The sequence below is a fragment of the Astatotilapia calliptera genome, chromosome 12 (genome assembly GCF_900246225.1).
Source record: "Astatotilapia calliptera chromosome 12, fAstCal1.2, whole genome shotgun sequence".
Taxonomy (NCBI): domain Eukaryota; kingdom Metazoa; phylum Chordata; class Actinopteri; order Cichliformes; family Cichlidae; genus Astatotilapia; species Astatotilapia calliptera.
In genome coordinates this window covers 30629305-30773483 of record NC_039313.1, presented here as the reverse complement: position 1 = coordinate 30773483, position 144179 = coordinate 30629305, and the positions used below count along the sequence as shown (strand labels likewise).

The following is a 144179-nucleotide window of genomic DNA, read 5'->3' as shown; positions in this document are numbered from 1 at the left end:
GTCGCTTAAGACCAGCATTGATTTGACAGGTGTTACTCATTGGTCAGCAAGTGGAGGTCAGCACTGTAACAAGCCAGGAGCTGATGGCCATGTCACTGAGTTCTATGATTTAGGCTTTGGACTGAAGCTCACTCTTCAGTAACAAAATGAGAGTTCATGTTTAATCCACATTTTTTTTAAGAGTGAAGACAGCGGCTGTCATAATTCTAATGTTCTCTGTGCTTTTGTTGCCCATTGCTCACTGTGAATGAGCCATTATGCTGTCAAATGTAAACACCATCTAAAATAAATTATGAATGATTAATTCATGAATATGGTAGTTCCATAACTTGTGATATAAATATCCAATGCATATGAAACATATTAAGGAAACAAGATTTTTTGGTGTGCTGTTTTGGCTTTTTAGCTTCAGCATGAAAATACTTGACAACTAATAACTGTTATACATAGCAAACGAGAACATGTATGGAAAAACTAAGTCAGGTAAGAAATAATTCATTCGGCAATAAAAAGAAAGAAATAAACCAAAGGGAAATATATCAAAATGTAAAAGTAAATCATAACCAGAGCAGCAGATGATGATGCAAGGTGCTGGGGAGGAGATGATGCAACTGACATGGATGTGACGAAGAAAGAATTTACACACAGCAGGGGGAGCAGGGTAATGAGGACCAGGTGAACATCATCAGGGCAGAGCATATGAGAACAAAGACACAAAGTTAAAGGATTGGAAATGCACAGGCAAAAGCAATTACTAACATAAAACAGGAGGTGGTTATAATGAAGACAAAGACAAGAAAACACACTGGTGAAAGTTTCATTTTATTTGGGCAATTTGTGGTTTTCAGACAGGGGAGTGAGAGAGTCAGTGTGTTTTTAGATAGACATCTTGTTTCAGGGAAACTTTCAAATCCAGCTTTCTTTCCATGTATTCTCAAAGTTTATCTGTGGGTGGTAATAACCTTTGACCCCTGCATAACTTACTTATGCTAGGGAACCGAATCTGCCACAGTGATTCAGAGTCAGTGCTCCCAGTAGCCAATTCAGAAAGCACAGCTGGGGGCAGCGCACACAGACATAATCAGTATATCTGAGGTGTGTTTGTTCAGCCGAGAACACCAGTATCATATTTCTGATAAGAATGAGGTTTAGTGTGGAAGTCCCAGTTTAATTTTGAAATGCTCATATTTGCAAAAACAAAAATGTCCTATGATAAAGTACATTCTTAACATAATATAGATATTATTACATATTGTATATAATAACTACAGTAATTAAAATTCAACCTTATTTTTTCAGAATCGGTACAAAGCAGGAAATAAAGACAAACACTGTGATGCATTAAGTCAAGCAGGAAAACAAGCAGAATTTCAGATTAGCTGAAATGGAATATAAATTATTTACATGAACAACATGACTAATATTACAGGAGAACTATTATACTTTTCCTTTTTTATGACATAAAAAGTTATGCCCGAAATAATCCCTCTCAGCCAAAAGCTCAGGCTTCAGACTGCAGTAAAGGCTCAGTTTCAGGCAATCTTTTCTTAAAGGCAGAGGAACCACTGTTGGTTCAGACTGTGGATACACTGTGTTGATGTACCACGGTTTACTAATCTGGATTATTTTGTGCTTTGAGTCATGCAATGCAGCTCTAGTAGAGTCCAAGAATAAAAATGTAGAGTTGGAAAATGAGGTCCTCTTTAAAATAAGAATTTTTTTTTTATTTAAATTTTCCCTTAATTCCCCATTTAAAGGGACTAAAGTTCATAAAAGCACAGCCTACGTCATGCTACAGAAATGATTTGTAAATGTAAAAGTTATCAGAATGAATGACTCAGATTGACTCAGACTGACAAATTACATTTTTTCAACTCAATTTTATCTATACAGCACCAAAACAAAACAGCAGTTACCTCAAAGTGCTTTATATTGTAAGGTAGACCCTACAATAATACATACAGAGAAAATATTCCATGTGAAAGACCAAGACAAAGTGGTGTACACGTGAGAAGTGGAACGAAAATCATACATGATTCCAGACATTTTTTACAAATAAATAACTGAATAGTGGGGCATGTGTAATTATTCAGCCCCCTGAGTCAATACTTTGTAGAACCACCTTTTGCTGCAATTACAGCTGCCAGTCTTTTAGGGTATGTCTCTACCAGCTTTGCACATCTAGAGACTGAAATCTTTGCCCATTCTTCTTTCAGTCAGATTAGATGGACAGCGTTTGTGAACAGCAGTTTTCAGATCTTGCCACAGATTCTCGATTGGATTTAGATCTGGACGTTGACTGGGCCATTCTAACACATGGATATGTTTTGTTTTAAACCATTGCATTGTTGCCCTGGCTTTATGTTTAGGGTCGTTGTCCTGCTGGAAGATGAACCTCCGCCCCAGTCTCAAGTCTTTTGCAGGCTCCAAGAGGTTTTCTTCCAAGATTGCCCTGTATTTGGCTCCATCCATCTTCCCATCAACTCTGACCAGCTTCCCTGTCCCTGCTGAAGAGAAGCACCCCCAGAGCATGATGCTGCCACCACCATATTTGACAGTGGGGATGGTGTGTTCAGAGTGATGTGCAGTGTTAGTTTTCCGCCACACATAGCGTTTTGCATTTTGGCCAAAAAGTTCCATTTTGGTCTCATCTGACCAGAGCACCTTCTTCCACATGTTTGCTGTGTCCCCCACATGGCTTGTGGCAAACTGCAAACGGGACTTCTTATGGTTTTCTGTTAACAATGGCTTTCTTCTTGCCACTCTTCCATAAAGGCCAACTTTGTGCAGTGCACGACTAATAGTTGTCCTATGGACAGATTCCCCCACCTGAGCTGTAGAGCTCTGCAGCTCGTCCAGAGTCACCATGGGCCTCTTGGCTGCATTTCTGATCAGCGCTCTCCTTGTTCGGCCTGTGAGTTTAGGTGGACGGCCTTGTCTTGGTAGGTTTACAGTTGTGCCATACTCCTTCCATTTCTGAATGATGGCTTGAACAGTCTGTGGGATGTTCAAGGCTTGGGAAATCTTTTTGTAGCCTAAGCCTGCTTTAAATTTCTCAATAACTTTATCCCTGACCTGTCTGGTGTGTTCTTTGGACTTCATGGTGTTGTTGCTCCCAGTATTCTCTTAGACAACCTCTGAGGCTGTCACAGAGCAGCTGTATTTGTACTGACATTAGATTACACACAGGTGCACTCTATTTAGTCATTAGCACTCATCAGGCAATGTCTATGGGCAACTGACTGCACTCAGACCAAAGGGGGCTGAATAATTACACACACCCCACTTTTCAGTTATTTATTTGTAAAAAATGTTTGGAATCATGTATGATTTTCGTTCCACTTCTCACGTGTGCACCACTTTGTATTGGTCTTTCACGTGGAATTCCAATACAATTGATTCATGTTTGTGGCTGTAATGTGACAACATGTGGGAAAGTTCAAGGGGGCGAATACTTTTGCAAGCCACTGTAAATACCTCGTCGATCAATCATGTATAGTGCCTCCTCCAATGGTCAAAAATAGCCAGTGCAAAACCAATTGCACCCTTGCAGCATGCTCCAGTCAAGTCTTCTACTGAGGGCAAAATAAGTGTCTGAAAACATCAGCACAAGAGGCACAGCTCTTTAGCACAAGAGCAGCTGTAGTGGGAACAAATTCAAAACATGCCATTTCTCAAACGCTTACATTGTCGTCTGCATTCAAGTGGCGCCGTCCGTCACCCTGGCATTTTCACGCTCCGAGCCTTTATGACCACATCCATTCCCATGATCTCTCCTAACACATCAAACACAATATGAATTCTGTCTCTTTTTCTGCCTCTTTCCCTCCATGCGCCAAATGTTGCTGCCCCCGGTCACTCCAAGCTCATTTCATTATCGACAAGGCCATTTGTCTGCCAGGCAGATAGTCTGCTAGATTTGGATCTGTCAGATGTCAGGTAACAGCCTTCGAACAGGATTGCTGTTTTTTTTTTCCACAGGTCTCTCACCAGAAAGCAAAGCTGTGTTTTGGCAGTAGCAATAAGGCAGTGTCAGAAGAAATGCTTGTTGAAGCTGTAGAGTAAGGCTCTTTCTCGGTGGGTGAGTGAACACACACAAACACAAAAAACAGAGCTAGAAAAGAAATGATTTAAAATTTATAATCAGGAAATAAATTATGAATATTGGCTTATTTACTGCAGTTTCTGAAAAGGAATTCAGCAGATTCATTAAGTGCAGTCCTTGTTTACATGTCTTTATAAGCAGATGTGTGGACTTGAATTTTGACTCACCTAAGGCTACGTCCAAACTACAGTGGGGCAAAAAAGTATTTAGTCAGCCACCGATTGTGCAAGTTCCCCCACTTAAAATGATGACAGAGGTCAGTAATTTGCACCAGAGGTACACTTCAACTGTGAGAGACAGAATGTGAAAAAAAAATCCATGAATTCACATGGTAGGATTTGTAAAGAATTTATTCGTAAATTAGGGTGGAAAATAAGTATTTGGTCACCTCAAACAAGGAAAATCTCTGGCTCTCACAGACCTGTAACGTCTTCTGTAAGAAGCTTTTCTGTCCCCCACTCGTTACCTGTATGAATGGCACCTGTTTGAACTCATCATCTGTATAAAAGACACCTGTCCATAGCCTCAAACAGTCAGACTCCAAACGCCGTCATGGCCAAGACCAAAGAGCTTTCGAAGGACACCAGGAAAAGTATTGTAGACCTGCACCAGACTGGGAAGAGTGAATCTACAATAGGCAAGCAGCTTGGTGTGAAAAAATCAACTGTGGGAGCAATCATCAGAAAATGGAAGCCATACAAGACCACTGATAATCTCCCTCCATCCGTTCTCATGGTCAAAATGATCATGAGAACGGTGAGCAAAGATCCCAGAACCACACGGGGGGACCTGGTGAATGACCTGCAGAGAGCTGGGACCAAAGTAACAAAGGTCACCATCAGTAACACACTACAACGGCAGGGAATCAAATCCCGCAGTGCCAGACGTGTTCCGCTGCTGAAGCCAGTGCATGTCCAGGCCCGTCTGAAGTTTGCCAGAGAGCACATGGATGATACAGCAGAGGATTGGGAGAATGTCATGTGGTCAGATGAAACCAAAGTAGAACTTTTTGGTATAAACTCAACTCGTCATGTTTGGAGGAAGAAGAATACTGAGTTGCATCCCAAGAACACCATACCTACTGTGAAGCATGGGGGTGGAAACATCATGCTATGGGGCTGTTTTTCTGCCAAGGGGACAGGACGACTGATCCGTGTTAAGGACAGAATGAATGGGGCCATGTATCGTGAGATTTTGAGCCAAAACCTCCTTCCATCAGTGAGAACTTTGAAGATGAAACGAGGCTGGGTCTTCCAACATGACAATGATCCACAACACACCGCCCGGGCAACAAAGGAGTGGCTCCGTAAGAAGCATTTGAAAGTCCTGGAGTGGCCTAGCCAGTCTCCAGACCTCAACCCCATAGAAAATCTGTGGCGGGAGTTGAAAGTCCGTGTTGCTCGGCGACAGCCCCAAAACATCACTGCTCTCGAGAAGATCTGCATGGAGGAATGGGCCAAAATACCAGCTACTGTGTGTGCAAACCTGGTAAAGACCTATAGTAAACATTTGACCTCTGTTATTGCCAACAAAGGTTATGTTACAAAGTATTGAGTTGTATTTTTGTTATTGACCAAATACTTATTTTCCACCCTGATTTACGAATAAATTCTTTACAAATCCTACCATGTGGATTCATGGATTTTTTTTTCACATTCTGTCTCTCACAGTTGAAGTGTACCTCTGGTGCAAATTACTGACCTCTGTCATCATTTTAGGTGGGGGAACTTGCACAATCGGTGGCTGACTAAATACTTTTTTGCCCCACTGTACGTCTGAAAACGATCCGTGTCCACACAATCGTTTTCAGTCGTTTTCACAGAGTTGTGCATCCACATTGAAACGACCGAAAACACTTACGTTTCAGTACTGCGCATGCGTTAAACGCAAGAAGATTCGACCTGCCTCATTTCTGTCTGCCGCTTATTTACTTTCCGGCTCTTTGAAACGTTGCGTCAGAATGTCGAGGAAAAGCACAGAGTTTTTTAAATGGACTAACATTGAGGTGGAGTTATTGCTGCGAGTAACACAAAAGTACAAAGTTGCAAAATTCAATTCAATTTTATTTATATAGCGCCAAATCACAACAGCAGTCGCCTCAAGGCGCTTTATATTGTACAGTAGATCGTACAATAATCGATACAGAGAAAAACCCAACAATCATATGAGCAAGCACTTTGGTGACAGTGGGAAGGAAAAACTCCCTTTTAACAGGAGCTACAGTGTGCTCTAATCCCGCTAATAGAATACTATGGTCAACAGTATCGAGCGCTGCACTGAGGTCTAGCAGGACAAGCACAGAGATGAGTCCACTGTCAGAGGCCATAAGAAGATCATTTGTAACCTTCACTAAAGCTGTTTCTGTGCTGTGATGAGCTCTGAAGCCTGACTGAAACTCTTCAAATAAGCCATTCCTCTGCAGATGATCTGTTAGCTGTTTGACAACTACTCTTTCAAGGATTTTTGATATGAAAGGAAGGTTGGAGATTGGCCTATAATTAGCTAAGACTGCTGGGTCTAGAGATGGCTTTTTGAGTAAAGGTTTAACTACAGTCAGCTTGAAGGCCTGTGGTACATAGCCAATCATTAGAGATAGGTTGATCATACACTGAACAAAAATATAAACGCAACACTTTTGTTTTTGCTCCCATTCCCCATGGGATGGACGTAGAGACCTAAAATTCATTCCAGATACACAATATAACCATCCCTCCCAAACAGTGGTCACAAATCAGTCCAAATGTGTGGTAGTGGGCACATCTGCTATATTGAGATAATCCATCCCACCTCACAGGTGTGCCACATCAGGATGCTGAATGTTTCTTTTCCAAATATTTATTTATAAGTGACTTATGTATGTATGTATGTATGTATATATTGTACTATTCTTAGTTAGCGTATTGTCTGTCTTGTCTTAATGTTGGTTTAAAATGGAGCACTGTAACAAAAAATAATTTCCCCCAGGGATCAATAAAGTATTCTGATTCTGATTCTGATTCTGATCTGACATCATGAGTAGTGCACAGGTGTACCTCAGACTGCCCACAACAAAAGGCCACCCTGGAATGTGCAGTTTTTTGCGCTATTGGGGGTCTGGGGACCCAGAACCGGTCAGTATCTGGTGTGACCACCATTTGCCTCATGCAGTGCAACACATCGTCGCATGGAGTCTATCAGATTGTCAATTGTGGCCTGTGGAATGTTGGTCCACTCCACTTCAATGGCTGTGCGAGGTTGTTGGATAGTCGTGGGAACTGGTACATGCTGTCGTATACGCCGGTCAAGCACATCCCGAACATGCTCAATGGGTGACATGTCCGGTGAGTATGCTGGCCATGCAAGAACTGGGACATTCTCAGCTGCCATCTGCCCTGAACAATGTGAACAATGATTCATCCGTGAAGCGCACACCTCTCCAACGTGCCAGATGCCATCGAATGTGAGCATTTGCCCACACAAGTCTGTTACGGCGACGAGCTGGAGTCAGGTCAAGACCCCGATGAGGACGACGGGCATGCAGTTGAGCGTCCCTGAGACGGTTTCTGACAGTTTGTGCAGAAATTGTTTGGTTGTGCAAACCAATTGTTCCAGCAGCTGTCTGGGTGGCTGGTCTCAGACGATCTTGGAGGTGAACCTGCTGGATGTGGAGGTCCTGGGCTGGTGTGGTTACACGAGGTCTGCGGTTGTGAGGCCGGTTGGATGTGCTGCCATATTCTCTGAAACGCCTGTGGAGACGGCTTATGGTTGAGAAATGAACATTCAATGCACGGGCGACAGATCTGGTTGACATTCCTGCTGTCAGCATGCCAATTGCACGCTCCCTCATTGCTTGTGGCATCTGTGGCATTTTGCTGTGAGACAAAACTGCACATTCCAGGGTGGCCTTTTGTTGTGGGCAGTCTGAGGTACACCTGTGCACTACTCATGATGTCAGATCAGCATCCTGATGTGGCACACCTGTGAGGTGGGATGGATTATCTCAATATAGCAGATGTGCCCACTACCACACATTTGGACTGATTTGTGACCACTGTTTGGGAGGGATGGTTATATTGTGTATCTGGAATGAATTTTAGGTCTCTACGTCCATCTCATGGGGAATGGGAGCAAAAACAAAAGTGTTGCGTTTATATTTTTGTTCAGTGTATTTAAGATCGAAGAATTAATTAATGGCAGGACTTCTTTGAGCAGTTTTGTAGGAATGGGGTCTAAAAGACACGTTGATGGTTTGGAGGAAGTAATTATTCAAGTTAACTCAGAAAGATCAATTGGAGAAAAAGAGTCTAACTTAACATCAATGGTACTAAAAGTAGCTGTAGATAATATTACATCTGTGGGATGATTATTGGTAATTTTTTCTTTAATGATTAAAATTTTATTTGTGAAGAAGTTCATGAAGTCATTACTAGTTAACGTTAAAGGGATGGTTGGCTCAAAAGAGCTCTGACTTTTTGTCAGCCTGGCTACAGTGCTGAAGAGAAACCTGGGGTTGTTCTTATTTTCTTCAATCAGTGATGAGTATTAAGATGTTCTGGCTTTGCGGAGGGCTTTCTTATAAAGCAACAAACTATTTCTCCAGACTAAATGATGATCTAAATTTGTGACACGCCAAAAGCGAGTGAGAATTAAAGAATTTGAAGAAAATTCTTTCAAACGAAAACGCATTAGTGTGGATATTAGCCTTAATGTGAAGTGGGATTGATTACTGGTGTAAATACTTGTGACTTAGAGTTTGTGTCAAACAGAGAACTACATGAAATTTTAAAATAATAAATATAAAAAGAAATGCCTTTGAAAGAGATTGTTTATATGGCTTTCCAACCTCTTTGTGAACAGTCAGTTGTCTATTAATTATTCTTCTTATATGTAGACTTCTGACTTTGATATGCCACAAACAGCTCTGCTGTATTGTGCTTTGGAAATTATCTTAAGTGTTATTCTTTTTCCATACTGTCCTCCTGCAAGAATTACAAGAATACGTTCTTCTAATTCACTTGTAAACCACACTCAGTCCTCCAAGGTCTGTAGTTCTATAGGTCTGTAGGTCTCCACTACTGTTTCCACATTGTGAGTGAACCACCAACACATGTACAAGTCATTAACAGGGAGGTATAATGTGAGTTCTGCAAGACCATCCACTCAATTCATCCTAATTCCAACCTCACCTTCAGTGTCTTTGCCCTCAGAAATATCTGAGTGCTACTCAGCAGCTCTTGAAAAGTTGCCAGGGCACTGGCTGGACAAAATGTCCTCAGTAAGCAGAAATTTGGACTCATTTCCATGAACCTAGTAATGTTTTTATACATGGATTTGCTGGTGGGGTTAAGTAGAAACAGGAAGCTTACATTTATGCGAGAAGCCCGATCAGTCATTATAAATATCTTTAAAAAGCTTTTAAAGAAATATCTCTCAATTTGTGTAATTTAAACAGACGTCTGTGGAGCTTTATGCCAGAGGATGCTTCATGAGGCTGGTGATCTAAAAAACACATTTTCTAAGTGGATTATATTTAAAGGGGACCTCTGCTTTTTCTTATAGTACATATTCCAGCAGTGGATGCTCACTATAAACGCGGCCAATATTTATAGTTTTACTCTTGCATCTTTATTATGTCAATGAGAAGCGGTATCCTTAATGATGTCATCTTAGGCACACAGCTCAGGTTGAGAACACAAGAGTCCAGCCAACTGCTGATCCGATCTTTGAAATGCAAGCAGCTACCAGTAAAGGAAGGGAGAAGGAAGCTTGAAAGGGCTCATTTCAAACAGAAAATGAACTCACCAGCTGCAAGAAGGCCGAGTACAAGTTCAAAAGCATTATTTTGAACTGTAAATTATGGCACAAAAGGTGACCTTTAAAACTGTCTATAAAACTCTTTGAAACTATTTTATATTAATATTTCCAATATTCTGTGCCGTGACTGCCGTCCAACATTCATGAACTGTTTATATGTCAGTATGATGGTATATTAAAAGTGCACATCCCATAATTCTTTCAGTGATTCTATATAGTATGATGAAAATTGATCCACAAGTATGAAAACTTCCAGCCTGTTATCCCATTATTGGGCCCAAAACTTGAGTGCACTTTTTTGTGTTTTGCCATTTAGTGATTGTCGGCCGCATTGCATTTGTCTTGACATAAATGCGATGCATACTGTACTTTTTTGTTCAAAATTTAGAACTTGTGAATTGCAGGTGGCACTGCCATGAAATCCTCTCTAAGAACAAAAGCAGTGCAGAACGCTCACAGAGCAGAAGCCGCTAAGTGTTACTTTTGTGCACCCAACTTTTGTATGTGTCTCCTGTCAACCGGCACCAGAATTTTTAACAAGGCACATTTGTCAGAGAAAACTTTTTCTGACACGTTTTTCACAAAGGTTAGCTTTGGTTCATGCGGCATCAAAAGAGTCCGCCTTATGAAAGAAATACAAAATGAAAGCATCAGGACTACCTGTCATTGTCAGATGTTTTGCATTAAATATTCAACAATCTGCCTGTTTGTTTTTCTCCGTTTGATGTTTGCTGAAGTGTAGTAACACATCTGTTCAACAGGAATTGAATGAATGAACACTGACTGACAGAGGGTAGAATAAATGCAGTGATTCCTTAAAGCCCAATGCTTTTCAAACAGCCTCAACCTTTCCTTTACTGACAGACAGTATGTGGTGATTCTTATAAAAGAAACAGACAGCAGACAATATTGAAGTTACACCTAAGTACAGAAAGCCATTAAGAGTCTTAAACTGATCTTCTTAGCTCCAGCGAAATATGTATTTTTAGATAATTGTAACAAATTATTCATTTGTAAAAGTCAGAATTTAGTAAAAAGTTCCCATTGCTGCTTTCTTCACAACATTTTTTTTTTAAATTTCAACCTCCATTCAGTTGGGTTAAAGAGGGATGATCTGATATCCTCGTGTTGGTGTTGTTCCCAGACCATCATGAAAATGTTGTTCCAGGTTCAACATTGCAAGTGACCAATCACATTGTTGTGACGTTATTCTTTTGCGCACCAAGCCAATTTGTGCATTTATGAAATTCCAATGTTGCAAGGACAATATCAATTCTGCTTACTGTTTATTAAAGGGTTACGGTTAGGGTTAGGGTCAGGGTCCGTTGATCGGCGGACAGAAGCAGTTTCACGCAGCTTTAGTACAGTTTTTTGTTTTACGCCGGTTTTTCCCAAGTGGCAAAAGTATGACGTCACAACATTCTGATTGGTCACTTGCAATGTTGATCCTGGAACAACATTTAGTATGATGATCTGGGAACAACACCAACATGAGGATATCAGATCAACCGTTAAAGAGACAGCCTTTGTTGTTTGCCTTCATTCTTACTACATGCTCAGGTAAGAAACACAGTGGCACAAACTGTAAACAAACAACAGCAGGTAGTAGCATACTAAATCTTAAATACTGACATATTTAGCTTTTATAGTTCACCCTAGACACTGCATGTCGGTGACAGAGAACCCTTCCCATATGGTTTCAACTATCACGCCTGTATTTTAAACCTTCACAAAGAACATAATCATGTGACCCTGTCTTCAGTATCTTTGATAAGCGGCTAATTTCCTGGCAGCTCAGGTATGAGCAGAAAGGAACAACATGCAAAATAACCACCAAAATATTAAACCCTAAAAACTGGACAACTGCAAAATATGACAAAGTTTTAATTATTCAAACACGTCACTGACAATCAGAGATGCGCAGTAACGTGTTCAGAGAAATCCCCGGATCCTCCCACTGACATGACTGCTGCAGCACCGGGCAAACCTCCGCTGGCCCCACTCCTGCTAAACAGGTGAAAACAGACTTAAGAGCAATGGGACTTATAGGATAAAATGTTAAACAAATTTTTTCAAGTCAAAGACTGTTACATATAATTGATTGTTTTTCTTGATGCATAAAGTTAAAAGTTTAAAACTAATAAAACAAGTTTTAAAAAGAGACTTTTTCATTAGATTTCATTTTATATGATGGATTATGCAGCAAAAATAGAATTTGGCTGAAAGGTCTATTGCTGTATTACATATTCAGGGTGTGTATCATGTTTTTAAAAAGTAACTAAGTAATAGATTAACTAATTACTTTCACAATGGCTATTTAATAACTGGGCTGGCCTTATGAAAGTCCCATTATTTAATAGCCACACCTCATATACTGAAAGTGACAAGCTGAAGGGCAAAGCAATCTGAGCTGCTGCTTTCCAGCTGCTAGTGCTGAGACTATAGAGTGGATTTTTTATTGCTTCAGTCCAAAGCCAAAGATCATTCAGCTTGGAGATAACTATGTTATGTTGTGGTATGTAAATGTACCATACACTGTTGAATAGCAACCCTGAGTACCTTGACCACACAGGCTTCTTCAAAGGTAACAAGTTTAATAATCTTAAATGAAATGCATAGACTATATGCTGAACTGTAACCACCTCGGTGCTTGGCTGTCATTCCTGAACAACTGCCGGCAGAGATAAACTCCATCTTAGCTTTTAATAACATTTAAGGATGATGGCACTGGAATTTTTATTGCTATTTTTTTTATATTATTGTTATTAATCATGTTATAACACATTATTTCTGTTTTCCAAAAACAAACCAATAAACAGACATATTTTTGAATGTACCAGTCTTCACTGAAATGTATATTTGTACTAAAATATACATCAATTAGACTCGGAATATGAGTGCATCATTAGGTATCCAATTATTCCAGAGGGACAACCTGCTAAATGCTATTTGGTAGCTAACAAGTCACTAACATTTTCTGTCTTATAGTTGATGCTGAGCAGATAGTGTAATCTCTCTAAGTTTAGCTTTTCACTGAAAACGATACTCAGTGATGCTGGAAAGATGGAAAATGTCCTCTCTCTCACTTTGCTATCAAAACCGGTTAATGTTGGCCAGAAACTTAGCACCACCTCTTTGGCCAAATGTGGTCACTGCTGCAAAAAACAAGGTGATGATGTAGTAAATATGTGAAGTCACAATGGCTATGTGCATCTTTTATACACAGTCTATAAATGAGACCTGCAAGAGTGTGCTAAAATCAGTTAAACTGTGGGCTTATAAAATATGGAAGATCTGGTGGTTGTAACTTAATGTGGGTGGTCTATATCATTACACAGAGGCACACAGGCATTTGCATCAGTGTTAATGGACAACATGAATTAGAGCAGCTTTACACCGGTGTAGGTGTGGGAAGGTGTAAAAGCTAGTTTTCCTTTAGAGTAAAATAACAATTTACAGTTTTATGCTTAACCAAGAAAAGACACTACAAGACAAAACAAAGGTTGTTACCTCACCTTCCTGAATTATTGTCTCTCTACTAAGAAGCATAGAGGTCACATCTCTGTGTTCTTTTTGTCGGCTGCTTCAGCTCTTCTTGATGTCTCTACCTTTTCTCTTTCTGCAGGATGTGGAATCTCTGGTCCTACTTAATTACAGATGCCAGTGCCTGCAAAGTAGAGGAACTCAGCCAAGAGTCATAAATACAGCGGGGCTCAGTCAGGGTGCTTTAATAATGATATATGTGGACAAACCACAAACATCAAGAATACACATTAATCTCCCGTCTTTTTCAGAGACGTAAAAATACCATCAAACCAAATGAGTTATGGTCAAAAGTCCTTGTATGGCATTAGAATAATTCTTCACAACATGCACACCTACACAAACACACTCAAAATCACACTGTAAATCATCCAAATCAGAGCGCTCCAAAACAGCAGGCAGGCACAAATGACAGCTAACTAGAGCATTATGAGGGAAACGTGTTATGTCTGGCCAGATTAATGACTTAATTATGGTTGTTTAGCTTCCAACCATAACCTTTCCTCAAATATTGTTTGCTTGTTTTTCCTCATACTGCACGCCTAATTACCTTTGTATTAATTCTACGGTGGAAAATTAAAAGACGTAGCATTGAAGCAACTGTTGAGGTGACTTTGCCAGAAGACCAACCGAGGTAGCATAGCGCCATGTTTCTTAATAATTTCACAAGAGTAGCTGGCTGTCTTGTGAGTGAAAGAGCCTTAGAAAAACAGGTCAGAGTGCAGGATGTGATGAAGCTTGTTATACTGAGCAAGAGTGGAGTCAAAGTAATATGTACTGTGTTGGCTGTGTTCGCCTTTGTTGCTGGAATCAACTGGATTTCAAAAGGACTATTACAGGGCTGCATGTGCTTTAAAATGAAATGAAAGCTCTGGTTTACTTCATATGGATGTTGTTGAACCACAGCAGTCAACAGAAGTTGAAATAAGACTGACTCTCAGATAGGCAGACATCAAAACAAAATGATAATATCCAGGAACATATAAGCAAGTCTAAAAAATACAATACCATTGATGCTTTCAGTGCAGCTGTGTCACGATGTATTGCATTTTGCACTAATTAGCAAACTGTATTACATTTAGCAAAGCAAATGAATAAATAAATTAAAACTATCTAACATTAGAAAAACTTCTGAATGTTATTCTCTCATTGCATCATATAAAGTGAGGCTCTTCAACATATGAAGATTCACTTCAACTTAGTTCAGTTCAGTTTGATTCATATGGCACTAAATCACAGCAACAGTTGCCTCATGGCACTTGTTGTTAGGTAAAGATCCCACAATAATACAGAGAGAAGGCCAACAGTCAGATTACCCTCTATCAACAAGCACTTGGCAACAGCGAGAAGAAAAACCCCCTCTTAACAGGAAGAATACTTGTGCAGAACCAGCCTCAAGCAATCTGCCGGGACCAGTTGGACGTGGTGTTGTTGGGGAATTTGGCTAATAAGCAAAATTGCTCAATTAAAGCATTGGGTCTCAAACTTTTTGAAGCATAACTTCACAAGCTGCAAAACATTCATGTGTTAACCCAGCACTATTTGTATTGTTCATTAATATGCATACATATATAATAACTAGACTTTGGACCACGAAGGCACCAAACTAGGGAATATCTTTATATAGAATGCCGTTCCATCCCTTCGGCAGAGTTCCAGACACTTGGAGAAACAATTTCCCATGTGCACTTAAGCTGTTTATAAATAAAGTGATGCATTACAAAGACACTTTATGTTAGTTTTTCCATTCATTTTTCTGTTGTCTGTTGCTATCGAGTCTATGAGTCTACTGCTCACACTGGTCTAAAAAATGCCAGAGCACGGTCAGTATATGCCCAGTGAACGGGAAAAAAATCGTCTACTGCTCACACTGACCAGTGTGAGCAGTAGACTCATAGACTCGTTGTTTATAAAAGCAAAGCATAACAATCTTTATAACATTCAAAGTAGTCCCCATCCTACTTCTGCAAAATGTTCAGGAATATAGATTTTTTTTTAATATTTAGAAACCAAACTTGTCCATAGAACCAGTTGCCAATAACTCAAATTAACAAGGCGTGAAAACCAGAGCTTCAGAGCTATGACCTTTTGACTTTTCATTATTCTGGTGAACTTTTCTTTCCAGGTGAACTATCGTTTTTTTCTTGTGAAACAGGTGAGAAGTGGCATAAACACCTACATACAGTGGGGCAAAAAAGTATTTAGTCAGCCACCGATTGTGCAAGTTCCCCCACTTAAAATGATGACAGAGGTCAGTAATTTGCACCAGAGGTACACTTCAACTATGAGAGACAGAATGTGAAAAAAAAAATCCATGAATCCACATGGTAGGATTTGTAAAGAATTTATTCGTAAATCAGGGTGGAAAATAAGTATTTGGTCAATAACAAAAATACAACTCAATACTTTGTAACATAACCTTTGTTGGCAATAACAGAGGTCAAACGTTTACTATAGGTCTTTACCAGGTTTGCACACACAGTAGCTGGTATTTTGGCCCATTCCTCCATGCAGATCTTCTCGAGAGCAGTGATGTTTTGGGACTGTCGCCGAGCAACACGGACTTTCAACTCCCGCCACAGATTTTCTATGGGGTTGAGGTCTGGAGACTGGCTAGGCCACTCCAGGACTTTCAAATGCTTCTTACGGAGCCACTCCTTTGTTGCCCGGGCGGTGTGTTGTGGATCATTGTCATGTTGGAAGACCCAGCCTCGTTTCATCTTCAAAGTTCTCACTGATGGAAGGAGGTTTTGGCTCAAAATCTCACGATACATGGCCCCATTCATTCTGTCCTTAACACGGATCAGTCGTCCTGTCCCCTTGGCAGAAAAACAGCCCCATAGCATGATGTTTCCACCCCCATGCTTCACAGTAGGTATGGTGTTCTTGGGATGCAACTCAGTATTCTTCTTCCTCCAAACATGACGAGTTGAGTTTATACCAAAAAGTTCTACTTTGGTTTCATCTGACCACATGACATTCTCCCAATCCTCTGCTGTATCATCCATGTGCTCTCTGGCAAACTTCAGACGGGCCTGGACATGCACTGGCTTCAGCAGCGGAACACGTCTGGCACTGCGGGATTTGATTCCCTGCCGTTGTAGTGTGTTACTGATGGTGACCTTTGTTACTTTGGTCCCAGCTCTCTGCAGGTCATTCACCAGGTCCCCCCGTGTGGTTCTGGGATCTTTGCTCACCGTTCTCATGATCATTTTGACCATGAGAACGGATGGAGGGAGATTATCAGTGGTCTTGTATGTCTTCCATTTTCTGATGATTGCTCCCACAGTTGATTTTTTCACACCAAGCTGCTTGCCTATTGTAGATTCACTCTTCCCAGTCTGGTGCAGGTCTACAATACTTTTCCTGGTGTCCTTCAAAAGCTCTTTGGTCTTGGCCATGGCGGAGTTTGGAGTCTGACTGTTTGAGGCTGTGGACAGGTGTCTTTTATACAGATGATGAGTTCAAACAGGTGCCATTCATACAGGTAACGAGTGGGGGACAGAAAAGCTTCTTACAGAAGACGTTACAGGTCTGTGAGAGCCAGAGATTTTCCTTGTTTGAGGTGACCAAATACTTATTTTCCACCCTAATTTACGAATAAATTCTTTACAAATCCTACCATGTGAATTCATGGATTTTTTTTTCACATTCTGTCTCTCACAGTTGAAGTGTACCTCTGGTGCAAATTACTGACCTCTGTCATCATTTTTAGTGGGGGAACTTGCACAATCGGTGGCTGACTAAATACTTTTTTGCCCCACTGTATGTTCCAGCCCTCTGCTGTTCCACTTCTTATTTGTTATCTACTGAGCAGCTGGCTGGTAATATTTCACCCACAAGTGGAGCCAAGCACTTCAGCCTGGGAGGGGGCCACGGAGCACTTATGTTCCAGCATGCTAATTTGGCTCCGTTTGGTACACCAAGTGCACCAGTTTAGCTTCGAGGCATGTCTGCTCTATTTGCATACCACCACACCCCTGATATTACTTATTAATCTTCAGATGTGACATCTAAGTCCAAAATGCACCAGTCTTAATTAAAGTGTGTTTCTATCAGCATCGCTAATGACTCGTATCTTCAAATGTGCAAAAAGTTTTTCCCTAGAGTAGCTGCAGGCTGCTAAGAGTGTGGGAGGCGACTCAATGACCTTGCCTCAGACATGACTAATTTTGTTAGCTCTTTGTGCTTAAGTGACTCTTACTTTTGTTGAACTAATGTTTATTATTATTTATATTACTATTGGTTAATACTTTATAACTTTGAGGCAATTGGATGCCTTTATGCCTCTGTTTGATGCAAAACATACACAAATGCAACGATGCTGGATGTGCTTGAATCTACCACAAAAGCTGAACAACAATGTGCTGAAAGGAATGGGTGGTTAGCGAGGGGGGTGGCTGTGGGACAGAATAAAGCTGCAGAGTCAATGATGGCCTGCAGCATTTGGAGTGACAAGAAAATAAAAGGCATTGAAGCCAAGCAATGTATCATCAATACGCAAACACACAATGGAACTTGCGTTTGAAAGCTAAGAGGCTCTGAAGTGAAACCCCATTATGCCTTTTCTCATCAGCACCGTCTGTCTATCCTACCAGTCAATAACAAGCCAGTCTTCTTTGTGAAAGTGAATCATGACCACTAATCGGAAGCTGGCTTGAAAAGCTTACTAAAGATGAGAATTTTTGCAAGAAGTACTTGATAGGTGGATAAAAACTGACTGCAATGTAAAAACATAGACATTTGTGTTTAATGGTAGGGTAGTGGTGGTGGTAATGGTTTTGGTAATGGTGGAGGGCGACAGTTTTTAGCCAATCAGATCATGAGTTGCATGGGTTGCAGCTTGTTGCCAGGCAACAAAAAAGAGATTTTCCAGTAGGTGAGGAATCTTTACAGTGATTAAACCAACTAAGATGTTATGGCTGTATTTTGAATTTACACATCACTTCTACTCTCAAACAAAGAATTCCCTAAGTGAATCCTTAATAAAATTAAAGGCGTCAACATGGTTAATTTTTGCAGGGTGTGATAGTAATTCCACTTTAACTGTATGACATAAACAAGCGCAAACACATTTCCTAAATCTTAAATCCCAATAATAAATGCAGCAGAAGAGTGCAACTTTGGCAGTGTTCTCCATCAACGACAGCGTGATGAGAAACAGAACTCGCAGTTGTGTTGACAAGACAGCGTGGGATGTTTCGCGTCAACATCACCAGAGAAAAATGGCAGACCGCGACAACACAAGCTGGTGCAGTCATAAATGACAGAGTAGCACTGCCAAGGGTAAGAGCCAAAACAATCTCATTAGGCTTTGTAGTGACTATTGAGACAAAACAGGAGGGAAAGATGAAACAAAACTGGACATTCACTGAGGCTTCGCAACAGATAATTTCATGGCACATTACTGTGAATCTGACAGAAGTGAGTAACTGCACATTCAGGGCATGGATGGGTTTGTGAAATGTCAGTAAATCGGTCTTAACATGCAACAAAAGTTAAAGGAAAACCATTTTAAGTGCAGACAAAGTAAATCTGTGGTCAAGGAGCCAATCAATTGTCACATTTATGTCATAATTTCCACCTTGTCTTTTGAAATACGAACAAGCGATATTATTACAGCTGTGCCTGTTCTTTTGAGATTATATAAATAATGTGACAAATTCACGTCCTACAAATGAGGATTACTGCTACTTAAAATACACTGACATTATGTAATATTATTATTGCCTTTTCCTCACATTTGCTTCCTTTTTTCTGTCTTGTGCATTTTTTTTTATGTCTGACTGACAAAGCAAGCACACTGCATGCTTATAAAGTAGTGACTTGTCAATCCCGACGAAGGCCTGCCCTAAGGCGTGAAATGCTTTATCATCCTTTTTGACACTAATGGATTCCGTGGATTTAAAACTAGCAAGCGGTGCCATAAACTCATAAGAAAAATGTTTATTGAGTTTATATCTCAAGTGAATGGTAGAGTAATTTTTTTCAATAGATTTCAATACAGTTTCACTTATTTAATGCAACCAGAGAAACGGCACCCCTCTGGCCTTTAGAAAGAATGAAGGTTTAAGGCACTTCAGTATAGGTTTCATTGTTCATCTTCCAGCCAAATCCATCTTTTATGTGGTTAAATGTAGAGCTGGACCCATAAGGTGGTTAGTATAGCTTTAGCATGAAGGAAACCTACAATAACTAAATTTTAGCTATATATTCTTTTAGTACTGTCAGCGTTAATCTTGTTAAAATGACGTTAACGCCATGACCGCTTTAACGCGGCAAATCTTCATTAGCGAGTTAGCGCGGATCGCTCCGTGTATGGGACTGGACAGCGCTAACGCGTTAACGAGCTAAATGCGTTAACGCGTTGACGCCTTGCAGCCCCACGCACAGGGCGATCTGCGCTAACTTGCTAACGGAGATTTGCAGTGTTAATGCAGTTATGGCATTAACGTCATTTTAATGAGATTAAGGCTGACAGCACTAATATTTTTACATTTTATAGTTGCACAACTCACAGTATACAGCTTGAATAGCTTGGTCACTAGATCAAAAATAGGATGGCAACCTCCTTATGATTATGAAAAATTGGTGGTTCATGATTGCACTGACTTTTTCGCAGGGGTTGAGCATGCGACACCCTCAGTGCGATGCATCTTATTGTAATAAGGGGAACAACATCTGGGATCTCTGTCCAGAAGAGTGCAGTCCTAGGAACAGCTAGGATACTGCACAGCTCCTTTAAGCTCCCAGGCCTCTGATAGAGGATACAACCTTAAAGGATATATAATCCATTCTTTTGCATTGGACTGCGAGCAGAAATGTTATTGTCAGAAACATCAGCATGGTTAGACACCACTGGATGCAAGTAAGAAAATGTTTTGTGAGATGAGTGAACTAAATCTTTTAGTGTGTGTGCGATCTAGTGAAAGGTGATGATGTATATAGATGGTTATATTTTCCCATTATGATATGCAAAATACTTGAAAGACAGGCAGCAAGGTGTCGAAGGTTTCCATGCAGCTGTCCGAGCAGAAAATCAAATCCAGGCTGATTGAGTTTAGGAACTTCATGCAGGCTTGAAAAGCAGTGAGATGTATGAGTTTTCAGCCTGTGAACTGACAGAGAATGAGCTGCCATTTGGCCTAAAAGCCATCACAGTCCCAAATCATTACTACTGTATTCACTTACAGGGATAAACAGCCACAATTCATCAGGGGGGTTAGTTTCTCCTGTGAAAATGGCAACCTTTCCCCATAACACCTGTATGAATAATTCAGCACTCTGAGCTCTATCAGAGGCTGTCAGAAATGTCAGCCGGTTGGAAGTACCCTTAGCTGCCCCGAGAGGATGTTGTCTCTACACCCTGTGGTGGGGTTAGGGGGTTGCACACTCACTAACCACACATACAGATGACCAAATGCCATAGCTTTTTCAGTGCCAGGATTCCACTGCCTGCAGGACACAGAAGTGCTGAAAGCTCAAGATACCTGCAGTGAGCAAACTGTTGTAGTTTTAAGGTTTTTTTGAGATATGATGCTGGTAGATGTGACCGTTTTTCCATAGGTGATACTGCATTCCTCAATTCCTTTGCTGAAAATAGGAGCTAGCAATTGTTATCTGCACTGCTGTCTTTGAGAAATAAACAAACTGGATTTTTTTCTGTCTTTGCTAAATACTTAAAGATGCTAATCTCACCTGACTTGGCCCAGATGCCTCCTCAGGGTAGCGATATCGACTTTGTTCCAGGCTGAGTACAACCAAATGACAAACTCTGAAAAAGAGGCTGTATAAAAAAGACACAAAAACAAAAGAAGTAACTATTATCAGTTTGCCTTCTGAGTCGAGAGCACTTCCTCAGTCATGAAAAACTCTGCAGCATCCTCATGTGACCTCTGTGGAGGCAAACTGGGCAGCAAGCTAGGAGCAAAAATTGAGATGACATTGCCTATTAAAATGACAATGGCAATTTGTCTTTACATAATTAACTTCAGTGAATAAAACTATAATGATTCTGCAAGATAAACCAATGTTTTCTACAGTATAAATTAAATAACAGGCTGTGAGAGGAGTATAAATGTGGCATATTCATTCAGCAGTCATACCTTACTTCCTCTTGTGGAATCTGGAGGGTTTCTGTTAATGGAATGACCGCCGGTCCTTGGTGGGTCATCTGTAGTCTCTTGTGAATACATCATACGTCATGGGCATATATGTACATATGCCCCTATTAATATGTGGTTAAAGATCCTTTGGCAAGTTACACCTTGACCCTGATATTTGACCACTCTTCTCAGCAGAATTGGTAAAGTGAATTTAAATTACTTGGTTTCCTGGCACGGACCCAATATTTAGCTCCTGAACACAATAACCAGTTTCCCTTCATCTGAGGGTGACGGATTCAGTCAACGTCCAGACAAAGAGGTGATACATCCAAATAACATACATGTATGTATAATTCTTTGAACTGATGATCCTGGAGTCACAAGCACTTGGAAATCAAATCTATAATTCTCATCCTTAGATCTTTCTCATCGTTCTGAGTATTAGTCAGTCCACTGAGTGCTGTCAAAAATCCTTTTTTAAAATCCAAAAGTAGTCAGTCATGATCACAAATAAGAAGTTAATGGTTCTTGGCATTATTGAATTGGCATTATTACTCAAATATTTAAACGAGTGTATATATGTATACTTTTGACCCATTGCAGATCACATAAAATCTAAAATAAATTCAAAATTTGTTGTTAAAGATGTATGTTGATTAATCATACCACCCTGGAAAAAGAACAGCTCAAAGAAATTAATAATCACCCAAAACTACCATGACATGCATTCCCATGAGTGTATGTAAATTTCTGACCACTACTGTATCTTGGAATATGCTTGTAATATGTCTATATTTAACTTATAACTTGTATGTAATAAAATTTGGTTCAGATCATGTGACTGTGGAGCAATGCTGGTTCAGTATGTTTTGAGTTTTTAAATAAATCCACAACAGTGTCACCAGCAAAGGACCCCCACCATCACATCACCTCCTCCATGCTTCATTGATGATAACCATACATGTAGAGATCATCCATTCACCTTTTCTGCATCATACAAAGACACAGTGAGTGGAACCAAAGACATCAAATAGACCAAAGTACAGATTTCCACTGGTCTAATGCCCATTCCTTGTGTTGCTTACCCAAACAGATCTCTTCTGCTTGTTGCTTTTCCTTAGTAGTGGTTTCTTAGCAGCTATCCATCCATCCTCTTCCACTGTCTTAGAGTGAGAGGCATGGTACACTCTAGACAGGTCACCAGTCTGTCACAGAGCTAACACATAGACACAGACAACCATTCACACTCACATTCACACCTATGGGCAATTTATTGTTACCAATTCACCTATCCCCACAAACTGCATGTCCGTGCCACCGTGGTGCCGTTCTTAGCAGCTATTTGACTGTAAAGGCCTGATTCGCGCGGTCTCCTCTGACCAGTTGATGTAAAGATGTGTCTGCTACTAGAAGTCTGTGTGGCTCTAATCTGAGGTGATGTTAACTTGTGATTTTTGCACCTAGTGACTGGGATGAATTTATCTTCAGCAGCAGAGGTGACTCTTGGTCTTCCTTTCCTGGGGCGGTCCGCATGTGAGGCAGTTTTGTCGTACCACTTGATGGTTTTTGGGACTGCACTTGGGGACATGTTTAAAGTTTTAGCAATTTTCCGGACTGACTGACCTTCAGTTCTTAAAATAATGATAAACTGTCATTTCTCTTTACTTACCTGATTAGTTCTTGCCATATTATGAATTTTAACAGTTGTCAAATAGGACTGTCACTTGTGTACCAACCTGACTTCTGCACAACACAACTGATGGTCCCAACCCCATTAAGAAGGCAAGAAATTCCACAAATGAACCCTGACAAGACACACCTGTGAAAACCATTTCAGGTGACTATGACGGAAGGGCAAGGGTTTGCAGCTCTGTCAATAAAGCAAAGGGTGGCTAAAAACCCCTAAAATCTAAGCCATATTTAGAGTTATTTATCATTTTTTTCTTTGCTACATAATTCCATATATCTTGGTTCATATAACTGATGTCTTCAATATGTATCTACATTGTAGAAAACAAAGAAAAAAATTATATGGTAACCACACACACACACACACACACACACACACACACACACAAATATATAAATAATAGCTGGGCCGCACTGCAGTGCATGGACAATGCTGGACATTGGACATTTAGCCTCACTTGTGTGGCAGTCTTTTAGTGCAGTATCATTATATGGGCATCAAGGTTATGTTCAGCACCCTTTTAGCAGAATTCTTCCTGGAAACATTAATGTCAGCTGGAGTCCACTTTTTTCCAACAACTCAATGAGCAAATGTTTACTTAATTATAGGGTTAGCTATCAAGAGCTGGGCACCAATTGTTAATTGTGAACCCTTCTATTGTCGGGGACACGTTGTTTCAAAAATAACCAAGAATTTGAAGAGTTAAATCTGATTTTCGAAGCTCTTTTGTGGCAAGAATGACACACAATAGAAATAATTACTAGGGAACTGGGGATAGATGTCTAGAAATTAACTTTAAATAACCACAAACACAAAGCGCCCCTTAATTTCAATAAAAAGTTCTGCATGTCTGTGAGAGTTTCTAAAATATTGTTAGGTTAAATGGAAGCCTTCAGTCAGTTTAATGTATAATACAATGCTAATTCAACTTTAAAATTGCATTATTTACCCATGGGATGGTTTTCCTCCCCTCACAATGAGAGATGGCACAATGTTTTAATGGACGCATGATTCAAGCTTTCACCAAAAAGCAAGCCAAAGAACAAATCAGTCATCAGTCTACTTCATTTGCTCCTTCAAGGAGTCACTTTTACAGCTAAGATTGCTGCTTCAAATTATTTGTTGCTATATGGAGTGCATCCCTTGCACAAACCTTCTGTTTAACCACTTATGTTGCAGAGCAAAGCAAACCGACATCTTTTAAAAATGTTTTTAAAATGTTTCAGAAGTAAAGAATGAAAGAAACTTTTAAAACAACCTCTCAGATATTTTAGGTTTCAGTATTTAAGTCAGTGCAAATAAACATGAAATGCTGATTAAAGAAGACTATAGTACCCAGAGAGTGAATATTGATTTTTTTGTGATTAATAAAGAAAGAAATGCCAGTCCTTTACAATGCATTCCTGCTTAAATGTATGTGAAATATTGAGATGAACTGGACAAGAACCATGCTGAGCTCAAGACTTCAAACAGGACAAGAGAAGGTGCTAGAGGGTGTGGAAATGGCAAGTCCATCATATTTCACTTTGAGCCTTCACTACGAGCGGTCCTGTCTCTGTTCGGCCCCTGCCCAGCACCACCGTCTCTCTTCATCTTCCTCCTCACCCTCCTTCTCCTCATCATCCCCCTGTCCCCACGCGCTTCTGCTGATGGATGAGCTCATTTGCTGCAAATCTCTATCGAGTCAAACCGGGACACTGTTGTTGCCTCTCTGCTACATCAGTGGGCACCGAGGATTGAGATCTCAGCATATAAATACTGTATGTGCGCATAGGAACGCACACAGAAAACGCATGTTCCAGACAGTAAATATGTGTCTGAAGATCTGTGAAGCGGTTCTTAGTCTGTGTATTTCTGGCAAGAGCCAAGACACACACACACACACACACACACACACACACACACACACACACACACACACACACACACACACACACACACACACACACACACACACACACACACCAATGCTGTTAGTATTGCATTTGTCTTAACAGCACCACTGAGAGCTGAATCAAAAGCATTGTAAATGCAATACTTTAGAGCCGGAAAGTGCAGAAGATGAGATTGCCTGTTTTTCTTCCTTGGTGATTTACACTGTATATGGCCGCCTTCTTGTTTGCTGTAGTAATAGAGACAATGGATTGGCAGCAGGCATGGTTGAACCAATTCAAAGAACAAATTTCTTTGAGCAGTAACATTTTTTCCATGTTCAAGCATTGCTCGATATTATTTCTGACTCCCTACTAGCTGCAATAACTTGTAAAACAGCTTTCCCAAAATATATTTCGATAGATAAGTTACCCCATTGTAATGTGTCAGTTCTGATACAGACACGTCTCTCTATTTGCCGGCCAGACGGCCGACTGAGCCAACCTCGCAATAACTATGATGAATGCAGTGTCCACAGGAACAAACCAGCCATTTGACACTTCATCCCCCTTGATGCATTATCTCCTAATATCCTGCGGATCCATGGCAGGCTGTTTGAAGCCTTTTGATTTGGTGTGACTGGCCTCTGCTGAGCCCTCTCCTGTGCATAGGTGGCTCTAATCATCTTAAAATGGGCAATGTCTTACTTCAAATGTGTTTTGTTAGTGGGGGCAGTCTTTGGGGGATAAGACAGCATCTGTGTTCCTGATTAGGAAAACTGCCTTCAAAACTCTCTCTCACAGATCCTCTCTCACTGGAGTCACACGGAGGTCGCCTTAAAGTAAACTGGGTCACGGATGCGTTCCCCATTGTTTGACTGCAAGTCCAAGATGTGTTGTCGTCTGGGTCTAGAATTGTTTATTTTGCGACACAGTTGCGTAAAGAGAAAACTCAGCGTCCATTAAAAGTAGACGAAGTGACAGGTCTGGATGAGTCTACTCTGCGTGGCCTGTGGGGAGGGGCTGATGAATGAGTGATAGAAGCCCTGCCGTGAAATGAAAGGGATCACATACACAGAGAGATATAAAGATACCACTTGTGAAGGGTATTAGCAGTTCAAGGCAGGAAAACAGGAGGGACCATGAAGATGTTCTGATTGTTAGCAGCTGCCAGATGGGATGGCATGAATCAGAAATCAGGAAAAAAAAAAGAGAAAAGATGGAGAAAGGGAGTCTAGTTCCTTCAAAAGACATTTATTATTTTGGGCGAGATGAATAAAGTTCCAGTGATCTTTGAAGTTAATCCTGATTCAAAGCATCAAAACGATTTGGCAATGATGTGTTTACAGTGGGGTGGGGAAACTCATCATCTGAGAGAATATATTCTGAAGTCTCTCATTCCCCCTTATTCTCACATTAGCACACACACAAACAAAACTGTACTGAACTGGGCTGGAGTCATGCTGTCTATGGAGGCTAACAACAACACATCTTTCCATGTGTTGCTCCTATATTCATGTTCACTCGATTTCCCGGATGTGACGGCCATTTAGGATTTTCACTTCATACCCGGGGAGCTTCTTTATCAGCGCTGCTATCTCAGCAGCAGTTCTCAGCAGTGTGATTTTATTTTTTGAAAATTAGTTTTTTTACTCTGTTTCTCACATCAAATGTAGAATTTCTGTTTACATGCATAAGTATCTAACTCCATCCACCAATCTTCTTATGAAGAGTAATGTGAAAAAGAAGGATTTCAGGGACTCCAAGCAGTGCGATGAATAACCCGCCCCACGATTTAGTTGCTTGTTAGAACCACTTTTAGCAGCAGTAACTTGAAGCAATCATTTTCTACATCGCTTTATCAGATCATTGTGGAACAATTGTGGTTTACTATTCTTTACACTGTTGCTTCATTTCATTGAGGTTTACAGGCATTTATTCGTGCACAGATCCTGGGACAGCAGTTTATTGGGTTGAGGTTTGGACTTTGACTGCTCCACTGAAGCACCTTTGGTCTCCACTTTGCTCTTGTCTGGACATTGTTCCACAAGTCCTGTGGTTTGTTCCAATGCAACTTTGCAAACCTAAGCTATCCCCACTATGTTCTTGTTGGAGAGAAGAGACTTACTCCTACTAAGACTCATCCAAGATCCTGTCACAGTTTCACTTGTCACTTGTGTCACAGAGGAAGGAAGAGGAACCAAATTCAGACACTTGGAACTAAACTATAATTTAACAAAAAGCAAGCCGTTTATTTGTGGCTGGGAAAAGGTACAAAACAAAAGGCAGATGCACACTGAGGCGAAACTGACTAGAACTAAACTGAAAAAACTAAATGCTAAACACAACAGACAAAGAACAAAACCTTGACGATGATTACAAACCTGGAAACATGACGAGAACTCGACAGGCAGCCTGAGAAGCAATGAATGAAAACACGCAGACTAAATGCACACAGAAGGTGATCAGAGGGAGTGGAAACACACGAGGAAACAGCTGATTAGAATGAACATAATGATGCCACAGGGGAAGTGAAACCAAACACAATGAACATGGGACACCAGACCTCTGCAAAATAAAACAGGAAACATTAGGAGACCTGGACATGACAACACGAGCTTGACAAGATAAGACATGCAGACATGAAACACATGAAGGGCGAGGGAGACTTAAACACAGAATAGAATAGAATAGAATAGAATAGAATAGCCTTTATTGTCATTGTACAGAGTACAACGAAATTGGAGTGCCACTCCCTTGGTGCAAGTTTCAATAATAAATATAAATGTAAAATATAAAAAGTACAAAAAAACCCAATCGTAAGTACTCAAACAATAGTATGTACAATATATACAGGATAGCAGCATTAATATGATGACAGTGACGGTATGGAATAGGTTCAATTGTTTTTGTGCTTATTTACTACGGTGATAGCTCTGGGAAAGAAGCTATCCCTGAATCTGTTTGTCCTGGTTTTATGTGACCTGTACCGTCAGCCTGACGGTAATAGTTCAAACAGTTGGTTGCTGGGGTGAGAGTGGTCCTTGATGATATTGCCAGCTCTGCTGAGGTACCGAGAGTTTGCAGTGACCTCCAGGCTGGGCAGAGAGCAGCCAGTGATCTTCTGGGCTGTGTTGATGACCCTCTGCAGTACTTTCCTGTCTGCAGCTGAGCACCCTGCATACCATGTTGTTATGCCGTACGTTAGGATGCTCTCTATGGTGGCTCTGTAAAATGTCACCAGCAGCCTCTCCTCCAGGTTGTTCCTCCTGAGCACTCTCAGAAAGTGGAGACGCTGCTGGGCCTTTTTAACCACCGCTGTAGTATTTGCAGTCCAGGAGAGGTCATCAGATATCTGCACGCCCAGAAACCTCATGGAGTGTACCCTCTCCACACAGCTCCCGTGAATGTAAAGTGGGGCCGGGTCTGCTCTGCCCTTCCTGAAGTCCAAGATAAGTTCTTTAGTTTTCGTGGTGTTCAGTTGGAGGTTGTTAACTGAACACCACTCAGTCAGTCTGTTGACCTCATCTCTGTAGTCCGACTCATCCCCCCTTGAGATGAGTCCAACCACTGTGGTGTCATCCGCAAACTTTATGATGGTGTTTGAGAGATGGGTAGGGGAGCAGTCGGATGTGTAGAGCGTAAACAGGAGGGGACTCAAAACACATCCTTGTGGAGACCCGGTGCTGAGTGTGATGGTGCTGGACCTGTGGGGGCCGAGTCTGACAGACTGTGGTCTATTTGTCAGGAAGTCCTTGATCCAGAGGCAGATGGGGGTGGAGAGTCCCAGGTGAGACAGTTTCTGGACCAGGATCTCCGGGATGATATGATTGAATGCTGAGCTGAAGTCCAGAAAGAGCATTCTCACATAGCTTCCTCGGTGCTCCAGGTGACTCAGCGCAGTGTGGAGCGCTATGGTGATAGCGTCCTCGGTGGAACGATTTGTCCTGTAGGCAAATTGGTGGGGGTCCAGAGTGGGAGGCAGACCGGCCCTGATGTGCTGACAGACCAGTCTCTCAAAGCACTTCATCACTACAGGCGTAAGTGCAACAGGCCTGTAGTCATTTGGGCTGGCCACAGCTGTCTTCTTGGCGATGGGGATGATGGTGGAGGTTTTGAGGCAGGGCGGGACGGTGTTTGATGACAAGGAAAGGTTGAAGGTTTTAGTGAAGACTCCGGTCAGTTCGTCAGCACATGCTCTGAGAACCTTTCCATGTATTCCATCAGGACCTGCCGCCTTCCTGGGATTCACTGACCTTAGAACACACCTCACTTGGTGCTCCCTAAGTGTTAGTGTGCCAGTGCTGGGGGCGGGTGGAAGTGGTGTGGCAGCTGAGGGCTTGGTCGTCTCAAAGCGGGCGAAGAAACGGTTTAGATCCTCAGCCAGTGAGGCATCAGTCCTAGATGTTGCCTGGTTATTGCTTCTGTAGTTGGTAATGTGATTGATCCCCTGCCACATTTTTCTGGGGTCGTTGTCAGCAAAGTGATCTGAACACAGGGATGAAGACACAAGGGGAATCTAAGAAACAATGAACTATAACAGGGCAACACAGGCAAAATAGAAATGAACTTAGATAAGCTAATGCCATAGACATTTTTGTGCCATGGACTAGTTTAATGTCAGACAATATTTTTACGGACCAGCCTTTAAGGTGTCGGGGACAAAAACAACAAAATCAAATGATACGACCAAGACAAAAACGGTGGTATTTTGTAAATATAATAATTAACTCAAATTCAGTGTGTTGTTGTGTAACTTTATTAGCAGCGTCCTCCTGAAATGCAGCAACAACATTGAGCGTAACATCCTCCTCTCTGCCCCTTAATGTTCTCTGGTCGCTATGGTGAAGCATAAATATTTCTTTCAAAATAAGACACACAACTACAACACGGGAAAAGACCCAGGGAAACCGAGTTCACGATAAAAACCCTGAAAACCATAAATTTCACTCCTTAGCCTCCACTCTCACGGCCTGGTACCAAACGACTCATGGACTAGTACCAGTCCGTGGCCCGGAGGTTGGGAACCGCTGAGCTAATGAACTTAAATATAAACCATAAACATCAAAATGTATTAAACTCAAAACGCTGGGTCAAATGACCCATGATTGTGACAAATCTTTCTTCCATTCCTCTGATTTTTGCTTCTTACCTTTTTTATTTTGTGGAAAAGTGTAAACTAATATAATTTTTACCTTTTAAAATAAATTACCTTCCAGTTTCTGAATGTGCCTTTTCACCACCAGTATACAGTACCTGCCATGAAAAAGACATATTATTCACAGATTGCTGTTCACAGATTACTTCAGCTTTCTTTGTTTTTATCAGAGTTCATTATTTGGTTAAAGACCGCTTTAGGGAATCGCCACTCAGTTTTGTGATTATACTGGCTGTTTTGATCAAGACGTTTGAGAATATTTTATTAAATCAGCCCTCTGAATGAAATCACTCAACATTAATTAACCAGAATGTGGTTGGGAAATCAAAAGTAATTTTTCATCTAAGAACAATCAGGTGACTAACCTACCTTTTTATACCTTATAGCTTCCATATTGACAGTTCTTGAGTTTAACCTTGAATCTTAACATGCTGAATATAAAAGATTACGCTCTTCCCCTGAGTCCAATTATTTATTTCAGACATATACAAACAAAAAAAAAGGTTGGAAAACAGAGAAGACATGAACAGGAGCCACTTGAACCTCTGCCACTAATTAACAACCAGAGGAAGTGCAGAGGAGGAAGTAATCAGGAAAATTAGCTGCTGGTGTTTTGCTGAAACCTGCTTGGCTAGCAAGTGTTTCTGTACAGCTGCAAGCCCACATATTGGCTGATAATATATTTGTCCAAGAAAGAAAAAAAAAAAACCCTACACATGCACAAAAAAGGCAGATATACTATCACAAACAAAAAACCTCACAACTGAGAATATAATTTGATATTTTGCTGTTAAATGTTTTCTTTAAACTAACACAACGGAACCTCCATTAAATAACACCTACAAAAAAAAAAAAAATATATATATATATATATAAATAATTCTAACAAGTCTTAAAAATTGTAGTCACCCTGCTTTGTTCTTTCCACATAACTGTTAAATTTCTTATCACTCCCACCCCAGCTAGTTTAACGAAGAGTACGAACACCCTATTGCACCATCAGTCTGTGTGTCCTTCTTTCAGCAGAGATGGAAATCTTTAATGATGTTTGAAACAAAGGAACCAATTTTTCAGGCAACTCCAGCAGCAGCAGGCAAGAATCCCAATTTAACCGCTCACAGCGTATCCTGCAGACAGAATCTGTGGGTGAGGCATCACACGAAGTGTCAGAAACATCTGTTCAATTTGCTTTGTGGTCCAGTGGACATTATGCCAAGATCTCAGGGCACACAGCTCTAAAAATGAAGCAGTGATGTGTCTGTCACACTTGATAAAAGCGGGAACAATGATAATCATTCTGAAAGTGGTGGGGAAAAGAAAAATGGAATGAAAAGGAGCTTTGTAAACTGGATACACACACATATGCCACTGAAACATTTAAAATAACAGCAAAAAGGAGCAATTTTGTCTTCTTCTGTCTTCTCACCGAGACAAACTGTTACCACTGCATGTCCTTCGAGGGTAAAAATTCAGGGGAGTTATGACTGGCTCATGACAAGACTGAGGAGTCCAGTCACTGCTGACAAAATAGAGTTCACAGGGATGTGAGAGGAACAGTCTTCAGGCGACACATGTAACATTTCAAACACAAGCCAGCCATAGCCTGCTTCTGCCTATTTGCCATCCTGCCTATAAAAGTTATAAATATAACTAATTAGTCTGCAGCCTTGTTCAGGCCAGCAAAAGGTAGCAGCCTCGTCTTCACACGCATCACCCCATGCCGATGCAGCCTTCTCATGGGATCACATGAGTGCTTAATAAGTGCTAAAATGGACAGGAGCACTATATAAACCCCCTCTGAGTTTTCTGTGTCTCATCACACTTTGCTTTTATCCTTCCCTTGTCCTTTAAGTAGATTTTAATTGCTGGAATTTCACTGATTTAGCCTCAGGAGTTCATAATTTACTGGCTAACTATCATCAGAAGAAATCTGCTGTGTCCTTTTTAAAATCTTCTTTCATTTCTCAAAATATGAGCGAACAGGTCAAAGCAGACACATCGTGTGGGGAGTACAGCAGGGGTGCCCCTTGGTACCCCTTGAGAAAGTGGTGGCATTTGAGCCAGCTTTTCAGTCAGGATGCTGGCCTGCCATCTTTCCTGGAGTCAGGGGATGCTCGCTGGATGGATGTGGACTGGTTGCAGAGGAGTTTGGCAGCCTGCTCCTGGCCAGGGTACATACCCGCTCCGCTGTTTGTGCCCTACATCTCTGGGTCGATGCATCATCCAAGCCAGACGATTAGTAAGTGGAGGGTCATCATGGATGTGGCTCACTTCACCCCCTCAGAGATTTCTCTCAGCATCAGAGATGGATTCCTGGAAGTCAGAGGTATAGAACATTGGCTTACATCTCTGTTAATTAAACAGCTTGAAGAGTTCACTTTATTAACATTGCTAATTACTTTTACACACAGGATAGTCTCGGGTCTTAATGAAGTATTAAAGATCTTATCTAGCTATCAAATATTATCTCAAAGAGTTATTTAAAAATACTTTTCTTATAGTTCACAGGGAAAAAAATCCTTAAAATGAAACACTGATGGAAAAAAGCTGAATGTAACAAAATTAGAAAGCTGCTTAAATAATGTGCTTGGGGAAATTAAAATCACTGCTCTGTGGCAGAAATTAATTTCCGTGTTGAGTGGTTTCTCTATGTTGCTTGATTCCTCTGTGTGTCCTCGCATTCTTCCCCATAAATGGTAATCCGTCCCCAGGGAAGCACGAGGAGAGGCCAGACGAGCATGGATTCATTGCCAGATGTTTTACAAGGAAGTACAGGTATGCAAAGTAAACACTGACAATAACCTGCAGATGATGAAATATGCAGTTTAAGCCATTTAAAACATTAGTCAGCAGCCAAGCATGCACCACTGATGGTATTTTTTCAACAGTACTCAATCTCTCAAATGTTTGCTGAACTGAACATTTAGATATTAGGTACATCTGTTTCAGTATTTACGCTTTGTATGTCATGCCACTGTAAACCTGTTTGTGTCATTATCAGGCTCCCAGTGGAGATGGATGCTACCAAAATCTCATCCACATTTTCTGTGGATGGTTTTCTGAACGTGGAAGCTCCAGTTCCCGAAACTTCTGTCCCTGCTACAATCCCCATTCCCATAAAGGTGCTGATAACTTTAAAGTTGGTTAAAGAAATACTCTATATTTTGATAACTTGCCAAGGGGTGGAAGAAAAGATCAGTACCACTGACATATTTGTCTGGCACATGTAATTCACAATGCTAGAGCGAGTGGGTGGCTTACTCAGATTAGGATGCAGACAGATGTGGAGAAATTCAACATTTCAGGAATTATCTGATGTACTATTTTTTTGTAGATGAGCCACAAAACATGACAACAGTACAATATTTACCACGCAGACATCAGAGAGGTATTGATCTTTTTGATTTGCTCCTAAGAAACGGTTCCTTTAAAATACAGATTTTTATAGACAGTTTCCTAACAATCTTTTCATATAATGTCCAGTTTAATAACTGTCTTGATTTTGCTGGTATTTAGTTTTAGTTTTAGTTTGTTTTTTTTAACATATTTATGCATAAATGCAGGTGATAGTAGAGGATAATGGAGAACTGGAGGTAAAAGATGAGAAAGAAGAAGAGAGCGGGAGAGCACCAGACCACCCAGAGTTTGCTTCCTCAGAGGATCACGGGGAAGGCTGTTCATTAGAAGTCCATAGAGATCAGGCCCAACCTGAAGGTGCCACAGTCGGGCTTCAGCAGCATGATGAGAGGATGAAAACAGAAGAGGAGACCCATGAAAAGCCAGCTGGAGATTCCCCCTCCTCAGTGCCTGAAGGTGACGAAAGCACAGACGGCCTTCAAGATTCTTCTACAAAGCCAGAAACAGTGGAAAGCCAAGAAGGCCCAGACACAGACACATCTAGCATAACTCAGCCTGGGGAACAGGTCCAGAGCCAGCAATTGGAAGCAGCAAATATACAGCAAGAGATCACTGAATAAAAACAATATAATGGTGATAAAGTAATGAAACAGCCAGCACTGCTTGCCTTGCTTAGTCTCACAGATGCATTGTAGTCATTAGATATAACAGCCTCGCTATGGGTGGAGCTCCAATAAAGCACTAGCATGTGAAAACAATAAATAATATGCTGTGTGTCATGTTATTAATGTCTTAATGGTTTTATGTTCTCACAATTATAAAATGCGTCGTTATGTGTGATTTTGAAACTGTTTATCAGCAACAAGGAATCACATTTGTAAGAATCATATTCACAATTACCTCTGAAACTATGTTATCAAGCTGTTTCAGCAAAGTGGTTTTGACACTAATCAGGTGCTATATGTTTGCACAGCTGTGCATTAGTCAATTCAATGTGAATTACTTGCTTAAGGGAAAAAAAAGAAAAACTGGTGTGACTCCAGTATTGCTGCTGCCATGGCAACAGCATAATTGAAGTCCATGATTATAATACCAATAAATGCAACACTTCATGTGAGCTTACACATCGCACACAGCGGTGACTTTGGAAAGCCGAAACAGTCCAAGCCTTTTGTTGTTTCCACCGCGTGACTCCAGATTGGAAACTTTTTCAATTCAAACCGATCATCCCTCTTGATTCCAATGCACAGGGAAGATTACATTATTTTGCATCACACAACGGGCAATGGAACGGCCCCAGTCTTTTTTTTTTTTTTACACTCGCATTCAAAGGCTCTGGCAGGGCTGCCTCAATGAGTTCAGCCCATTCTGCAGCACACAGCGATGCCAGTCTCACCCAGCACTAAGCCCTCCGCTAATCTGCTGCCCAATTCCTTCTTTTATCCAACAATAACACCACAGGCTCTCTGGAGCCCTGGAACGGGTCCCTCGAGTGGCACAGTTCTCAATGTAAGACACAGATGTTAAGACACACTGGGCGATTGGCTGGACATGTTTATTGCATCAGTCAATACAAAGACATCAACAGAAAAGAAGGCAGTCTGTCCTCTCCAACAATCATGCAGCCATCATCCTTAATGCTCAAATAGAAAAGAAAATTTCAAACCATATTGCAAAATGCAGAACATTTCAGATTAAGATTTATAATGAATTGGCACTATTATATTTACAATACACTGTGAAATAATATTATATATTGTGTGCATTAATGCAGAAAATTAACCTTCTGGATACACAGAAATATAATATTACCTTTATTTCTTGTCAATTTCAATGACATCATGTTAAATAAAAAAACCTATAGAAACTGAAGGAAGGACAGGCGAACGAAAGAACAAAAATATATGCTGGAAAGGCTGCTACACTTAAAACTTCACTTTTATATGATTTTCTTTGATTCTAAAGTTTTAAAAATTGAATTGAGCCCGACTGAAAGGAAATCAAAAAGCAGTCACATTTGGCCTTCTACAATTTTTATTAAAAACTCTGCCATGGGCAAATTGTTTACCTGAAAAGAAACAGCCAAATTATTTCATAATTACACCTGTTAATTACTTAAAAAAAGGGACTATTGGACTATTCTGGAAAATTCATAAGCATCTATTTGTTAATGGGAAAATGACACTTTTCATCATTGTCTGAGCTTGTAAAAATAGATTTTCCAACAGAAAAAACAAATGCCTGGTTTAACTTTAATCTGGACATCAAATACCTCCAGGTGTCAAACAACATGAGGCTAGAGGCAACACATTTCACATCAAACTGGTAACTGATTGTCCAGAATGATGTGTTTAGACCATAGGAGCCATCTGGGGCTTGGAGGCTTCCACCTCCTGCTTTTCACCACCTTGGGATCCCTCGTCGCTGAAAAGGTAATATGGAGGTGTCTGCCGAGCTTCGATGATGAGGACGCCCTCAGGAGACAAAGAGGCGAAGACTGTCAGGGGGTCCACGTCTGTGGGGATCCTGATGAGACAGAAGAGAAGAAAAAGTATAGTTTGATTGTTTTAATGTAATTGATTAGAAGAAGTTTACTTGGTCAGGATCATTTTTACGCTGTTGTGTGTTCAGTGTGTTTTTAAGTGTGCGTCGGAGAAAACTGAGAAGAGCAATGATGAGAAACAGCCTAGAGAAAGAGTTCACTTCCTACCTGGAGGTCATGCAAAACTCTAATGTGAGATTTCCTTGTGTAAGAACGAGTAGTGTTGAATGCTGGAGGTTTTTATTGATAACTAATCAAAACTCCTAAACAACCCTCAGTCGAATTATTTTGGCACTTTATATCTAGGTGAGACAAAAAAGGACTTGAAATGAGTCACCCTGTGCACCTTGGATAGCTTTTATTCTAACTCACAAAAAGAAACAGGAGAAATCTCCCTTCAAAAATAAGATATTCTTCAAAAATCCCCCATCTCTGTCACAGAGAGGAAAACAAACACACACACACTCGATCCAGGTGTAGCGTTCCCAGGAAACGAAGCTTCGATATCAGTTAATGAGACTGCCGTACTCGAGTCTGTCTGCAGAATTTTAACACCTGTAAATTTCTGACTGTGTATACTTTCCTAATCTGCAGCTCACATCCAGGTAACAGCTGATTTTGTGTCAAGCATTTTTTTTCTCCTGGCTGTTTGCTTTATTTTTTGACACCTCTCATACAGAAAATGTTAGATTTTCCAAAGTATAGTGGGATAATTGGTTTCCAAAACCTGCAGGAGGATAGAAAGTGTTGAGGGGAAAATAAGCCCGAGTTACTATGTGCAAGGATGTCATTGTTTAAAACTTCATATTCATATAGAATGATAGTATTCTCATCAGCTTAAAACAACATTCACACTTGGTAAGTAAGTTATTTAAATCCTATTGTAAAGAAAAAAGAAAATAGGCAGCTCATTTTTGACTGAAGGTACTCTGAAAACTGGGGGTTGGGGGAGATCTCTGTTCTTTGTCAGTGTGGCCAAATATGGTTATTGGAGGGTTTCTGTGCGGGCAGCCAAGTGTTTCAGGGAGTTAATATAAACACAAGACTGGTATGTTCAGAGGATGAGACTTGTGGCCCTCCCCTCCATTTAATTAGAGAGGACCCTCTACTGACTTACCACTCCACTGTGAAATACAAGTCAGAATACACTCAGGAACCTCACAGACGCACACAGGCTGAGAGGTCAAGTCACATCTATTAATATACGCAGCTCAGTGTGTCACTGAGCTTTAAAGTTACCTTTTAATAACAACTCTGAAGCTTGAGCTCACTAACCCATAAGTAGCAACACCAGAAAACCAAAAATGAGACCAGGCACAAAAACACAAAAATCCAGGGTTGCCAATAGAAAAACGGAACAGATGAATAGAAGCAGACAATAACATGAATATCATAATACAGTATCCTGTGGTGGAATTATACTAAATTCAATTTAGATTTAGAAGACAAACAATTGGTATAAAGAGATAAAAGTGCAAGGGGAAAGGGAACGTGGAGTCAGCTGGGACAGCAAACAGAGACTCAGAGTTTTAAAGACAAACAGAACTTATGTTGCATGCTGTGTGTGTACTGGATGATATCAACACTCATGTCAAACATTTTCATTCAGCATATTCTTAAAAAAAGTGGATCTTGGGCCTGTCAACTCCCTCTAATTCAGGTAATAATTCAAAAAGGATTTCAGAAAGGTTTGTGTAAGCCAGTATTAAGTGTGCAACCTTGAATAATTTTAATAATTTTAAATGTATCTTTGCCCCTTCTGACAAAGTCAAATAACTCAGTTGGTCCATTACGTGGGACTCCAGCAGAAACCTTATCTTTCCAGCTCGGGGAGTTTATTTAACTTTGGCAAGAGTACAGTTTATCTCAAGCATTGATTCTGTAAAGCTGCCAAAAAAACTAGGCAATATGCTTCCCCCCTGCAGAGATTCGGAGACACAGAGAGACGAGTGAGACCTGGCACAGTGAGCGTGGGTGTTCATGAGGTGTGTGTGTGTAGCACATATAACCCTTTCCTCCATCCCACACACTACACATTTCAGCTAAGTCAGCCTAGCAGTATTACCGGTATTTGTCTTTTGAGAATAGAAGCAAACAGAAAAAAAGAGATTACTGAATAACAAAACATTCACACTTTCACAGACAAACAGAGCAAGGTTGTTGTTTTGCAGCTGAGCTACATGACCTCAAAGTTATCTTTGTCCCCAGGGCTGATTTAACAACATTTTTAGTTAATAACTTACAAATTTCTCAGTTTGGAGAGCAGAAGAAGTCACCCTTGAGTTCTCAGTAAGCTTAAGCTAAGCCGTCTAGTCACTTATTTATCGAGAACATGTGCTATGCCCTATACTGTATTAACTTCTTGCATTTATTCACCGCAGTTGTCTCATGTAACATTTACTAGTTTTTTGTTTTGTTTCCAGTGTTTTGTGTCACAATTGAGGACCAAGAAGCAAAACTCCTGTAATCTTTGTATCTTTTCTTACTGTTACATCTGAATGCCGTTCTGTGCTCCTTCCTTCTTGTTTTTGTTTCACAAGCCCAAGCAACAAGCAACTGTTCCTCAGTGTCACCTGATAAGCATTAAAAAAAGCAAACCCTCCGACTATCTCAATTTCCCTCAGCCAGCAGACTCTGTGGGGGTTTTGTCTCCCCACACTGAAGTATCTGTTCCTACTAAATCCTTGTCTTAATAATTGTAAAACCTGGCTTAATTCATTTGTGTACATGTCGCTACATCCTGAGGGTTGAAACAATACGCATACCCTTCTTTTTCTCTTGCCATTGGACTCTAGCCCCTTGAATCAAAACTTGTGTAATGTGATTGAGACCAATCCTCTGTTTTTTGTCTGCATCTCAAACACTCCAACGCCATCAAAGTTAAAAGTGCATTTTTACAATTTCAAAAGAAGATGGAATTTTTTTTAAGCAAAAGAGTTCAAAGCACACTATGATGTAAATTTCTACCATACTTGACTTTCTGCCATTTTAATTTAATGGAAAATTCTTTTTTACAGGTCAAATTCTTTTCTCAAGCTTTGTCAAAACGGGCACATGTGGTCTTCAGAATAAGTCTCAGATGGAGTTAGATTTTTGGGGGGTATAGAAATTTGGGACAATAGAAATCAATGCCAAGTTTCTGCCAAACAGAAAGTGAGCCCATTGACATCTGGAATGTCTAGCCTTCCATGTATCCCGTCCATGTAGTCCAAACTGCATAAATTCATGGCAAAGTTTTAAGGTAGCCCCAAAATCTTTCTGTCAGCTGTATTATTATTATTTTGGGAGGAGCTAAACTGCTTCTTGGTGCAACTTCTTTGAAGTTATTATTATTATTATTATTATTACAAAAGACTTTAGGTATGAGATACCTTTTTCTCGTAACAAAGCAAGATTTAAAAAAAACAAACAAACAAACGTTTTTTGCTCTGAATTTTTCATATTGGAGTGCAAACAGAAGCAGCAGGCAGATAAATATCTGCATTTTGTACCTTTATCTTACATTATACAGAAAGAAAGGTTTATTTACTACCTACTTTGCAGACAAGGATGTTAAATATAAAGAATAGTTACAATTGGCTTACCCGCTGTAAAATGCAGCATACAGGCTGCTGCAAATCATAATAATCCACACAAAACTTTAGTGCCACTAAACACAGCATATGTACGAGAAGAGCCAAAATAAGAAGGTTGTAGCACTTCAAGTGACATCAACAACCAATCAAATCTCGAGACAGAAGAATGTGTCTACCATGCTAACTCTCTCTCTTCCTCCTTTTCATTCTCATATAGCCCGTGTATTTGTGTATCGAGGACAGTTATTTATATTTGACCCATTGACACCACCAGTCACTCCTGTTCTCTGTATAGTCAGCCTGTCCCGTATATTCAGCTGAGGAGCCCAGGTGTGATCTGAAGGCATTCCAATTAAAAATATTGTGATATGAACAGTGAGGGGCTTGAGCACCTGCTTATTAATTAGCCAGTATGAAATTAGTAGAACTGGACTGACGTGCCAGTGAGATGGTGATTCGCACTGACGATTATCGCTTCCGTTTGAAGTCTTTCCACTGCCCAATTAAATGGGCAAAGGCTTAGAGGCAGGCAGCATGTGGAAACTATTGTGTTGCTCATTTGGGTTGGATTAGTTACCATATGAATAGTCTCTGTAAGAGACTCCTGCTTTGCACTGATGCTGCTTTGTCTATGTAAAACCTACTTTAGGATTCTAGTCATGTTTGGTGTTTTGACTGGAGAGTTCAACATAACATTTAAAACGAGGAATGCAGAATTCACCTTGACAGGTAAAACATTCAATTATACATGCAGGACGTTTTCATGTTGTTCAACAAGCGAATACTTCTGCATGTATCTACATACTCCTCCACTTATGAACTTCGTATAACATTGGTCGAGCATTTCTTCGGCTTATCTCCCTCCAATTAGTTCTCATTGATTAAAGGCATTTTTCTCCATGATTCTCAAACTACATGAAGATCTGTGCTGTAATGGACTATTTAATATGAAAACCATGCAAGCAAGCAAGCTAACTGTCATGTTCTCAACCATTTGTCCAATTTAGCTGTTATAGGCAGAGGCGGGGTACACTTAAGACATGTCGCCCATAACTTTACATACATACAGTGGTTCATTTTCAAATCTGTAATTAGAGAAAAGGTAGAAATAAAAGTGCAGAAGAGGGACAAAAGTACCAAAGAAGACAGAAAGTCGGGATAAAACTTTAGTACAAGCTAATATTTAATACTAAATTACCTTCTATCTTTTTTTTTCCTCTATGAGCCAACTATGCGTTATCTTTCTGGCTGTAGTTTTGTGGTGTTTATAGAACAATGTTTCAATCCCAGTTAAACCTGGCACAGTCAAGTAATACTGAGGCGCTTTCCACAGATTTCTGAAGGAAAGGAGGCTTTATCTTTTTTCAGAAATCAGCATTAGGGAGCTTCAGGGTCAGAAATCTGATGGGTAAGTAGCTTGTGGCTTTAAAGAGCACCAGTTCTGCTTTTCTTTATTTTTATGTTCTTCACACTGTTACAATCTGTTCTTATTAAATATATCCAAAGATGAAATCACAGGTAATCCCTAAGAAGAAAAAGCTCCAGCTCCTGCTGTAAAGTCCTGGCTCTATTTTATGCAACACAAAAGATATCTGTAATAAATATTTATCTGAGGAATGCAGCTCTGACTGTGAGCACAGAAGCCCCACTCACCTCCTGTTCAATCCTGCGGTAAATGAGGCGCAGCCAATCAGAAGAAAAATGGCTTAAAGGCAGGTTACTTTAAAGGGAAATGAACTTGTTTTAAACAGTAAACTGGGGGAGCGACACTTACACCCACTAAATGGTAAATATAAAATGTGGAGTTTCTGTTTAATTATTTCCTGTTTTATTTTGGAATCATTGATACTTGTCTCTTGCTGTCACTTTTGTTTTCTCTACGTAGTATCCCTCCTTGTGTTAGTGTCACCTGTGCTGTATTTGTTATTTCCTTTATATTTTGAAATTTCTGGTTGCCAGGTAGTTCCACTCCCATGCTTTCTTCTGTTTCACACCCTTTTTGTGCCACGCATGTGTTCAGCCAGTAAATAGTCTCATCAGTGTGCATAAATGCAGATGAAGTTGTCACATTGTTCCAGACAATAGGTCTTAATTTTTAGTGTCTTAGTCTTCCTGAGATTTTTCTTGTTTCTTTGTGCCCAGCCTTCTGTTTTTGGACTTTGACTTTTGACTGATCTACAATACTGTTTGTCTTGCTGCCTGCTCCATTTTGCATGATGCCTGTTTTTGGATTGAAGATTTGATTTTGACTTTGCATTATATCCTGGGCTTGGTTCTCCCTCGTGTGGAATTGGAAGTGAGCGTAACATTTCGTTTAAAACTATAAGATTTTTGTGCTTCCTTCTTGTGTTTGAGCTGTCAGTGGTTCATTCAAGGAGTGACTGTAATATGTAAATAAGTAAAAGCCAGAAAAAAATATTTTGTGTACGAGAGTTTTGTTCTATTATTTTGTCCACTGGTTACTGACCACCCTATCTTTGCAATTGATTTGTTGTGTAAGTTTCATTTCAAGCTTATTTACACAATGCCAATCCACAACAACAGCTATTTCTTACATTATAAAACAGAGAGCTTAATTTACACAGTAAATTGCAGAAAGGTACGAGTAAGTTTTTGCCAGTGCAAAAACATCACTATGCTAATAATTCTATTTGTCCAAAGTCATTAAAGAAAATTGTCCCATAATCATATCAGCTAACAACAAACAGCTTTGCTGTTAACATTGCACTGGGCTGTATTAGTAAGTATAATGTCTAAAATGCAATGCATTTCACTTTCACATATTCTATAGTCATTATTTGTTGTGAAATATTTCAAAATGCTTCCAGTTTATAGCTCCTGAAAAGCAGAAATCCATATCTCAAATTATTAGAATTATTTCTAAGATAAAAATCTGGGGTTCAGGTCAGGAGAGTTCTCTGTATCATAACAATATTTACATTTTATGACATGCACTAGTATGTGGCCATATATAATGAAAACTGGAGCCTTTTCCCATCCATTATGAGCACCAGCACAGGAAAACAAAATGATAATGGTGCAGCTCAAGAATTATACTTACTGTATCTTCTTTGTGAAATTCTTTGTCACTATTCCACCTTCTTCCTGTTTCTCTTCGTGCTTTCCTGTTTGGGAAAAGGAGTGAACACAACTTCAGAAATGATGTAGTCTGACGTTGCGCAATGATTAGGCAAGGTCATGCATTATAAATGTCTCTGTCACCAGTTCAAATGGACACAGCTCATAAAGAGTCCACCCATCACCTTTGACTTCTTAGATCTTTAGTATGGTGTAAATAAAAAAAGGTGTTGATATAACTGAGCTCAAAGCTTGGCACACATCGTGCAGTTTTCCATTGCTCATTCCTTCCAGAATGTTTGCTTTGTGATTGCAATGAACTTGTTGACATGATTTCTCTTTCTTCCTCTTTAGCTGTTTCCTAAAATGATTCCCCAGCAGAGAGACTAATGTTAGAGAGAACATATAACCCTAAAAAGCACCTCTTCCATCTTCTTCTTCACTGTTTATGGCCAGTCTGTTTGTCAGCCTTAGCAAGCAGCTGCTCCTGGACTGCTAAATGTCAATGCCGCTGCCAGCAGCATGGCCTGCCCCACCCCTCGACCCCTTTGTATACCCGACAGGCTCGACTATGTCCTATCCTATACCCCCGCAGTGACGTTTCTAGCTGCTCAAAGTGCTGGACTCCAGAGATCGAGGCTAGAACATGTGATGCTCTGGAGAGAAGTGAGCTACGATCAGCAGTGATGTCATGGGATAATTATGAAAACTTCATCCTGACTTAAGAAGTACAATCGGTCCCCTGATTTAAGATTTATCAGAATCAGAATCAGAATACTTTATTGATCCCTGGGGGAAATTATTTTTTGTTACAGTGCTCCATTTTAAACCAACATTAAGACAAGACAGACAATACGCTAAGAATAGTACAATATATACATATATATACATACATACATACATACATAAGTCACTTATAAATAAATATTTGGAAAAGAAACATGTGTAGCTGTAGCAGCAAACAGTGTGTTAAGTGGATGCGTTGTACAGGGAGATGGCCACAGGCAGGAATGATTTCCTGTGTCGTTCAGTGGTGATTTTCGGTAATCTCAGTCTCTCACTGAACGAGCTCCTGTGACTGACCAACATGTCATGGAGTGGGTGGGAGGTGTTATCCAACATTGTCTTTATCTTGGACAGCATCCGCCTTAGTCAGGGGAGTAGTCCAACAAGGCCCTCATTTATGTGTTTCTTACGACAGAGATTATAGATTCCAGATGTGTAATACATCATGTTCTTGGAGGAGAGTGGTGTTTTTATGTAACAGATACAATTTTCTGTCAATACAAATATCAAGAGCTTGGGTGTAGTTTTCTTATTTGCAGATAGAGGATACAGCTTTTTGTGCTACTTATGAAGAAATTTTATGAAACATCTGATAGGATAAGATAATGACGTTATACTTTTCGAGCCATTACTCAGTGCCATAATTTAGTAACACTAGGAGAAATTAGGTAAACTTGACAGACACACAAAACGCAGTAATTTAGACTTTTCTATGAGCTGGTTGCAGGAATCGACTGTGCTGAGGTAATTTTATTGTGTCAAGGTCAATGCATATTGTATGCAGTTTAAGGTTGGCCAATCTAATCAAATGCAGATCAGACCACAGGTCACAGTACTAATTTAGAGCTCTATTTAACAATGTTTCTCACATTATTCATTTTAGTCTCGGTTCTTCAGTATGTTTAGTGTATTTCTTGTTTACTTACTATTAAGTATTATTGAGTATATACTCATATATTAATATTCCATTAGAGCAGATTTGATCAAAAAGACTTTTTCCGTGCCTTCCAAATCATGAAATATAAGCAAATGTCCTTTGCATGGGTGATTTAATTTACTGCTGTATAATCTGTAAAAGTTAGAGCTATGATTTCATAGCTCTTTGCAACATTAATTTTATTATACAGTAACTCACTCATTTAAATTGTAATGAGTCTTTTAGTTTGCAATATAAGAAGCACGGCCACTTTGACTGATAGGTGGATCCTAACAAAGGGAACTGTAGTTAGACGCTGCCTACAAGGCTCCAGCCAAGCCAATTCAAGCCCTTTGTAGCATTTTTTACATAAGTATCTGAAAAATGACAAGCCTTACTATGTGGCTACAGATGCTCTAAAAAGTCTGTTTTCCCATTTTAGTGTGTGACATTTTTTGTGTGTCACTACTTGCACTAATACAGCAAAGCATCCTGCTAACAAAAACAGGCAAATTAGCAGATAAAATAAAAAAAAATCTTATCTCAAATTGGGCAAAGCCTTTTAATAAGTTCTACATATTATGGATTAATTAATAATTATTAATATTAAGAATCTATTACCAACTTAGTCGTCCAATCTATCATATAAGTACGGTCACTTACTTATACGGCCACCAATAATAATCGTAAAATGCTAAAAATCTGGATTAAATTATGGGACTTCACAAGCCAATGTTCATCTCTTTTCTCTTGAACTTCTCTTGAGCAACCAACAACAAGGAGATATAAATAGAAACTAATTTTAGGCATTTGAACAAAACACATGTGCTGACATTTTCTTGCTGGGGACACGCGATCTCTCCCTTATGCGTTGCATTTCAGGTTTCAGTGAATCTGATGGACTGCAAAGTTGCTTGGAGTTACTTTACAGACCACCAGTGTGGGTCTCTAAGACCAGATATTCTAATTTAACTCAAATATAAAAAAACCCCCAAAGATCTGCGTTAAAATGCAGCTACACTGTACTTTTCCAGACAATATTTGTGTTCAGCTTGGCTTTCTTTTAATCTTTGCCTCCTCTTTCAGTAAACTTTGAACATGCTTACATGTTAAAAAGACTAGTTCATTCATGTACTGAACACCTCTAACTTGCTTGTATTACATTCACAGTCACACTTCTTGATCACGATGAGTCACCATGACAGACAGCCCCAACATGGCGCTGAGTGAATGACCCAACTGGCATACCAACAATGTGTTTAAAAAAAAGCCTCGGAGCTGCGGGGCCGCTGTCCTCTGTGGCCTCCTCAGTCCTGGGTATCCCTGGAATTCAGCTGTCTCTTGAAACACTGAGTTAAGGAAGCAATTTGTAGAACTCACTCCAGTAATCAGTGACTGAGGAGGAACGTGACAACATCAGAGACACAACCTACCCGAGAACTGTGGGTAAAAGTGAGGCCCTATTTCCAGAACATTCTCTCTCTGGTGTTTAGTGACAGTGAGCAACTCTTCTTATTGTAAACAGAGACTGTTGTCATGGCCTTGCCTTAAATCTAAATTGAGCTCATGGGTGGCTGTGGGAGTGATTCTCCAAGAATCCAAAACAGGTGTCTGAGCTTGAGGATCTGCCTGCCTTGAAGTCCCAGTCACCCAAATCTGTCCCACTCTTCCATATCGAGACTCATTAATTCTGAGGCCATATCATACCACTGAGGCTTTTTCACTGTACTGTGTCAGTCATGGTGCTGAAGGGAAAGATCAGATATTTCATGACCAGATTACAAAAAGGAATTTCAGATATACTGTCTTTAAGTTTTCTTTAAACTGAATACTGATTTTCTCTTTGATTTGGTTGCATTGCTATGACTTTACATGATGCTTGGTCTTTACAAATAAAAACACTTTGCATAGTCTCATGAAACCCTGGAATGTTAAATTAGTAGATGAACAGGCATGCTTTTACTTCATTTTAAACATGCAAGAATGATTTGCTGTACTTCAACTGTAAGCATCTATACAACACAAGAAATGAAAGTTATAATGGAAAAAAAATAAAATAATTTCTCTTAAAGAAGACAGTATTACTTCAGGCTGCTAGTGGCAGGTGTACTTATGAAGATATGTGCTTTCACAAGTACATGGCACTCTATTTGTGATATTTATATTTAATAATAGGCTTTAAACATAACGTTTTGACCTGCTAATTCAGGTCTAAAGGAATTTAGAAGCATGTTATTAAATGTGTCATATAAATAGAACTGACTACCACAGTGATATACTGCATTTTGATATCAGCGTGTCATTGATGAGACATCAAATTTCCCCAGAAGGTTTATTTATTTATTTATTTTTTTTAAATGATTCATTTAAAGCTGTTATCCTCATTGAACTTCTTCTTCCAGGAAAAGCGTCTAATTTTCATTTCTCCAATCATACTTCAACTCACCTGACACTTCTACAAATCCGTCTCTCGTTTTTACGTGCAACTCTTCTGGTTTGAAGCTGTGGACGTTCACGCAGACTTTCCAGGGTTCCCCACAAGTAGTGGTGGGTGAACTCCGGGAGGAGGGCTCGCCGTATCTGCTGGTATACAGCTGGGGGCCTCCCGTGGTCTGACGCGGGGGAAAACCTGTGCGTAAACTGCTGCTAAAGGGCGAGGAGCTGAGACGCGTGCTTAGCCGGCCCGGACGAGCCCACCCCGGCCAGTCCATCGACAGATCATCGGGGAAAGGTGGCATCCCAAATTCATCTTCCATAAACCGAGACGCTAACTGATCCCTGAAAGGAGACTGGTCTCTGAATGGAGACTGATCAATGAATGGCGATTCTCCAAATGGATCTCTGGGAAACCTCTGTCGGTTTCCCGTCGTGTAAAAGTCTCCCTCTGCCATATCCACTTGAGTTCAAATCCAGTAATGAAGTTCTGGTATTGGTGCAAAATGAAAAAAATAAAAATAAAAAGTGACTCTCTCTCTATGAGGAAAACTTTATATTGTTTGGGTTAGGCACATCACCATTACTCAATAAGACATTTGTTGATCCAAAAACAAACTTCGAAGTGGTCTCCGAGTTTCTTGAACTGATCTCATTTCTTCTGGCGCTTGATTTTATACCTCGTAGCAGATGAGTCTGCACTGAACAAGTGTCCGGAAAGTGCTGGGAGGATCTGGAGAAAGCGCGCTGTAAAAAATATCCATTAAAGTAGTAATACCAAATCTTAAAATCACAAGACAAAAACACTGTAACAAAACACAATGATTTTCTATTCGCAATATTTATGCTTTTTAGAATTTGTTTTAGCATTCACATACGCGTTCAGGCGTAAGTTAAGAAAAAATATGGCTTGTTGATGTGACGATTTTCTTTTACAGTGGGCGCGCAACAGCTGATCAAGGCCAAGCCTACTCTTTACCAAACTAAGTTGCAGAGGCCACATGTCACTCATGCAGTTTGAGCTCCCTGGTGACTCACAGACTTTTTAATAGAAAGTAACGCAGAGCTTCGCGTCAAACGCACTGATGTCACGGTACAGATAAAACAAAACAGCTAAGAGCTCGACTTGTGGTTATGAAATCTGTTTACTGATCCGAGCGTATTGATTTTTTTTTTCTTTTTGAACGTAAAACAAGACTGCAATCATCATCATTCAGAACACGATTTTATATAGCTTTTTCTGAACACAGTCAAAAGGAAATTTCATTGGGTCATAGAGGGGGCGATTCAATTTCAAGGTGACATTACAATGTAGAGTTCACACTGACGCAAGATAAAACGTGACAGTATGAAAAATATGCTTTTTCGGTATGCTCGTTCATGTGAAAAACGGGGAGAATATGCATAATTTTACAATAACATAGAATCACTATTGCTATATGAGCTTGTTATTGAAATTCTTAAAATAGCAAAATACATGATCAAAGGGACCTTAAGCACAAAGACAGCTAGAGTCTGTTGACTGATGCATATCGTCTTCTTTTTCCTCTTAAACTGGTTGATACATTTTATCTATAACATCCAAGGAGGCTCCAATCACATTCTCTAAACAAAATAGTCACACCCTTCGTATAATTTATACAATGCAGATGCATATTTACACCACATATACAAAATAATTTTGCACAAGAACTGATGTAAACTTTACATTGAGAAATGGGGGGGGGGGGGGGGGGGGGGGCATTGCCCTGGGTGCCCATCTAGAAAAATCTGTCAACTTGACTGCACAAATCTTCCCATGGCTCCTAGTCAACACTGCTTGTCACGAGTCATCATCAGTTTATAGTTTATGAATGAGTTCTGTGCCAAGTTCCTTCCTCTTCCTGCCTCATATTTCCCTCATTCCTCCAATTTAGATGACATTCAGGGAAATAAGCTGAGAGTATTGAGTGCATAGAGAGCAGTCTGTCAGGCCTGGAGCAGTTACGCAGACAGGATGATGGATTTGAAATGATTGAGAAATATAACTCTTAATCATAAGCCAAGGCAGCTTCAAACTTTTTTTTTGCAGATTGAAACTATGGAGTTGGATCACCCTCAAAATTAACTTTGAAGAAATCTTTTGATACCTTAGGAGATGCAAACGCGAAATGAGAACATTGCCACGCTCATGTCTGTGACATAGTGATGAGCTGCTGGTTAGCAGGAAATAGGTATGTGATTCTATCCAAAGGCAACACATTCAACCTACTACAAGCTTTAATACCCACTAATTAACAGTTTTCTTTGTTTTGCAGTAACCTTGGAGTGCATAGCTTTACTTCAGTCAGGCCACAGACTCAAGCTCAGACACAATCCCAGCAAATGCACTGATCTCTTTGCCAGCCCACATCAGCCTTATCTGACACCTTTCAACACATCCAATTAGCTTACAGAATGTTTAACTTGTTTTAGTCTGTGCACATTTGCTGCATACCTGCAAGCTACTTTGCAACCCACCCTAGCTCCTCCTCTCATGCTGTTTCTGACTAATCAGTGTCACCCCTAATGTGAACCCTGTTGTGTGCTTCTGGTCTCATCTTTTTCTGTTTTGACACAAAAAGACAGCGAGTTCCCAGAACAGAGTCGTGCCTAGAAATATAAATTACTGCAGATGGAAAGTTTTCTTTTGATCATTTGCTAGTTTTTAAAAATGTGAATTACTGTATAAAATGTAAGTTGGTAATTAGCAGGCTTCAACTATGGTGAAAAATTTGTTACCTTTGGTTAGTTTGGCTTTCCAGTGTTTTTAATAAGTTAGGCTCTATCTTCTAGCTGTGGTGTTATATTTAGGAAACAGACTTGAGCGTGGTATTGATCTTTAAACTCTTGACAAGAAAGCAGATGAGCATATTTTACAAGAATGTCATATTTGTGCTTTAAAAATACACAAAAGATAAAAAGCTTAGACAGTGAGGATAATATTCCACCATTTCATCCAGTCTGTGTTGAACAATATGTATGAGCCGGATTATAATTTACAACAAAATCAGTTACAGCAGTGTCATAAAAACTACAAAGTGACAGTGTTGCATAGAAAGACTGACTACTACTGGGAGTTACAATGAAACAATAAATATTAGACAAGTAATAAATATGTATAGTGCTGCACAACTCAAAACTAGACCTTCTGTTGAGTAACAACTCAAAAATATAATGGTTTATGGGTTTATTCCAGTGGTGCAGCAAGAACACAATTTTCTAAATAAATTGGGAATGTGTGCTGTTTGCAAATTTAGACTAATTTTCAGCAAAGTACAGCTTTTCTCTGTGCCTAATTAAAAAAAACGACCTAGCAAATAAAGTCAGAGACTATTCCCTACATGAACATAGCTACAAATGTGATCTGCTTTGGAGCACAAAAAAAGTTCATCATCTTATATTTAAAACATCCTTTTCTCAAAACAAATTCATCAGATGTTTTGTCAAAAGAATCTCCCCTTGTTTCGATCGCTCTCTGTTATACTACATGGACTGACATTTCAATTGTTTTCCACTTGATCAGAGGATGAATTAATTTGACATTTGAGCTGACAGCCAGTTTGCGTGCTGTCAGGAGGCGGAAACATGTTTGTCCTCCACCTTGTGAAGTGTTGAGATCAGAGCGACAAACCCTCTCTTTATTCCTGATAACAATCCCTGTGAAATCATTTGTAAGTGGATCAAACGGCTCAAATGTTACCTCTATGCTTCATCTATTAGTGCAAAAACTAGGACACAGGTATGCTAAATGCTTGATGTCATGTTAAACATTAGTTACATGTTAACCATATGCACTGTGCACTTGCATATGGCTAAAACATATATTGCAATTCAAAATCAAAATGGGAATGAGGTAATTTCAGTGCTTGTTGAACCCATTACTAAGCTGCATTATGTGCCATAAATTATGAAATAAATAACAGCCTGTTAAAGCATTTGCAAAAATAAATTAAAGTGAAATGTACAGACATCTGGAAAGAAATATATAGAACAGGGATGTTAGGTGACTAAATTCATTAATAATGTTTCTTATATGCAGCTTGCATTGTAAATATCTAGGAGATGAACAGTCTCAGGCCATTGTGAGTGCAGATGCAAAGGATGCAATACAAAAACAAAAGAGACAAAAAGACATTCAGTCTCCTAGCTGTCTGTGGGCAGAGTGAACAAGACTGCTTCAATGGTGGTTGGCCCACTGCTAGGACATTTCCACTCAAGTATCAAAGCTGAGCACTGAGACACACACAGTTGATTGCACTGACAGCCTCTGTCCTCGTTCTCAACGGGAACCACAACTGCAGATTTGGTCTCCTAATGTTGAGAAACCTAGTGCCTGGTTTTGTTCCGTTTGTTCAACGAACCGCGGCTCCGGCTGCGACTGCGGCTCCCAAAGACTGAGTTCCACGATGAACTGCGGCTGTAGCTCCGGTAGGAGGAGTAGCTGTGGCTCTGGCTCCTGCTCCTGCTGCGGCTGATGCTGTACAGAGGGCTGCGGCTGCGGCTGCGAGTGAAGAGGCTGCTCCAGGATGACACGCTGGTGCACCGACTGCTAGAGGATGGGCTTGGTCGGAAGTAAGGAATGGGTCGCTTCCTGGCACTAATGAGAGCCAAAAATATAAGTGATGTAACAAGGTAAACAAAACATTGTGTCTCTTTAATCTCCCAACTTCACTAACCCCCATCTGAGACATTCAGACTTCAGCGGAAAGCCAGTATCATCATCAAGGACCCATTGCACCCTGGACACTCGCTTCCCCCCCATTCCCTTTGGTAAATGCTACAGCTCCATCAGGTCAAAGACAAACAGACTCAATAGGAGCGTCTACCCATGCTTCTACCCAACATGCCCTACCTCCACCCTGATTGAAAGTTAACTGTGCTGTCAACACTCATGGACACTTGCACTCTACTTATCTATATACAGTATTCATTACAGCATTTATTTATTAACAGTACTCATTACAGTATAATACAATCAACATTCCTACCTCTATTTATATAACTGTACAGTAGCAGCCAGCATTCCTACCCCTGTGCAATACCACCAATCACATCGCACCTTATACTGCACTGATCCTACTCCTTACACTGTAGATATATTCATATGTTTTGTTTCTGTATATAATGTGTGCATTACCTCTTAAGCTTATTTTTATCTTTATTTATCTCATTCTCCTATCCAAATAATGTGGAATGTAAAAACCTACAGCTGCAAATGAAGAGATGCCAAACTGTGTTTCATTGTTCTGGTAACAGTGACAATGAAGATCTAAATGATCTTATGTCATCTTAATAACCCAGAAGATAATTTGTAATTGTTGTGTATACAGTTTGATGTGTTGCCCCTAGTGGCCAAAAGCTAACATGCTTAAGGTCAGCAGAATGACTGAAACCCAAGATAACTGGGTCTTCATTATTTATTGTCCCACTATGTTCACATGGTACTCAAGCATGGACTAACCTAGACTTGATAAAGTGATGTAGAGACAAGACATAACCGAACCATAACTTTATTCATAATTTAAAAAACAAACAAACATTTATTTGTATTGGCAGCCCACCATGTGCCTCCACCTAGACTCAGTCACCCTGTAGGCACTGTATCCACATCATTTTCCAGTGCTGACCAAACCCTTATAATCCTTTGGTTATAGCATTTGTTATGTGTTCAGACCATAATAACAGTCTCTCGTTGATTTCTACATGGGCACACTTTTAAAAATTTTAATTAAAATCTTCAAAAATATGGAAATCTTATATGATCGTCACCAACTCATTCACTGCAGGGATAGGAGCGTCCAAAACATTCATAGCCTTTAAAACAATGAAACGATAACTAAACACTATTAACATTTAGTTATAATAATTACATTGTGCTATTTCTGTGGCTGTTTCTGAGTGTCTTTTTTCTCCAAGTAAAAGAAGTGTCATGTTAAAGTCATGGTCAACTTTCTCCTTTCTTTTAAATTTCAGATTTCCTTCTGTCACCATCTGTTTCTTTAGCCCCTGTGGTGGCTTCTGAGCCAACACTTGTCTCATCCTCAGGCTAAATGCCATTTCAAGGTACATAGCTCATCAACACGGGTGAAAGATTTCAGGTTGGGAACTTGTCCAACCGAGGGGGTGGAGGGTGGGACCAGCAGTACATTTTTGCTGCCTTTAGGCATATAACTGTACATTGTACTATAAATAACCAGGCCAGTAGAGCTGTACCTTGTGATTCGCCGTGCTTCCAGATGGCTTGGTGAGTCTCTCCTCCTTTTCTTCATAGGAGAGTAGGATTTGCGTCTTCGCCTTTTCCCACTAACTTTATGTGTATGCTTCGCATCTGTCTCTCTGGAGCTAGCTGTTCTTTTTCTGTCTCGCAGTCTGGGAAGCAGACATAACATAGTGAAAATTTAATTAACAACAATGTCAATATATGTTTATTCCCATGCATTGCAAATGAGGACTCATTAGTATTTGAAACATGTAGTGAAGTTCACCTGTCGGGACTGTATCTCGAGTAGCTTCCTCTTCGCCTCAGATCAGCTGAATTACTCATTGAGCGTGAATATGAGCTACAGTGACAAAATGAGGAAACATTCTATTGAAGATTACTGACATTTCTGCAAAATAAAATAACAAGTGACGTACTATGGAAACATAAAACCTGCAAGATGAAAGCGAGGGGCTTCGAGAGTAGCGTCCAGAGTATCTGGAACTCCCTGAGGATCTGCTCCTGCTCCTGCTGCTAGATGACCGGGTTTTTGGTCGCCCTTGAGACAAGTCGCTCCTCCTCTCTGAGCAGCTTGATGTCTTTGGGGATCTCACAACCTCTAGCCGACACCCCAAGGTTATCTGCTCTCTTTAAAAGAAATACATTAAGATGTTTCACAACTTTGAGTGAAGAAACCAACTGTGTATCCAAGCTTGGGTTTAAATAAATGCTTCCCTTTATTCTCCACTCATCAGATTAAAGATTCAAAGGAGGAAACAGAGCATATAAACAGCAGCTAAACAAGCTTGAATTCATTCAGATGGATGATTTATTGAGAACAAAAAAAATTACCTCTTGCCATTTCCACTGAAAAGGGTTGCAGACAAACCGTCTTCCCCGTAAGGTTTGCACAAGGAAGCATAGCTGGTCACAGAGTTTCCTGAATCAGAGACATTGTCTCTCTCAGTGAACTTTAGCTTCCCTGGCGAGGCCACACGTTGACAGCTGTTGCTCTTGTTGTCAAGAGTGACACTCCCCTGAGAAACACCAGTTTTGCTCGATGGCGGCGAAGATGTGTCATTCCCAGAATCGTAATCATGTGGACCTACAGTCTGGCTCGTTAAATGCTGAGACCCATTTCCATGTAAAATCTCACTTGCAGGTTTTGACGACAAAGTCTGCAAAGAGACAAACAGGCTGCAGCTTAAAGCCAGGTGTGAACTGATACATGAAACCTGCTACCTGCTTTGATGCACTGTGAATACTCTAGTACAAAGGCACATATTCCCTTGAAAACACAGTGAAGAGATTTCTTTCTTTTTTCTTGGGACAGAAAGCTTTGAAAGATAAAGACATGCAAATTTGAAGCATGCGATTAACCTCGAAAGAAAGTCTGAACCCAACTAAAGTCAAAGAAATCAACAAGAAAACAGTTTTTAAGGAAAGTCTAAACTAAAACAATTATATGAAAGGAACAACAAAAAGCAGAAAAGAAAGAGAAAAACTATGTGTGAAAAGATCTACTGGCTCTACCTCGAGTAAAGAGAAGAAGAGTAAATAATAGACCCCATTGAAAAGCCTCATTTAAAGAACACTGAACAAACATCACAAAAATGGGTATTATGTAGAAATGAAAAGGATTGCAGACAAAGAGGGATCCCATCAGTCTAACTAAGAAAGCCCTCAGAAAAGGACAGATGACTGTGCTCTTTCTCCTGTAAGAAGTAAATAATTAGCCTGCACCGACCTACAAGTAAATCCCTAAATCTGCTGATAACATCCACTTACCAATCAAGATTTCCTCCTTAAGTAGGTAAGGTGTAAAAAAAAAGGGAAGAGCGGGCAACATAAGTGCATCATTAGAGTCGTAAATTGCAAGAAAAAGACAATAACCCTCTCTTCAAAACCCAGAGCTAGTTAGCCTTATATCGGCACTTTTTTTTTGTTTCTTCAGTGTTGTTTTAAAGTTTTGGAGAGCGAAACTAGTTACCTTTTTGATTAACTGACCTCTCAATTTCAAATTTTAGTTTTTCCTTAATTGCAAAAAGTCCACAGATGGATAAAAGTAGTGACCTCTTAACAGTGACAGTTAACTAAGCTTTGATTCTGACTCCAAAACACGTGTAAGAGGTTAAGCCAGCCTCTTCTCCCAAAGGTTTCCCATTATCAAGTCTACAGTCAACACAGCAGACCGACCCTGAGGGAAATTTAAGCAAATCTTTGTCCATCTACAATCCTCTTTAACATTTGCAGTGGCACATAATCTGTGTATACTCAGGGGTAAAAGATTTCACTTACAGAAGTACATATTTAAACAAACACATTCTTCATGGCACCTCAAGATATTCTGACAAGGCTGATGTCAAGTAAACATTTAATCTCACATTCTGGCATAAAGTTCTTTTGTGCTTTTCTTTCAGGTTGGTGCCTCAAACACACTACACACTTTCAAAATATAAAACCAATTCACCACATGAACATATGGTGACATATTTTAAAATCAACCACACTCTTTTTTTTTATCCACTCATACCTACCTGTCCCTTTATGGATTGCTTTTTTGGGGGGGAAGAAATAATAAGCAAAGATCATTCTGCATTACCTTTTGGATTATGTGCCTTTATTCACAAGATCAAATTCCATAAATAAACCTTATGCAAACACTTTAAAGCAAGGCTACCCCCTCAGCGACCAACTGTAAAGTCCTTCTGAGAGACTGTGGGAAATTGAATGCCAGGCATAATTCGATATATGGATTAATTTATTGAATTTCAATTAAAACCCTGTGGTGTTTAATTAAAAACATCCGTCTGTGCAATTAGCATAATTTAATGATTGCTGGAGAGAAATTAAATATATTTTATGCTCCAATAAACCAGAGACAATGGGGTTTTAGGACATAGCTGCATGTATGAGGCTGCTGGAAGAAACAAAAGAACAACAAAAAAACAAAAGAGGAAACTCAAATTTTAAAATTGAAAATCTGCCTTCTAAAAAATGCTTTAAGGATGTGTTTTTTGTTGGTTTGACACTAGAACCACTGAAATGATTTGCTCGAAATAAAAAAAATGTAGTTTTCTGCAGAGGGTTGATGGGAACAAAAGCTGTCATCTTAATTTAAACTCCCGAATAAATGTAACTAGTGAGAGGTCATAGACCAAATTGTAAACACACACCTGCAACTGAATCTTATTCAACCCTTAAAACATTTATGGTCTGCACACAATCCCTTTGTTGGATGTCAATGCAGGAAGCAGGTTGCCCCTAGCTAATGAGTAATATCCCCTCTTACACTGTCCCTAACCCTTAAGTGCTATGTGCTAACTCGAAAAAGCTGCACTCTCATGCATTTTTGATGCCATTAGACCAGAAACAACTGCACGCTGCTTTCAGATAATGGTTTAAGGCAATGTCAGTAACTTCTGTTCATTTGGAACAAAAAACACATCATTATTATCCTGTGCAGCACGTCAGTGTTACTCCTCTTGTTTGTCAGCGAAAAAGTAAAAACACACAGCTTTAAGGTAGGAGACTGGTTATTATTTTTTTACATCACTGAATTTAGCCTGTTATCAAAGTTCAGCCCATTCTCAATCCCAAAAAAACAACACTTTTATCAAAGCCCCTCAGAGATACACAAAAGGTGTCCTCTGGCACTATGCTAATAGTGAGAGATCTCTCACTCCCACCTTATATATGAATGCTTACAGACCTCTTAACAATACATTTAAATGCAGTAATTGGTATTTTTAAATGTGCCAGTAAGATTTAAAGCCAAACCATAGTGTTTTTCCCAGTCAGCTTCAAATCAGTGTTTACAACTAACCAGTGAGAGAAATAAACCTAATGAGCAAGTGAAAACGAGGAAAACAGACTCTATACCTAAACTTCCTGAACAGGACACAAACTGCAGTCCCCTGGCTAACCATCCTGTGACTTACTACTCGACTTTACTTTTAAAGAAGACTCATCTCTGGGCATCTAATTACCACAATTCACGCATCGAAAGACACCAATAGCATTTAACACAACGGCAGTATTTGACACACAGGGATGAGAAAGCTTTTCAAGTGTCTGCTTACTGATGCTGCAGGCCAGAGGGGAATAAGAATTTGCAGTTACAGTGTCAGTTTATTCCGATATTTACGGTAGTATATTGACTGTAGCATGATTTCTCAACAGAAGGAGAAATAAGCCTTAAAATACCCAAATCACACTGTTTATCCAACGTGTTTTGCCAACTGTAATGTAGCGGGGACTCTACCGCCCAGTAATCATATCAGTTTTTAAAGCAGAGAAACAAGAGCTGACAAAATCGCTGAAAAAGAAGAAACCACTAACCACTAACTAAGATTTAGGCCATGTAATGTTTTGTTCAATTTGGTAAATGTTGACGCCTTTGAGGATTGTGAAGAGGGTTTAGCTGAATAAAATATGCTGTGTTTCAACTGGATATAGATGTAAGATTTTGTTCTAAAAATACAGACGTGCTGTTTTTTAATGGCCTATGTAAAAATACTTTCAGAATTGAAAGTAAATTGCCAAACGCAGCCGTCTCACTGTAGGCATTTCAGGTTGCCTGAAAATAAGCCATTTGACATGGCAATAACTGAGAAATGAAACTGAACCAGTGGCAGCACTATGAGAGTCCTAAAGAGTACTTACGGTGCCAGCAGAGAGGATGGAGCGATATTTTGGAGCCATTTTACACACTGATTTGGTTGTAGGTCTCCACTTCATGTCTGTGTAGTTGAGCACTGCATTGGTTTCCTGTCCTACAGCTGCCAGGTCTCCAAATCCTTGATGAACCACAGATTTTTGCAGATGGTGTCTGTGAGAAAATGCTGCATTTAGTTTTCATCATGACAGAGATGATTGTGTTATATTAGAGCCAATTTTGCACTTCAGAGAATGGGATAAAAGGTAACGTCGGAAAAATATCAGACTTTATTTCAGCTACGTTTTGTGCCATTTAGTAATCATAGAGCATCTGTTACAAAATGAATTCTTGAATGTTTTTCCACGTGAAAGATTAAATGATTCATTGGATGAAAATGTTGGAAGAATGTATAATAAAGCCACATAATTCTCATTGTTTGAGTAACCTAAACGGTTTGGACAGATCAGTCAGTTTGAATTCTGGGCTTTGATTGGAGTTAAAACTTCTCAGGGATAAAGGTTCAGTCATCGAACTGTACACGCCTACATATATATATATATATATATATATATATATATTTATATATTTATATATGATTAATTTATATATGTATATTCTCAGTGATAAATGACTGAAATGATTAATTTATATCAGAAAGTATCCAGATATGCTTCTAGCTTTTAGAAATCTTTATGCAGTCAGCCCAGTATGACCCATAAAAGACATCTTTCATAGTATCACACAACCAGAAATTTGCTATATGTCATTATAATTGAGTGTATTGATCTCTAGAGTGCATTTGCAGCCATTTTCTGTGCAGCTGTGATAAGGCCCGGTTGTGCCTGAGTCTGAGGAAGTCACCTCCACCTTATCAGTCATCTCTGCGATGTGACCAAGAATTCGGCAGACACCTCAGACTGATAAGATTAACCAAGGGAGCGGGCTGGGGGTGGGGTGGAAGTGGGGGCGCTGGGCCTACCTGTCCTCTGTTGAAGATTGGCAGGAAGAAGTCTCTGACTCTGACCTCCGATACCGCCGTCTCCGACGTGAGTGAGTCCGAGAACTGAAACAAAACAAAGAAAAAAAAACAAAACACGTAGAGAGGAAGCTAAGATTATGATTAGTTTTTTTCACAAAAAACTCCACTAAAGTAGCTTTACATAATCCCTGTCTTCTTGGGCTTGACTTTGGTTTAGCTGTTCAAAACATATCTTTTTGCGCTCTCTTCCCCCTCCCTTTAAGACAACCATTTTATCTGATCGGTGGGCCATTGCAAACACAAGGTCTCTACAGCCTGGTGTTAGGACTTCTGTGTTGATTGGCAGGAAGAACAGTCAGAGCTGTGTGATATATTAAGAATATTTTCTTTTTGTAACACCATTCAAAGAGCAGGAAAAGAGGAGTAAAGCGTTTTAATCATAGCGATTACCAAGACTGACTTAATTATTTGAAACTTTGGCAGTTTTTGCAATTGTATTATTATTAGTATTGTAACTAAATAAATAAATGCATTATTTATTCCATCAATTAAACATACATTGTACAGGATTTACAACAAATTTTACTAATGTCCCAGCTACACATGAGACCTATCAAGCCAAACATGCAAGCAAATAGCATAGCTGCACTTCTCCAAAGATCAGCAGTACAAGAAAACCATTATGCAAACCATTTAGTTTTGAGAGAAACTTGAATTTCTGTTATATGTGTGCCTCTACAGTAAGACCAAAAAAAAGGATTACGAATTTATTAAAACTTTTTTGGGCACCTTTCTTTTGTCTTCCTGGAGGGCCAGAGAGTTATCCAGAAATCACACTTTCCAAAGTTTATGTTCATAGTACAGGACAGTTTGCCATGACCTGCGTATGTCATTCTCAAACAGAAGCCTCCTCTGCTATTACATGAAGCAACGCAGAATTGCTAACTGGCAAACAAATCCACACTGACTCCCAACAACTTTACAAATTTACAGCCAAAATAAATATATTTAGAGCCTGGTCTACCCCCTCTTTATGATAAATATGAACGAATACATGTGATGAAGAATAAAAATCGAACTTTTAAATTGTTGTTCTTTGTTCTTTTGCCTTCCTTCAGCTGCTCCCATAAGGGTCGCTACAGTGGATCACCTACCTCACCCTGGCACCTTCCTCTGTCACACCAACCCTCTGCATGTCCTCCTTTACTACACCAATGAATGTTCTCTGTGTTCTTCCTCTTTTTCTCCTGCCTGGAAACTCCATCTTTAATGTCCTCTGTCCAATATATCCATGATCCCTTTGTGCAGTTCCAAACCATCTCAACCCTTCTTATCTAACTTTGTCTGCAGTCCGCTCAACCCGAGCTGTCCATCTGATATACTGATTTCTACTTCTGGTCATCCTGGTCACTCAAGAAAATATGAACATCTTCAGTTCTGCCACCTCCAACTACACATCCTGTCTTTTTGTAAGTGGCACTCAGTAGTAATGATCTCACTACCATCCTGTAAACCTTCCCTTTCATCCTTTTGTGCCTTCTTTCACGAATCACTCCTGACTCTTGTCTCTGCTTTAAATGTGCATATAATGTACATCGCCACTTGGAGTGACAGGTTGATGTTATGTTCTGTTCTCTATTCATTTGCACTAAAATACATTAAAACATTATCTCTTTAGTTTTTCTAGTAAGTTCATTGTGGTGGCTATTTAGCTTCTTTTACAAAGCAGAGGACTGCCATATACACATTTAATTGATATGTGCTATTTGTCCAATTATCTGCAATTCAGCAGAGGCAAAAATGGCCTCACTAGTAGTCCTTTAGTTTGGATAAATGCAAGAAAACAAACTCAAACCACAATACTCCACATCTGCATGCTTTCACATTGTTTATGTTGGACAGCCAAACATTTCTAATTGGTAGCAGCTATAGTTTTTCTCCTTTCCCCACATTTTTAAACAAGAGTAGTGCTAATGCAAAAAAGTGTCTTGTAGCCTACTGGTGGCCAGAAGTTTAAAGATGAACAGACCAAAAATGGCCCCTGCATACGTTTTGTCTTGAGAAAGATGTTCACAAAACAGAATTAGATTCTCATTTAATATCACACTGAATTATGGATGCTCCTCTTTAATTGAAAGCTGGTGACTAGACAGTTCTGATTTTGCCATCCAAAAAAAACTGTCTTGGAAAAAGGTGAGGCTTTAAAATGGTAGTCAAGCCAGTCTGTTATGGTGCCTACATCTATATTTTATGTGCAGTCTGTGGCCTTTCTCCACCTTGAATTTTCAGCTATCAATGTAAGTGTTTACAGTGGAGTGACTACTTTTCAATTTAATATTCTGTTTACTGTTAAAACAACACTGAAGACATTAAGGCTGTCAAATTTTAGTCATATACTGTATCGCCAAATCACAACAACAGTTGCCTCAAGGTAGTTCATATTGTAAGCTAAAGACTGTACAATAATACAGAGAACACCTCAACAATCAGATGATACCAGCAACCTCTGTGTGACAGTGGGAAGTTAAAACTCTGTTTTAACAGGAAGAAACCAAGAACCAAGGCTAGATGGATCCATGCTTTCATGTGGTTTATGCCAAATCCTGTCCCTATCATCTGAACATCAGCGCAGAAATCAAGACTCATCAGACCAGGCAACATATTTTCAGTCTTCTGTGTTCCACTTTTGGTGGGCTTATTCAAAATGTAGCCTCAGCTTTGTGTTATTAGCAGACAGGAGTCATTTGACACCAAGTGTGGTATCCTGTTGCTGCAGCTCGTCTGCTTGGAGGTTCGATGTCTTGTGTGTTCAGAGATGCTCTTCTGCATTCCTTGGTTGTAATACGTGGTTATTTGAGTTACTGTAGTGCTCATATCAGCTCATAGCAGTCTGGCCCTACTCCTGTGAACCCTGACAACAACAACAAGGTCGACAAGCTGGATCTGTAAACCCTAGAGATTGTGGTGTTGAAAATTTCAGCAGCCTGACCGGCACCAACTACCAAAGTCTAGGGATGGGTACCGGTATCCGGTGCCATGATGACATAACGGTAGTAACCAGACCGAAAAACAGCGCACATTTCGGTGTTTTATTTCGGTGCTTTTTTTTCCTGAGCTGTGATACACTTTGATTTCTAGCCAATCATTTTACGTTTCCGAGGATAGTAGGCGGGTCCAGGTACGTACGTTCTTTTAGAGCAGAGCTACAGATTAAAAATGCCCAAGGCGAAGCGGTCAAAAGTCTGGCTGTACTTCACAGCAAAATATGTAAACTCAGCAGCCTGCAACAAGTGCTTTAAGGTGATACTGTGATACTGCGCAAAGGAGGTAACACCTCGAATCCAATGAAACACCTGGCGGCGCATAGCGTGTTTTTTTTTAAAGCCGAAAAATGCGCCGTATTTGATAGTTTGCTGCCAGACCTCACACCGAGCACATCTACTGCGGGTGGGTTGCCTGTTATCGGACCCGGAGTTAGCAACATCCCCCAAAAACACGAAGAGGAGAGTCCTAGCCCCTAGCCCTGCCAGTGTAGCAGAAATGATGAGGATGATGATGCAGCAGCAGCCGTTCTTCTCTGTGTGAGTAGCTTAATGTTGTTCGTGTGTAATTTACGTTTAGTAGGCTAACCACGTTATTAAATTAATGTATGTAAGGTGAACTAGCAAACATCATCATAGCTACATGCGGCTGTCTTCTTGTTTGATGGCAGATACTCCCTTCACCCTGGCCAAAAAGGCTAAAATGACCAAAGAAAAAGTGGAGAACAGCTAAACATGAGAGGTTTTTGGAAAAAGTTTGTGTTTTTTCCATTGTTTAAGCACTGCTTCCAGCCAAGAGTGATACCATATATGCCACATAGCTGCAGAAAAAGCTAACATTGTTATCTTTTTACAAAAAAAAACAGCTGAACATGAGAGGTTTAAGGATCAATTTTGTGTTCTCCATTCTTTAGGCACTGATTTGAGCACCGTTTAAGCACCGGCACCGTTTCAAAAGTACCGGTTTGGCACCGGTATCGGCTAAAACCTAAACGATACCCATCCCTACCAAAGTCTCTTAAGTCAGTGGCCCCCAACCCCCGGGCCGTTTATAGCTCCATGAGCCATTTGGTACCGGACTGTGAGAGTTGAGGCTCGAGTGTGAAATTTATGGTTTTCAGAGTTTTTATCAGTTTTTATCGTTACTTTCTTTAATTGTTTTTATCGTTAACTTGTTTTCTCTGGGTCTTTTCCTGTGTGTTATGAATAAATCTTCTTTTTTTTGGTACTGGTACTGGTTTTATTTTGTAGTATTTATCCACGGCAACTTTTTTTTTTTTTTTTTTCACAGCATATGTGATTTATTCTTAATAAATTACATTTTCCATTGAACCACATCATATAACAGTTTACATCCTGAGCTGATATCAACATATCAGTTAGAACGAAATTTGATGATTGAACATCAACTTTAAAAAAGCACCAGTCAGGAAGGGCACAGTGTGAGAATAACACAAGCATTATTGAATTTCATCCTTACTTTGATTTATTCTTTTTTTGTGCTTATTGCTCCAGCTGCACATGGAGTCCACACCTTTCTCACTGACGTGAGTGGTTTCGATAAAGGTACAGGGACACTTGCCTCTCTCAGTAAAACCTCAGAATTTTCACTCAAATTAAGGATTTGTTTTTCAAGTCACATTAAGAAAAGCATCCTTAAAGATTGTAACTACTTTTTCCAAGTGCTCTCAACAAGTAAAGGCTCAGTAGTAAGACAGCGTGCAGTAATAAGTAATATCTAAAGTTAAAACAGTTATATCTTTTGTTGACTTTGTTGATATATCCACGGCAACTTAAAGGCTGGTCCGTGAAAATATTGTCAGACATAAACCGGTCCGTGGCGCAAAAAAAGGTTGGGGACCGCTGCCTTAAGTCACCTTTCTCCCAAATTCTGAGGTCAGGATCAGAATCAGGAAGAAAGGTCAAATACAGGCATTAGTGAGGTGCTGCCATGTGATTGGCTTATTAAATATTTGTGTTAACGAGCAGTTGAATGGGAGTGCCTGATAAACAGGCCAGCTTTTATTTATTTAACGTCAAAATTGCATATGTCACATCATCACCTTATGTTTCTTTATTGGCTACTCTGAGTGACAGGTCACATTAGCGAAGGGAAGAGTATAACAGAATGACAAAGTCATGAACGAGTGAAGTGATCTGAATAAAAGAAAAGAGAATAAAGAGTTGTAGTCAGCTGGAAAGCAATGGTTTCCGTTCAAGTCAGCAGCTACCGAACATGGCTCTGTGCTTACAAACAACAATGCGCTCATCCAAAGTCAAATTATAAAATGTTGCAAGATCACAGCATGAAATTGGTTTCTCTTACCCTCTTTCACCCATTTTTCTCTCTTTGTGGCTCAAGTGTTCAATCAGTTTTTCTGTTTGCAAAGGTTCTTTCACGCTTAGCTCAAGAAATATAAAAGCGGTACGTTTCTGTATTCACCTATCTTGCCCTTACAGGATAGTATTTTGCAGTATCCTCTCTTTTTCCTCCTCGACAGTGGGTATTCTGAAAATACTGGATGGACTACCATTGCTGGAAGAAGAGGAGGTTGTGAGGGGGAAAAAATAGTGTAGGACCTGGAGAGTACATTCTGATGCAACAGTCACACACTGACCTTTTCTTGTGCTTGCGTTCATCCTTCCTCTTATGTTTTAAACTTGAAGAGCTGTTAGGATGAAAGAGAATAATATCATGAGAGAGCGGTATTGATACTGACGAAGCCTGCACAGACAGCTTGCATACTTGCTGATACTAAAAGAGAATTGCGTTTCAGGTGGAAATCCAGTAATCTTGCTGAAAGCAGGCACCAACTGTTACACAGGAACTCATCCTGTTATGAACCGTCTTTCTTTTAGAAATGAGATGTGCACAGTGCAAGCAGACATGCAGAGGTTATAGAAGAAAAAAATCATATATGTACCTGTGTTTTGACTTCTTGGAGGTATACCTGAAAAGGGAAACAAGATGATTTAAGTCATAAATATAAAACTCGTGCAACTGTTTTTGTATATTGATTTAACATTTACTGTACTTACCTGTGCCGCTTGCTTTTCTTGGAGCTCTTCTTCTTCTTCTTTTTCTTCTTCCTCGGTGGTGACAGGCTGTAAGAAGGAGACCTAAATAAGGAAAAATTTTAAAATAAATATGAATTTAAAGCATTCCTCTGCACAAACCTTGGTTTATTTATTTCCACACCAACACACATCACACTGCAGTGTCATCTAATTTTGGAAACTGACCTTTTCCTCTTCCTCTTCCGCTCAGACTTCCTCTTCTTCTTCTTCCTCTTTGGCCGAGGGGAAGGTTCCTCATCAAAGGACGGACTGTGAGCAAATTCAGAGCAGAGGGGACACGTTTGTTATCTTTTTGGGATCCAATGAATGATACACAGTCTTACATTCAAGAATTTCACAGCGATTTTTGATCTACTGAATCGAAAATATTCTGACTTATATTCTTTCAAGATTACTCAATGCAGAAGCCTTTACACCTATAAAGAAATGTAAATGAATTTCTAATAGCTCAATATCCCTAAGAATTATGCTGTACAGTTTTAAAGCTTGGACCAGCTGTTTGTTTAACCCTCCGGGGTCCAGAGTATAATTGGCTGTTGTTGACTACTTTTGATTATACCTCTATATTTTACCTTGCCTTGTTTGGTATCATTCTTTTCAGCAATGGTACCACATGTCTGAATTTAAAGGTTTTTTTCTTCTCATTTTCACATACTCTATTAACACATTAAATCTAAAATCAGATGCGAATGCAAATATAAATATAAATTGTAAATTTAAATTTAATATACATATATATACATATATATATATATGCTGTTCTGCATAGGCCTGAACCCCCTCAGTGAGATCATTAACAAGACTGGCTACGGATACCGACTATGGAACGGAGCAGTTGTCAGCCACCTCCTGTACATGGATGACATCAAGCTGTATGCCAAGAGTGAACGAGACATCGATTCACTGATCCACACTACCAGGCTATACAGCAATGACATTGGAATGTCGTTCGGACTGGAGAAGTGTAGTCGGATGGTAACAAAGAGAGGGAAGGTAGTCAGAACTGAGGGGATTGAACTACCAGAAGGCAACATTGCAGACATAGAGGACAGTTACAAGTACCTGGGGATCCCGCAGGCAAATGGGAACCATGAAGAGGCCGCTAGAAAGGCTGCAACCACCAAGTACCTGCAGAGGGTCAGGCAAGTCCTGAGGAGTCAGCTGAATGGTAAGAACAAGATCCGGGCCATCAACACGTACGCCCTGCCCGTGATCAGGTACCCTGCTGGGGTAATAAGCTGGCCAAAGGAGGAGATAGAAGCCACTGACATAAAGACAAGAAAGCTCCTGACCATGCATGGAGGGTTTCACCCCAAGTCCAGCACCCTGAGGCTGTACGCTAAGCGGAAGGAAGGGGGCCGGGGACTGGTGAGTGTCAGCACCACAGTCCAGGATGAGACAAGGAACATCCAAGAATACATTGGGAAGATGGCCCCAACTGACCGAGTGCTCAGTGAATACCTCAGGCAGCAGAAACCCAAGAAAGAGGAGGGAGACGAGGAACCATCATGGAAGGACAGGCCCCTGCACGGTATGTACCACCGGCAGATAGAGGAGGTGGCTGATATCCAGAAATCCTACCAGTGGCTGGACAAAGCTGGACTGAAAGACAGCACAGAGGCACTAATCATGGCAGCACAAGAACAAGCTCTGAGTACAAGATCCATAGAGGCTGGGGTCTATCACACCAGGCAAGACCCCAGGTGCAGGCTGTGTAAAGATGCCCCAGAGACTATCCACCACATAACAGCAGGGTGCAAGATGCTAGCAGGCAAGGCATACATGGAACGCCATAACCAAGTGGCCGGCATAGTGTACAGGAACATCTGTGCCGAGTATAACCTAGAAGTCCCGAGGTCAAAATGGGAGATGCTCCCAAGGGTGGTGGAGAATGACCGAGCTAAGATCCTGTGGGACTTCCAGATACAGACGGACAAAATGGTGGTGGCTAGACAAACAGAAGAAGACGGCCGTAGTGATCGATGTAGCGGTTCCCAATGACAGCAATATCAGGAAGAAGGAACACGAGAAGCTGGAGAAATACCAAGGGCTCAGAGAAGAGCTCGAGAGGATGTGGAGGGTGAAGGTAACAGTGGTCCCCGTGGTAATCGGAGCACTAGGTGCGGTGACTCCCAAGCTAGGCAAGTGGCTCCAGCAGATCCCGGGAATAACATCGGAGATCTCTGTCCAGAAGAGCGCAGTCCTGGGAACAGCTAAGATACTGCGCAGGACCCTCAAGCTCCCAGGCCTCTGGTAGAGGACCCGAGCTTGAAGGATAAACCGCCCGCAGGGGCGTGCTGGGTGTTTATATATATATATATATATATATATATATATATATATATATATATATATATATATATATATATATATATATATATATATATATACATATGTTTTTGTTTTTGTTTTTTTAAATAAACATTTAAAACTATTTACATAATAATCAGGTGTCCATCAAATAGGATGCCACACAAATTATTTTTGCCACTCCAAAAAATAGTTTCTGTCCACTATAAGACAGAGGAGCACATCACAAGCCTGGTACCTCCAGGCCTGACAGCAGGAGGTGTATCACTCCTCCTGTTTGCCACCTGGAGTCAAACTCTACATTGCAATCTGCCTTTGGTGGCTTTTTAGCAACTGTGACATTCAGCCATTGCCCCGTTGTTTTGACAAACAAAACAAAACAGACGACTTAACTACACACTAAATAAACAAGACAAAACACTAAACGTCACAAATCTCTCAAAACTCACTTTCTTTTTCTCTCACTCTCACTGCTATCACTCCTAAAACTTCCCCCTCTTCCTAAATAACCAAATGTCACATGTTGCCATCTAATATTTGGATTGCTCAACATGGTACATTTGTCCACCAATAGGAAAGGAATGTTTTTTCATGTATTTTTAAGTGCTTGCAGGACTTGAAAAAATGCAGTTTTTACCCATTTTTTTCTTCCAGCAGACAGGAAAAAATATCATGGCCTATCAATACAATTTAAAAATTGGTATATATATATAAAATTGGTTGGAAGCACTTTTAACACAAGCTGAAATGGATTCTCAGGGAGACTACATCTTGCTGCTATGCCATCTTAAATTGATCATGTGATTTGGGTCCGTCGACCCCAGAGGTTTAATTATTGACTGGTTTACGCTTTACTCCTAAGCTTATGTGGTTAACTTAGTAGTTTCCTATTTTCACACCCAGTATTTACACCACAGTTGTTATTTGCAGCTGTATTTGTATCAAACTGATGAATCAAATTCCTGCAGCCACTGTTTTTTTGTTCTGCTTTTTTTTAACCACACCCTGAAGGAAAAACATAGCTTTACTGCCCAAAATGCTTCACTATGTTCAAAAGCTCTGTAGCCAAATATATAAAGTGTAACTGGTGCCAAGTATTGTTTACTGGAATATCAAAGCTTTTTTTTTTTTGCTGAAAAGCAGCCTTCTACAGGCCAGAGGCAGAAGTTTGCCTTTTGCCAAAAAGCATTTTCAGGTTGGCAGAAACCTTTAGGAAGTTAGGAAAAGTCAAACAATAGAAGTGGTATAGGGTTGAGGTGGATGAATAAATGTTGCGGATGAAAGCACTGGACTGTCATCCAGAAGAGTGTGGTTTGTAAATGGTAAAAATAAATGGCCTGTATTTATATAGCTCTTTACTAGTCCCTAAGGACCCCAAAGCGCTTTACATATCCAGTCATCCACACATTCACACACACATTCACACACTGGTGATAGCAGCTTCATTGTAGCCACAGCCACCCTGGGGCGCACTGACAGAGGCGAGGCTGCCGGACACTGGCGCCACCGGGCCCTCTGACCACCACCAGTAGGCAACGGGTGAAGTGTCTTGCCCAAGGACACAACGACCGAGACTGTCCAAGCCGGGGCTCGAACTGGCAACCTTCCGATTACAAGGTGAACTTCCAACTCTTGAGCCACGATCGCCACGATTTGTCTTCCATTTGCTATCAATTCTACTAAGTTACTAAGTTATTCATTGTATTATTTGTATGGCTAAAATACACCTAGTGTAACATCTCCCAACTAATTAGGCATTTACTTTCATCAATTCATGGAAGATAGTTTGGCGGTGTAATACTATTTTTCAGGATACACACACACACACATAAACACACACACACACACGAGTATGTGCAAAATCTGCACAATCTACAGTTCACAAATCCGTGGTGGAAAATTTGTCTAAGGTGTCAGGAACATGAAAAACACTGCTAATTAAAAAAGTTTGTTTTTGTGCCATAAATGCAAATTAAAATGTTACTGAGGATATAAATATATAGTATATAAAGATCCAGAAAACAGTCCAAGTTAAACTGCTCTGTGGTCTAGTGAATCAAAATCTTTTTTAAAAAAAAAAATCATTGCACTAACATTGTGTGGGGTAAAGGGAAGCAGGACCAGCCTGGTTGTACTTCTTTGGTCCTTCACACAGACAGCTTTGCAAACCGCTGTCTAAAATTTGTAGCATTTACTGTGACAAGGGGGCAGTTTAGGCGAACCGCCACAGCCACTGTACTAGTACACACTGCCTGATAACTTGTACATCTGTGAAGGCACCATAAATGCTGCATAATATACAGATTTTGGAGCAACATGGGCTGCCTTCCTTTTTCCGAGAAGTCCTTGTCTTTCTGAACAGCAAAATACCAAAACAACATTCTGCATGTATTGCAACAGCATGACTCAACAGCGAAACAGTCCGGGTGCTGTAACTAATCTGCCTGCAGGAAGCAGAGAACATTTGGCACACTATGAAATGGAAAATATGTCAAAGGAGGCACTGGATGGTTGAGCAGCTGAAATCCTATATCAAGCATGGGAAAACATTTGGCTTTCAAATCTACAGTAATTGCTCTCCACAGTCCCCAAACATTTTTGCTGTTAAAAGACGACTTGGAGCAAAAAACAAAACAAAACATATATATATATCCAATGATCTACAAATCATTTGTAGATCATTGGATTGTGATTTTATTCACAGCGTCAAAGTCTTTTTTTTCTTCTTTTTTTTGGAAACTGATTGATATATTCTTTGGGAATTTGCTGTATTGCTTTCCTCCCTAAAAGTATTTACAGATAAATAACCATGACAGAATGGGTGGGGTAAAATAATCCACATGACTCATCACTGGCAGCACATAACTGCACATAAATGCATCCTGATTCTCTCTCACAACAATCATAAGCAAGATTATCTGTGATCCAAATGTCCCATACGAGATAATCTCGTGACAAAAGGATGAAAAATCCTTTCCAAACTGGTATAGACATAAAACAAATAACATGCCAGCGAACGTCACTATACTTTACTCAGAGGGAGGATCACAGATTTGATCTTGAACTTAAAATACAGACCTTCACTTTTTGAGCTGCAGGGCCTGCTGAGCAATTTTATGATTTCGATTGGGAGATGATAATTTATTTCTGAATTTAACAGGGATAAAGCATAATACTTTAATGTACCATAGCCGAAAGGTAAATTTCATCTCCAGTCCCTGCACAGAGGCATCTAGCGATATACATCTTGAAGAAGCAATGAGGTACACTCAGTTTTGGTTTCCAAATAATTTAAAGACAGATATTTTACCCTGGCCACCGCTCTGTAATGGTGCCAAAAATGCAGGTGACTGTGAGAATGTGTTGGAATCTCTCCATGTAGCTCATGGATCCTTTATTTCTGCACACATTGTTCTGCGTATAGCCACATTCTCATTATAGTGTGAGATATTCTTGTTATCCATCCTTTCTTCTCTTGAAGTGTGAATTCATCACTATACTGGAAAGAAAATGGTCGTATTCCATCTGCTGACCAGCTTGGTTGCTGTCCAGTGGTCCACTTCATTACTCTTTTAAAATGACTGATGTGGAAAAGAAGATGAAGGTCTTTTGAAGCACCACAGCCCCCCTGAATGGGCCTTTCAAGTGCAGAAGAGACTGAAATTCATAGCAAGGAAATACATGAGAGAATGACTGACCATATCTGGGTGATACAGAACAACAAAAAAAAGTAGTTATCATAATGGGTATAAACTTGTGGATATTTTCTGGAAATTTACAGACTAAGTGGTGTAGTGGTTAACACATTTGCTTGGCAAGCAAATGTGACCTTTTGTTTGCCAAGTCAGAGACACAAATTCCCTTTGGGGATGCATTAGGAAAGGAACAGGAGCCAAATCAAACATGTGGAAATACTTGCTGTGGCAAGGGAGCAAGTAGCTTACGGACTAAAAGATTAATTGTAAAAGTTACTGAATATTTGTGAAAACCGAAGCTGCATTTGAAGCATATATATGTGTGTTTTTCTGCCTAACATTAGCCCTGCATGTTCAAATGCTCCAGTTGTTTCAATCTTTTGCCAAATAAAACAGCCATTAACAAAGGCTTTAATAGACACGCACAGTGCTATTTTTGAGTTAAGGCATTTAATGCATTGTTCACTTGTCCACAAACAACGGTGATGTAAAAAGACACTGATAATTGAGAATTAAACCTTGGAAAACATCTGGCATGTCTTAAGAGTGACATAAAGACATGGGGGATTTGAAATAAAGCTTAAGGATTATGCAAATTACCTTTACTGTACAAGAGCAACAATAAGTTGCACTTGATTCTCTAATGTAATAGAAGTACATAGCAGCTATGGAACAATATAAAAGAAGGAAAAAAACCCTAATTGTCGTGATCAAGGTTTCCAATTCTCTACAGTATAAATTTAATTGCATAAGTGTCAGTGCAAAGTGTGAGCCTCCCACTTTGAATGTGAATGTGCATATGTGTGTGTGTGTGTGTGAGTGTGTGTGCATATATATATATATATATATATATATTCACACACATATTTCAAAGTGAATGAAACTTGTCATTAAAAAGAGAAACCTTTAAAAAAAAAATAATTGAATAATGTTACTAATATTCAGGTGTTATTTTCATTGCTCAGCATTTGACTTAAGCTATCAAAATGCCTGCAGATGCAACTATGTACGATATATTTGGAATCATTTTTATGCTTACAGGAGGGTAATTGTTGCCATTTATGTGTCCAATTTAATGTACCTCCCTGTTACACAAACAGAGGTCATGCACATAGTTGAGTGTGATCAGGACTGATCCAGACAGTGACAAACTGCACTCCCCCTTGATATATACGACCACAGAGCTCTGGAGAGTATGTGCCTGTTTCATCGGATGCAGAAGAGTGTCCTGCTATAATAAATGGCCCTGCTTGGAGTAGTCGGCAGTTTGGGAGCATTAGGAACTGAAATGCATTAGGGCTGATTAGACAGTCCAAGCCCAAGTACCCTCTCCTGGTAATGAGAACGCTTTGTCACTCATTAACACCTCTACCATTCTGGCCTTGTAGAAAGAGAGCACAAGACAAGCATTTGCATTTCTTCTTGCCAGCAGAAACACTTTCTTTTGATGAAGTTGAGAGAATGAAAAGGAGAATGAGAAAGCAGTCAATTGCCAGCTGCACTAGGAGTGGTGATTTTGTGAAACAATGGTGTATGAAAGGGAGCTTTTGGGGAACTTTTGATGAAAATATATTCAATTCAACTTTTTTTTTTTTAAAGAATTGATGTTTTAATCTGAGCCATGATTATGCATGAAGACCATACATGTATGTGACTACATCTAAGATGTCATTACCTATATTATTATAAAGAACAAAACATGTCTCTCTCCCATGAAGCACTGAAGTACGTTTATTTCAGCTGTAACCAGACACACTTCTATGTTTCAAGTGAAGTTCAGACTGTTTTCATTCGATACCCAATTCACTGGAAATAAATCTAAATAGTTTACTTCTGCATTTTGCTCTTTTTGTTATTTGACAACAACTACTCTCAAAAACCTACTCATTACATCAACTTACTATTTCTAGATGGAATCCAGTGTCAGCGGCTTATGGCCTCATGTTATAATTAACTTTTTTTTCTCTGCCAAATTGCTGCAGGCCAATTAGCAAGATAACAATCCACAGAACAAATGTCCTTCTCAACAAAAGAGATTTTTCTCAGGCAATGCTTTGTGAGACAAAGTATTTGGAAATGGATCTAGCTCGTTAGCCATTTTAATAAAAGGCAATGAAAAAACACATGCATCTAACCTTGATGGCTTGTGGAGGATATATCATGTAATCACATAGCTTTTTTGTGTGTTTTTAAGGCTTTATGGTATGTTATGTTTCCTCTTTTTAGTTGACCTTGCGGTCAAAACAGCGTGCATGGGTTTCTCTTCCTTGTTTTTTGTCTTTTAATATAAATATAATTTGATAGAATTTACCAGCTTGACCTTTATGAAGTACAATCTCTACATACACAGCAATGCTGCAGGTTTTTGATTTATTAATTGTAATGGCTCTACAGTGAATTTCAAATTGAAGAAAGTATCAAGTATCAAGGCCTTTACTGCAGCCGCCCTCAGTTGCTGCTCATTTCAGGGTCTCCCTTCCTTCTGTTTTGTCTTCAGTAACTGAAAAGCAGCTCTGCTGGGTTGAGATCAGATGACTGTCTAGGTCACTGAAGAATATCCAATTCTTTGCCTTGGAAAACTCTTGGGTTGATTTTGCAGTATACTTTGGGTCATTTTCCATTTGCTATGTGAAGTGTCATCTGATCAGTTTTGTTACATTTGGCTGAATCTGAGCAGTAAGCAGAACTCTGTACTCTTCAGAGATCACCCTGCTACTTCAGTAGCCACATCTTCGAAAAACACCAGTGACCCAGCTCCACTGGCAGCCATACATGCCCTATGCCACAGTGTTGCCTCCACCATGTTTAACTGCTTGTTTGCTTCTGATCATGAACTATTACCTCTCTATACTTTTTTTCTTCTGATCATTGTTCTAAGAATTTCATCTATTCAAAGATATTTTTTCATAGCTGTCATGGTCTAGACTTTGATCATGATACAACTACCTCCTTGAGACTGTTCTCGACTCGGATAAACATTCTGAAGGGATTTTTCTTAACTTATAGAGGAATGAATTCTTTGACCAGTCACTTTAGTTGAAGTCTGTCATCTTTCATGTCTTTCTTTGGTGTTGCTGAGCTGGCCAGTGAATTTTCCTTTGCATCAGATTGTTGATTTTGCCACTCTTAAAGTTTTCCTTATCTCTCTTCTAGCATTATTTGGAATTTTCCAATAATGACATCCTTCATGTGCATCAACATCTCTCTGGACCTCATACTGAGAATTACAAAGACCAGATACCAAATGTAAACTCAAGACTTGGAATCAACTCTAGATGTTTTATATACTTGTCACATGATAAGAGGAGGAGGAATGAAGGAAGAGCCGTACACCCATATGAGGAAATATCCTGTGGAAGAACAGTGTCCCAGAGCTCACACAATGCCAAGGTGCACTGAACTTGCTTTGGTATCTTAGTATATTTCTGTTAATGATTCTGTGAATGAATCTTTAATTCCAATATTCCTAGTATTTGCAAAGGTGTCGTTCACAGTCCACGTCTATATACGTCTAATACAAATCATTGCAAAATAGATCTTGAGGAGAAATCAGAAAACAAACATAATTATTTTTACTGTTTTGAATGAGAGAAACAGTTCATGAATTTACTGAATAGGATTTCAAATATTGGTGGCAGAAGTTGGTTTTGGAAATACAAAACAATAGTCTTTGACCCCAGAGATCAGGGTTAGCCTCCAAGCATGATTTGTGCTTCGATTTAGAAAGTAAAATTGTTTGATTAAGGTTAGGTAAAAGATTTCGGTGTTGCCAAACATTGTGTGTTATGATAGAACCAAATCGGCAGTGATATATGCACTATGGATCTATGTATGTCTATGTATCTATGGCTCCACAAGATTTGCCAGGAGACATCAAATGTAAGCAAAAGAGTGGATATTATAGATAAACAAACCTAAGAATTTGTTGCTAAGTAACATTAAGCAAAATAAATTCCTGCAGTTATGCATTTTAGAAAGCAGCAGCAATGCCATGTCATCTTGCATGCCACTGTATTATCAATCACATACATAGTCCAAATTAACAATGTGTGGACACATTGTTGCAGTCTTTACAAGGTAGATTTACTTCAAACCTTAAACAAGTACAGAGTCCTCACACTGGACACAAAATTCATTTATGTGAAATATAAGGGCGACATAACAAACAGCAAAAACACAGATAAGTAAGTATGAAAGAATAAAATCAAATCTAACACTGGGCAGCTTAAAGGACAGTAGAGTAGATATGCTATAAATACATCGTCTCCTTGATTACAAACAGAGCTCTGGTTTTCTTGGAGTTCGTTCCACATATGTGCTGCATAAAAACTGAGTGATGATTAATCCTGTTTATTTTTCAATACGGGAACAGGAACCAGGCTTGTGCCAAAACAGCTGAGAGGTCTGGCTTGTTCATTATGGCCTCTAACAAACGTGTTTTTAATCACCTTTAGCTGTAATCTTACAGTACTTTACTGGTGATACAATTTTTAAAATTCATTTCTTTATTTTTTTGATATAGCATGAGGTTTTGAGAGTTTGACTTAGTTTAGTATCTCATTAAAATTAATGGATGCTTTACTCAAAGTGGACTTCCTTTCATCGTCTCAGCTAGAACTTGTAGCAGTATTCTCTCTAACCTCCTGCAGCTTCTAGCATTGCTGTGCTTTTTGGTCTGAATGCAGCCGTGTTGTGCAAGATTTGACACTGAAAATGCATTCATTTTATTGCTCTAAACCTCATATAGTAAGACCTACAGTTTCACAATAAGATCCCTGCATGAAGTCAAGATCATCTCTGCTACTGTCTGATGAAATGGATACGCTGCAGAGCTGCTGTATAAGAAAGGGTAAAGTCATCATTTAAGAGGTTTACCAAACCAAATGATGAAAAGACTGTGGTTCAGCAATGGTAGAGCTTTAGTGTACGTTCTATGTGCACTATGTACACTCAGCACACTGAGAACTACTCTGATTTCTTAGTATTTAAATTTTAAAATGCTGTAACTTGGAGCTGCTGGTGAGAAGGGTGTCTCACAGAAAAGCCCCAGTTCCAAAGATAATAATGCTATAAATCTCTCTCACCGTGCTTTCTTCTATCAGATGTCTTTTCTTGCACGCATAAACCAGAAAAATGATTATCAGAAGCCTGCATGCCAGCGTGTTCTCTGCGCTTGCTGTTAAATTCAAAAACAAAGAGAAGCAGCCGCCGGGTAAAGTTCATCCAAAGAGAAGAGATTCATGTTTATGATCCGCTCTTACACTTCAGATGCTGCTTGAGTCATGTTTTACATATCACTGCCTGCTTCCCTGCTGTGTAACTGCAACGGCTTTGAAGGTGTCAGATTAATTAAAAAGGTTTCTTTCCAAAAAAAGAAAAAAAGAAAGAAAGAACCAACTCTGCCTGGATTGATTTCTCCAACTCTGAATAAAAAGCCTAAAAACTGTTCTTCTCTGCATGTGAAGAAGACTCTTGCATCTGAATGACACAGCGTGGAATTCCTTACACCATTTGTATTTCCTACCCCGATAAGAGTGTTTGCTTTTCCTGCACCGGAATATAGAGATTAGCTTGGGTTTCTTGTTGAGAATCAGGCCCTGAAGGTGTGTTGGTTTTGCTGTTAAAAAGGCTTTATCATCTACAGACGCAACCAAAACAAACTTTAATCACAAAACTCAACTGATCAACAATCGTACATGTTTAAAGCCCATTCTTTTCTCAACCTTCTCATCTCTTCACAAGCACTTGTTTTCTTTTAGTTCAGAAAACCCTCCTGATGATTTTGAAGGATTGCTACTTGGCATGTGTGAAAACACAAAGGCTAACTCACCTCCTGGCCCTGCGATGGCTGCGGTGTTTGCGTCTGTTTCCTTTGATGCAGCCATATCTGTCCCTTGTGTCCACAGCTTTCCTCTCATCAGGCTTGAGCTGCTGGCAGGTTGTAGTTTCTGAGCTGTGGGGGAAGAGAAAAAAGGACAAATAAGATTCAGTTTTTGCTCTCGAGCCTTCAGTGAGAACTTCAAGTGATTTTTGCAGTTGTCCACACAGCTAATGCTTCCATCGCACAATAGTGAGGGGGCATTTAACATGCTTGGTTAGCCTTATTCCCTTTGGTCGACTGGGTATGTGTTTTATTCCCCTCCATTTCTTTCCTCCAGCCACTCTCTAGGAAAATTGGAGGTCAGCCATTTACCATTCAAATCAATGTGTCAATTGAAATACAGTTATTTACATGCCTCAGCTGGCCTGCCATTTTGTGAAATGGTGCTTTCTGCCTTGTGCTGGAACAGTTCTTAAAGTTTTGTCCTTATCTATGACCTAGATATATTTAATAAGACGTAAATGCAAAATCAAACCAGACACTCAGATTTTCTGTTTTGTTTTGGGTTTTTTTTTTTTCAAAAGTGAGGAAAATTATTTCTGGCTCCCAAATAATTTTTCCATAAGTCAGGTGTTCGGGTAATTCAACCACTTTTCATCTACAGTGAAATACGGCATAGAATGAATGATTAAATAAACTGAATGATTTGATGTGAGCACACAGTTCTAGCCCTGCTTATTATTCTCTGTTTTAGTCATGGGAGATTTGAGCGTAATTACACATTCTCCTCTTCGTCGAGTGGCTCCCGTCTGATTGTAATGAGAAGATAATCAGAGCCAGAGATTAGGACGTCAACGCCGCCTCCTCCTCTTCCCCCAGCGACGAGCAGGCAGGGCCCGTCGCTTTCTATCTTCCTCACCTTCATTCTCCTTAGCCTCTCAGCATTAGAGGGAGTGCCCCTGACAGGGAACTAATAATGTAAAATGGCAGACTGGGTGCTGCAACATGACCAAGTGTGTGAAAGGTGATAGGGGAGATAAAGACAACCACCGGAAGGATGATTAGTCTGATAAGGAAGGCTGATGGAAAGGAACCTTTAAATAACCTGGTGATTTGGCTAATTTTCTCCTTGCTGATGTAGAGCTGAATAAATGTCAGACCACACTGTTGCCTGGTATTAAGGATGCCTAATCAAATACACTGAATTTCACTGAAGAAAAAAATAGTAAAGTAAAGAATAACATGCCATCGTAATCTCAGCATTTCTTAATGGGGGCCTGTATTATATTCTGATATGGATGCTAAGACTCAAAACATCTACAATTCTACACAAAACTCAAACTCATACTCAAAGATGTATGATTTGTTGCTATAACACAGCAACTAATAGATTTTGTTGAGACATTGTTTTCTAAACTGATTTTTTTTTTTAGTTTTGGTCTATTGATCAAACAAAAACAAGCACAAAAGATGCAGCGTTTTCTACATACCACAAGCCGACATTATAAACAGCATAAGCTGTTATTCACTCATGTAGCAAAGGGAAATGTCAGCGGTGAAACAACTTCAGTAACAGTTCATTAACTGATTTTCAGTATAAAATACAAACGCAGAGTAGAAATGATTTATGAGTCATGTGTTTTCCATACAATTTGTATCCACTTGCAAAATATCCCAACCAGAATCAAAACACATAATATCAACTGAATGATGGCCGTTCATCTTAATCTGGTGATTATAATGAAGAAAAGGGGAAAAAAAAAACCTATTATGAATCCTTATAAAATACAAAAGAGTCAAGTAGTGGATGCTAACTTTCCCAAAAGATCATTACAAAAATGTACAAAAACACCATTGGTCTCAAAAGGCCAGTCATTACAGACACACACATACACACACACACGCACTGAATCACTGTATCATAACTCCACTGTTTTTGTGAGCAATGTATCCTGATAGTGCTGTATTATATGTAACTATGTTGCTATCTGTAAGTATTTTAACAATATACACAATTCGCTTTAGATACAAGCACGAGCTGAAAACTGCTCTGCCCTGTTGAACTCTCCACTTTATGTCCCTGAACAAAGAGCAATTTTCTTTTACTGGCCCCATTTTGGCTTCTTTGTTATTTGCTGTCACTCTAAAAGCAGCAGTTGATGACTTTTAAATGAAATCAATTTTGCTATCACAAATGCACGTTCCCTTGATCTGGCCCTGCAATTTATGGCTAGAATTTTACAATAAGCACCTGGATTTATTGCAAGCTGCTTGTATCTGTCAAACCAAACCTTGTGCTTATTCTCTTTTCCATGTTCACATGAAGTCCTTTATTCTAATTTATAACCAGACATCAGTTGAAAGTATTTAAAGGGAGACTTCCAAGTACCAAAACTACAAAAAGCAAATCAAAAGAAATACTGTGCATCTTAAGTTAAGGTGCTTGGTGACAAAGTATTACATTAACTGGGGATCTGTTTACCATAAAAATAGGTGAAAGAATCACAGGAGAAGCTCAATTTTCACCCAGAAAACTTAAGTTTCAGACTTTTTTGGGGGGGCTGTTTCTTGTCGTTTAGGTCATTTTATGTACTAAAACAACCTGATAATGGCTTAGTCACCATAACTACTCAGCTAAGCATAAAGAATACCCTTTAACAATGTAAAACACAGAGTTGGTCCCTACAATTTGGGTAACTTTCTGTTTATTACACATTATAGCCTGGTACAGTGCCAACGAGCCATATCTGCAGGAGGGATCACAACAGACTTAGCGGGCTGATAAAATTCAAAGTGAGGGTAGCATCCCACTTTTTGACTTTTTGAACTCTTTCTTTTATTATGTGCGTCAAGTTGAACGTGTGTGCTGCAGAACATCTCCTTTGGCTGTGTTTCGGGAGGGAGCGAGAAGTGACCATGCTGTGATCAACTCTTGTTCCAGTCTTTGTCACAGAGGGAGAGTCTATCTCCTCTCAACGTGAGGCTCCCTTGCTCCATCGTTCACCACTGATGCTGACACGGACAGATGGTACACAAAAACATGCTGCAAACAAGATGACAGTGCTTTTTTTTTAAGGCCCAGTGGCTGTGATTTCCCCCTGTGCACAATTCCAAATTTGAATGGGGGACTGTGTGTGGTCAACAGATGCAGAAGTAGCTATATCAACATATCAAGCAAGAGGTAATTGGCTGAAATAAATTATTATCAAATTTCTGTATTAATATTAAAATATCTAATGCCATGATGGTGCAGGGCAGGGAAAGACGGGCTCCTCCCTAAAGCAGGACCTGTATGGTTTTAACAGAGGACATCATTCCATCTGTTTAACTTTCAGTTAGAGATGGGTGGTCTGATATCATATCATATAATTATAATTCAAAATATAAGTATGCTGCTTTATTTTGGGATATCATCTGCTTTTTGATCCTCATCAACTCATAAAAAGGTCCCAGGCGAATGTGACAAAATATGTTCACAGAAGGCAGCATGGTGAATGAAAACACTGTGGTGAGAAGACCAACACTGTAAGATGAGTTCAACTAAATGTGTGAGGAGAATTGTTATTTGCGGCGTAGATTATAAGTTTCCCATAGAGTAAAATCTTTTGGCAAGTTTTCCTACTTCTACTTTCAGCTGTGTGCTGAGATAATCATAAAACATCACAGACAGCTAGAGTCACAGAAGGATCGTCATAGTTTGTGTACAGTTTCATTGTCCACACCCCATTTACGATGTAAAATTGAGATAAACTGCTACAATGTCTGCCAGGAGCTAGACAGTAATCTGCCAGCTGCTTTACACACCGCCAGCGCACAGTTGGGGGTCTCAAACTCATAACATCGGCTGACACTGTACAGGTGTGCGAGAAGCATGCAGCCAACCATTAAACCCATGCACCTGCAAAACACCGCTGCACAGCTCTGATGTTTGCATTTCAAATGTGTCAAACGTCTCTCTGACGATTAATACAGATCGCATTCTCGGCTGACGCAATTAAATTCTGCTAGATGTTTTCGTGTTTTCATCCGAACTCTGCTATTTCAAATCAAGTTTTTACTCAACGCGTGTGATTAAAACTGCTGCTTGACAATTCAGCAAAGCTTCTGTGGCAGCTTCAGAGCGCTCAGAGCCGTGTCAGTTTAGAGCTTCTTTGGGGACACAACAAAACACACATCACTTGAATGCAACCTTTTCCTTCTAAACCTTATGTGTATAGATACCCCACTGTGACAGAATGAGATCTTACAAGATAGCGCTAAGAGACACCCAAGGGGAATTTGTGCATTTTCTATTCTGTGATCTCCTGAAAGCACAAACAGATAAATGCACTCCCTCGCTGCTGTGTTATGGTCTATCAGCATAAATGATTGTACCCTGACAGCCTCTGCTGCTAGCGTAATTAACCTTTAATTACACATATTTGCAAGTATATTGTACAAGTAGTATCCATGTGTACTTTTGAATTTACAAAAAAAGAGCAAACGAAGAAGGTGCGCTTCATTATGAGCTCTTGCTAACTGGGGAGATATTAACAGTTTTACAGGAATAGTTCAACTATTTGCTTTTACTCCTGCAAGCAGATAGTTAGCCTTTTTTAATATCCCCATATGACAAATTTCATAACTATATTTTGTCTTAAGCAGCAACAAGCAGCAACAAACCAGTACCAGTATGGAACCTTAATACAATCTAGGATCCAGCATTCAAAAATCCATATTGGCTGACTTTCCTCTCATTTTGGTTGCCATGCCATCCTCACAGGTGCACCGTCTTGCTGAGTGAGTGAGCCAAGAAGACTCATGTCTAATGGAGCAAGTGAATAACAAACTGCGACAAGCAAGTTAAGGGATACGTGGAAAGATCAATACTGCTAATGCTAAAGCAACAACAGGAAAACAACATCTGGCGCTCGATGGTTGATATGTCACTTTGTGACACAAAGGAAGAGGATTTAAGGCTGAAGAAGATTACTGTTAAGCATTTCCCCCCATCAAGTTAATTGTTAACACCAAGTAAAGTGCTCATAAAAAATCTTTACTTCAGCAGCACATGTATTGGTATAAACAATCCCTCCCTATACAGTGAAGTAGCCCTTAGTCCAACAGCCCAAATACCCTGATTATTCAGAGTGGAGGGTTTCCCCTCTAACTCACTAGCTTATAGACATGTCAAGAAAAGTGTAAAAGATAACAAAGAATGAGGGAGGACTTGTGTGACCTTCACCCTGAGAAAAAGAATCAGAAAAAGACTGACAACAGTGCAGAAGTGATGCTTTTATTTTTTCTGTTTCCGTAAATGATTTAAGAGTTTCCAACTACTCATGTGAGATTCAGGGTAGCTAATAAACTTTTCATTATCCCTGTCACAGTGACTGGGAGCAATTGATTATCATTATTACAGGAGTGATGATAGTTGAGATAATTACTAGAGAAAGAGGTGATCTACTACCACAATTAAAATCCCAACACTGTGGTCCCAAGTCACTTTGCTTTAATTTATACTGAGAGTGTTTATCTATGTTTTAGACTCAAGTGGAGAGCAACTTTATCACCATCCAAAGGACAGAAGCGAGCAATTAAATCCCCACAAAGTGAATGAAACACATCTCTCACGTGGTTAAGTCTTAAGGCACACACGACCTGCTAAAACTGTTCAATGAAAAGTTAAAGTGGATACTTTTAGGTCAAGTGTTATAGATTAAATGTCAAGAGATTTTTGAGGCAATCATTCAGCTGAAGAAACACACAAACAGGCCTGCAATTAACTAGTTACAAACAATTAGCCACATGAGCCCCAACCACTTCATTAACACTGCAGAAAGTTGCTGGTTTGAGCACTAGAAGTTTCACAATCAGGAAATGGCATAAAATTATGAAGTACTGATTTAAATGAGCTTCTAAATATGAGCATATATTTTGCAAAGTGAAATAACCCCCATATGTTGCTGTGACAGTCCAGTTTCCATGGCCTCTATTGTGAAAGCATGCTCTCTAAAACATGTCAGCCCACGTTAAAATGTGGTTTCATTTCTTTCAGCTACCAAAATCACCTAATGTTTTCACTCCACAGGGGAGGCAATTTTTCTCCTAAATGTGCGCAGATGGGTAATAGATTTTTGGTGACATTTCTCCTACCAGCTAAATTGCAGCTTTGGATGCAAATCCTTTTGGGGGATTGAGATCAGCCCTAAATTGGCCGCCTCTTCTTCCATACTACGCATGAAGGGAAGGCAGAATGATAGAAGTGAATATCAAAGATGTAAGCCCCAGCTATGAGGTATCAGTGGCTCCAGGCAATTTTCCGTCTTTGCTAGTTTGCTCCAAGTCTAACATTAAATTTCAGCATAAAGCTTTGACAGCACCTTAGGCTGCTATCATGTAATGATGAGAGTAAGTTTTCTCTTTTCTTTTTAATTTTAAGGACCATGATTTATCTACAAATACACGTTTTTTATTATTGAAAAGCTTCCTACAGAGTGCATTAAAAAGTAATTCATTTAAGCAACTTGTAAACTGTTTTTATGCACTGGTATTTAGAATTATCATATTTTTTTAGTCAAAAGCACCTGATGAGCATAAAAACTGCATCACAGAAGATGAAACCAGTGGCTTTTATAAAAGATAGATTTCCCTGTAAACCTCTAAAGTCAAAAGAGGTTAAATTAGTCAGTGTTTCACAATAAATTTAAGAATTCTCTTTCCCAAAGATACCTGGACTCCAACTGAACTCAGGCCATCACATTTAAATGCACTAAGTGATATTTTTCACTCACCAGGCTGAAGAGGCATGTTTTAAACCAAACCACAGTCTTTCCCCAAACCCAACCAAGTAGTTTTTGGTGCCTAAAACTAACCAGTGAGTGACACCAGCAGTGCTGGGTACAAGACATTACAAAGTAAGTTACAAAGTAATATGTTACTGTAATCAGATTGCATTTTTCAGTAACGCAGTAATGTTACATTTCACTATACTAAATTACTTCCAGGACAGAAACAATTGCTTTGTTCTGCTAACACAACTTTGGCTTTTTGCAACCCTCTGCACAGACAGCATGCTAACGCAATGCTTGCACACAACCATTAGGTGTTGTTGTGTTGATATGTGGGACAGTAGCATATAGGTTTATATTGTTACCTGGTAATTACATGATAATAAGTGTAAGGTCAATTTCATCATAATTCATTGTAATGAATTATTTTATTCCAACAAGTAATTAAGTAACATACTGCAGTACTTTTAAGAAATGTAATGCATAATACATAGAAGTTTCTTGAGCTATGAATGTAACACTGAACACCAGCAGAACAGTAGTCATGGAATGAGAGGAGGACACAGAAAGTAAAAAGTAAAAAGAGGGAATGTTACTTGTGCATCGGTATAACAAATACATTAAATGCCATTAAGTTGTATGCCACTGAAACATGATCTTATTGTTAATGCATATTTACTTAATGTTACCCGCTGATATTTTCGGTACAAGTACTTTTTTTTTTCTACCATGGTCCATGCACTCCCTGATTTTTGCTCAAAACAAATGGGATCATTTAGTTGCATGGACTATGCAAAGTTCGCAACATGGCTTTGTAGTTAAATTAAAAGAACTGATTCTGATTAGTCCAATTAAAATGTCTACATCATTTGTGAATATGAAATACACTCATCATCTTTGCCTCACTATCAGCCAATCAAGAATAGCGAGGCCTTTACCCTTGCAGCGGGTGAGTACCATGCGTGCCAGAGTGACTTTGAAGACAAGTGAGGTTGTTTTATTCAATTATTGTGTCCTGATGATAAAATGGGAGCAACATAATGGCTTGATTAATTTCCTTATCACGGTGAGCACAAAGAGTAATTACAACCAAATCCACCGCTTGGTGAACCACACATCAATCAAATTAAAGCAGTCTCCACTCGGCAGCAATCACTTTCAAACAGAACAAATGAGTCGATTGGCTCAGACCCCCGCCTCCGGCCAGAGAAATGTTTACCTAAGAACTGTAACTCCAAGCAAAGGTTACTTAGGTTGATTAGAAATCTCTGAATATGTCAGAAATTTTAATAGAAATTGTGTATGCACAATTATAATGTCGGTATGAGCGAGGTTGTGTAGAACCTGAGTGGTGTTATGTGCCCAAAGCAATCATTATAGCTCATGACAATCTCGACAACTGGCAGCTACAACCTAGCAGGAAAGAGGTTTAGAAAAGCAATCAAATGTCAGCTTATAATAACGTTGGGGCAACTCCATTACCATTGCCCATACAAAGTAGTCATGGTCCTTATTGACTAGCAATTCCTATAAAATTTAGCCTTTACAACATGTAAAGAGGCATGTTGGCATTTCTTATAATTAATGGGGCCTGGTTTAAAGAGATCAGCTGAATCTCTTGGCATGTGAGGTCAATGCAGAAGGAAAACTGAACTCTGACCTCGGCATTCTGTGATAACATGACTGCTCATTAGGACCATGGCGTGGGGAGCTCAATCCACCAGTGTCATTTTTTCTCTTTTTTTAAAAGCCTTATTGAATTGGAAAAAAAAATCTTCCCAAGTTAAAGTTACAGGATGTTGAGTAAAGTAAGTAAGTTGACAGTAAATACTGCAAGGCACAGAGTTACTCTTCACTATAAATATCAGTCAAGTCAGTCATCAAACCACAACCAAATACTGGTGATAAAGCAAATAAACCAATGTCTTTCCCTCAAACTTTGCTTATTTTGCATCTGACAGTGTATTTCATCTTTAAGAGAAAACTGAAAAACATATTTTCATAGACTTGCTTAATAAAGTAGCCAAACAAATAAAAAAAGACCAAATGAAATTAAATGTAAACAAAAATGAAATAATGCTTAGTTTGAAAAGGTAACAATTTAGAACATAAGACAGAACATTTTACTTTCAAATATCAGGGTATCTGTAAAATCATACCATGCTGTCCCTGAAGCTAAAGCTACCAAAGACCAGCTCATTGAAATTAAAATATCTCTGGATGTTCCTCTCCAGAGATATGTAAATGAAAACTGGAACATCAACTGGAGGAGGAACCCTTTTGGAAAATAAATTCATGTTTTTAGCCAGTAAATTAAAGCCTAAGGGCTTTACTTGACTTGGGTAAACCTACTGCATTTCATTTGCAGCTCTTTCTATTTGCCCTCTCTCAGTAGGGCTAAAAATCAAATCAAAGCACAGTATTAGCGCTCAGATTCACAAGAGCTGCTGGAGCTGTGGTTCATTATCGGAGCCACTACAGACGGAGAAGAGAGGAGAACTTGTAGGAAGGCATACTGGGGTATCTTAACAATTGGATAACATCTTAATATGACATGCTGTGACTGCTCAGAGTGTATGATTTCAGCATAAAATGTCTAATTGGAAAGTGACATGTGAAATATAGCTGCAGCAATTCTAAATTGGAAGCTACACCTCGAGGTTCCAAAATGATGGCACCATTCCCTGCTGCTGCTACTGCTGCTGCTATACATTTAATTCTTGTTGAATGTCAGAGAATGAAAGGCTACATTTATGGCAGTATGGTGCATGGAGACAAAGCCAATGGGGTAATTGGCAGCAGTTGACTTCCAATAGCAAAACATTTTAACACAGGCAATAAAAACTGCTCAACAGCAAATAGATAAATCCAACTGATTAGCCCATAACTGTCCACGAATGCCAACATTTTGCTTCCGACATGGCCAAACGCAACAATACTTTACATACTTTAGAGGCAGTAGAATTTTAGCAGTAGAATAGCTCCAGAATCAGATGGTCGGTCCTCACTGCAAATATTGTTAACATCTAAACTGGTAGTGTTTCTCATCTTTCACGCATCATCACGTGTGCATCAATTACTTGCTTCTAAATTGAGTTAGAAGTGATTAGAGGGTTCGTTGTGCAAAGGCGGAGAGAGGGAAGTAGGCATAGTTTGGTTTAATTAGCAGCTTGTGAGCTCCACTTCCTCATTGCACTTCTTCCTGTGTGAAGGAGATTACTGAAGAGCCTTCTGCAGATGCTAATGTACGTGGAGAGCACTGAGGAAGAATCATTGTGAATCCCATGTTTAATTAGCACAACCATGTCACCAGAGATGGAGGAAGCTGCTGAATACTGAGCCTCTGGATGACTGACAGGCGGCGTTCCTGAGTTCGACCAAAGAACAAGACAAAGAAGTTGAATCTTTTAGAAAAGTTGGATGATGGAAACTGTCCTGTTGTGAAAAGGAACTCATTTTGCCAACAAAGTCTAATTTCACCAGTCAAACAGGCAGCTGACAGATGTTTTGGGGATTGGACATCTCTGTTGCTCCATTTTTCAATGTAGGCCAGAGAGATGGAACTGTGTTTCTGTGAGAGCACATTTGTGAGAGCACATTTTTCCCAGTTAATTAAGAGAGTGGAGTAGAAAATAAAACTACCACCTGGCTCAAACTTTATCAGCCAATTACACAAGTAAAATTTACCAGCAGCAGAAAAGGAAACCATAAATAACTATTTCCATGACACTAAAGCTAATTTAAAACCCGATTTGACAGACCAGCAGCCATAGCTGTCTGCGTTAAGGACCTTCTGAGCCGCCTTTCCCCACTTGAGTCTCCAATTATCCACCATCACATTTCCTTGTAGTTGCTCCATGGGAATAATTCTTAGCATTAACTTAATAGTTTCTCTGCACACCTGTCTGCATGCACAGACCTCAATGAGCAAACAAATTATGACCCTAGAATTTGGTATTTCAGTCCCTCCCCTACTTCTGCCTTAATGAGCTGCTGGCTTTCCAAACTAATTCGAGTCAGAGGCGTATGAGGTATGCAGCCATCATGACAAGATGAAACTCAATGGGACAGTTGACACCTGGGTGTGGAAAGAAGAGTGGGAAAACCCCTGACAAGATCTCGATCTATGCTAGTAATTAGAAAATGGGTTGAGAGTAGACAAACATGTTCCATTGCTTTTGATTACCGTCTCTCTGTATTTCTTCACCTTCAGCTCTGAATGCTTTTACAATGCAAAATAGCCATATAAATAATTCATGAAGCCCAGCTTATGACCACGTTTGAGAAGATCTGTTCCCTCATTAGGTAATCAAGTGGCCCAGAATTTTCTCTGTTTCTTTCTGTAAATAGATTTTACCTCCTATTGTAGAAAGAGTGTGCAATCATTGGGAAGGGTGAAGCTTAAGAATGAAGAAACCTCTGGATTCCTTTTCATTCTCTCATGTCAGTATCCCTACTTTTATACGCTGAAGAAAGACTGCTTGTCATACTTTACGAAGAAGAGGATTTAAATCATCTGCACCTGTCTCTTCCCCCTCACCTGTTCTCATTATAGCTTTCACATTATCCACTCAGTTCTATCATGCCGAGTCTGGCATTGAGACATGGACAGGTGAGCAATCCCCATGATCCCTCCTCATGTTCTCATCACTGCGCCATCCTGTGCCACCTACCAGGTGTGGCGCACAGGCAGATGGAGGCACAGCATCCAACAAATCCAGCAGATCTACCATCGTTTTGATGCTATAAATGTGCCTCATTGAATGGCATCACATGCAACCCGCAGCCAACAAACTCCCCACGCTTTTCATATGCTTGTATAAAACCTCCAGGCTTGTTCGACTTTGTTTCTGTGCTCCTTTAACCTTCTGTCTCTGTCTATTTGAGTCTCATCCAAAAAAGTGGCAAATTCCAGAGTCCCATAGCACCTACTGTCTGTGGTGTATCGGAATCAGGACCTTCTCCCACGATTGCTGCTGTACATCCTTAGTGTAATCTCTCTTTTGCCAACTCTCTTTGCTTTTTTACTCGTTTTTTTCTTTTCTATTCCTCACATTGTCTGTCTCTCTCTCTCTAGTTTACCTTCAGTCATATTTCTCTCCAACTCTGTTAAAGAAGCAATTTTAAACATTGTCTGCAGCATGAACATTGCAGGCGCTATACATCATCTCAGTCTACCATGTTTACTACTCACACACAGGGAGTGAGCCTTACTTCCCCGGATGACAGTGATTTGTGGCGCATGTATAAAAGAAACTCATTGTCTACCTACTCTACATGACTGTGCTTGTATATACAGTTTATGCATGAACAGAAGTGTGTACTGCCGCTGGTTAGAAGTGGTACATATCAAGTTTGGCCCTCAGGGAGACTTATATTAGCTACATGCAACCTACCATTCACATCTAAAATAATCAAAAAAAATTGGAGCCGGGCATTCAAAATGTGGCGACTACAGAGAGCAATCAAGACACCCGCTGAGTTTCCCTTCCTCCACCCACTTCTCCCCCTTGATGCTAATCAGCGAGGGAGCTGCTGGCTGTCTGGTAGAGCTGATCTGATTTGAGACAGAAATGCCGTTAGCTAGTGGGAAGAAAAGGCAGAGTAGCCTACACAATATACCATAATCAGAGGAGGCACGCTGATCCAGTGATGGAGTATGAATACCTATGTGCTTGCCATGTATTCTCCTAGAGATAGTTTGGTCAGTATTACACATTCTTTAAAAGTCAAATACAGGGATACATTTTGTCAGTGTCTGAAGTGTATAAATATGGAAAATGTCAAAATAAAAAGACGAAGATACTAAAAGTACATTAATATGGCTATGAATTAGTTTGTTAATTTGCTCAAATATATGATCAAATAAATTTAGAATTATCTTTTTACATTTTCCACATTTCTTATTACTAAAATTGACATTTTTAACTAATCCAAGTTTTTTAAAAAGTGAATTATTTCATGTATAATATATAGGTTTCATACTTAGATAGATCTGGTACTTTAACACTGTGCAAAGAGATACTTTGCAGTTTAGTCAGTTATGTATTTTTTATGGTGTAAACCCGTATTTCAGAGGTCTCAAACTTGAGGCCCGTGTCACCTCTACTTGCTTGACCATATATTGACGTGAAGAAATATAATGCAATTTGGCCCTTGAAGTTACTTTTATTGTTGGGGAGGATTTGTTTGTTCTTGAGTGCAATGTTAAAGTAAGTTCTTTAAAAAGAAAAAATAATTTAATATGAAGCTAATATCAGTAGAGAGCACAAAGATGTTGAGGAATTGGCTGTATTAGTTCAGTGAGAGAGTCATTTGTAAAGAAAACAATTTTCACTGGAAGTCAAAAACTAATGTCTGCATGTATTTTGTTAAAAATGAACTAAATTACAGCAGAAGTGCTCCACGTGTCTGGCCAGAAAGAGAGTACCAATTTGTTTATTTGGTAGTTCAATCAAAAGTTTCAGTTAGTTAAGAGTGAGAAAAAGAAATTGCGTTCACATTTGCAGTTTTGTCTTATTGTACAGTTTTTGACATTTAAAAAAACCAAAAAAACGCAACATTTTGAGTAATGAAAATGAGATCACGCTGCCAGCAGCGGTCCACAGCTCATTTAAGTTTGAGACTCCTGCCATATATGAAATAATATTTAAGTTTTCTTTTGAAATCAACATTAAAAAAAAATCATTGACAATGACAATCACTATTTTTCAAGAAAAACTGTCAACAATTCGTCGTTTTTGACCTTTTCATTGTAAAGATTTGCTGTTTTGTTTTCTGAGACATGACAAACCAAGTCACCATCTGGGCTCCTGCAGACAGGGACTAGTTTGTACTATTTCATGACAATTTATAGACCTGGCAAATTCTCTGATTAACTGACAATTGAATGAAGTAATCAGCACAATCACAAATTTCTCATCTTTCACACATAAAACAGCAAAATAGATTTTTTTCTCCCCACTTGAAGCTGGACGGGCCAGATGGAAACTTTATTACCTGTCTGGCCTCTCAATTAATTTGTCGATTTATGTTGCAGCTCAGTATCATGATTTAGGGTGGCAAGACTGACACTGAATAACAAACATATTCAGTGCAGGTTTCAGTTTAGTAGTCCACCACAAAAGAGACGAAAACTTGCCTACTGCACACTAAACTGACCAGATCTGCATGAAGCATTTGTATCAAGAACTGGATTCTACTTTAATGATATAAAAAGATCACAATAGTTACACTGCTTGTTAGCTGCTTATTTTAATTAGCAACATTTGTAATTTGGCCAACAAATATTTTATGCAACAAAATTTACAATGATTTTCTCAAATTAAAGCCAACCTAAAAATAAATTTTTAAAAAGTGTAATTGTGACAATTTCAAAAACCTACACATTATTGTAAAATTAAACTAATTCAGTGAAAAATGCCACCTTCAGTTTATACTCCACAAGTCTACATCCCTACTGGAGGGTGTCTAACCTGCTCGTGGTGATGGTTGGAGGTGACCTTAGTCCATGTTGGTACACATAATTATCATTTCCCTAAGGGGGGGACCTATGATCAATGAGAGAGTGACCTCACCCTCTGTACGCACCCCCTTGAAAGTCAGATAATAAATTGGTTCATCTCACCTCCCCTACCATCCCTGTTATTTAGAGGGCTATCCAAAGGAGTCCATTACCTTTTTATGGAAAGGAGGTTCATTCAATTTGCTGGCGACCCAATAAGAACTTCTGTATGGATGCATGGCAAGGGGGCTCAAGGGCAAGTGAATTATTCCATTATGCTTAATGTGTAGGAAGGCAAATGCAGTCAAGGCCATGAGGGGATTTATTTAGCCATGTAACCTCTGTTCCTCAGGAAGAAACAATAACTAACTGAACAGGTAAATTCCACACAGCATCTGTCTGCATCCCTCTTGAATATTTATAATTGATAATATTTATTTAGATTAAAAAAGATTAAAACGTGTTAAATATAAAGCGACAGAGAGGTGTACTTGGCTTTGTTAAGCTGTCCAGCTGCAGATGGAAAAAAAAAACCCATGCCATTATGGTTTGGTACTGCTGGACTGTATGAAGATGTAAAACTTCCAAGCGTTCTGTCCAGACATTCAATTCTTATTTGGAGTTTAAAGTGACAAGTGAATTGAAAAGCATCACAGCCACACCGCCTGAAATTACTGGCTTAATGAAAGAGTTGTCTTATATTTGGCTTAAACCCCATTAAAGGATAATCCTACTAAAAGTCAAAGGTTTTGTTTAAAGGATTCACCATGCAGCATTACCAGCATGTACGGTGCTAATGTCGAAATAATAAGCGGCATCAACTGTAAAGCGACATACACATATGGTCTTGGATTGATTAGAGGTAATCTGTATATAAACTCAATAAAGTGAATGTAATTCACAGGGTTCACAGTTGTATGGCCATTAAAGCTGATAAACTAATTTCATGCATCGCGGGAAGATTCTATGAAAAAAATATTGTTCAATATATTCAATAATAGCATACCTGTCCTTTAAAGAAACCCAATACCCAACTTTTGTGTGTGTGTGTGCGGCCCATGTATGTGTTTCTCAAGATATATTTAGACACCTACTAGTTCAATTAGTGGGTTATGCATTGGACAAGCTCTTGCTCATCAGTGCTTTTGTCAAGAACTAGTTTTCTACCTGAACTCTTTCTCAAAATATCTGAGTATTGTGTGAATAGCCAAGAATATGTGCACCAAAAAACAAAACAGACAGACACATACACATAATTCACACAATTAGTTAGCTCTAGCCAATTATTTTCTTTGAGTTTTGAGTCAGTGTGAAAACAGGAGCCATCAGTAACCATATTTAATGTGTAGGCATACAGAGCATACAGATTTATGCACTATTTTAAGTGCATTATGAAAAGCATTGTTGCTTCATAACATAGCCACACATAGCCAGTAAATATACAATACAAATTACATCTTTCATATTGTTTTCCACTGTACACGACGTATTGGGAAATAAGATATGTTCCAAAATAACCCCGTAAGGAAAAGCCTGTCACATGCTTCAAACATTATTTTGACAGCATATTTTTTGTCACCTTGCTGGCAAACATAGATGTACCCTGAGTGAACTGAAGTACCACCATCACTGAGAAGTGTGCATAGAAATAAACTTGAACCTCTCTTCCTTTTTTGTCACAGAAATCCTATAAGTACATTTTCCAGAGTGGAAATAACAGCGAGGGAAAGGCGAACTAAAAGTGACTCAGGAGTTGAGAGTCCACTCTGTGTTCTCAGGGGAACTAAAGGTTCTGGGGTTTAAAGGAAGGTGAGTCTGATCCTGCAGTATTTTGAGCGGGAGCAGATTATAAAAAACATCAGCAGGTGGATGAAAAGTGACATAAGCTGTATTCATAAAGGGCCATTTTTGCACAGTATGGTCAGGAACCGCACACAATTAATACATAACCTTGTCAACGTCAATATGCCTGACTACAGCGAAGATAACTTATGTTATTGATATGAGCCATTGTGATGCACACCAGTAAGTAAATTATTATGAAAAGATTTATCACAGCAGGAAATGTCTGTGGTTACTGCAGTTGGTTAGCAATCAGAAGTGAATTTTGAATCAAAGCTGCCATTTGAAACCACTTTCAGATTTAGTTTGCTTTTGGATTATTGAATTGGATTTGAACTGTATGGATGCAGGTAAGTTTAAGGCACCAAAAAAACATTCTGCTTTTAGTTCAGTGTTCATATTTCATGCAACAAGGCTGAAAGAGATAACTTCCCATGTTATAGAGCTGGTTTAGGAGATGCCTAGTTTTATATATATGGATTGCTTTCTCCTAAAATTAATGGAACGAGAGCAAAAATCTCAGCAGCAATGCAGCTTTTCAGAAAACATGCCCAGTTTATTTAAAAACCTTCAAAAGGTTTAGTAGACTTCAAAGTCCAGTTTTGAGTAGATTATTGTTATCAGGAGACCTCTAGCTTCATCTAAATACAATCAGAAAATTGCCCAGATGTGTTTACTTTACAATTAAAAAAAAAAAAATTAGATGTCATTGCAAAACCTTCTCACGTTCCCAAGCAATATTGGACCCCAGGGCATGTGGAATGGGGCTTTAGGGCAGGATCAAAATTGATAGCATAGATTATGACCTGGAGGCGAAGATGGTATATTGCTAAACGGGTATTTAAAAACGACTCCTCCAATCTGACATACCCTCACCTTGGTGGCTGTCAGTCAAACAGTAAGACAGTCTATCAGTCAAGCTGGAAGACTGTCCTTTTGCTTCAAAGTTTATGAGAAAAGATAGGGTGTCTGTGAGATTATTTGTCCTTTCCTATACAGTATTAGCCCCTAATCTCCTGCCTCTCTCGGCCCATTCTCAACAGGATGAGGTGCTGTTAAGGGCACTGACAGATGGAGAGAGGGAAAGTGGAGGACTTTGGCAGAGAAGGAGTAAATATGTCAATCACCTGAAGCACTGAGGAGTTTTTCTTGGAGAGGAAAAGAGAAAAGTCAACAAGCCCAAGTTCATTTTCAACATCTATCCATTAAAGGCCTTCGGATTAATACACCAGAACACATGACCCCTGGATATTTATTATGCAGTGTGAGTTTAAATAAAATGTTTTCCTTATCAGCACACATAGTGGTTTGAAATCACGCGCACCACCTGTATCTAAAAAGCTCTGCATTTCAAAAGCATTTTTCATCAAACTGAATAGCGAGGCGAACGTGCAGGAAATCAAGGACTCAGATAAGTGGATTAAAAATAGAAACTATTCTGCTTTTTGACTTTGACGTTGATATCTACATGCATTAAGTTTGCCCTTTGGCCATCATGACAAGGATTATGCCACCAGTCAGGTTCTATTTATTTACTCAAATCATCTTTTGATAGGCCAACCCCCCCACCTTGGATGAATATATCAAACAGAATGAGGGCGTCCTGTTGTTAAATTGTAGCTGACAGCCTAAGGTTCATCACAACATCTAATGTACTGTGCTGTATTCCATTGCAGTAAGTTCTGAAACAATATTCAAATATAGACAATGTAGGTTAATGTGGAAGCTGATTGGATTAGGCAGATGTGCTTTAACTCCAGTCCTTTGGGACATCATGATTATTGCAAACATGGTTCAGAGTTTTTTCTATTTTAAACCTTTGGATTCTTTGCCAAATGCTCCCTTGGTGCATTGCAAGAAAAGCAAAATAAAAGAGTCAAACTTCTAGAACAGTCTTAATAATTTAGCAGTCTTCCTCAGAACTAGGAACTCATTTAGCTGAGCACAAAAGGCACTGGTGCATCGCCCTGGTCGGATCAAAGGCAAAGCATTAATTCGTGGCTTCTCGTTGTAGTCAGATCTGGTGTTTTATTGCAACTAGATTTCTTTAAACTGTCTTCAGACTCAAAGAGAGTGCTGAGACAAAGCAATTCTATTTCTCCTGCAAGGGCACCGCTGAGCCCAAGTTTAAATTGAATGCCCCAAAATAAATGTTTAATTATGTGGCTATCTGAGAGGCTTTCATGTTTTCCAAATGAATCAGGGGGAGTGTGATAACCGATTCTTTCATCGATGTAAAACTGGAAAAAAAAATGTCTCTCAGCTTCTATCAAAAGTGATAGGAAGCCACTGAAATGAGCTCTTGTGCCAGAGACATTAATTAGATTTCTTATAATTAGGTAGACTATCCTCACATCACCCCGATCTGTGCCAGATAAATTTAATTATTGGGCAAATTCTACTCTACCCGCTCTGTCCATATTTTTACAAGGCAGTTCTTCTGAGGATAATAGATGTCTTCGTTTATATTGGTTTACTTTCAAGGTGTTTTCAAAGGCAAATTTCCATCACAGCAGGTAATGAATCTGTTTGTGCTGGAGAGATTTCATCTGAATGTTGATAATGACCAGTTCTTTCTGAAGACCTGTTTAAAGTAAGTGAACCGAAAATGGATCAACAAGGGGCATATTTTAGCTTTTGTGACCATGATTACATATAAAAATTTATTTTGTTAAATAATATTCAAATATTGACAGCTCTCCAAGATGCTTCTCGGTTACTTAACCTATACTTGAAATGTGTTTGTCAGCAGACAACTGAGATTACGGGTGTATGGGAACTGTAGTTTTCCATGTATTTTGCACAAACTACTACAGGAAATGAATTTATATTTTTATTTGCATACACAAAGGAAGGCGATCGTGGCTCAAGAGTTGGGAGTTCGCCTTGTAATCGGAAGGTTGCCGGTTCGAGCCCCGGCTTGGACAGTCTCGGTCGTTGTGTCCTTGGGCAAGACACTTCACCCGTTGCCTACTGGTGGTGGTCAGAGAGCCCGGTGGCGCCAGTGTCTGTCAGCCTCGCCTCTGTCAGTGCGCCCCAGGGTGGCTGTGGCTACAATGTAGCTTGCCGTCACCAGTGTGTGAATGGGTGGATGACTGGATATGTAAAGCGCTTTGGGGTCCTTAGGGACTAGTAAAGCGCTATATAAATACAGACCATTTAGATATTGGATTCTTAAGGGGTACAGCTAACAAATCGTTAACTTAAAACCATAATGGTGAGCCCTATGGTGGAACAGATGGGGATCACCAAAGTAATTAGGACTAACTATCTGACAATTACAAATGCACAAGATTTCGCATGATTTTAGAGTCTTTATTCAGAGCAATGTTTGTATGATTAAAATCTCTGTCATCACACCAGCATTGCCCAAACATATTTAATTAGATGCAATGTGAGTAACAAACATTGAACAGACAGTGAAAACAGCAAAACGATAAAAACTGTGTTTTAGTCAGAAGGTTATTTCCTTCTGCAGAAATTGTTCTGGCCCCTCCCTGGCCTTGTATGTGCATAGATGGTGACCCTGAGGCATGGAGAGCAGCAGCAAACCCCCCTGTACAGAATGAAGCACGAGGCAACGGCAACACAAAGGACATTGATTAAGTTAGTGGAAAAAGAGCGGCTGAAGTGGAGGTGGTTTGCAAATCAGCATGCAGAAATATAGCAAGAGCAGCTGCACCACTACAGCTTAAATAGCATGTCCAATACACAAGATCGGCCAAAAAGATATGCAGACTGGTATCGGCTGAGCTATCAGCTGACGTGGGCTGGCACTGCAATGAGCTGATCTTCCAAGATCTCCCAAACTAATGTTAGGCTCACTTTTAAGATTTCTATTAATATCCTGCAAAGTACCATCTCATCAAGTCTTAAATCTACTCAAACAAACTGAGTCACTGACTGAATGAGTCAGCATTGCATTTGCTAAATGGCATCTGCAAAGTAATTTCTGCACTCATGGTATCCAGAGCCACAGATTCTCTTACACTGACCACATTTAACAAATGTCCAATGACTGAGCATTTAACAAGGCTATTACTAAACTTAATTAAGGAAATAAATGAGCCATTCCCAAGAACCCGAGTGACTCAAATACCAATCTCATGGTGTCTGGGTAGTTTGCTGATGTCATGTAAAAATAATAACTTTCCCGAGTTATCTTCTATAGTCTGAAAATAGAAAGTTGCACGACTGACTCACCATTTGCTGAAATCATTTCAGATTGAAAGATCATTCAGTTGACGTGTGAACGAGAAAGCCAGATAAGATCTCTCTTTGTTTATGCTTGTTTTTTTGTTTGTTTTTAACTTTGCGTTGTCATTTGAAGAAATGATTAGAAGATGATGTTTTTATTCCAGAAAACAAAACTGAACTATTAAATAGTCTAAAAAAAGACGAAGGTATCCATCTATCTTTTCATCTTCCCATTTCTTTGTGAAAGACGAAGATTTTGACTCCACTCTCTTGCATGTCTCTCTTACTTCGGGAACAGCGACAAACCTGTCAGCTCCATTTGTCCTAATCAGTTCTCAGTAAGATGAGCTGGTTACTGCAATGTCAGTCAGAATAACACTCACAATAGGAAGTAGCACACTGGCAAGATAGGTTTTTGAACAAGCCCCCTCTGCACGACTTTCTACTCAGCTTCACTGTCACTCTTTGACCTTGTTACTGACCTTGACATAGTTTCTACTGCTCTGAATCAGCCTCTTGCTTTAGTATTCCTGATCTATACTTGTTCAATATGTCATTAGAGACTGTGTGCCTCTGAAATCTGCCTTGAATCTCTATAGAGCAGCTTCACACAGTGCAATGTAAAATATGCCATGAGAGCTAAAAGCCAAATGTACACTGTAACTAGCCTAGTTTTAATTTAAAACAACCAAACAAACAAACAAAAACAGCAGCAGTTTTGAATATTTGGTATATTTGATGGCTCCAGTTATCAGTTATTTCATTTGACGGCCTCGCTCCTTTTGAAGAGATAAACACATTTAAAAAAATATAATAATTACTAGTAGAAAGCTAAAGGGTGACACTTATGTCAATTTGAAGCATAGTAGTATTTTTTATTAACTGTAGATGTCTTGATGCATGCTCAATCATCCAGGTAAGTACATATCCAAAAGTTGATTCTGTTCATCTCAACGTAGCGCTTTCAGTGGGAGAAACGTTTCATCACTCATCCAAGTGACTTCTTCAGTCTCAACTGACTGCAGGTTTCCTCAAGCTTATAAACAGTACGTTTGCATAATGACTGAAACTAGCACCACTGAAGGAACAATGGGCTGGGAGGTCAGTTAGCTGAGACTGAAGAAGTCACTTGGATGAGTGATGAAACGTTTCTCCCACTAAAAACGTTACATCCAGATGAACAGAATCAACTTTTGGATATTAACTGTAGATGTTCCTGTAGCTATTCTATAGCTAATTTAACTTTGTAAAAACTTATTGTAGATGGGTGAATGGCACCCCTACCATGACCAGTTAACTTTATGATTGCTTGCTTTCTGTTAAAAAGCTCTTAAGTTTGACCCATACAGTCCTATGTAGAGGCAACTCTCCTTTGTTGGGTACTCTGACAGTGGAGGAAGGTTAAGTTAAGAAAAGGTTAAGATAACGGATAATGCGGATAATTCTCATACCTTCTATCTGTGACAGTGCTAACCTCTGAAGGGTGCTTCATTGTCTGTGACACTGTGTCCTTACACTACATTAAAATCTTCCCTAGAGGAGCTATAACTGCACTAATGACTAGCTGTTATACACTAGGAGTGTCTTAAAATCGGGAAACACTGCTATTGATCAACAATCTGGTCAATCCTGACATAAAATACAGTAATTTTACTGCTTAAAGGTGTTAAAAAATAAATTACTACTTAAAAAGAAAGCAAGCAGCAAAAATGAATCCTAGCTAATCGGCACAAAAGACTACCTTGTTTTAAAAAAAATATTATTAGTATTTTGTTATTATGGTTATATATTGAACCGTTCAATAGCATAATGAGGCTAAAGGGCTGAGAATAATAACCTGGAATCATGAGAAGTTTAGTTGTATCTTATCTTAAGGCAGACGTATTTGCTGTTTGAAAAGGTCATGTGCAAAAGCAGCTAAAAACAAACATTTCAGATGTGATGCAACTTCACAGGAATGTTTCTGAAAATGATCTACGTATAAAGCAACCCTGTCTTTCACCTTGCTGAGAAGTTTCATAGTTTTTAAACCTCTTGTCATTTTTCAAGTCACGGGGTGACACCAAAGGTGAGAGCAAGGCCGTGTGAAGGAAATAATGTGGCGAGCCAATTAATTCCTGCGCTACCATCTCTGATTGCATTTGTGACATCAACACTGCCGCAGTTTGCACCCTTAACCCTGCATCAGTTATGCAAATGGTGGCAATTTCACATGACTGGCAGACCATCTTACTGAAATGAGGATGGGCAAGCAGCAAAAATGAAAAATGGAGGAGGAGGCTGAGACATGGGAGCCACTCAGCCTTGAAATGATTTAAGTGATGAGAAGTTGACTTTGATAAGTTCGCATTTTAATAATGAATACAATGACTGCTTCGGGGCTCCAGTTACAAAGAAGTAGCGCACTCGGCACAAAAAGAAAAAGACCAATGACGCTGATGGTCAGTCCATGTGAGACGAACCTTGAGTTTGTTTCTGAATGCCTTTTGTGTGAATCTGTGTAGATCTACAGTAAATAAGAGACTCCTGGGATGTTTTTAACACCAGAGTTAAAATTGCTTCTAGAATAAAAGGGAGCTTTGGCCTGTTATCCAGGATTTTTCAGATTTTCCAAAATGGCAACTCTGGCATATGCATACATATTTAATGAGGCTTTTGCTTCAGTGCGATTTTAGAGAGAGAGCGATTTCTGCCTACCGTCATTATGAGTGATTGCACTACCTAATGGCATGTTCCAGTTGGATGTGGTAATAATCTGTCTACCCCTGAAGCACCACTGATGTTATTATGATCAGCTGTTGTATATTCAGAACCTGTCACATTATATCCTTTAGACTGAGGGTCTTGGAGTTGTGCTAAAACTGACAATTTTTTCATTATTGATCACCCTGGCCTGTGTCTGCAAATAATGTTTAAAAAAAGGGATAGAGTTGCAGTAATATTCACAGACAAATGTATTTTATTCTATTTTGTCTTTTTTCTTTGACGTGATATATTTGAGAAGCTGCAAAAAACTAATTATTCATTTTAAAATAGTTACCAGTTGATCAACTAATCAGTTGATTGACTAAATGCCTGAGCTGTGGTTTAGGGTTTGCTAATATCAGAGTATATTTAGAAAAAACACTCCATTTCCTTTCAGGTAAATTTTGGCAGTAGTGAGACTTCAACAAGAATTCTCTGGTATACTGGTGTGCATCCATGCACATCACTTGTGAATTATTTGATTAATACTAAGACGGTTTCTGGTCACACGTTTTTTGCCAGTGGTACAACTTTTTAAAAGAAAGATGTAAATAAAATACCAAAATCAGATTTAACCTCCTAGGACCTGGTGTCCACACATATGGACATCACATTTTGGGTTGTATAGACAAAAATATTACATTTTGCTCTACAAGGGCCTGATATCCACTTACGAGGACGTTATACTGCCACTGTTCTATCCAAATTTAAAGTGAATGTCCTCATATTTGGATCTCCTTTTTCTCAGAAACAAAAATTAGGTAAAAAAAAAATAAAAAATCTGGAAATTCTTTGTTTTTACATTCATCAGGTCGCAATCAGCCCAAATAGCAAAGAGAAATTAAAAATGCATGCCATGAAAGAGTTTGGGTCTTACGAGGTTTATGCACTTCCATCATAAAATATCATACATTAAATGACTAACCACTTCAAAAATAATACACCATGTGCATGGATCTATAATATGCAGACCATGTGAGCAAGCAGTTTGTGACAAACAATAGAGAGAACACTAAATACCAAATTATCACAGGATATTACAGTCACTGGGAATTCATTGTTTTCCATTTCAACTCCACTGAGTAATTACGTATTTTTAAAAAAACTGCACATGACAATAGCACTTTCACATATATTGCATTAGTAAGCCTTTGCTCACTTACACTTTACATCTGTTTTTGTTTCTCTTTATTCTGTTTGCTGCGGGCAAAGTGATTAGCAGTTAAAGTTGAAAGTTGACTCATACCTTTTACATGTCCAGGGAAATCTCTGGTTTGTGAAGATCTAATAGGCTGTAATGAGCAAGCCGTCCCTCTCTCAGTACCACGCTCATTGGTAATGAATTGCTCAAAGGAATAGGTCATCTCTTACTGTCTGTAAGATTTACTACTGTCCATTTCAACTTGAGCCAGTAGAGGACAAAGGAGCGTTTTACCCCCCTCTCTCATCGTCTATTATGAGTTTATTCAATGCTGTACATTATGTGCCTACATATAATTCAATTCCCTTTGGCCACAACTCAAGAAAGGATTTCTATTCATGGGCTGGAATATGATATTCAGTAAAATGTAATAACCTTTGCTGCTCCAGTGTCCTGAAATGGACAATCTCAAAATGTCACTCACAGAGTCTGCACTTTTATTTTCTTCCTTCTCGCAGTCTTTCTTTTGTCCTTCCCTTTCCTGCTTTTTTTCTGTTCCACCAGAAAGTCATTATATCCTTGCTTCACGCTACTGTTATATTGATTTCTATCACCTTTATTATTACAAATAATAACCATTTCTCCTTTTCATTTCTCATTTTACCCCCTTGCCTCGCTCCATCTTTCTTTCTTTTACAAACAAGTCAATTACACAAAGTGGCTGCATTCAGTGACTCTACACGGCATGTGCTTTTCACATAATGCCGTATACGTTTCGGTAATGTAAGAAACTAGAAGTTAATTTTTGCCCTATACAGCTTGATTTGCTTTGACGCTGTTGTGTACTTGCTCCTCAATGTCAACAAAGGATACAGCATCTTCTCTGAAAGCCTTTGAAACAAAGCTCAAAGTAAGTTGAGTCAAAACTTTTCTGTTTTTGTTACCACCTCAAATAGATTCAAGAGGCCAGAACATTACTGAGCCATAGATAAAGATAAGGAACATCTAATTAACTTATTAACTTTTTGTTCTTAAAAAAAAAGAGCAAATAAGCAAAAATACAAACAAAATAAAAACACATGTGATCAGACTCAAAGTAGACGTATCAACCAAAGCACTGAAAAATAATTTGCTTTTTTTAAAGGAGAATTTACAGATTTTACATTTCAGACATTTTTGTGCATTGCTTATAATTTCCCGCCTTTATGTTTCCATCTGCTACATTTATTCTTGCAGAGCCTGCACTCGGCAAACTGACAAAATCACAAGCACATACTCCAACACACATCTTGTGAACAAGCCACACAATTTACTATGTTAATGGACTTAAATGCCATGAGTCTTTCTAAATGTCAGTGCACTCGATTTTAACATAAAGTAAGTGAGGCAGGTGCAGAATGGATCCATATTACTCCAGCTCAGTGTATTTTGTGCTCGTAAGCAGTCAAATTTCTAATCAGCAAGACAGAAACTTTCAGATTTGTTTTTTTGTCTGTTATCATTATGGAATTAAATCAATTCAAGCATAAAAACTTGGGCTCAAACAAAATCAGTTCCCCCTTCTGTGCTGTTGGAGCAGCAAATTTCCCTTTACAGCATGACAGATTACAGTCTTGCCTTATGTTTTACCCATGCTTATTGAACTTCTACATCTTTGCATAGCCTTAATGAAATATCTATTGTTGTCGTTTTGTCAGCCCTGAGAGTGGGAAAGTAGGCTCTTACAATTACTTTAGAACAATTTAGAAGATGAGTGCAAACATTTTGTGTGGCTTCTGTTGCATCTTATCATTCATTCATTCATTTGGATCCACTAAATTTTAACTTAACTCTACCTTTTTTAGTATTTAGCACCATTTACAAGTAAAAATGCACTCTTGAATGTTTTATTATTGGAACAAAGATACAAATTTTTTCCTCAACAAGTATAAACACACAGGGATAACTACCCCAAAAAAAATAAATTCTAAGTATTCGTAATTAAAGAGTATTTCTGTGTCTTGTGTTGTTAAGTTTCTATTCACAGGAGTTTGCCACAATGGACAAATCTGCATATTTGATTTGACAGATTGTGATTTGTGTCTCCTGTGACTCTTAAACCAGGGATCTTGTATGTTGGTGATGAACAGATTTAAATTAAATATGTAATTTTAAAAAAACATGCTCTATGTCATCTTTTCTATGCTGTGGTGTGCTGGGGGAGCAGCACAGCAAAGAAGGACTCATCCAGGCTGGAGAAACTGATCAGGAGGGCTGGCTCTGTGGTCGGCATGAAGCTGGACACTCTGGTGACAGTGGCAGAGAAAAGGACATTAAAGAAACTGATGGACATTATGGACAATGCTGGGCATCCTCTGCACACGGCCATTAACAACCAGAAGAGTCTGTTCAGTGACAGGTTGCTTCTCCCAAAGACAAGAACTAACAGACTTAAAAACTCCTTTGTCCCACACGCCATCAGACTGTTTAACTCCTCTCTGGAGGGGAGAGGGAGGGGAAACAGGAGGACAAAGGAGGGAACAACTAAGCTGTAGTGCCTCTTCACCTCACTGTGCAATACCTTTTGTGCAATACTTTTGTAAATAGTCAACGGTGCAATAGACCTCAATACTTGAAATGTGCAATTCACTTGTATTTTTATTTTTATTCCTATTTATTCTATTTATCCCCTTCGTATATTTTATTTATATTGTCTCTGTATTTATATATATGTGTGTGTGTATAACTCTGTAACTTCTGTCGGTGCTGTGCTTTTTTGGAAATCGAATTTCCCAGAGGAACCCACCCGAGGGATTAATAAAGTTCTATCTTATCTTATTTACTGGTGAACCAGTCATTTTAGCACAAAAAAAACACTTGAATTTTGCCTTTCTAACTAAACATTTATTCCCTGAAAAACTAGAAAAACAATTCTCGACTGCATCAAATCACAATCATAAAAATGCACAATTCAGGATATGACACAGTAGCCAGCAGCTACAGGAGGGAGGGGTGTGGGTGGCATTTTCCAAGCAGAGGAGTTGCCACAGTGGGCGAACTGTGATCCCTAAAGGGAAAATTTCACAGCATCTCTGAGATGATGTAAAGGGTTAACACTCGGCTCTTTGCTTTCATCTTAAAAATGATGCTGTTGCTGTTCAGCTTTGAAGGACTTATCATGTCACTCCCCCTCCTCCCCGTGTTATATGTCAACCTCAATATGTTCCCTCATTATATACCTACATGTGTTTTCATGTGTGTGGGCACCTGGACATGCGAGTTTATTTTTTTTGAATGTTTTGTACTAATGAGGAAAGAATATATAAACACAAGTGGAAGGCCGATCAGAAATACATTTGTACTTTCTCAAGGTTTAAAGCAACTGTTAAGGTGCCGCCAAATCCTTGGCACGCCTGAACAGACCAAAGGGCCAAATCTAAACTAAATTGTCCTTCCTTGTGTTCACGGTCTTTATAACCGCTAGTTCAAGATTTTATAATTAATTCTTTAAAATTGAACTTCCTTGCTGAACAAACTTCCCGCATTCACACATTTATCTAAACTGTCTGCATCACTCTGTCACCGCTGCTGTTGCTCTTTTCAGTTTTATGTTATTTCTGTTCATGTTACAGCCACCTCTTTTATTATCTTCATGTTGCCTGTCAGGCATGGGGAGCAAGACAAAGAACAAGATGAAACAGCAATAATAACACCATATACTGATTCTGTTTAGGTATGTTCCTTTTCACTGCTAGGCTCTTGATGCCTTTGGGGGTTTGATGAACTCACTCACTACATACAATAATAATAAAAAGGCATGCGTGCATACAGTACATGTGTGTGTGTGTGTGCATGGACACAGTGCCTTGAAGGGTTCTCAGTAGCTTGATCCCCTGATTCATAAACTCGAATAAACACACAGTCTTACATCATTTCATGGAGTGTGTCTATGGGGACAAAAAATGACACATTTCCTGGACTCAAATATCAAAGGGTCTTTTGAGCTCTCTGTTCAAAGTGCTGCTTTCAACCTTTATCTCTATCATGCTTACACGATATTAAACATCTATCACAAGTTAGCACACGAGTCCAGCTGTAGTCAGGCACAATCGATAGGTGTGTCATTATAGCTAAACTCATTTCTCACCGCTGCGCTGTGCCTTTAAGTTGCCGAGATGAGGATGAAATTTGGAAATGTCAAAGTGAGCTTTAAAAGCCAGAAATATCACCTTTGAAGTAATTGTTGGGTCATTGGCATTCATCAATAACACCTTCAGACTCCCCAGTGATATATTACAGCCATTTTTTGCTGTAGGCCAGTGAATATATGTCTCATTCGACTTTTAAGGTGGCACTGTTCTGAATGCCAGTTTTTTGGGGGCCTGTTGATAAAGTGAGCAAATTCTTTCATTCCTTCAGCTTACACTCAATCCTTCACATTTATTATTAAAACAAAATATGATCTTGAAGCTTTACATTTTTTAACTCCAGACTGTACCCCGGGAGACACTCTGAAGCTTTCAGCCCAGGCTCCCTTCCTCCAATCAGGGGAGGGGATTGCGGTGAGGAACTATTCCTCGACACCAACTGAGGTGTTTTGGTGAGGTGAGGGGTGCATGACCGAAAACCTGACCTCAACCAGAATGTATCCAGCCTCAGGCCACGTCATGCCTGGAGAAGACCCTGGACAAACTAGCATGGATGGATGAATGGATGGATAGTGCAGCAGTATGTTTAAGGGATTAGACCTCTGTGGGTTATTTCCACTATGGATTTCTTATGGCCACTTAATGTAAAAATTATATCAGTAAATATTCTGTATAACTCACTACCTCCAGAAAATGCATGTGGAGGTGTATCCCTTTAAGAACTGGTGCAATTTTTTTTTAGATCCTTCTTACTTCAGAGCTACATATCTCATGATGCATCCAGGTCCAGAAGGAGAATTGCACAAAGTGGCAAGGAACTACAAACAGAAGTTGGCACTAATGCAGCTAGAAACTGTTTGCCAACCAACACTACACAAAAAAACAAGAACGCAGTGCTAACTACTCAGTGTTGATGTGGTACCTGTGTGGTGCAATAGCATTAGATGCTGCAGTACAAACAGGAGAAACATGCAGAGCTCAGTCGTCAAAAATTCGGCTTGGAACTCGTTGATAAATAAATAAACAAATAAATAAATAAAAATGAGATGAAGTCCAAACTCCAAGCCAGGAAACTCTAGAGTAAGACATCTCAACTATACAGAACTTGTATAGTTGTTGAATATTTGTTGAATATTTCCTAGTGAATAACATTGTGGTTAAATAGCAAACAGGCTTATCTATATATCTTAGGAAGGGCAGTGAGTGACTTTTTTTAACTTCTCTCCACCTTTAACAGTGTTTATCTTTTTTCTTTTGTTTTATTATCATCTAGTTATTGTCACTCATGGCCATAGTGGCTGCTGTTAAGCTTCAATTTTAATGGGCCTCAAAATGTCCTCCTTCCTGCAACTATTCTGTACTTCTCCCTCCCTAGCCCAACTCCTGCAGGCTATTATTTTCTCACAAAAGGTAACTGCATTGACACAAATCCTTTCTGAAACATTCTGTATTCCTTGAGTGAAAATAGGATGCAATAAGGCTTTCGATATGCTTTTTTCTTTTTGGTGACCTCAACTAAACAGTGCATCAGTTTATGTGGTTCAAATGGTTATTTAATTTGCTTATTCACATGAGAAATTTTTAATTCCTCTGGAATTCTTTTGATGCTTTCTAAATAGTTCAGCACTACTTGGGGAAAAGGGGAAGTTCTGTACATGTTAGTATTTATGAAACCCTTTTTAAATTCCATTGGGCAAACTCAAAAAGGCTTCTTCCTGAAGACCTCATGTTTTCATGAGATTTCTTCACCCTATTTCATAGCGAACGCAAAGCAATTCATCTGCCAGTAACACGGCCAGCACCTCCTGTCTTAAACATGAAGGTGTTATTTCTTTCCAGTCTACGGTTTTGATTTTAGAGACAGATATTTAAAAAATAGTTAATTACAGAACCGGAGAGACAATAAATCTATCATACATGCCTCTATTTATTTAAAGTTAAAACTTGCAGAATTGTAACAAATGTTCCAGCCATCTATTAAAAAGCTAAGAAGGTAGACTTTTTAGATTTGGTAACTTTTTACAGTTTTCTCACACATTTATATTTGTCATATTTTTTTTTTTTCCCCCTTGTATTTGAATCGATTAAAAATCCAATTTACCAATGAACCTTTCTGCTTTTTTTTCTCAGCCCATGACGTAAAAAGAGGCGAGAAACGCGCTGGAATAGTGCATCAAGTGTGAAGCTGCAGAAGGTAGACTGGTTCAAATGGATTTTGGAGTCAGTATCAAATGGGAATCCATTTTGGTGATAAGTCCGATTCCTGCCTGGGGAGCTGGCATCATCTCCCGCTCTCTTGTCAGCATGCTTCAGCAGCCGCATCCTGTGCTCTGAGTAATATGACACAGACACAGAGAGACCGAGTTAACACACACTGAAAAGATACTAGGAGAGGCAAGGACAGAGATACTGATGCGAGGAGAGGAAGACAAGTCGGGTAAAGATACTCTGCAATGAGGAGAGCGGAAGAACAGACACAGATGTACAACGGCAGACAAACCCCTCGTCCGTCACTAAATCATGTTTGTCATTCTCACAGAGAGAAGAAGAAAGAGAGTGATGCCTCGTCCCAAGGGGAGCTGTGACTGTTACTCCTTGATGTTTTCCAGACTCTACAGTATATCCTGTATTTATTCATGCTCCCTCTCTGAGCATTATTATTCCTGTATTTGCTTAAATGGGCGTGGATGCTGTAAGCATTCTTGCCATAGCAATTTAAATCTAAGACATTTTCTTTAGCAAATTGTGCAATTCCAACAGCCAGGAGGTGGACACGCAAACATGAAAAACTCTGAGAGGCTACAAGCCGTCAGACAATCACATGCTATGAACAAACCGCCACTTAATCAAAACAATTTTGAAGAGAAAACAATGACAAACAATATAATTATAACCCGAACTGCCACTTTATTACAGACAACAGAACGAGCCCACATACTTTAACTCTGCATGTGAACTAGACCGGTGAATCTGTTGAACGAATATCAATTGTTATCTTGTAAATATGCCTGTATCAATCAGGTGTGCAAGAAATTACAGTGCTGGAATTACAAGCATATAAGTTTGTAAACTGCAGTCAGTTTGGTCTAATGATCACATCCAGCCACAGACCAACTTTTCATTTTGCAGTTAAATTGCAGTCCACACAATGGCAGAGGTAGACTTATCATATTTCACCAAATCTGGAAATGCAACCTATTGACAATGAGAAAATGTGCATTTTGTTTAAGGATTTGTATTACATTTAAGTGTTAAGTGTAATAAAACTGACCAGCAATGACACATTTTCTATTTTATGTGTTTTCCAGCTTCTTAAATTCATGGTATGGTTGTGTCATGACCAATCTGAGAGGTCAAAACCCAAGGATATGTAAATGCTACTGTTTTTCTGTCACTCAGAAACTACTGTTTCAGCCTTAGATGTAGATTTCAGACCACACCCGACCCCAGTATTAATGGCATAATAAAAACAAAACAAAACAAAAACACATTAAAGAAGCAGAAGAATTATTGAAGTATTTTAAAATCCAATATTTTGAGTTGTATTCAAACTTAAACTAAAGTTTTGAGGCTGCAGTTAGCTTGCATTGCATTCTGTTTAAAGGTGTTCCTGTTATTTTGTCCATCCTGCTGTACGTTCCCACCGGTGCTGTCAGAGTACAAGCCCCTCCAAACACCCTTTCTCTCTCTTTCTCGTTAAACCAGCATCTGCTGAGGTAAGAGGCCTGAAACCCCCAACCACACACGCATACACACAGACCCACACATACTCACACTTCACCCCCTCCCTTTCTTTGCAGTCTCTCAAGCTTGCCATCTGCCACAGAGTTGGACAAGACCCCACTAATATGGCAGCCACACGCACACACATACACACGCATTACGAGCTTCCACCCTTATTTCAAATCCTCACAACCGCTGAAAAAAACTGCAGGGACACACATGATCGCACACGTATACACACACTCGTGGTCACATGCTATACAACATTAAGTTAGGCATGCTGCATTTTTAATCAGAAGCCCCCACGAGCAACACAGCTTGCAGGGTCATAATGGTTTTGAGACAAACCCTACCCCACTGCATAGAGCTGGTGAACTCCTCCCCTCTTCTGTGTGACTGGCCTGGAGAAGAGGATAGAGGGAGGACAGAGGGACAACAGTGGACTCTAATTACTCCTCTGTGGCTATCTGGCTCCTCCAGCATTTTATTTCAGGAGTTACGGGAGACAGTGAGAGAGAAAGAGGCGAACAGAGAGGAAAGACTAGGATGCCACGAACAGACAGAGACTCGTGCCGATTGAACATGAGGCATCACCCTGTGGCTCTCCCTCAGTCTCTTCTCTTCTTTCCATCTCTGCTTGTTGTACATAATGCCCTCTCGTACTCACTGCAATTGTTCATCACCCCTCAGTTATCCACAGTGAATAATAATGTCTCCTCTTGGAGAGAAAGAGGCAGAGGAGCAAGCCTAAGGCAATGCATTCTGATGGTCTAAGCGTTCCCCAGTCACCCTGGGCAAAATCAACAGTGCGGTAGGAAGGGAGCTAGGATGTCCTGCATCCATATTCTCTGGGTGTTGCATTTGTTTGTTTTGTTTTTCTCATTATTTACAATCTGTATCACCCAAGCCAAACTGTAAATATACACAGAGACAGGGCGAGAGACAAACTCTGGACAACGGGGACGCTGCCGTTGTCTTTCACAAATAGACCCAGGCGAATTAGCAACATTATGTCTTCTCTGTGGGGACATTTGCTCTCGCCTGCCCCTGCCATGCTGCCATCATCATCACTGTCACCCGGACGGAGCCCGTGGAGGGGCAGAGCCACTTGAGGAAAGCTTCTTTCCTGGTGAAGCTAAAGTTGAATAGACAGCTGGGCCCCGCTCCAGAGTCTCCAGCTATTTCAAAAAGGCTGCTCAGTTCACAGCAGCCAGCCACAATACATTTCTTTCTTTCTTTCTTTTTATGAGAGCCCATTCAGTTTGCTTCTAATTTATTTTGCCAGGTTCCCCAAATAGACTTGAATCTGTCATCTGCACCAGGCTATGGTTGACTGACAGAAAAATTGTGACTACAATTATTTGGTTAGATTGCGGAGCTGGGGCACAGCGGAACAAATGCATATTTGATCACTTTCTTATAATAAAAAGTCTTTTTTTTATCCATATCCTACAAGCCAATAAAATCTTTTATAACCAAGCCATATGCAGTATTACGGTCCTGCTGTAATAGAAGCCATTAAGGACACATTATTTGATTCACTGTGTCTTTCGCTTGCCTGTGCCAATGTAGGATGAAATGGGCCATTCTAATCCTCATTAACATAGCTAATTTCACATAAGAGAAAGTTGATAGTGGGTGTCAAAACCATTCAAAGGTCACCCAAGCAAGCTACACCATTTGACAGATAAGTATATCCATGTGCCCGTGGCTCTCTGTATGTATGTTTGAACATTTATTCCATTTGTACGTGCCGTTTCAGTTGAAGCAGGGTAACCTCCTCTGATACATTTGAGAAATAGGCAAAGCAGACAGAACAGTGCCTGATAACATGGATAAAACTGTCAAAGCTAGCAGATGATGGTTGATCATGCAGACAGGAGCAAGGATGGGACAAAAACAAGAGAGCAGAGATATGCAGGAAAAGGGCATCAGACATTCATCCTCCCCTGAAGGCCTTAAGTGCTACAGCTAACCTTTGGTCGAAGGGATGAAAAGGGGGAAGAAAATGTCTAACATGTTGCTCCTTTAACGGAGGCTCTGGCACAGCGCCATGTCACAGGGGGACGAAAGGACAAGTCTGACATTAAAAGCACAAAAAGTGCATTCACGTGACCTTTAAAGGGGTCAGATAATTGAACATCAAACTCTTCAGGCCAGCTGTGTTTGGCTGCGTGACACATGTGTCTGCATACATTAGTGGAGAAAGATCATCCAGATGGCTGGGTGATAAATCAATAACAAAGGCATGTTTGAGCTAGGCTCTTACACGACCTCTTTATTTGCTGATTTGCTGATGTACGGATCAAAAAAATGTCTTGGCAGGTGTAATTTCGCACACATGTTGATTACACAGCTTTTTCAGCTTTCTGTATTACACATTTATCTGTATCCTTACATCAAAAAATAAATCCAGGTGCCAGGCGATTAATTAAATGTCTTTGACTGTTATATTTTTAAGGCATGCTCTTCTAGAGGAAACTGTATGAACTGGCACTTCTTGTATTTAGAAAAATATGTATATAAAATTAAAGGAAAGTGTGCATCAACTATATCAGCAATAGCTCCACAACCATGTGCTTACAAAGTTTAGGGTTAAAGAAAAATGAGAAGTTTGAGCAAGCGTCCACGTAAGCTGCTGAAGTAATATAGAAGTAAATACTGCAAACCGTAGATACTTACTCAGTCACTCTCCTACTGGCGGTGATGCTAGCCACAATGACACTCTCTGGTCTTGGGGTGGCCACAGCCTTGAAAGTCCCTTTCCAAAACTTCTCAAAGAGCTGCTTCTCTTCCAGCTGGAAGGTGGTAGTGCTTCCCTGAGATCCCAGGGACAGCGAGGCGCCACAGGGACCAAGCTGGAGTGAACGTGGGGGCTGCATTTCTGCTTCTTCGCTCCAAACTGAATCACCTTCAGTCACTCACCCGACAGTCTCCCTTCACTCTCATACAAACGTGCGCACACACGATACTGGTTGTTGCTCAGGAACTGTCCAAGTACTGAATCAAACCGAGCAGAGTGCAGCAGATGCTTTGCTCCGTCTTCTCTTCTCACAGCAGCAGGTCAATGTGTCAGCGCGTCTGTCTGCTCTTCACTCTTGAGCGGGAGCGTGCGGAGAAGGACAAAAGCTGACCCTCTCCAACTAGAGACCGGGTATTGTTCTCCCAGATGAGGAGGGGTAATGGAGATTGTGTTTCTCTCTCCGCCTCTCCTCTTCTGTCACATCTGCTGCTCTTTGGGATGGGGTCTGGGTTGGGTTTGGAAGCCAGAGCGCTCCTTTTTTTCCCTTTCGGCAGCTTCACACAAAATTAGGCATTCCTTGACAATAGATGGAGCATGCTTCAGTCGTGAGAAGTGAGAGACCTTGTGCTTTTCTTGCTGCTAGAGTGCAGCGTTTTAGTGTAGAGATAATTGTGCGCCCACGCGCACAGGCTGAGGGTTGAGCGGGTGTCGAGGCAAGTGTTGCGGCGTGTCTGAGGGCAGGCGTATCTGTAAGTTGGAGAGTGGGTATGCCAGAGTGTGTGAGTGAAAATCGAGTGAGAAGCTCAGCTGAGAGTGGGTTGTTTTGTGTCTCTCAGCATGTGACGTCAAAATTGGGGGCTGGACACTGAGTAAAGGGGACATCCTCCGTCATCCTCTCTCACTCCCTCGCTGTGGTACTCTCACTCTTCTAAACCCTTGATTAGATTCACTTTTCATTTTTTTTCTCTCTCGCTCCGTTTCTTTTAATCTTTCTGTCTCTCTGCTTGTATTTCTCCTTTCCTCTCTGTCTTCCCTCCATCTTCCTTTTCCCTGTGATTTCTATTAAATACATTTTGGGGGGTTTTAAACCTACAAGAACTAATCAGTTAGACCATAAACAGAAAATAAATCCAAAATTGTTCGTAAATAATTAAAAATGAATTATTAAGCTCATTTAGTATAGTTTTAGTCTTGGACTCCACCAGAGTAACTTTACAAATAATCCTAACGTATTTTATACTGAGCCTTGCTGTAGCCCCTGAGTTTACCCACTGTCAGCATTTGGTAAATGGCAAATAGACTGATATAAATATATAGAACAATTTTCTGTTCTAACTGAGCACTTAAAGCACTTTTTACCAAAAGCATGAATGTGTTTCTATAATCTTTTGTATTTTGAACATGTAATTACTGATATATCTACTAGTTTTTATTATGTTGCAAACAGTGTAAGTCTGTCTTTCTTATCCTCTTCCTTTGTGGGACACACACACACAGAGACACACACACACACACACACACACACAGACACACACACACACACACACACACACACACACACACACACACACAGACGATTGTCTCGTCAGTATCTTGGACAAAAGGCCGAGGTAATCAACATAATAAAAGGCCTGGCTCAGTGAGGACCAGCCGGAGCATGTGGCTGACACAAACTTCCCCTCGGGGGTTTAAGCTTTTTCCCTACCGTCACTTACCTCCTCCTCTCCTCTTTAGTCTACTTCTACACGACACAGAGCACAGAGGCACAACTCAACAACCCCCTCCCCAGCTCTCCCTTCTTTCTTCGCTCTTCTCTTCTCCACTCTGTCTCTAATGCTGCATATCATCTGCTGGTTGCCATTGCTGAGGACTCTGGAAATCTTCGAGGGGATTACAGACTACTACAGGGATGCCACCCTGTTTATGCTACAACAGAAAACTCAGTGTAATACTTTAAAGGATATATCCTATTTATAGACTTTTGGAATTGCTTGCAGACTTTAATGTGATAGAGCAAAGCTCACTCATGCACCAACAGCTTTTATGTACACAAATTTAACTTTTATTACTATGCTTTTTCCTCAATATTTTGAAATATTTTGTAGCAGTATATATATATCCAAGGAATTTAAGATGGTGTTTACAACATTACTAAGATGTTTCATTTGAGCACATTAGACAAGGACTGATGGGGTTGTATAGTGGTAAGCAAGAGGGTCCTGGTTTGCACCTGCTGGCAATCTCGGGCTTTTTTGTGTGTTCCTTCTGTGTCTATGTGGGGTCACTTTGGGTTCTCTAGTTTCCTCTTCTAGTCCGAAGACATGCATGTTAGGTTAAGTGGTGATTATAAATTTCGTTTGGGTGTGAATGTGAGTGTGGATGGTTGTCCATCTCTCTGCATCAGCCATGTGAGCCTGGTTCTGCCGGAAGTTTCTTCCTGTTAAAAGGAAGTTTTTCCTTCTCACCATTGCCAAAGTGCTTGCTCACAGGGGGTCATATGACTGTTGGGTTTTTCTCTGTATCTATTATTGTAGGGTCTACCTTACAATATAAAACACCTTCAGGCGGCTGTTGTTGTGATTTGGTATTATATAAATAAAACTGAATTGAATTGAATTGAATTGAGAGACTGCCATCCTACTGATCTATCCCTGTTATGACTGGTGGGATAGGCCCCAAACATCCTAAAATGAATAAGTGGTTATATATACGCAAATTGTAAATAAATTGTACAGTTCTTATTCCATGACGCATGACAAAACTGAAATAAATACAGAAAAATAGCCCTTTTGTGTTCCCTTTTGAACTTTACTGTGGAAGATTTTATATTTATAATATAAAGAATTTGGTAAGGTTTCTTTGCAGACAGGCTTAATTGTCCAAAGTTAACTTTGCATTTTAGAGTTTCAATAGTTTACTAGATATCTATTTACTCTTCTCTTTGGATACCACTTCATTTGAAAATCTAGGTGTCAAATCCATTCACACAGCTGATTTCAGATTCCAAATTAATCTGCTCTGCTTGCCTCTAACAAGGTGTTTCGCTCTAAGCTGTGAACAAGATGTCATAAACACAAGTTTTGTCTCGCTGTGCTGACTACATTGTCGTGTGAGCCTTCCATCTTTTCTCTGATCAAGAGTTGTAGGCATAGGTGGGAAATAATATCCCTGCCTCCTAATAGGTATGCACAAAGACACGGTGCTGTACCTCGTCTGGATTAATAATGCATATATTAGCTGATAACACAAAACCTTGATGTATAACAACGTCAGAGACTTAATGATAAGTGGCTGCTTCATCAGTGTGCTTTGCATAACGATGGAGCAGAGGCACTCTCAAATCAAACCAGAGGGCACAGACAAGCAGGTACAGCAAAACATAGAATATGTTTCATTTATGGTCGGGAATATCAAACAGCTGTTTCTGCCGTAAGATGATGTTAAGGTTATATTGGAGGGCTGTGCCGAGGGCAGAAGGTTGGGTTTCCTCCTGCAGAGTGTTTTTATGAAGTGCTTTTGCTAGCAGTGGTTTTATATGAAAAGCTCAGCTGAAGGACACTAAGCTGTTGCAGAAAAAGTCATTAATTTGTGTGAAGACAATAATTTCATGCTTTAGCCTTGATGTTATAAAGGAATAAAGTGATAATAATTGATTTTAAAATGTTACATGACATCGCATACATCTAAGAGACTTTGTACAATGCTGTGCTTAGTGCATTTATGCTCAACCATCAACATAACATCAAAAATGAAATAATTACAGTTATTTAGCTTTTCTTTGCATCTAGCTTTTCAACAACATCTAGCTTCTTGTCATCTCTTTAAGCCTTTTAAAAAAGGCAGCTGAACAATCATCTGTAATTTTCTGGGTTAGTTGATACACAACCGGAGCTAAACAAAAAGTGAATCCACTCAAAGTGAAGCACATACTATTTGAGTTTTTCAAAAGAAGCCGAGGGAATACTTGAAAACTTATTGGTGAGGCTGAATGGTTTTCAGATTTCAAGCTGACAGTAATTGCAGTTGTTAGAATAGATGAATTCATCTTTTTTAAGTCAAAAAGAAACAGGCACGACAAATTGCTCGCAAATGCAACATTACTTTTTCTTTATCAATAACAATCAAGCTTTCTTTTTGTGGCACTTCTGCATAAAGTGAAAAAAAAAACAGAAGCAAAGATTCACCTTTTATTTCAAAGCCTCGGCCATATTTTCTTTTCACAGCATTGTTCTGTTTCTCCATCTTCAATTTCAGCATGCACACCTCCACATTACTTCAAGAGAAATCAAGTACTGGTATTATCTGGGGATGGGCTGTCACCACAGCACTCAGAACAGAGCCTACTTTTAAAAAAAAAGGTTTTCAGGAGACATCACTGTATTGCATTTTTCATTTACTGTCACTGCTTTAATTTGCTTTGGTTTTAGTCACACAGACCTAGAGGCATGTCAGAAACCTACTGGCAACTACCAGTCACTAGGGAAAAATGTGCATTCCCTCACTGGTTGACAAGTGTTGGCAGTTGCTTGGTTAAAATGGTCGCAGGGAAGTATGAGGGATGTCAGAACAGGGTTTGTTATTAAAAGTAAATTGAACACTCATTGGTCTAAAATAAAACTAAATGACTAAACAATCCGTGAAAATACAACTGAGAAACCTACCAATTGCTAATGGGACAGTAACAGAAATTTTCATTAAATTTATCAAATAGAAATCAAAATTGTATTATATGTATTCATCTTTGGTTATAATTTAAAAAAAAAAAATCTTTACCATAGACATCATATAAACTAAATGCCCTAAGACTAAGTGTAAGTGCACACCGAATAACTCGTTTGTAACATCTTTCTGAACTTATATTTAAAAAAGCATTATAGTTGTAGATGGAAGTTTGAACACAGGCAGCCTGACAACTTACAAGGGCTGTTGCACAGCGATAGCATTTTTACATTGGTGCAGTGGTTTCAACATGGGGATCAGGTTCACAGTGCAGCCACTTCAGGTGGGAAAGGGACAACCAGGTGAAGAACAGTCTGATCGAAAAAGTCCAACAAAGACTGTTCTTCCTAAGGAAGTTGAAGCAAGCACAGTTCTGCCAGAAACTGCTGCTGAACTTTTACAGGACCACCTGAAGGAGCTGAAGGATCTACATCTAGTTTAAGAATACACGATGTGTGCATTAGGCTTGGAGCTCCCACACCTAGAGGATTTCTACAACAACCATCTAATGAAGATGAAATCATTTCACACACCTCACACCCTTTCACCTTCTATTTGAACTGTTTTCATCAGGCAAGAGATACAGACCCATGACATCCCACACAAACAATCTGAGGAAAAGCTTTTTCTACCAAGCTGTTGCCTCCATAACCCCTCACCCAAACTCCCCCATACACTATAATCATGGGCAGTGATGAAGGTCTCAGGACTCTCATTCCACACCAGTAGTTTGCCGATACTGTTGTGTGATAATTGGCACCTTTATTCTAATAAAATTCATCATAGATCATTTTTTATTGTTACTGAAAGATTAAAAATTGTGCATGGACCTTTTTATTCTGCTTCTAAAATGGGGCCAGAAAAATTTTGAGAGCCACTGTGTTACTGTGAAGGTTAAGTGCACCATGGCCTTCCTTGCTTGAAGATGTGATAAAAAAAAAAATTACTGGCTTTAGATATTATATATTTTAATTAACTTTATGTCTTAGATTTTGATGTTCTAGATAAGCTACACATATTAATAAATGTTAAAGTTTACTGAGCAAGTTCATTTTACTTTGTTAGATATAACCCCAAAAAGATATGTAAAACACGGTTACCTCATTATGTCAGATATATGTTTTTTCAACCTGCAGAACTTGTCACGTGCTCTTTATTGCTTGCTGTTTCAAATGTTTCTAAATTTTGGAAAGTACCAATTCATTATTATTTATTAAATTCACATATATATTAGTTTTTTTTAGTTTGTTCATTTTAAAAAGTATTTTGATAACAGTATTAATAGTTTTAGCTTTGAGTTCCATATTTTTTTAAACGTGTAGATGTAGTGTGGCCTAAATTTTTGTTACAGGTTTCTTATCTTGATGTTTTCCTTAAATTCATAGAATTCATTTTTTTTTCTTAATAGACTTTAACTTTATTTAGTTAGTCTGTGGACACCACGCAACGCTGCCAGTTTAATAAATGATTGAGTACCTCATAGCTTCAAATTTAATGGTGGCTCAGCTTGTAGACTATCCAGTGGCAAAATTATATTTAATTTTTAATTTTGTCAGCAAGCTAAATTAAGCATATAGCTAAATTTGTGACGCTATGCTAACTATGGCCCTGTGAAAATGAATGGAGTAATATGTGTAATGGGGCAGCTGTATCTTTCTGTATGTCTCTGTATTTCTCACTGCTCTATACAGCCAGTCCACTGGCCACTGCGCTAATGATAAGAGGTGTCTAATGCGGCTAATGGGTAATAGTTACATAACTAATGTTAATGTGTGCACCGGACGAGTTAACATTTATGATAACAATTGGATATGTCAATGTTGACATGAGGGAGCTTTACTCACCTGTGAGATTCCTCCTAAAGTGTTGTTCAGTGTCATGATTGTTAACTATTTCAGAAAACAAATTGGTAGAAAAGGAGGAAACCCCAGCCTGCTCCAAATACCATAGTAGTTCACACCTAATCATGTACCTACAAGGCTTCCTCACCTACAGCTCCCTCAATGAACGCTGAGGCGTGTGAGAGGAAAACAATTAAGTTGCAAAATGTATAAAATCATGAACCTCATTGTGCTCTACACAAGCTCTTTTCAAAGGCATGCGAGCGCTTGAAAGGACAGGGGAGTTGAGATGCAGAGAGAAACTGAAGTGTACTTTGGCCCAAACTGTTAACCACAGTGAATGTTGAAGCTCTTTGGATGTGAGTACACTCAAAATGTTTGTCCTTGGAAACTATTTTGAAAAGTGAACAGAGTTTCAAAAATACACTTGCCAAGTGATTGGATGAACAATCAGCCTATCACTGTTTCATGGACAAACTTTAAAGTGTTACAGTGGCAGCAGCAGAAAGCAACAGGACTTCCAAAATAAAAAATAAAAAATGATGCAATTTCAGAGCAAAAGGCAAATATTCAAATGCATATAGAGAGAAAAACAGTAGGAGACTGTGGGAGATGTGCTAGAAAGACACTGCAGAAGAGAAACGAGCGCAGGTAGGTTTACAATTAAGTAAAGTGTAAAAACAGAAAGATCAAAAAGGGCCATCAATACACAATAATTTAATAATAACAAACTGGTTAAACTAATTAGTGTTTGGAAAGCAGTCATAAAGTGGTGAAGGAGAAATGGAAGTAGAATAGCAAATGTAGCACAAGCAAAGGATTTTACCAAAATAAAACAGGAAATAACTATGACTGAAATCTAAAAAGCACACATAATACTAATAATAATAATTCTATTTGCATTTTTGTTGACGTCACCTTAGAACACAAAACAAAAAGATGAGAATAATAAGAATGCAAAAATATTGAGTATCTTAAACAGGATGGTTATAGCTCATATGCAAATGGTTTAAGCTTTTTGATTTGAACTGTGTTGATCTGACCAAGGTGTAGTGGTAATGAGTTCCAAAGACAAGGTGAAGCACAGGAGTAGTCAGGAGAGAAGCTGAAGGCGAGCAGAGGGCACATGAAGCGGTGTGAGGCTGAAGGGTGACATAGACCAACAGACGGAGACCAAATTACACGAAACGGTGAAAGAGGTAAACATTCAGTGACAAAACAAAAACATGATCAGAAACCTTTTGAAATTGCTCTTTTAAAATCCATGCTATGTCAGGTTACACAATGAGGAATATGCAGTATATATACAGTAGTTACTTATTTGAAAATATATTTTTTAAAGCCATGCAGTATGCCACTGTTTTTCCTGTGCTAGGCAACTCAATAACTTTGTGTCTGTTCATTGAAGTGTGTTTATATGAAAACATGCAATTTTTATGATATAACTCAGATGTGACTTTTCATCCCATAGTAATAAAACAGAGGAATAAAAACAAGGATAATAACCAACTGCTTTTACTGCCCAGGCTCATTACACAACTAACATGCAGACTCTAGAATATTTCATATTTCCTATTTCATTTTCAGTTCACAGTGTAATCAAGCAAGGCAGGTGAATAGGCGGTCAGGGATGGCTGCGCGAAGATCCAGCTGCATGGGGCAAGGGTAAGAGGACACCATCTTGGCAAATTAAATCAGCAGTCTCCATCAGGGTAAACAAACTGCAGGCTTCGAGGACGACATAGCAGATCTGCTTTGCCTGGGCCCAGAGGATACAGAATAGCGCTCATCTGTGGTAAGTGTCACGCTGGGCCGTGAAATATTACGCAGAGCCCCTAAAGATGAGCTAAGGGTCACCTCATAAGCTGTCATTGGAGAGGACAGCAGTCATGTTTGAGGCTCACCCAGAATATAAGGACTTTTGGCACAAAAGGAGAAAATAAGCTGGGTCTTTATAAGGTAAAAACTGCACTTTTTTGGAAATGTAGCAGTTGCTTTAACAGAAGTTTGCTGGATTTTTCTCCCCATGTTCTTTTTGAGCTACTAATAACAAACTATAAAAACTAAATTACTGAGGTGTCAGTGAATAACGCTTTTGGTGTTTTGTTTTTTCCCCTCTGTTTACACAAGCTATTCATAAAAAAGCCAGATGGCAAAGATCCAGTTGATGCAATTGTTGCTTTATTCAACTTGCAGTGCTGCCCTCCAGCCCCTGAAGGCTGAATCCTTTATCTATAAATACACTTGGCAATTAAGAGAAGGTGGAAGGCATTGCCATATGTCGGATGTTCATTTGCTGAGCGAGACTTTCTGCTAATCCAAGAGGCCCTGCTGAGACACTGGCCAAAGCTCTTTCACTCTTGGTGTAGACATTTCTATTATGCACTGCAGAAAAGGGGAACGCTTCAAAACCTAAAGTTTTTTTGCAAACAAAAAATAAAATTTAATGAGCAGTTCTTCTGTTTGAACTAGTGTAGAGTCTATTCAGTATCATTTTACCTCTGATCAATATCATTGGCCATTTACTAATAACCAAACATTGTCTGGATTAGTCGGTTAACCTTCAGATATTAGTATTTCTTAATTGATATGACCATTAACACAAATATAATGATCAAAATTGACCTTATTAATATTTTAATTAATGTGTTAAATCACCTAATCATCAAATGTCAAACTACATCACCGCAGTGTTAAACATCAAATCAACTAGTCTTAATCTCTTACTCTCTCTTATCATGATATGACTGTTTTTTGCACAGCACAATAGAATTCATGATTCTATTTACCCTTTACCTGTGTGTTTTAGTAAGTGAAACACAGCCATTTCACATGCCTGATAGACTTATCAAATATTTATTGCAGCAGTTGTGCAGCACAGAGGCAGCTGGGCTGCAGGAAGTGCTTCATTTCTGTGCTTGGGCACACCAGACCTGAAATGTGACAGAGTCCAATTGAACCGTGCCCGTGACTGTTTCTTCATTTGAGCCAGAGAGCTGTATGCTGAACCGGGCCAGAGCCATCTTTGTGCTGATGCAGTCTTGACAAAGTGCTCTGGGATGCTTTCATTTCAAGTGCTCAAAAATCACTAGTAGTGGTGTGATAAGCCAGTTCCAATCTGCAGTCCTTACAGAGCACTGCGTTGCTGGGTTTCTGTGTAAAGTACTCCCACAATTTAGATGATTGTGGGCAAGTTGGGGTTTTTTTCTTTTCTTTTCTTAGGAGCAGCTGGGACATCTGTGGCTTGGGAGGTATGAGCATGTAAATGTTTGATATATAATACAAACTGCTATGTGCATAGAAAACTGTATGAATAGGTGTATGAATGTGGCTTGTTTTGTAAAAGTGCATTGAGTGGTCAATAAAACTAGAATGGTGCTAAATAAATGCCAGTCTATCCACCATTTAGCTTGTTGTCAGGGAAAATCAATGCCTCGACTGGACGGGGCCAGTTCTGCGATGCACCGTTGGCATAATCAATAACATAAATTACATTGATAAGGCATCCCAATAGTAATGTAGTCAATGATGGGGTTTTTTAGTTTCTGCTCATACTGTCTACTTAAAACTTAGCAACACACTTCTTTGATTTGCCAGCAATACAGTTGTCACTCTGTAGTGACAGTTCCCTCAGTCCCCAAGTTGTGGACTGGGGGAACTGTAAGGTTAGAAGTGTGCACAGATATTCATACACATTATAGACAATATACAGATTTACAATACCAGTCAAAAGATTTAGAACACCCCAGTGTTTCCAGTTATTTATCGCAATTCAAGTCGTTCAAATCAGGTAAATAGCTTGAAATGGTACAAAGGTAAGTGTTGAACTGCCAGAGGTTTAAAAAAAAAAAAAAGGTAAGGTTACCCAAAACTGAAAAATAATGTACAATTTAGAATTATTAAAAAAGACCTTTTTCAGAAATAAAAAAAAAATGGGATAACAACTTAAATCTGTTCTGCAGCAATGCAGGTTGATCAAGCTTTGAAAGCCGGTTCTACTAATTTCTACAGGTGTTCCAACTTCTCTGGATTACTTACAATGCCCTGTCAGCCTAAAATCAGTGTTGGAAAACACTGTGGTACCATACCCCCATGAGTACTGTGCTGCAGAAAGTAGTGTGTTGCTACAAAAATGGCGAGAAAAGGGCAGTTAACAATGTAAGAGAGACTTGCCATCATAACACTTAAAAATTAAGGTCTTTCCTACAGAGAGGTTGCAAAGAAAGTCAAGGTGTTAGTGAGTACAGTTTCGTTCACCATCAAAATGCACTGAAAAACTGGAGAAAACTCTTACATGAAGAGGTCTGGCAGACCCAAAGCCAAACTGAATCAGAGGACAAGTTACTGAGAGTTAAGAACTTGCGCAATAGGCAGCTCACAGAACAACAGCTTCAAGCCCGGCTTAATAATGGTCGTAGTAAGCAAGTCTCAGTTTCAACTGTGAAGAGAAGAGTTTGAGCTGCAGGTTTGACAGGATGAAAGCAAGAAAGCCATTGTTAAGACGTCAGAATAGGACAAAGAGGCTTGGCTGGGTCATGAAACACCACCATTGGCCTACTGAAGACTGGAAGAAGATATTATGGACTCATGAATCAAAATTTGGAATCTTCATTTCATCATGCAGGACATTGAGTGCTGCTGAGTAAGCAAAAGGATGGTTTCACAGTGTGTGGCATCAACTGTGAAACATGGAGGAAGAAGTGTGATGGTCTGGATCCTTGGTTGGTGATTTGTACAGAGTGAGCAGCACCCTGAACCAAAACGGCTACCACAGCATTCTGCAGCACCATGAAATACCCTCTGGTATGCATGTAGTTGGTCATGGGTTCATTCTACAGCAAGATAAAGACCCAAAACATAAGTCCAAGCTATGCCAGAACTACCTCAGGAAAAAAGAACAATAGAATTTTTGTACAGGTAAGCCAGAAAACATGGAGTCAGGCCAGCACAGTCTCCAGACTTAAACCCCATCGAGCTGGTTTGGAATGAAAAGGACAGAAGAGTGAAAGCAAAGCACACATTTATGGGAACTTCTGCAGCAGATATGGGAAGAACTTTCTGAAGAGTACTTGATTTCTATTGTAGGAAGAATGCCACGGGTGTACCCAGCTGTTATATCTGCCAAAGCTGGCTATTTGAAGAGTCAAAAAGTTTCTTTTTTTAACTCCAACTCCTTGTTTGTACTATGCTATCAAAGTGCAATCAGACGTTAAACTGCATAATTTTCAATAAAAAAACTGGAAAAATTGGGGTGTTCTTAAACTTGACTCGTAGTGTATATCAGATTATCAGTCAAATGGAAGAAAGAAATACTAGAGATGTCACTGATACCTATTGGAAACTAATACAGAAGTCAGGGAGATGGCTACTTTCAGTGTGTTTTTGCATGTGACACAGTCTTCTCCTGCTAGCTTACTGCCTTTCATAGTTAGACTTAAAGGAAATGTTGGGACCACAGGTTCACTGGTGTTCTACAGCTACAGTGCATGAGCTTTCTTAGTAAAATTCACATTAACATAATTAATTAACATACCTCGTATGTGGTATAAAGTGTGTCATTTACTGCATATAACTCTCAGAAATTCACATAAATGAAACAAGCACGTGTGCCATAAAAACACTCAGAGTTCTTTTACGAAAAAAAAATGTAATGGGTTTTAGCCATAAATAAATAATCCCTATTCTGCAGCGTGCAATCCATTTAATTGCATTACTTATCAACTTGTCAGAGAAATCTTTAGCTAGATGTCAGGGAATATCCCACAAAAAACATTGTCTCTAATGGAGCGGTTCTGTAGTAGCTGTTTTATATACTTTTTATTATTCTTGTTTATCTTATCTGAACTTATTTATCCATGTAGTACAAAATATGTGGGAGATGAATAGACAAACAAGTGTTGGTGAAAATACTGTGAGAGGCAGAGAGAGTGAAATGCATTTAAGGTAAGCAGAGTGGCAGACAAAGACAGGGGAAAAGAGAAATACCTCCAGGCCATGCCTGTTTCGAGTCACTCGTTTTGGCATTCAGTCTGCCCTGTTTGCCACTGTCTTTATAAACAGAAAAATCAATATGGCTGCTGCTCTGACCCCGGAGCTAGAGGAGCCCATCAGTGGATTCACTTACAAAACAGGTTGTTGAGGAAGGGCACTGCTCAGTGCAGGACACAGACAGTTTTCAAAGGGGATACAGTTTGGTTTAGAGCTCCAAGAAAAGTAATGCACTCTATGTTCAGACCCAGTATATTGGTCTTACTGTCAACCATCACTATTGCATAATAGGTTAACTAAAGTGTTCAATAAAGCCATGCAGTCAAACACAAGTGGTTCTCGTAGCTGTTCTCCATTCCTTTCTTTTCTTTTCAGACTCTAGAGTATCACTTCCATATGTGAGGAGATATTGCGATCATAAACTCCCCCCAAAGACACAGTTTTTAAATTTTACCTTTGTGATGCCCTAACTGTTGGACAGAAAGAGATCACCTGTTGCTCCCTTCTTTTGTGTCAGGACAAGCACTTCTTCATTTGGTATTTTTCCTTAAGAGAGCAGAGAATCAAGTTTTACTACTAACTAGATTTGCTTTTTAGTGCCAAAAATAAGAAGATCAAGCTGAAGGAATTTACTGTGGCATGGAAAAGTTGGAAATGAGTGTTTTTGTCTTTTTTTGAGTATTAAGTGTTACACAGAGTTTTTATTTGTTGTTGTATACCAACCAAAAATAACAGGTCAGGGGTCCATTAAGACCAGGAGATCATTAAGCTCATTAGGCTTCATACTCTGTCATAAAGGAAAAAAATAAAGAAAGGAAAAAGAAAATGCACCTCAATTCTAAGGTTTTACATATTGGCAAAGAATGTTTTTTGTTTGTTTTGTTTTTTGTAAAACACTGGAATTCATACAGGATGTATTTTTTCTTTTCGTATCCTTCATAAAAAGCTTTGATGCCGAGCGCTGATGTAGAGGAACTCTACCTGTAGGTAATTTGGTAAAGTTAAACTTTGAGTGTCTCAGCTCTTCAAATGTTAACAGCCAGTGGCTATAATTTTTTTAAACTGATGCCAAAACAGTACTTGACACTAGTGTTTGATTTTATTGGTTTGAGGTTGTTGAGGTAGGTGAAGCAATATAACATCTTGAGATTTCCCCCAGAAAATTGAGTACTATGATGTGAAATTTTACTTCTCAGTGATAAGTTTGATAAATCAAAAACAAATAATTGAACATCTAGAAGTAATGATTCACATTCCTTGTTGTAATAACGTCTGTCAGATAGCATGCTGATATTTTGCAGAATAAACCATTTTTACATGAAAAAGGATCTTTAGTTGTTACCTTAATGTTTTAGATAAAGTGGGCCTTCATTTCAGTGGAAATAAGCCACCTTCTGAGTTTGATCAGATTCTAATGGTTCCTTTTATTTGAAATAATTTAATATTAATATTTTTTAGATTTCAAGCATTTCATAACTTTTTTCACATTTTCCTTTAAACTTTCTCGGGCAAGTTCAAAGTTAAAGGTGTAGCATCAAAAGCAGGTTCTAGATTCTAGTTTGAGGAACCCTGCAACACTGTGCAGCTCCAGGAATGAGTGAGGAGGTGAGTTGGAGTTAAACACTGCAGGTAAGTGAATAATGAGACACAAATGTACCTGTAGAAGCCACACCTAATTTGGGAGGAGGCAAGCACAGTTAATGTGACCCAAACACACGATAAATGGAGTCAAGTAGACCAGCACCTGCAAGAGAAGATGGACTGTGACACACACTCACTGAACAGGGAGAGAGTGAAAGAGGCTGATGTACAGTAATGTTAAACTATTCTTTGCAGAACAGCGAGGAGAGAGGACAGAAAGCAACAGAAAGGATGTCTGTGAGAGAAGGGCCAAAAATAAAAAAGTAAAAATACAATCAGTCATCAGAGGAGAAGATGAGAGGAGGTTTAGCTCCGTGTAGGGAGACAGTCAAGAAAGGACAGAAAGCAAATGTAAAAGTGTGAAATATCATTATATGTTGCATTAGATCATCCACTTTTACACTGTTTTATTAATAAAGTAAAATAATTCTGAAATTAATTAAAATGATTTGATCAGAAATGTCTCCTTTTCACTTAAGACATGTAAAATAGGTTGCTCTAACAGCATGATGTTGGTTCTGAAATTCATAATACAAAATAAAGTATCTTCCTTAACTGTCTCAGTATTTTTTGTCGTTATTGTTGAAGTATAGTATATGCCCCTGAAACATCAATACAACAGGCTAATCTTGAATAACTAAAAACCACATCACCTTCCAATAACCTTTGGATGCACATCAAAGTAGTTCAAAAGCTTGTGAACAGTAAACACACCTGACTCAAAGACAGCTGTGTGATGGTGGAAGTGTGTGTGTGTGTGTGTGTGTGTGTGTGTGTGTGTGTGTGTGTGTGTGTGTGTGTGTGTGTGTGTGTGTGTGTGTGTGTGTGTGTGTGTGTGTGTGGTACACATGCACTGAGTCAAACATCTTCCTGAGATGACATCTGACAGTACAAGGTAAATGTAACTCCCTGATGAGCACAGCAGTCTTTGTCATCAGGACAGTGAACAGCAGAGGTACAAAGCAAAACTGAAACCAGCAGACAAACAGATTCTGATGGCTTGAGCATCATTCTGCCAATCATTGCTCCCCAAAATACACTTTTGATTTTCACACCTTCTCCGCTTGACATAAGCAAGATTCACTCCCAAAACCCCGATGGAATCTGGGATTTATTTTTGCTTACATGCTTATAAAATAGACTCTTATGCAAGTGTTCCAGATTTGAAGTGCTCAAAGGGGTAGCGAGTCCATATTGTGCTAGTTCTGTGCACTGAGGGAGAAAAAAAGAAAAGGGGAGTATGATGATAACTTGACTGAACCCACTATAATTGATGGGTCCCGAGGCCCGAGGCATAAGTGCATTTGAATGTGTGTGTGCGTGTGTGTGTGTGTGTGTGTGTGCGTGCGCGCGCACATGTATACTTGTTCAAGAGTACCCTTGCTCTGTTCAGACTAAATCATTGTAATGGAGCTTTTATGCCAGAAGAACACAATAGGAGAGGACACTCACAGGAGATGGCCTCGTAAGAAAAATCATTTGAAGGCAAATTGTTTTTATGTGTAGTTTCTCATTGAAATGCATCATGAGCAATGGTGTGTTTTGTTCCCTTACGCTCAAATGGCCTTTACCCGCTAGACATCACTAATCGCTGGACAGCTTGACAGGAAGTAACGGTTTGTTCATCACTGTTGAAAAAAATATGATTTGGGAGCCTGCTGGTCTTCTCCAGCCGTTTAGTGTGTTTCCAGCTTAATAATTTTTGATGGAAGATGTCTTTTATTTTGCTCCAAGCAGTACTTAAAAAGCAGGATTTATTACCTCGTGTATTGATGTGGATTTTACCTCACTCAGCTATACACATAGGGATGTGAACATTTAAGAATGTTTTTTTTTATTTTCAACTGCTCAAGTTTAACTGTTGAGTAATGGAAGAAACTCATCTGTCACATGGCAGCAACTCAGTACATTTAGGCGTTTAGAAATAGTCAAGACCTGCTACTAAAGTTCAAAACAAGTGTCCAAAAGTGGAAGAAAGGTGATTTTAGTGACTTTGAGCATGGTGAGCTTTTAGGTTGTTCTGAGGATTTTCAGAAACTGCTGATCCACTGGGATTTTCCCCACGCAACCATCTCTGGTATGGGTCACTGAACCTAAAAAACAACCTTGAATGACCTTTCTCACCTGTACAAGATAAGGACCTTGAAGAAGTCTCAGTCTATCCTGGCTGATCCTAGCCACCTCTAATTGAAGAAGGTTAAGGTGCTTCTGTCTGGCTGCAGATACTTATATGCCAATGTGGAGGACAAATGCACTCAGAAATGAATTTGTCCCATCTTCCACTGATCTTTTGAACAATTCACAATGTTTTCAGTCCTGTTTTTCGTGTATTTACTGCTTATTTATTGTATTTTATTTGATGGTTTTGTGAATTTAGCCCACTGTACGACAAATTGCCCCTTGGGGATAATAAAGATATATTTGATCCTTGAACTATCTCCAGGGTTTATAGAGCATGACCTGAAAAAGAGAAAATATCCAGTGATTGCCAGTTCTATGGGTGAAAATGCCTTGTTGATGCCCAAGGTCAGAGAAGAACTGCTAGAGTGTTTCAAGCTGATATAATAAGAATACAATGGCAACTTGGACAACCATTCGGTGCAACCAAGGTACACACAAGAGCATCCCTAAATGCACAATATATTAAAACCTTTAAGCAGATGGGCTGTAGCAGCAGAAGACAAAACCATGTGCCACTGCTGCAGAAAATCGAGGCGCACTGCAACTGGACAATAGAAGATTAGGAAAAACATCACCTGGTCTGATGAGTCCCAATTTCTGCTGCAACATTCAGCAAGTGGAGTCAGATTTTGCCCATACACAACGTCTTGATGCATGCTCAATCATCCAGGTAAGCAAATCCTAAAATGGTTACTTCTGTTCATCTGGATGTAGCTTCATAAAGCTAAGTCAAAGTGAACAGAATCAACCTTTTGGGGGCTCATAGTCAACATTAAAGCAATGTTCCCTTTGGGGTCTCTTAGTACCAACTGAGCATTGTTTACTAGAGTATTGTTGCTGTCACAAAACTCAAATAATCTCAAACTGGTTTCAGCCAGCAAATCTTTTTTATCCATGATGGAAGTGCAGCTGACAAATTGGCAGCAACTGCACGATGCTATTATATCAATATGGACCAAAATCTCTGAGGAACATTTCCAGCACCATGTTGAATTTGTATTACAAATAATTCAGACAGCCCTGAAAGGAAAAGGTCGTCCAACCTAGTGCAACAGTGTGTACCTAAAGGTTATGCAGTGAGTGTACATCAATATTAAATAAGTTCCTAAAATATAGAAGAAGTTGTACAACCTCCAATGTCACAAAACACTACTAGTACTGCTATTTTTGTATAGTTAGGGTAAGACTGCTATCTTTCCACGTTGTACAACTTGAAAGTCTATTGACCATTCAGCTCTTTATGTATCTTAAGTTTATTATTCATGAATCTTATAGTTTTATTCAAGCCTAGAACTTTGTGTAGAAGACACCCTCACAGGGTAACTTTAAAATACAAATGTGCTACATAATTTATAGCAGTGCTACATGCTTTGAGTTATGCCTTCCAGTGAGACACTTTCCCTCAAATTTGACATAAAAAAAGGAGCCAATTATAATACTTTTGTTTTATTTGCCTTTAAATATATTTCTTACATTTGGAGCACTTTTGTTAACTTTTAAATGAATGACTTTTGGCAGTTTAAAAAAATGGAGGGGCTGTAGTGGGAGAATAGCACACACCTTGACACAGATGCAAATTGTTTTTTGAATATATACCTGGACAAATGTTTAAAAACAGTAACCATGCCTGACAATTTTCACGACTACCCTATTACAGATGCTGGTGTTTATATAGCTCTGTGCAGTTTTTGCATACATTTGTTCAGGAATTAGAAAAGTCATTCCAATCACTGGATATATTGTGAGATGAGGAGAAGAACATGTGTTCATTCATAGAGTACAATTAATTCACAGAGCTCAGTTGCTGTAGTTGTAAACAGACCTAGAGGCAGTTATTATGCTAGGCTTTTTCCTCTGAGGTTTGAGTCATCGCTGCTTTAGCCATTTTTTCATGAGCTTTAAAAACATCTTTCATGCAAAGGTTTTGTGCCTTTGTAGACCAGCTGTGATCTGTAAATCTTTCAGACTGTAAAATAAAGATAACGATAGTCGATGTAGTGAATTTATAAAAGTTGAGATGTATTGTCATATCTCATTATTCTGTAAATAGAAATGTGGGGAGCACTTTTTAAATGATTTTACGGCAATAAGCATTATTAAGCGATTAGTAAGGTACTATCAGTGTTTAATTCATCATTTATTTACCATAACTCTTCCTTAGTATGCTATATATGAATACAGTTAGATTATTATAACATTGATTATGATTATTACTAACAATTACAAATTACTAATTACACACTAATACACACACACACACACACACACACACACACACACACACACACACACACACACACACACATATATATATATATATATATATATATATATATGGGAATACTAAGGAGGAGTAATAATATATAAATGATAAATCAAGCATTTGCTATTACCTTACTTACACCTAATAGAGTGATTTTATTATAAAGTGCTACCGAAATGTGATTTTTATTTTATTTTATTTAGTATTCAGACTGAAAACAAAATGTGTTAGAAAAAAACAAAGGTCAGCTCCACCTAAGATCAAATTGGACTGTAGGTGGACCCACAAAAAAAAACAGGAATTCTTAATGGTATGATAGTCCAACACAAAGCTGGAACTTTAATAAAAAAAAATTTAATGAACATGTTCATTATGGCTTTTTTGGTCTGGATGCATAATTTTTTTGTGTATTCATTTCTTGTTGTTTTTTCAAAGAACAATATGTAAACCTGCATGATTTTCAACAGTCACCCTCGTATCCAAGCAACATTGTTTTATTTTTAAGGTTTATTAGCCTCAAGAAGGAAGTAGTGAGATTGAAAAGCAGATTAAGAACCCTGAAAATGTTTCTGTTATTAAAGTAAAAATATGTAAGAAACTTAATGTAACACATTAAGTCTTAAAAATATTGATTGTGGAATGCAACATATTGCAGAGTTTTTCAAACTGCACAGTTCTCCACACTGAACATTTGGTTACTGTCATCATTCAGTAATATTTGTGTGTGTGTGTGTGTGTGTGTGTGTGTGTGTGTGTGTGTGTGTGTGTGTGTGTGTGTGTGTGTGTGTGTGTGTAACTACATGCATGCGAATGTTTCCATGTGTTTTGTTGTACAAAACTTGTGATGTGAATAATCTTCAAGGTGTCTTTCTGTGGCCATCAGTACTTACCTTGTCCACATGTAACATTATCATAAGACTATAGCTTCAGAAATTACCAACAAGCAAAACCTCGTTTGCTCTCACACATGAGGTTCCTGCCAGCTGGAGGAGATCATCATATACAATGTGATCAGGAATTTGGACTGGTGGTCAGTGATGGGTTTATATTTTATTATTGTCATTTGTATTAAGAAACATGTAATCATTTGTGTTTAGAAGTATATAGTTGATGGCAAGGTTCAAGGTTCAAGGTTCTTTATTATTTGTCACATGCATAGTTATACAAGTATAACACACAGTGAAATGTAGCATATTGAAAGAATGTCTCATCCTAGGAGGTCTGTAACAACTCTGTGTAGCATGAAGAGGGGAGTGTGTTCACTCCGCTTCAGAGTGTTCTGGCATAGATCACACACCTCCTAGGAGAGGTGCTCACTTAAAAAGAAACGTCTTTACTTTTATGGTAGTTTCATTTTAATAGAGAGAAAAAAAATATCAGCAAAGAAATCCGGAAAAATGCATTACTTAAAAGAGACTCAAAAATTTGACTCCAGGATAAATTAAAACAACAAATAACACGTCAGAATATCACAGCACTGACAATATTACTGCTGTTAGCAGTTCTTTATCATTTTGTGTATGTAAAATTCATCAATACCGAGAATCTTATGTTGACGACTTTGCTAATTAGCTTCTACTGAGTGGGGTTTTTATAGGTGCGTGAATTTTGGTGAAATCTTTACACAGTGCACATGAAGATTATGCTGTGAAAATGGAAAAATGCCCATTAAAAAAAACCCAAATGTGACTTTGACTTTTTTGCACAGTTGTGAATGGACAGATGGCCACCTCGTATACGTGGTTCATCTGTTTGACAGAAGAATTGGGAATTTATTCTCTGAACACATGGATCAACAAACTGAGCTAATCGCTAGTGTATCGACACAGAGAGATCGCCTCTGAATCCCAGAGGAGGAGCGGCTGGCAGACGTTTTGTGTCAATTACAGCGTAAATTCTACATACAGGAATAATATAGGACAAACAGTAAGATGGACCCTAGTTTCAAAGTCTTGTTTTTTCCATCATATACAAGTTGAAGCCTTTGCACCCTCACTCACTACTTCATGGGTGCAGGTTGCATCAATTACAGTCTGAAGGTGTAGGTACCATACCAATTATTATACTTCTTTGTCACTACTGCCAAACAAATATCCAATACTTTTTAAATATGCAAAACCTTTCATATAATACCAATGTGCAGAAATAACTGCTATCTTTTTTGACAGGCTAATCTTCTGCTTGATCTGCTCATTTTTATCTTCATGGATAATTAAACATTTGAAGTCTAAATACAGATACAGAAAGCTTGCAGGGTGCCTGTTCTTCACATATGTGAGAATAGTGTGCATATAAGTAAATAGTCTTGTCTCAGACTCTCAGCATGGATCTCAGAAAGTGGACACAGTTAGTCCAGTTACTAAAAATCTTGTTAGTAGCATAATGCAATGTTTTTGTCCTGGGTTCAGTTTGCACTTTTCTATAAAGCTCTTGTCCTTTGTGAAATAAAAAAGTAAGTCCATATCCGCGCTGTAAACTGCCTTATTATTGTTGATTATATAGGTGACTGTAGCGCAAGTGCAAGAATTGATGAGCGGGATTGACAGGCAAGCAGACTAGCGATTCCAAGGAATTTGACTACTAGAAATCAGATCATGTATAGAAAAGGTTCTCAGTTCCCATCCCTAATTATAAAGTGCTCTAATTGCCTGGTGTTCAAATATTCAACATTCATACTATATCATTACTCTCAGAGATGCAGCTTTTGTTTAAGTGTGTGTTCATTTCTTGAAAAGTAAGATAATTATTCCAGTCCCCCACTTACTGTAAAATGACAGCTAGTTTTAGCATGTAGCATAAATGTATTCAGTTCCTTAATTCTTGGTTTGGTCCTATTTAATATATGAAATGCTAATAGCTGGCTTGCATTTATAGATTTAAGTTAAGTATGTTGTCAAGTGGCATTTCATTGATAAATAACTGCTTCCATCAGAGACTGCTTAAGAGACAAATAAACAAAGAAAACATAATGCTTCAGAGCAAAACAGCAGAGGCTGTTTATTTAGGTTGTAGACAAAATAATGCAAGGGTGACAAAACTAGATGAGAAACTAAATTAGAAATTTAAACTGGAAAACTAAACAGTAGAAACCTGGAACACTAGAAAGATGTGGACACAGGGGTAGGTGAACAAACGCTCCGACAAGGGACAAAGGGGAACTGACACAACATATAAATATGAGCATGATCAGGGAAAGTAGAGATACATGGGAACACAGCTGGAGCAAACTAGACATAAAGACAAGGACTACTCAAGTAAAACAGGAAACACAGCACAAAGACAGAGTCAAGGATGCAAAACGCACAAACTTGGCACAGGAAGAGAATACCAAGCACACAATAGCCAGACATGACCAAGTGCCGGGGAGCTGGAGACACAAGAGACAGAGGGAGAGAATAAACAGAGACATGACTGAGGATACAGATAAATAACTAGAGGGCATGACTAACTCTCATCATGGACAAGACAAAGATACAAAAGGAACCTAAGAGACAAAAACAACCCCCCCCCCCCCCCAAAAAAAAAAAGAAATACAAATATACTCAGAGACAATAAAGGAGCTGAATTCATGACTAGACCGTACAAAAGTTGAACTTAAAATATCTTCGTCATGTAAGGGAAGAATGAACTAAAAAGAAAAAAAAAAAAAAAAGAAAGAAAAAAATTTGCACCATGACAGTCTCTCTCTGTCTGATAAATTTCCACTTTTTCAGAGTACACTGCATTTTCTCAGGTGGTAGAGGGCATCGTCCACTACTCATTAAAAATTGGCAGTTGAATCCTGTGGTCCACATGCCAAAGCCCTAAGCTGCTCCCAACAGCCAAAAAAGGCAAGAATTTTGCATGATGATCACCAGGGTGTCCGTGAGAAACAGGTAAACATTCAAAATCCACTTATCAACCACTAAGATAAAAAGGCAAGATGTACAAGATGAACATAACTTACATTTAATAATAATTCTCTTTTTATAATTAGATTATATAATTATAAAATTATTATTATTATTATTAGTGATAAAAAAAACTTGTTATTCACTCAATTCAAATTCATTTATGTAGCTCCAAATCACAACAACAGTGTCAAATCACAACCTCAAGGTGCTGCAATAATAGAACTATGATAATATTTATCTCATGTTCTATAGGAATATATCCAAGTAATTATTAAAAATAAAAATGCATCAAAATCAGCATTGCTTCTGATCACTGACCTAATAAAAATAATAATCAATTTGCTGTTTTCTAGTTGTAGTTTTGTCACAGCGAAGCAGTCTGAACAACGGGAATGGACTGAATAGCAGACCCAAGACAGATGCACAGAATAGTGAAACATGATATTTATTTACAGTGAAGGTGAACAGTGATATGCACAGGACTTAACACAATTGAACCAAGAGCTACTGAACTATAACTGTGGCAGACAGTGACTATATACAGATGGTAAGACATGAACTGCGAGACGTCAAAAGAACTATAAGGTTAAACACACGAGATCATAGGAACATGAACTGTGGAAGGTGAAATCCATGGAGGTAACTGGAGATGCGGGAGTACAAGTTAAACGCACAACAATTGTTTTGGTTTATTTGTTTTACTAACAAGCGCATGGTGTGACCTGGATATGTTAGTACACAGTTACATGCATATATACAATTGCATTATTTTTACAGATGTAAGACATATTTTAGCAGGTGCTTCTTAAAAAACGAACTCATTACACCACTCTTATTTCAGTTGGGAGTGAGAGCAAACAAAGGTTTCTGTAGAGAAACACTGCAATGTTGCAGATCTCGAACAAAATCAGAAACACAGACTGCAGCTACGAAGCCAGCAAGCTGGTGATGTGCTTCTTTTTTTCTCCTTCTATTTGGCCAGTGAGCCAGTGATGTGAAAGACAGTGTATCTTCTTTATTGCAAACCCTAATGGTCTCTGTATTATGTGTAGTGCAGGTAGCAGTATATAGTCCTCCTCAAAGCGAACCCCCAACTGTGGTGAACAAAATGGCTTTGAAGTGTTCTGTTCCCAGTAATTGTCCTGGCTTCACGCAGAGAAGAAAAGCAAACATTTTTAAGGTGATACATTTGTCCCTTGAAAGTGATCTGAGTTTTTTAAGATCATGAATGTAATCATTTGCCTGGAGCCTACGGCCTTGTCTTTGAGGCCACCAATACATGGATTATCTCACGTAGTGTGCAATTTTACAGGATACCATGCTGCATTATCTACTATTCATTAAACACTTTGTTTATGATGGGAGTTCCTGGCTCTGTCTGTTCTTGCACAACAAGGCAGAAATTAATGCTTCAGACCGTTTAATCTAGCGTCAATCGTCTAAGAGACATGCTGAAAGTCAATTATATGAAAATATGACCATGTTTATGTGTGTGTGTGTGTGTGTGTGTGTGTTTAATTGAAAACTATCAAGGTATCCTCAATAGTGACTAAAAGCAAAGTAAAATGACTTATTCCACAGTGGTGGAATTACACACCTATTTGTGTATATTGTTGATGTTTTCTTCTTTCTTTAGCTTTCTTCTTTAACTGATGCTGGAAACATTTTATTTATTTATTTATTTATTTATTCATTTATTAGTTTTTATTGGGCTGCATCTTCAAGCAGCAATGGAATGGCTATATTTTTTCCATATTATGATATTTCTACATTGTGAGTTTAGCTTTGTGACTTGCTGACTGCAGAGAAAAATGTGTACCCTTTATATCAAGCAGTAGATAAATCTACCTGCATTAACCAACCCAGTCATCATGATTTATTTCTTGTTCTTTTGGCTTTCCCTTTTCTTATGAAAGTTTAATGAATTTTCTTTGGTACCATTTTTTACCATTTTTCTTATCATTTAAATCTCTCACAGTTTTTCAGTCACTGCTCTAGTTTTCTAGAATTATTTTGCATGAATGAACACCTAACGTACATACTGTATATAAGCCACACAAGAATGACTGTTTCATTTGTTTTGTGAACCAAATCAACCAGTTTTGTTTTGTTTGCAAGATTGTAATCATGGGACAAATTTAGCTGATATGTTGGGATGTGTTGGCCTGCTTGCTATTCTGGTAAATGCATAACAAATTGTTCTGAAAATACTTACATTAATATAATCTATGTTGATTAACTAAAGTTCCTTGATTTGCAATTCAGGTGCATTGTTTTTGACTAGTCCATTTATTTGGTTTGTTTGTTCTCTAACATAGCTATATGCATTCTGCAAACATAAAAGTCATTTTTATGAATGAGTAACATTACTTATGTTTTGTTTTAAGGCCACAAACTCACCAGAAGGCTAAATATCTGAACCAAATGTTACCAACCTGTATGTGCAATGCTTAAAATAATGTGTGATGACTTTCTGGATCATCTTATAAACAGCCCACTTAACTGTTTACTATGTTCTGCCAACTTTGCATTGCTTATAACTTCTCAGAAACAAGGTTATTCATGTTTTGAAATCCTCTCATTTGGTTGTGCCTTGAACCATCACCGTGACATTTTCTTGGCTTGGGGCTCATTGAATTGGCAGCGGCACTTCATTGTTGTCCCAGTGTAAATCCCAGATAATGGAAAATAAGCATTTCCCAGTTTGCTATGCAGCGCTTCCTTCGGTCACGTGTTTGAGGAAGCAGGGTGGACAGGTGGCAAATGACTCTGGAGCCTGATTATTTAACATTTTATGAACTACGCTGTTTCAGGTTCAACTTTCCTTTAATTCCAACATCCTGTGCCCACCAGCACAAAAGCCTTTGTAGTCCCTAAAACCCTTTTGGTAACCTGCCATTACAGACTGCTTTATATTCAATACTACAAGCATTTTTGTTCATATTTGCATTTCATGGTTTTATCTTTTTTCTTACATTTATGCATAAACAAACGTATGTTTTGTGACTGATAAAACACAGCGATGACTTAAATAATTCCTGAAAGCTTGTGTCAAACCTCTGCGCTGCATCCAGGCAGTGTTTGATGAACTAAACGGGGAAATATAGCCTGGGTGGAATTGCCATGATTGCAGCCAAGGGAATCTTCCACATTCAGTGAAAAGAAGATGACAGCAGATCACATTTAAAACTCTAAGAAAATCATTCCAGCTGATTTAACCTGCATTTTCAACACTGCCCACTTTTTTATAGTCAGGATAGTCAGGCAGAGATTAGGCAAATATATTTGCATGTACACCATCAACCATCCATCTCCCCCAATCCTAGATTTGCCAGCCGTATGCATCACATTTGTGTCCCACATTATACAACTCTACCTTTTAATATTCACAAGGAATCGTCACAGTAGCTGCTTGGAAATGACTTAATTCAGACTCCAACTGCTGTATAATTCTGAATCTCAAAATGCAATTAACACAGGGGCCATATCTATTATTTCTTGGCAGTCGTAAAGTATTTCTTGGAAATGAGAAGATTGGCTGATATGAGGAGCCATAAGATATCCTGTATATATATTACGTGCAGTATTTACTGCATACACCTGTAACTGTGACTGTGGGTGTAGGTGTGAGGCCTAAATTCCTGCTACAGTCTGTGGTGGAAGATTTATCTTGCTTCCTGAAAGGTCAAGGGGTCGTCACTAACAAGGAAATTAACACTGGGTTTTGAGAAATATTACTGAGCCTCAGTTTAATAGTAGATGTATGGTATATATGGAGGGATGGCAATATTGTTATTTTGCAGCAGGGGTTTGTCTAGTAATAAAATAAGAGAAATAAAATATCTTATGTTAAAAACACTGCTGGTGGTGTTATGTGTGTAAATCTCTCCAGGGAGACACTTAAATATGAAATATCTGAGTCAGTCCACAGAGAGCTCCTTTTACTTTTAATCCCATATTACTGAAAATGGCTGCAATTTATGTGGAGGGTGCTTTCAAGATAGTCCTTAATGTATGGAAGTGAATAACGCCAAAAGACTAAAAGAAATGCATTGTAAAAGGAAAAGTTGAGAAAACTCAAAATATCAAGGCAACATGACTGTTGTTGAATTTACGCAGACGTGCACATTTACAAAAGATTTGTGGAAACTTGATCTTATTGTTCACCTAATAACAATACAAATCAGGTTTACAATAACATTATAGTTTTACTATTACTATTGTTTACTTACCTTAAAAATATCAGATTTTTTTATTATATTTGGTTTGGAACAGATTTTTACAACAAATGCTAATGCTAATTAGTTAGATCCCAATGCTAGCAGCAGTAGTGCACTAGCTTGTGACCCCACTGCACAAAGTTGAGATTGTGTTTCTTTGCAAGTGTTTGGTGAATGTGGTAACTCTTACACCATGGAAGCACAAAGGTTTCAGCTATCACCTGCGTTCTCTTCATTTAATTTACTCAGCATTCCTTAGATAGCAACATAAAAATCCTTGATTTATAAGGGCAAAATTTAATATTTCCATAGTTTATGTATGCATGTGTGTGTGTGGAGAGGATGGAGGGTTCACAAGTTAGCATGCTGCCAGTGCTTGGCCCAAGGTCAGACAAATAAGAGGATTTCATCAGGAAGGGCATATTACATAAAAATAATAATAATAATAATAATAAATCCAGCTCAGTCTCTCTTGGGGAAATAAAATGAGAAGCTAAAATTGGTAAACACAAAGTTTTAAATTATTTAACATGCACATTTTTAATTTACTAAACAAGATTGAAGGCAGAAATAAATTTTATTGTTAACCTCACAGGATTATTAGGGGAGCAAGAAAATTCAAATTGCCCGAACACATTGTCATCAACATCAACATCTTGATTATTCATACATCCTTTGAAAACATTGCATCTTAAAAAACCATCAAGGGATGCTCAGCTACATTAGGTCTTTTTCTTCTTTTCTCCCTGGTGTTAAGTGGTGGCAGACTGATAAACCGACACAAGAGGGCTTTGTGCAGCTTCTAATGTCCTCCAGCATGCAAGCTACTCTCGAGGTGGATAGATCAGTACATTGGACATATGTTCCCATTATTTGCACCTTCAAGCAAAAACTGGATAAGCATAAAATATAATCACACTGCATAGGAAATGCATGCATTAAAATGACAGCAAAATGGTACATTTTAGCAAATGTTTTATAAAATAAACTAAAATGACACTGGATATATTTAAACTTGTCATAGTGGAAAAAAATAATGACTAAAACAATGTTAGACACATTCTGTTTTGAAGAGTTTCTGCTTTTATACTGGGACACTTAATGGAACTGAACCATTATTCACTCAACCTGTGTTTTCAAATGATCCTTCCAAGACCCCTAAATCAGATCAGAGGAAAGAAGATTGATGGTTGGATTAAAGCTGACTTATATAACTAGTTGCTAACACAGCCGTGATCAGTGTTAATCCAGTTAAATTTTCAGAATGAATAATGTCTGTTTAAGTGGAAGAATATTCTGTACATTCTGCATGTTTTTTGAAGTCAAACTTTTAATATATATCCCATTTCAGCATGTGATAGTGATTATTAATGTGGAGAGAACACTGACCAAAAGGAGTGCACATATCACACAAGAATACACACACAAACACACACATAATGTATAATAAACGCACATCATTTATTTTACAGTTCAGAAAGGGTTCTTTCCTATTATAAAAAACATAGATGTCTCTTTGACCCTAATTAAAATAACAAGATGATGAATTTCAGATTGAGACTTAAGCTTAATGAATCTGCTCAGTTCTCAGCTAAGTTTTAAAATTAATAACTTTGACCTTAATGTACAACAGACGCACTGTCACAATATATTCAATCTTACAACGCTGTCGAAGGAATAGAATCAAATGAAAAGATGTAACAGAGCCTGTGACATTTTAAATTTGACTATATGTGCTGCATAAAATCAACATTTGAAACTTAAGCTTGAAATTACGTTAAAACTTACCTTACTGAGCACTTGTAGAGAACAAATATTACAGCCAAAAACTGGCTGTTCTCTATCCTATTCAACAGAATTCAGTAAAACTCATACTGTGCCACTTATCCAGACCACTTATCTCAGTCTTTTCTTCTGGCTACACAGTGGAAAGCTATCATTGTAGTTAGTTTGCTTAGTGGCACTGGGTTGGAAAGCCTGCACCAGCAAGTAACTGTCTTGTTTCTTTAGGGTATGAACATTGAAATGGATTTGAGTCTCTGAGAGCTTTTTAATTTCAGTTTCCCTGCTCTTCCTGAACAAACAGAGATAGCAGAGATTTTCCACTAAGAATGCTCTGCAATGAAAACAGAAAAATAAATACATTTTACATTTTTGAAATTGCAAAGATTGAAGGTTTGTGCGCTATTGGAATTCTTTTGTCTCTGCCAACTTACTAACCATCAGGTCATCAAATGCAGTGTTAAAAAGAACTCAATTCATATCTTTCAGTTATGTGATCGACTCCTTACGCTAGCGGGCTAAACATTACTCCATCATGACTCAGTAGTGCACAGGTGGTAGTACTGCAGGACAAAACTGTTGTTTTTTCAATCTGTCTCAAGACAAGACTACTTGCATCATCTATCCATGGAGGAAAAATGAAGATATGAAGAGAAACTACAAATTGTTGTGATCCATCTTCTGCTCCAGCAGAATATTTATCCTGTAGCTCTATTTGGGTGACATTTTTGGAGAATCCCTCACATAATTTCAATGCTTTCACAGGATGAAAGCATTGAAATTACGGACAGCTACATGTATTTTAGATCTGGGTGAGTAAATAATGCCGCCGTGTGGGAGGGCAAAGGACTGCAGTACGTGTCCCAGTAGCTTTGGCGTCATTTGAAAACTATGAATTAAGGCCCCTGTCAGACGGGGCTAGAAACTAATCAGCAACTCCCTCGAGTCGCTATGAAAAACTGTATTTCCGACCAGCTCACAAGGTTGCTTGCTGTCGTTAGGTAGAATTGGCTACAAAGAGAGTGCTGCAACAAAGCCCACCTTGTGATTTCTTTGGTCGCTAGCAGATTCAATGTAAATATTCACTCACCTACCACAGAGAAGGAGTGAAACTAGAAAAGGCTGCAACACAAACTAGAACTAAAGAACACTGACTTTCAAAGTAAGACTTATACTAAAACTATGTTTATGAAACACAGCAATGTATGTTTTACCTCATCCGGCCAAAGGACTGATGAGCTTATGCAATGACAAGGCGTCCATTGTATGTCCATCCTTGTGTCCCCTCTGAGTTCACAAGAATCACTACTCCTCCTAAAGTGCTGGTTAGCTTTTATTGAAACTTAAACGTACTCACCTAATGGGTCTTCACACAAATTTTACTCAAGGTTAAGGTCATATTTATCGTTTTACAGCCATCTTTCCATTTTCAAAATCCTTACTCCTGCTATAGTATTAGTCAAATTTCAGAGAAACAAGAAATGTTGTCATGCACATGACTGCTTAAAAGCCTCCTTAACTTCTCAGTGGATTTGCATTCTAATTTTATGTTCTAGTCCCTGTTTTCTCTAACTTTATGTGCAGGTGCCTTCATCTATTCAACCCCTGGTAAGTGTCATGACATTGTTTTTTCTAATGATGTTGGTAAGTATTACTCTGTTTTCACCATAATTGACAGAAGCTCTAAAAATTAATCACTCAGCTAAATCATGAGTTGACTCATGCTCAATTTGTTCTTGTGAAGGGCAAATTTGATAGGGCCAGTCAACATTAAAATCAATCTGAGGACAGAAACAGATCGATCGAGTCCCATCCCACTCCAGAAGAAACAGTAACTTATATGGGAGCATAGATCAGCTGTCACCGGTGCAATGTGTGGCCTTCTCATTCTGTCTTTTTTGTTGTCGCCATATTTAGTGAAACCTGGAAGACAGTGTATTTTTTCTAAGAACTGCCAAATGGTGACTGGCTTACTTATAAATCCACTCATATTGACTTTGTTCCATATAACCATTTATTGTTCTTTGGGGTTTTTTTCTGCTTTTTCAGTTTAACACTCAAAGATAATATCACACTGAGGGAATATAAAGAACTAACATGAATTTTCTTTGCCAAAAATTAACAAATAGGCAAATCGCTGTTTTCTGACTCTATAGAATTGACCTTAGACAAACTCGCCACTCTTGTCCAATTATTTTTTTGACTGTGTTCTCCGAGTCCATCAGCTGATCTGTCATGGATCTAATTTCGTCATCTGACCCATATTATCCAGCATTTCATCTCCATCAGCCATCTGCGTACTTTGCTCCACAAATGCCAGTATCTACACTCCAGACTACTTGTGTGGTCAGTCACTTTCTGCTGACCACTTGCAATTCTTTGGTCCCCTATAATCAGGCCAAAAACTGTGTGAATGTTGTATTAGTGTAGTTGAACTCTGGAACTGGATTAAAACAGAACAACAGAACAGAAGAACCACCCCGGTTGAAGGAACCAGTCTGTAATGGCCATGTGATTAATTGCAGGTAAAATGTGCACCTGCATTATAACCTGTAGATGAGAATGAACCTGGTACCCCAGAAATCCGGAAAATGAAGCTTTGGAGCTAACATGTGTTTCATGTTTTTTCTTTTTTTTAACATTATCCACTATCCCAAAATTTGCTTTTGTGCTTGGACCTAATATAAAACTTTAAACTTTGAGATATGACACAATTATAGCACACTTGCCTCCTCACGTGAATTTCAGGTATTAATTTAAGGTATGCCTGCATAACTCATTCCAGACAGTCCCAAAAGGTTGATTGTGTTCATTCGGATGTAGAGTTTTTAGTGTGAAACATTTCGTCACTCATCCAAGTGACTTCTTCAGTCTCAGCTGACTGCAGGCTTCCCCAACCTTATAAACAGTTCGTTGCACAATGACTGAAGCTAGCCCACTGAATGAACACTGGGCTGTGAGGTCAATTTCTTGATCATTAATATGCAAATTGTCATTCTGTGGGCTTTGTTCATTGTTCATTCAGTGGGCTAGGCTCAGTTATTGTGCAAATGTACTATTTATAAGGTTATAGAAACCTGCAGTCAGCTGAGACTGAGAAGTCACTTGGATGAGTGACGAAATGTTTCTCCCACTGTAAACGCTGCGTCCAGATGAACAGAATAGACCTTTTGGGATTTACTTACCTGGATGATTGAGCATGCATCAAGACATTCCAGACAGTAGTAACAAACATTCAGCATCATCCTTCATTTGGATGATTTAAAATAACTGACAGCTTAATCAATACTGGAAGTATAATTATAGCATGTCTTTATCAAAATAGCACACTGTGATGCAATTAACTAATTTGATCTCCCTAAATTATATTGTGGGAGTATAACAACTTCATTTGCATAATTTTTACAACCACAAAGGTACAAGTGTTTAGGAAAACATGAAGTGTTTTTGGCATTTTTTCAAATATATAATTCTACAGTTTTTCTTGGGGGGAAGCATCTCAACAAGCCCATTTCTAATCAAACAATGTGAAGTTTCTCTTTTTAGGCTTAAGGATTTAAAACTGTCATATCTCTTGAGTCATGGGCACTTCAGGAACTCAACAAAACTTAATTTAAGCAACATACCACACAACAGACATTCTTATGAATGCTCCAGCAGTATATAATCTCTGCTCTTTAATCAGAAAACTCTAGTTAAGATGTGATTAAAATAGGAAATTTCTTCTTTTCATGGAAAAATTCAAATTAGGTTTTAAAAAAACAAAAAAAGCAAACTTGGTTTACCTCTGAAAACAAATACTTAACAAATCAATGTATGTTTTACCAATGAAACACATGTAGTTTGGTAATAAATGTGCTGAAAGTCCCAAACTTTGAAGTTGTTTGTGGCTTGTTAAGGTTCAAAATTGAGGAAGGAGAGTACAAACCACTCTTGGTCCAGTAGGTCTTTGGTCAAACAATGATTTTAATGAATACACGCGTGGGAAGACACTCTGTACGCAGACAGCCAGTAGTCCTCGACTTGATCAAAGCATGAACAGATATTTTATAGCATCAGGGTTTGTTTACTGACGCCCCTTCATGCGTCACCGGTACATTTTA

The 144179-nt window shown here is 39.0% G+C and overlaps 3 protein-coding genes and 1 long non-coding RNA gene across 5 annotated transcripts; 1 reads left to right on the top strand and 3 right to left on the bottom strand.

Moving 5' to 3' along the window:
• Positions 1 to 29565: 29565 nt before the first annotated feature.
• On the bottom strand, positions 29566 to 30978 carry LOC113032920 (uncharacterized). Its single transcript, XR_003273963.1, has 3 exons — positions 30635 to 30978; positions 30320 to 30363; positions 29566 to 29595 (listed from the first exon to the last, which is right to left on the bottom strand). It is a non-coding gene; the product is annotated as an uncharacterized LOC113032920 (long non-coding RNA).
• A 55-nt stretch (positions 30979 to 31033) lies between these two features.
• LOC113032928 (heat shock protein beta-1) lies at positions 31034 to 35091 on the top strand. Its single transcript, XM_026186075.1, has 4 exons — positions 31034 to 32591; positions 32977 to 33040; positions 33267 to 33387; positions 33829 to 35091. Exons 1-4 carry the CDS (start codon positions 32237 to 32239, stop codon positions 34240 to 34242), a joined length of 954 nt encoding a protein of 317 aa, XP_026041860.1. The 5' UTR covers positions 31034 to 32236; the 3' UTR covers positions 34243 to 35091.
• Positions 35092 to 35161: 70 nt separating this feature from the next.
• hspb8 (heat shock protein b8) lies at positions 35162 to 47719 on the bottom strand. The gene is made up of 3 exons (XM_026186076.1): positions 46966 to 47719; positions 42801 to 42864; positions 35162 to 36148 (listed from the first exon to the last, which is right to left on the bottom strand). The coding sequence occupies exons 1-3, from the start codon at positions 47408 to 47410 to the stop codon at positions 35974 to 35976; spliced, it is 684 nt and encodes a 227-aa protein (XP_026041861.1). The 5' UTR covers positions 47411 to 47719; the 3' UTR covers positions 35162 to 35973.
• A 957-nt stretch (positions 47720 to 48676) lies between these two features.
• srrm4 (serine/arginine repetitive matrix 4) lies at positions 48677 to 112338 on the bottom strand. Of its 2 annotated transcripts, XM_026186072.1 has the most exons (14): positions 111488 to 112338; positions 109159 to 109206; positions 76766 to 76888; positions 65096 to 65179; positions 64892 to 64972; positions 64777 to 64803; positions 64471 to 64521; positions 58812 to 58895; positions 57838 to 58003; positions 54025 to 54350; positions 53626 to 53820; positions 53459 to 53533; positions 53187 to 53342; positions 48677 to 51570 (listed from the first exon to the last, which is right to left on the bottom strand). In XM_026186072.1, exons 1-14 carry the CDS (start codon positions 111685 to 111687, stop codon positions 51300 to 51302), a joined length of 1887 nt encoding a protein of 628 aa, XP_026041857.1. In that variant the 5' UTR covers positions 111688 to 112338; the 3' UTR covers positions 48677 to 51299. The 2 variants fall into 2 exon arrangements, with proteins under 2 accessions (XP_026041857.1, XP_026041859.1); XM_026186074.1 differs by lacking the exon at positions 109159 to 109206.
• Between the last annotated feature and the right edge of the window lie 31841 nt (positions 112339 to 144179).

Coding starts and splice junctions, on each gene's coding strand:
- LOC113032928 (XM_026186075.1), top strand. CDS start 32,237: ATGAGCGAACAGGTCAAAGCAGACACATCGTGTGGGGAGTACAGCAGG. Junction 32,592..32,976: donor TGGATTCCTGGAAGTCAGAG/GTATAGAACATT, acceptor ATCCGTCCCCAG/GGAAGCACGAGGAGAGGCCA. Junction 33,388..33,828: donor CAATCCCCATTCCCATAAAG/GTGCTGATAACT, acceptor GCATAAATGCAG/GTGATAGTAGAGGATAATGG.
- hspb8 (XM_026186076.1), bottom strand. CDS start 47,410: ATGGCAGAGGGAGACTTTTACACGACGGGAAACCGACAGAGGTTTCCC. Junction 42,865..46,965: donor CGGATTTGTAGAAGTGTCAG/GTGAGTTGAAGT, acceptor TTTCCCAAACAG/GAAAGCACGAAGAGAAACAG. Junction 36,149..42,800: donor AATTTCACAAAGAAGATACA/GTAAGTATAATT, acceptor CTGTCTCATCAG/GATCCCCACAGACGTGGACC.
- srrm4 (XM_026186072.1), bottom strand. CDS start 111,687: ATGCAGCCCCCACGTTCACTCCAGCTTGGTCCCTGTGGCGCCTCGCTG. Junction 64,804..64,891: donor AAGAAAAGCAAGCGGCACAG/GTAAGTACAGTA, acceptor TTCCCTTTTCAG/GTATACCTCCAAGAAGTCAA. Junction 58,896..64,470: donor GAACGCAAGCACAAGAAAAG/GTCAGTGTGTGA, acceptor GTTTTGTTTCAG/TTCTCGGACTCACTCACGTC.